The 144,179-nt window shown below is 37.1% G+C and overlaps 4 protein-coding genes across 10 annotated transcripts; 1 reads left to right on the forward strand and 3 right to left on the reverse strand.

Annotated features, from left to right (window-relative positions):
* Positions 1–26,740: 26,740 nt before the first annotated feature.
* On the forward strand, positions 26,741–64,958 carry RST1 (ARM repeat superfamily protein). 6 transcript variants are annotated; one of them, XM_086559896.1, is made up of 24 exons: positions 26,741–27,633; positions 27,730–27,813; positions 27,967–28,243; positions 29,521–29,771; positions 30,500–30,668; positions 30,881–31,068; positions 31,184–31,284; positions 35,356–35,431; positions 38,174–38,305; positions 38,399–38,480; positions 46,305–46,377; positions 49,198–49,366; positions 49,637–49,767; positions 49,834–49,925; positions 50,456–50,550; positions 54,646–54,861; positions 55,078–55,155; positions 56,660–56,842; positions 58,029–58,925; positions 59,021–59,329; positions 61,114–61,773; positions 61,917–62,067; positions 62,236–62,354; positions 64,297–64,958. In XM_086559896.1, the coding sequence occupies exons 1-24, from the start codon at positions 26,950–26,952 to the stop codon at positions 64,660–64,662; spliced, it is 5,583 nt and encodes a 1,860-aa protein (XP_086416022.1). In that variant the 5' UTR covers positions 26,741–26,949; the 3' UTR covers positions 64,663–64,958. The 6 variants fall into 6 exon arrangements, with proteins under 6 accessions (XP_086416022.1, XP_086416024.1, XP_086416025.1 ...); XM_086559898.1 differs by having other exon boundaries at positions 29,521–29,708; XM_086559897.1 differs by having other exon boundaries at positions 26,742–27,633; positions 59,033–59,329.
* Positions 64,959–93,900: 28,942 nt separating this feature from the next.
* LOC147497268 (uncharacterized) lies at positions 93,901–97,852 on the reverse strand. The gene is made up of 5 exons (XM_086559902.1): positions 97,570–97,852; positions 97,413–97,478; positions 97,166–97,336; positions 96,317–96,454; positions 93,901–94,465 (listed from the first exon to the last, which is right to left on the reverse strand). Exons 1-5 carry the CDS (start codon positions 97,583–97,585, stop codon positions 94,005–94,007), a joined length of 852 nt encoding a protein of 283 aa, XP_086416028.1. The 5' UTR covers positions 97,586–97,852; the 3' UTR covers positions 93,901–94,004.
* A 390-nt stretch (positions 97,853–98,242) lies between these two features.
* Positions 98,243–111,081, reverse strand: LOC147497269 (ABC transporter B family member 2-like). Of its 2 annotated transcripts, XM_086559903.1 has the most exons (12): positions 110,705–111,081; positions 110,551–110,605; positions 110,271–110,446; positions 109,100–109,300; positions 108,773–109,032; positions 108,039–108,579; positions 107,294–107,679; positions 106,625–107,037; positions 105,804–106,045; positions 100,352–100,599; positions 99,413–99,825; positions 98,243–99,071 (listed from the first exon to the last, which is right to left on the reverse strand). In XM_086559903.1, the coding sequence occupies exons 1-12, from the start codon at positions 110,969–110,971 to the stop codon at positions 98,512–98,514; spliced, it is 3,762 nt and encodes a 1,253-aa protein (XP_086416029.1). In that variant the 5' UTR covers positions 110,972–111,081; the 3' UTR covers positions 98,243–98,511. The 2 variants fall into 2 exon arrangements, with proteins under 2 accessions (XP_086416029.1, XP_086416030.1); XM_086559904.1 differs by lacking the exons at positions 110,271–110,446; positions 110,551–110,605; positions 110,705–111,081 and adding an exon at positions 109,377–109,735.
* A 1,101-nt stretch (positions 111,082–112,182) lies between these two features.
* LOC147497270 (basic salivary proline-rich-like protein (DUF1421)) lies at positions 112,183–125,749 on the reverse strand. Its single transcript, XM_086559905.1, has 4 exons — positions 125,629–125,749; positions 118,398–118,843; positions 114,089–114,376; positions 112,183–113,552 (listed from the first exon to the last, which is right to left on the reverse strand). The coding sequence occupies exons 2-4, from the start codon at positions 118,683–118,685 to the stop codon at positions 112,437–112,439; spliced, it is 1,692 nt and encodes a 563-aa protein (XP_086416031.1). The 5' UTR covers positions 118,686–118,843; positions 125,629–125,749; the 3' UTR covers positions 112,183–112,436.
* Positions 125,750–144,179: the final 18,430 nt, after the last annotated feature.

Consider the following 144,179-nt stretch of genomic DNA (forward strand, 5'->3'; position numbering starts at 1 on the left):
AATGTTGACCCGATTTGCATGTTTGCTTATCGGGTGTTAATAAGAGCCCAAAACTGTAGTTTTAACCCTGTAACAGTCATACTTTTAGACCAATTATGTGAGTAATAATTAAGAGTTAACACGATTCGTGTTTTATGCATTTCGGGCTTCAAAGTCCATTATGTGCAGAAATGTGCCACTTTAGCGAGATAAAGGAGCAAAGGTCGGTTGCTAAGGAGTTCTGTAATTAAAGGCCAAGATTGAAGAAGACAAAGCCTTTCTAAAAGCCCGGTCAAAAGCTGAAAAGTCGACGCGGGCAGAAACAACACACAAAGTCAGCAGAACTTCCGAAGGCCGTATCTTTGGACTTAGACCTCGGAATTGGGCCTACCTTATGTCAAAATGACCGGCTCGGAAAGAGCTTTCCAATGGTCCAAGCCTTGACCCAATCAGAGGAGCAAAAGTGGACAAAAAGTCTGTTGAAGCCAACTGCAGCTGAAGAGGCCTTTTTGGACTGAAAGAATTGGGTTTTGGGCCTGATTCTCTGGCCCAAAACATGGCTCCAAGCCCATGCATGATTTTTGGATCTGAATGTATAAAAACCAAAGCTTCACTCTTGGTTAATGGTAGATAGGGTAGATAGTTAATGGTAGCTAGTTAGACCTAAAACCATATAGATAATTCTAGATCTAGTTTTCAGTAGATTAATTAAGTTTAGTTCCATTTTAATTCTTGTTTTAGATTAAACTCTTAGAATCATTATTCTTGATTGATTAGATAAATAAAATAGTTATTTTGTCAATTTCGATTCTTGTCATTTACATTGTGTTAGACCTGATTTCATTTATTACTTGTTATTCGATTCTTAGTTATTAATTAGATTTTAATTATTGTTTAATTTAGATTAGTAAATTTCAATTCTTTATAGTATGTTTAGTTTTAATTTAATCGGAAATGATTGCGTAATGATTCTCGGCTAAACCTCCATTGAGGGGGTTGAGAAGCCTTGATGAAAGCTTGACTCCGATTATCGTAGAGTCATCATAATTTCCTTTCCAATCTAGAAATGATTAGTTCACCATGAGAATGGGTGATAAGAGCCCAAAACTGTAGTTTTAACCCCTTAATAATCATACTGTTAGACCAATTATGTGAATAATAAGTAAGAGTTAACACGATTCGCGTTTTTATGCATTTCAGGTTTCAAAGTCCATTATGTGCGAGAAATGTACCACTTTAGCGAGATCTGAGGAGCAAAGTCGTGAGAACTTCCCAAAGCCGTATCTTTGGACTCGGACCTCGGAATTGGGCATACCTTATGTCAAAACGACCGGCTCGGAAAGAGCTTTGCAATGGTCCAAGCCTTGACCCAATCAGAGGAGCAGAAGTGGACGAAAAGTCTGTGGAAGTCAACTGCAGCTGAAGAGGCCTTTTGAATTTGAAAAGAATTGGGTTTTGGGCGATTCTCGCCCAAACCACGGCTCCAAGCCCATGCACGAATTTTGGATCTGGATGTATAAGAACAAAAGCTTAAGTCTTTGTTAATGGTAGCATAGAGTAGATTAATTAGTAGAGAATTAGGGTTCATAGCTTAGAATAGAAAGTAGCCATTAAAATAGCTTCTAGATCTAGATTTAATTGTTTTCTTTAATTAGTTTCAAATCCCTTATTAGATTAAACCTTAGAATCTTGTTCTTCATTTGATTAGATCAATAAAGTAGTATTCTTGATTCAATTTCGATTTGTCAATTACAATTCTAGATCTAATTTCAATTCATGTCCTTAGTTCAATTTAGTCATTAAATTAGATTTCATTATTGTTTAATTAAATAAATTTCAATGCTTTATATTATGTTTAGTTTTAATATAAATGGAAATGATTGCGGAATGATTCAAGGCTAAACCTCCATTAGAGGGGGTTGTGAAGCCTTGATGAAAGCTTGATTCGATTATCGTATTAAGTCGTAATTTCCATTCCACTCTAGAAATGATTAGTTCACCATGAGAATGGGTTTAATTGTTCACATGCTAGTTATGATTGGTAGAAATGCCATGTATAATTAGAGATTAGGAATAACCAATTGTTCCGAAGCGATTCAATTCGGATTCTGACGATTAAATCGTTAGTGGATTAAGTTGAGTTAAGGTGGAATCAATCCCCTAACTCCTTATCATAGAATCGGCGTAACATTCCTTAGTTGGACCGATAGCGACTAGTTGCATCTTGTGGGTAGTTGCATCGTAGTATAATTCCGCCCGTAAAACTCTCATAGACTTAAAAGCGACTAGTTAGATTAGAAAACATCCATGCTAGAGCACTAGGAGTGGAACGAACTCTATCTACTCCCCTATATCTCAATTGGTTGAGAGTAGAAATAATTCTTTGATAAACAAGAGAGCATCAAGTAAAAAGTTTAGTTTACTTACGTTGTGGATTCGTAGTTCATTTCGTAGGTAGACTATTCATTTTACCTCTATCAAATGGTCGTCTATCAAATGGCGCCGCTGCCATCTTAGTTGCACTTTATCATTGTTTTCATAATAGAATTAGTAATTTTTAAGTCCCATTTCACCCACCCACCCTTGTTTGATTCATCTTGTGGTTGCGTTTTCAGTTTTGGAAAAAAAAAACGAGCGAAGCGCCACGCTTCAAAAGAGCGCGACCCGCTATCTTCTTGGACTTCGTTTCTTTATCAAAGAAGCGACCGGATCTTATGGACTTCTGTTTTACGCGAAGCGGCCAGCGCAAAAAAGCGCGACCAGCGCTATCTTCTTGGAGTTTCGACTTTGCCTTGGCGGCATGCGAAGATAGAAGCGGCGCCCGCCTTCCACGAAAATTCGGATTTCCACGGTTTGATTTGAACTTGAGTTGTCAAGTTTTTCGGTGTTCTATTCTCTTATATACAACGAACAGCGTAAACAAGGACGCTATTCATAAGCGAAGCAAGGGGCCTTAATCAGGTATTCCTTTCTTCCACACCTCGTATCTCTGTTAGAGGTTTATACTAGTATATCGAGAATTGTTTGGAGTGTTGCATGTGTAGTTAAGCTCGACTTAGTCTTGCATGAGATTAAGATGCGGTCGCATACAAAAACACCGAGCGTAAATACACAACAACATCAACAATCAAGTCTATCTAGTATACCACACACTACACCTCTAACTACTATCACACACACCACACGATATAATGGGGAAGAAAGAGACTCCTCTCGGACTTCTACAAAGCCTTGGCGATAGCCCCAAATCTTGCATCGTTCTAGCAAACCCGGTGGGATTTGAGAATCCCTCCAAATATTTTTAATTTGTTTACCCGTTTTTCATGGTTTAGACCATGAAAAACCTTCGGCTATATCGCGTGGGATTGAACAAGTCCTAACAACATTCCACCATCCTACGGTTGGTTGAACAAATTAAATTAAGGGTATTCCCTTTCACCTTAGCCCGATAAAGGCGGCGTCTTGGATTAAGCTGCTTGGCGCTAATTACGTGGACTTCGTGGGCTAAACTTGTTGACTATTTATGGAACATTTTTACCCTAAAACGGATGAGATGCTTTCTAAGATTCATTTTTTTCGACAAAATCCTCATGAAACATTTTGAGGCTTGGAATCGTTTCACCGATCCGCTTATAGAGTGTCCACATCATAACTTAGCGAAGAACCGTTAGTTAAATTGCCTTTTCAAAGGACTTCAACATCACCATAAAGAAGTCCTTGACATAATGAATGGGGTAGTTTCTTAAACAAAGGAGCCTCGGAGGCTTATAAATTTTTAGAGGACCAAACTAAAGCGTAATAATAATTGGGGGTAGTGGCGATTACTCCGCTCCGCTAGTTCTTCTTCTACGATTAAAAGGCTACCCGGTATGTTTGAGGTTAAATCGGATCGAGCTTAAAACTCTAATTGAATCCCTCAAAAAAAAGGTAGATGCCATTTACGTACAACAAAAGCCAATCCCGTTATGAATGTAAATTCAAATCCATGTAGTTTTGTTGGAGCCACGAGCATCCGAATCCCGGCGTCCTATAGCCTATGAGCAGGGCTTGTTCCATTAATAGTGAACCTAACGCCCGCTTGGAGACAAAATCAACCGGTTGGAGAAATAACCAAAGCGTCACACCTCAAGGGTACAATCATCAATATGTTTTAACGCAGAGCTTTAACCAAGCTCCACTACGACAAGGGCGAGTGGTCGGGGTAATTTTAATAATTATAACAACCAAGTGCAACCTCGACAAGGTCAAGCACAAGGTCAAGGTAATTATAATAATTATAATGCTAATAGAGGTATCGTTAGGTAAATAATAACTATCAAAATCCACTGATAAATAATTCACGGAAATAGTTCGGTAACACCACCGTGACCACTACAATAATACCGGATCGTCTTGACACCTTTATACAAGTGAGCAAAACTTTTTCAAACCATGGCTCAATCCAACCAAGCGGCTTCTACAATCCGTAACTAATTTAACCCAACGGTTGGCTCAAGATAAAGCCCAAACCAAAGGTGTGTTTCAGTGTAATGCAATACCTAATCCTAAAACAACAAACCACGACCTTTGAGGTAGCGGATAATACTAGTAATGAATATGAAAATGTAGGTGAGATAAATGCAATCACCACTCTCCGGCAGTGGTTGATAACAAGGTAACTATGCCTATAGTTACCCCACCGATAACCTACACCGCTATATTACTAGATCTTGAAATAAAAAGAAGAGCCTACCAGCGTAGAGGTACCCGATTACAACACAACCAAAGAAACAAAAAGCTACGGTACAACATCCGGAGATACCATTGCTAAATATAGGCGAAACCACCGTTTCCACAAAAATTAGCCATGTTAACTAAGGATACAAATTATGAGGAGATTAGGGATGTTTTAAGAATCTAACTATAAACCTTCCCTTCCTCGAAGCTATTAAAAAAGCTACCACATCATGCTAAGTTTCTTAAGGAATTGTGTACTACTAGGCGTAAGACCAATATACCAAAAGGCGCCTTTTAACGAACAATTCCCAACCTTATCCGAACATAATGGAATTGTTAAGTACAAGGACCCTGGTCGATCCCTCTTGTCTGATAATGCACCTTAGGAGATTCCTATCTGACGACGGCGTTATTAGACACGGGGGCTAGTGTTAACTTACTCCCATTTTATTTGTATAGACAAATAGGTCTAGACAAAATGCAACCCACTAAAATGGCGTTGCAATTAGGCTGATCGGTCTATTAAGTACCCTAAGGGTGTAGTCGAAAATATGTGCTTGTAAAAGTGCGGGATTTCTACTATCCGGCTGATTTTGTAGTCCTCGATCTGAGAAATTAATTAGCGACTCTGTCATCATTTTAGAGGCGTCCTTTCTTGGCAACTTGCCAATGCGCTCATTAATTGCCGTGATGGTTCAATGTCCATGTCTTTTGGCCATCTTGCATTTGAGGTCAATGTTTTTAAAACAAGGACACGCGATTACCCGATTCGATCTATGGATGGAGAGGTTAGCATGATCGAGAGCTTTGCTCGAGATTATTTCAACAACACGTTCCACGATAGTCATATGCCCAAAATTCTTTCCTTTGGAAAGTCGGACTCCAATATTTTCTTTCCTACACTAGTCGATACACATGTTATTGGCGAGGGATGGGATAGATGACTTTTCAAAGGCGTAGAGGACTACCATAGTAATGTGGATATGACCAATCTAGATGAGGAATTTGATGAGTTTCTTGGTAGGTGACAATTCACCCTATCAAGAACTAACTAGCACAACATCCACCTCGATTCTCCTCCTTCCACCCCTTTAAAGGAACCCGAGTTTGCACTTTCGATCCTGTTGTTTCTTACGTGCTCTATAATTTTTTAAATCCTCTAACAAGCAGATACTTGAAGGACAAACTTTGTGACACCTTCATTTTCAAAATTGAGGCAGTCCCTACACACCTGATGAATGAGTTGATTGCTAAAACCACATCCTCATTATTGTACAAGCTGTCTTTCTAGAACTTATCCATACCTACCATATTCTCCACAACCATTCACTTTTCCACACTTATTTACTAGAACACCCACTCATTCAAAAATGAAAAAGAAGGTGCATGATAGGTTACACAATAGGGTTACCCAACCGTTTGGATTCCACTAGGCAGTGTGGTAGGAAATCTTGGTGTTTCATTGTATTTGGATATGTTTGCTGTGATATTTATTTATGGAATGATCCACAACTATTTAGGTTGTTGATATATGATCAACTGCATATTCATACATATGTCTTAGATAAAGTCTTGAGTATCGACTATAAAGCGACTTCAATTTCTGTGTTGGTGCATTTCCTTTCATTCAATATATTGGTGAGTGCACCATTAAAGGTAACCGGGCCCTCCCTATGGAGTGTGTGGCTGTAAGTACCGGATCCTAAGTCCGCGGTTCACATAGTTCACGTTTTCCACTCTTGCATGTTTTTTCGGATTTTTTGAGTCATGTTTCTCTATGGTGTGAATTATGTCTTTATTGCTTATTGTTTTTCCTTCTAAACTAAAATAAAAAAAAAAAAAAATAAAATAAACATAGTAATCTATGAAGTCTCGGGAATCTGACTTTAAAAGACCCACTGCTAAAAACAAATTTTCTAAAATTCTTGTAAAAATTTGTTTGGGGGTGGGGTGTTCGTGTTTCCATACTAAATGTTTTATGTCCCACTAGAGTTGCTTAGGCCGTTTTATTGTATTACGATTCGGATTGACATGATCTATTAATTTAGAGTTCATTCGTTCGCATAACTTACGTCATGCACGCACTTCGAGGCGTTTTCCACTATCCCGTATGTCATCCGAAGTCGGAATAGAGTGTTTTATAGATCATTGGATAGGAAATTCTCTCCTGATCATTTCCATATCTCATTCGCAAAAATCGGACACGTAACGAAGCGGGAATTTTGATTTGAAATTCGCGAAAAAAATCGAAAAATCGAAAATATCGATTTTGGGCTTGGAGCCCAACTTCATAGCGCTTCGCGCTCTTACATTCTCAACGACCAGTTCATCGTTTCATCTTCCATTAACGCCATTACCAAGCTCCAAACCTAAAAGAAAATCAAAATAAAAAGAAAATACAAAGCGACCCGCTAAAAAAATCAAATCCAAACCTCAAATCGACTTCAAAACACCAACCATCACTACCACCACCGATTTCTATTATCAAAACCACGAAATTTAAAATTTTGGTGCTGCCGCCCCACGCCACCACCACCATTGTTTTAAAGTCGGTCAAGCTAAACCACCACCACAACATCCTATATAAACCCCGATCCACATTTCAAAACTAGATGGCTCAACGCCAGTATTATATGGGAGCGGATCTTCACGCCCGACCATTTCGGCCGTTTTCACGGTGTGAAATGGCTAGTAGAGACTGGAATAGTCTCGGTACTTTCGACCGAAGACTTCTACCATGAAGACTTGGTGGGACGGTTCTACAACACGGGGAGTTGGAGGGAGTAAGATTTTTGTGTTGGTGAGGAAGAAGAGGAGGAGTTGACTCACGGACTGTTGGCTGAGATTCTAGGCATTCGCCTAGAATCAATCTGAATGCCGTAATATCTGAGGATCCCCGGTTTGATGGGGTTGAGCCGTTGATGAGGCGTTCGCGTCATCAATGGGAGCTACAATCAAACTCCCATTGTGTGCGCCGGGCTTCTCGAGGACCAACAGTGGCTCTGACCCGGTGGATTGGTCGGAATGTCCTAGGCAAGGACAAAGGTCGGTGACATCGGTCGACCTGCCTCCCGTCCTATGGATACTCGAGGAGGCGGAAATCACGATTTACGTATCACGGAGTTTTGCTCAACATAATCGGGGAGGATCGGACGGTCGTTGGCACCTCTTCCCCGTGCTTATCACTAAGATCATGTTGAAGATGAAGGCAACTCCTCCGAGAGGATTTACATTACCCGCGACGGGAACCCCAGCGTATCTATAGGGAGTGTGTCCAACAAGTCCGGAAATTGCCGGGATAGGGGAACAGGCTGAGGAGGGACGGCGGAGGGTAGATGAGGATGAGTCGAGGAGGATGAGGAGGATGGCACCTGCTTTTGATCACGGATGCCTTCGGAGGTGTTGGTCGATCTTTGGCGCATGACTATGCTACATAGGGGCATCGCGTTCACTCAACACTCTGTCGCAGACCTCCGGACTCGACGGGCCACCATTCACCACAACCGAGCTCCGCACCCGAGGAGGAGGATGAGAGATGGGGCGGCGGGCTGAGATGGAAAGCCAGCGCCGGTTTAGAGTAGAGATGCTAGCACGCTTCCCACCTCATCTGGATACGCGCCTCGAGGACACGGCTGCTAGGCATGGCGTCGTCGGCGAGGAGGGCGGCTTCTTCTTTGGACATACGGAGTTCGGGGAGCCACCACCGAGATACCCTCCGCCACCGGTGGCGAGGTGTTTTAGAGGATGAGGAGTGATCTCTTGGTAGTTATTTATGTTTAGTAGTTGTTGTTTTATTTACTTTTGTTGTCTTTATTGTAATGTAATTTTTATTTCGGTAATGTGGATTTTTGTAGTGATACTCGAATGAAAATTTTAATATAAGGGGTTATTTTCAGTTTGTGTGCTTGTTTCATATTAATCCCACCTTCCAAACTTGTTTGGGGTGGTTTGATCATTTCAGCTTTATTTTTTATAAAAACCCTAGTGTTAGAATTTCTTTATCGCGGAGTAAGGTGAAAATATGGCCGTATAGGCATATCGTGATTGAGAATCATTGTAAGATGAAATCTAGATTAAATAGGTACATTCAGTCATAAAATCCAAATAAGAATCTTTGGGTTTGAATTAGAATCCGGGAGATGAGTTGTTTCCATTTTCGAGTTTGGAGATTTTAGGATTTCGAAACTGCCGAAATTAGTTTTGGCAACTTTCCGATCCATTCTAACAACTTTAAGCCTATTTAAACTTGATACAATCTATCCTCACAACTCACATTACACCTAAACTCCATCACTCACCCTTCAAACCAGCGATTCCCCGTTTCGACTTCATTTTCGCGAATTACGCGGCTTCGGGAGCGCGAGCGCCTAGTTGAGCAGCTCGCTCAGCCCTAAAATTCTGTCGAGAAAAATTTGGTCGAGGCGGCGCCGCTTCTATTTGAGCAGCGACCAGCGCTAAGTTCTTGGAAATCGAAAAATACAAAAAGCTGGCGCCTAAGTAAGTTGCGCCAGCGCGACGACTTACGGACCAGAAATTTTTCGGTTTTTGAGTGTAGTATCCGAATCATTCGCAGCTATTCCAAAGCGTAATTTAGAGATGACATCTCCAATATTGATACCGAACGATCTTTCGAAGATTTGTTCCAAAGCATTACTTACGGTGCTTGGTTTCGCGAGGTGATCACATATGTTGGTAGGAACCTCTTATGGTAAGACCGGTGAACTTTATTCTCCAAAGACTTGCATCTTATTTTTATAATAACTGCATTTTCTTTGAGAGACCGGATGGAGAACAAGTGTTCTCCATTAACATTGACGATGAACCAATGGAGATTACCCGGTTCTTGCTAGCATTTGTTCTTGGACTTGCTATGCATTTGAGATACAAGACCCATGGTGCTATTGGATTCGATAATATGCATGTCTACACCTATGAGTCTTTCTTTGACGAGGCTTATGGGGCAGGCATTTTCCATTATTGAGGACCAAGGGGACTATAGCGTTGCCCTTGGTAGCGTCCATGAACATAGGGCTGTTATGTTTTGGATAATGCTAAACATTTTAGGGGAATGGCGTTTTTCTTACGTGAATGGCGCCACTTGCGGCGTTTTCCTTGCTTTAGCCAATGGGACGCCCGGTTTATGACCTTCGGGACTTTGATGTCTAGTTTAGCACGAGCCTATACTATGAGGCATACGTACCTTCTTATGCATTCTAATTTCACGTATTATGCTATGTTTCTTTCCTTTTTTGTACACGTTTCGCGGATTGGATTAAAGGTAGACGCGGTGCGACCCACCAATAGTATTATTCGATCTTTCCGTGCAATGACTTGGCATGGGTGGCGGATACAACCTCACCAGGTTGCACCCTACACCCCATCGGACCAAGTGGCACTTAATAGGTTAGCAACCATAGATGATAAATGGCGTGAAGCTGGCAAATTATCATAGCATGGCAGGGGCGAAGGAACCTCACTTCTTTATAGAAGTAGAGGATGGCGAAGATGACGAATAACAACGGGAGTGGAGGTAAGTTTTAGTTTGTTTGTAATGCGCTTATGTCCCAAGCAATTTAATTAAGTTAACCCCATAATGGGTGGAACTCTTATAGAGTTCGTCGGTTTTATTCCTATATTAGTATGCGTTCTAACATTGTTTTGCGGATGTTTACGAATTTCCACAGCTTCAATGGTATTTTTCCTACCCTCTTTATTTACAATGCTTTGAGGACAAAGCATGCTTTTTTTGTTTGGGGGCATAGAATCGCGTGTAATTAAGACATCTGTTAGGATATAGATATATATAATATGCATTTGTTTTCTAGTTAAAATTTCAAAATTTAAAATATAAATAAATAAGTTTATGCTATACACCGAGGAATATTGGTATTGTTTTCTTTCTCCATGCTCTTAACAATCTAGAAGTCTCACATAGTCATTTGCATCGAGAATAATTGTTAGAAACTTAGGTTAATCGTAGGTAATAATCTTTGCATCTATCTATAAATATATTACGTGAGTATCTATGATTGTTAGCGGTAAGTTTCGGGAAATCTAGGCTAGAGTACTTATTCTACAAATCTGTGAGAATATAGCCTAAAGCCTTATATGAAGAGCGAAACATTTGAGAAATGACACAAGGGAGAAGTAAAATCCGGATAGAGAAATCACACGTCCACTTGCTTGATCACTAAACCATATCCTAAGTGAGAATTTAGGCGCTCTTTGGATCGATATAGCCGAAATTCAAACCTATGAATTATTTTCCGCTAGTCACCACTCGAGCACTGTTCTTTAGCCTTCCATACACCACAATTCCTTTATCCTGTTACAAAACAAAAACAAAATAAAAAAAAAAAGAGAATAAATCAACCTACCCAATTTAGAATAAGTCCGAGAATAGAATGAGTGAAGAAAGAAGAAGAGAAAACACGTGTAAACAAAAATTGTTACTTGCTTGAGGAAAATAAAGAAAAGAAGTTTCCATCCAAAGAAAAGAAAAATAGAAATAAAAATAAAACTCCAAAAAAAAAATAGAATAAAAAGGAGTCAAAAGCCAAAGAAAAAAAAAAAAAATATGGCTTGGGATGGAAACAAAGTGTAGAAGAAAAGAAAATAACAAGGTTTTTCTAAGTTACATAATCTGAAGACTCTATTATCTCGGACTTGTCCTTTTGAATATCCATTTCCTTCCTTCTTAAACCATCTCCTAATCCCCCGTAACACCTAATAAAGACCTCTAGCTCAATTAGGAATAGGTTAGTGTGATAGTAAGTGGCGAGATGTGTTTGATTGACCCGGCTTCCTTGTTGTCATTGAGATTGTAAGGTAAAGTGTGCCCACTGTACACTGGAGTAGCTGAAACTTGAGTGCAAAATCAGAGTGTTGTTTCTTGACTATTATTGTGAGAACCTATTTAAGGATTTATTCGAGTTTCCTCGAAACAAACTGCTAAACATTTGATAGTACTACTCATTGTATATATGTTTATTGTTAGATGATTGATTATTATGCATATATTAACTTAGGGTTTTGATTTGGTTATTCTTATGTAATTGCTAGAGAGATGTATAGATAGTTGAGCATGAATAAGGAAACAATAGTTTTATTTTCTTAGTCGTTGTAGTATAGATGAAGTTTGTGAGTACCTTTGGAAAACTCTCACGAGGCTATAACTTCGTCCACTAGGGAATTCCTAGTGGTTTAAGGCCTTGTTGCATATGGTCAATGCAATCGCGACTCAAATAAAGCGAGAGTAGTTAGAACTCCATTTTTGGTCACTTATTCTATTTCTCATATTTGCTTGAGGACAAGCAAAATCTTTGTTTGGGGTGGTTTGATAAGAGCCCAAAACTGTAGTTTTAACCCCCTTAATAATCATCTAAAATTAGACCAATTATGTGAATAATAAGTAAGAGTTAACGATTCACGCGTTTTATGCATTTCGGTTTCAAAGTCCATTATGTGCGTAAATGTACCACTTTAGCGAGATACTGAGGAGCAAAAGTTTGAGAACTTCCGAAAAGCCGTATCTTTGGACTCGGACCTCGAATTGGGCATACCTTATGTCAAAACGACCGGCTCGGAAAGAGCTTTGCAATGGTCAAGCCTTGACCCAATCAGAGGAGCAGAAGTGGACGAAAAGTCTGTGGAAGTCAACTGCAGCTGAAGAGGCCTTTTTGGACTGAAAGAATTGGGTTTTGGGCCTGATTCTCTGGCCCAAACCCTGGCTCCAAGCCCATGCACGAATTTTGGATCTGGATGTATAAGAACAAAAGCTTAAGTCTTTGTTAATGGTAGCATAGAGTAGATTAATTAGTAGAGAATTAGGGTTCATAGCTTAGAATAGAAAGTAGCCATTAAAATAGCTTCTAGATCTAGATTTAATTGTTTTCTTTAATTAGTTTCAAATCCCTTATTAGATTAAACCTTAGAATCTTGTTCTTCATTTGATTAGATCAATAAAGTAGTATTCTTGATTCAATTTCGATTTGTCAATTACAATTCTAGATCTAATTTCAATTCATGTCCTTAGTTCAATTTAGTCATTAAATTAGATTTCATTATTGTTTAATTAAATAAATTTCAATGCTTTATATTATGTTTAGTTTTAATATAAATGGAAATGATTCGGAATGATTCAAGGCTAAACCTCCATTAGAGGGGTTGTGAAGCCTTGATGAAAGCTTGATTCGATTATCGTGAAATTAAGTTCGTAATTTCCATTCCACTCTAGAAATGATTAGTTCACCATGAGAATGGGTTTAATTGTTCACATGCTAGTTATGATTGGTAGAAATGCCATGTATAATTAGAGATTAGGAATAACCAATTGTTGCAAGGGCGATTCGATTCGGATTTCTGACGATTAAATGGTTAGTGGATTAAGTTGAGTTAAGGTGGAATCAATCCCCCTCTAACTCCTTATCATAGAATCAACGTAACATTCCCTTAGTTGAGTGATAAGCGACTAGTTGCATCTTGTGGGTAGTTGCATCGTAGTATAATTCCCTTCATTAAAACTCTCATAGACTTAAAAACGACTAGTTAGATTAGAAAACATCCATGCTAGAGCACTAGGAGTGGAACGAACTCTATCTACTCCCCTATATCTCAATTGGTTGAGAGTAGAAATAATTCTTTGATAAACAAGAGAGCATCAAGTAAAAAGTTTAGTTTACTTACGTTGTGGATTCGTAGTTCATTTCGTAGGTAGACTATTCATTTTACCTCTATCAAATGGTCGTCTATCAATGGGTTTAATCGTTCACATGCTAGTTATGAATTGGTAGAAATGCCATGTGTAATTAGGGATTAGGAGAAACCATATTGTTCTACGAAGCAGTTCAAATTCGGATTGACGATTCGTGTCGTTAATAGGATAAGTCGAAGTTAAGGTAGAATCAATCCCCTCTCTAACTCCTTATCATCGAATCAGCATTAGCATTCCCATAGTTGTTATATGTCGACTAGTTGCATCTTGTGGGTAGTTGCATCGTAGTCTAGTTGTCACTTCGTAAATCTCTCATTAGACTTTAGAGTTAAAAGTACTTATACGTAGAGAACACAGCATGCGGAAAGACTAGGAGTGGAACGAATCACTCTACTCCACTATATCTCATAGGATTGAGAGTAAAAATCTTTGATAAATATAGGCACATAAGATAGTTTAGTTTACTTACGTTTTGAGTTTTATCGTTCATTTCGTAGGTAAACTATTTATTTTATGTTTTATCAGGTGTGTTCATTAAATGAACATAGCTGATAAGTCTTGACAGGTTTAGTATTGAAGAAGGTTGGTTGCTGCTTGTGGTTGGCGTTAGCGTTGCATCTCAGGATATGTTTTGTTTTCCCTTGAGGTGATATAGATTTTCAGTCTAGACAATGTTTTTGCGTTTTCATTTGTTAATTTTTGTAATAAAGGGGACTTTTGTTAATTCGAAATTTTTATTGGTTTTTAAATTATCCGCATATTTAAACTGTTTATGGGTTTTTGGGAGTTGAGAGTGCGTCACACCTCGAAGATCGAAGAGACGGGAACAAATTTTGTTTTTCCGAATTCTGTCGAAATTCGGGGTGTGACAGTTTGGTATCAGAGCATTTGGTTAGCTTAGACTTAGGTGAGTTTAGGTGATTCTCGGATCGTGGTTTATGGGTAGTGTTTAGGAAGTATTATCTTTTTAAAACTATTTACGCTAGTTGTTTTATTTTTACAAAGAAAATAAAAGAGATATAGAAATATAGAGAGTCAATATTTTTCTTGATTTGATTGTATGTGTAGTGTGTATATTTATACTAGTTACTCTGGTGGAGTGCATATGAAATGATTTTATTTTTCCTTATCATATGAGGAGTGGTTATATGTGTAATATGTTCATTATTAACGGATTTGATAAAAATGATGTGTGTTGCTATAATGATGTTTTATTGTTTGTGTTCATTTTCACATGGATTATGGATTAAGTGTGATAACCTGTCTGTGAACTTTGTATTTGAGTATTATATTATTATTCCAGAAACAAGGAGATATTTTCATCTATATTGAATGAGCTGCTTTAGCTGATGACTTTGTGATGTACTGAGTAAGGAACTAATCGCCTCGGTCTTGGAGGAACTATCTCACCTCACTCGTACACTTTAATGGATGAATAGTATTTTTGAAGTATAAGAGATTAATTTGTTAGATATGATTAGTTAGAAATAGACCGAATAATAAAATAAAATATACGTGTATTCTTTTTGAGATGTGTATACTTGCGTATACACGTGTATTCTTTTTGAGATGTGTATACATGCGTATACACATTTTTATATTATTGTATATAGAGGAACTATTACCGTGCGTATGTGATGATTAATATTGTTTTACCAAAAAGACATGCATGTGTAGGTTGTTTTCTTAGAGTCACGTTATTAATGATTAATTAAAATAATGGTGATAATTGTTATTTTTTTTTTAAAACTATATTGGAATTTATGGAGAGAATGTCTTAATATAATGATGATCGTATTTCAACAACAAACGGATTTTTATTTTGTCTTATAAGTGTGCTGCGTGCCGATAAATTATGACATGATTGATTAATATTGTTAAATTAGTTTCACATGGATTTTTGGCATATTCGAGTATTCTTAACTATATACCTTGATTTATGGTTCATAAATATTACCGTGAGAATATAACTTGTTATGGGTGATATATTCGAAGTGAGTTTATATTATCCCAAATTTTTAAAATTCGTGTTATACAGTCTTATGTTAATTGTCATTGTATATGGAGATTAATTTTTTTTTAATATTTTCACCGTTTAAAATAATTAGTAATAATAATAATAGCAATGAGCGTCGAGTATTTATTATTAATTGTTTTGTTTCAGTCTATATGATTTTGATAGATGAATATGAAAAATTATTTTTGGATACGTGTTATATTTGATCCAGTTGCAAGCATGAATTAGGATTCAAGGGTTGTTTTAAATTTAATATTTTTGATAGCATGACTAAAGTAAATATAAAGTTTTATTGTAGTATCAATGACATGAGTGATTTTTATTTTGAGTGTATTAGGGCACAAATTTTTCTTTGGTGCATGATAATGAAAGACTCCATAATGTTTTATGCATGGATGAACTTACCTCACATTATTGATTAAGTTAAGTAGAATATTATTTTTCGTAGAGACTGCTACGTGTCAAGAAACTACATGCTAAAAAGATATGATATATTTATCTTGTATTTAAGTGATAGTAATAATTTGTTTTAATATAGACAGTTAAACTGTAATAGGTTTTGCAATGGCGTGAGGACATATATTCTGGAATTATTTAAAAATAATTAATACCAACGTTATCTTGCTTAAGTTTAATCTACGTACCTTCTTGTGCATGTTCTAAGTTAATAACTAATGTTATTTGTTCCTATAGATTAATTTACTTCCGAATCCCGGGACGAGATTCTTTTGAGATGTGTATAGCTGTAACGCCCGTATTTAAAATACGTAATTATTTATTTTATTAATTAATTATTTATTTATTTAAAATTTGATCGGATTGAATTTGGGATACGTGGGCCTGGTTTTTGGGCCCGAGTCTGTGTTGGGCTTGGGTTTCAGACCCAAGTATATAAACACATTGTTCTAGAGAATAGGGTTCTTGGATAATAAAAAAATAATAAAAATGGAGGCAGAGCTAGAAACTCGTTTGCTAGAGTGTGGGATGATGACTTCGGACTTCGGAGGAATTTCGTCCGTACATTCATTATTGTGAGTAGATATTTTATAGAATTTTTTATTAAAGTCTAGATTCTTGTCGGTTTCTTTTAGGTTGAAATCATTGTGTTATTAAACTTGAAACTCGGAAATTTTATTTGAACTGTTGAACTGTGATACTCTGAACTTAAACTGTCGAAACTTTGTTAAAATTGGTTAAACAAATCGAAACTCTTATGGGATTTGTTAATGGCTGCCTAAAGCCTCAAAGCAATGAATCTTTCTCTGTATGCGATCTTTGTGATCTTGTGTAGGGGTGTCGATATTTTTTATTGAAATTTGCATTGCGGCTTGGGGCTGTGGAAGCTCTGTTCAAGCTTTGAACAGTAGCGAAATGAGCGTCGACCGAGTAAATCGTCGCGGCATAGTTTTAACGTTTTTGTTGGTTGGGGTTTTTAAACTCCTTTTGTTATGAAGTGTTGGTTAAACTGTTGGTGGTGGTTGGAGGTTGTCATGGAGTCTTTGTCGAAGCTTTTTAGAGGTCGTTAATGGCGGCCTTAAGAAAAATCGACAGTAAACGTTAGGTGAACTGTGGTTGTTGTTTTTTTTTGTGTTGATTGAAGATTGGGTAGTAAGGGGTTGAGGTGTGGGTATTGATGTTCGAATGGGGGCTGTCGGAGGTGGTAGAAGCTATTAATGGCGGCGCGAATTTTAGATCTAGGTTGAGGAAGTTTGGATTGAATGATTTGAGGTGTTTGCCTTAATTAAAGTTGGTTGGTTTATGATGGGGAGTCAAACCGATGTGAGGAGGAGGTGAGATTGTGGTGGCCGAAACTTGGTGGCTGGTAGTGGAGGATCTGTTGAAGGAAGAAGAAGGTGTGTGCGATCCGGTGCTCCCGGACGTATTCTAGTTTCACTAGATCTGTTGGGTTGGGCTTGAGGCTTGGGCCTAAGATTGATTAGTTGCTAGGCCAAACTTTCTATTTTTGGTTGGGCCCGGTTGTGTTTAGTTTTGGGCCGGTTTCAATTCAAATTTTTTGGGCCGAACCCATTTGTGTTTCGGGCCAGTTTAGTTGAAGTTTTTGGGCCTAAACACTAGTTAATTATTGGGCCGGATTAATTCTTTGTTTCGGACCAGTTTAGTTTAAGTTGTGGACCAGTTTTAGTTTAAGTGTTGGGCCGGTTCCAGTTAATTCTCCGGGTTGAACCCATTGGTGTTTTGAGCCAGTTTCTAATTTTGGTTTTTGGGCTGGTCATATAACTTAAAATATATCTAATTGGGTCTTTCAACATTCAAACTTTTGGGGCCGGGTTTTAAGGTTTGGGCTTGGCCAGTTGGGTCCGAACCATTACCTTAGCCATGAGCCATGCACCTTGACCTTAGCCATGAACCATGGCTATGACCATGAACCTGTTGAACATAGAAACGACAGTTTGACTTTGACCGTTGACCGTTGGCTTTGACTTTGACAATGACAGTTTGACTTCGACTATGATGTGTTGACTTTGACCGTTGACTTTGACCGTTGACTTTGACCGTTGACTGTGGAATGTGGAATGTTGACTTTTTCCAGTTTTTTACATATTTAAGAATATGGACAAATGTAGTAATAAAATGTTCTCGAACATTATATAACGTTGTTTGTCATTATCTAATTAAGATTTGACGTGAGTAGTGTGTAAAACATATATATATATTGGGCTTTGATTGTGGGATGGATTTTGTTTAATTGTCTTTGCATTTTATGTTGTAATTTGTATGGACAAATCAAATGTTAAAATATTGTGGAAGCTTGTATAAATTTGGTGGTCATTATCTAATTAAGATTTGATGTTGATATTGTGACATTATATAATATGTTGGGATATATATATTAAATGCAATAGTTTTGGAGAAATAAATGTATAAACACTCCATTATTATATATGTGAGATGCTACTATGAGGTAGTATAGTATTTGTGGATATTTCCCATGGGATTGTGGAGTAGTGCAATAATACATTGGCACGTGAAAAAATGAAAGTCGTTATGAGATATAATTAAGATATTTCTATATATTGTGGCTTAGTGCAATAAGATATTTGACCTGCACGTGATATAGTGGAATGTGGAATTTTTTTTTTTTGAACTAACTAGGGGTTAAGGATACCCCGACCTTTTATTTAATGGCAACCTCAAAGTACATTTTCCCTTCTTTATCCCCTTGATCGGTTCATCAAGTTTTTGATCCATAGGAGGAATAAAGTACATAGTTTCATTTACACAATTTCTACTTACTTTTGCTAGATAGTCGGACTTTTGATTTCCTCCCTAAATACATGCTTAAAATTGACATGTACAAACTTTGAGACCACTTTTTTTTTAGGCAAGCGCAAACAAGTTTTCGCAGCGATTACCAAGGAGGCTCTTCTTTGGAGCTCAAAATCTGAATGGTTCTCATAGAATCCGATTGCACTTGTAGTCGTTGAATATTTAAGTCCGCAGTTCCTTCCAACCCTTTCAGCACTCCAAGAATGTTTATGAGTCATAAATGTATGACACCTGAATAAATTACGTAACGAAAATCCTAGAACCTCGCTACCACAACTCATGTGATTTGCCCTGTGTGGGCGTGTGCAATTTGATTGGCCCTTCTGGCGTTTCAGTGAATCTGAATGGCCCTTTTGGCGTATGTGATATGATTAGCCCTTGTGTAGGGTGTATATACAAGATGTTGATTGACCCATGTGTTGGGCAATCGTAGCCGAATAGTGGCTTGATTATTCCGTTCGCAAATATTGGAACGAGACGCACGATATTTTATGCCGAATAGTGGCAGTACTTGCATAATGGCTTCCGTGTGAGGGTTACCTGGTGTGCGACATCCCGCTCAGGGTAGTTACGCACGGAGTGGTTCATTATGTGGGAGGCATGTGGATGTACATGTTCGTTGGGAAGCGATTGTGGTAGTCGGGGGAAACTAGGTAAAGACATAGATCTGACGTGATTTTAGGGACACACAAAGAAAGCCTTAATTAATATAATTATGGTAATATGTTGGTTAATGATATATCTTTAGATAGATGATTGTATATGCTTGGCTGGTTATAGTTTAGTTAGAACCTAAGGCGCCTCGTAGAGGAACTAAATGCCTTTTTATTATGAGTATAGTTTGTTGTGTGGTTAGTGGGAAGTTAAGGCGCCTCAGTGGAGGAACTACCTTCCTTAGTTATTGAACTTAAGGATGTTGTATTAGTTGTTGAAAGTTAAGGCGCATCAGGGAAGGAACTAACTGCCTTATGGATTGTGTATGTATATGTATAAGTATATCTTGTATTTTAGAGCTACTCACACCAGCATTTTTATAATGCTGACCCGATTTGCATGTTTGCTTATCGGGTGTGTTCATTAAATGAACATAGCTGATAAGTCTTGACAGGTTTAGTATTGAAGAAGGTTGGTTGCTGTTTGTGGTTGGCGTTAACATTGCATCTCAGGATATGTTTTGTTTTCCCTTGAGGTGATATAGATTTTCAGTCTAGACAATATTTTTGCGTTTTCATTTGTTAATTTTTGTAATGAAGAGGACTTTTGTTAATTCAAAATTTTTATTGGCTTTTAAATTATCCGCATATTTAAACTGTTTATGGGCTTTTGGGAGTTGAGAGTGTGTCACACCTCGAAGATCGAAGAGTCAGGAACAAATTTTGTTTTTCCAAATTCTGTCGAAATTCGGGGTGTGACAATTAACCCTCCCCTTGGGAGAGTTTTAGTTCATGATCCTAGGATTTGATTAAAACTACAAGTAAGATAAGTAAAAAGAGATAGAAAGAAGAAATGAATACAAAGCCAACTAATTACCTAAGGAAAACAAAAGTTTTTATTCAAGAACTAGAAGGTGTAGTCCTCCATTAACAAGTTACAAGTTTTTTTTTCTTAAAACTAAAATCTAAAAACTAAAAGTAAAGACATGGAAGTAAATGAAAAGTAAAAATCAAGGAAGTAAAAGCTAGCTAACTCCCAAAATCAGCCCCCCCTTTACAGAAGAGAGCCTTTTTCTCTTCTCCCACGTGAAACACTCTCCTCTCATTTATTTTTCACTTATCCACAACTAACCCCCATTTGACACCTATCATTTTTTTAGATAATCATCACCTAAATCCAACCAACTCATTAACTTCATGCAAGGTGTCAAATTTGCACCAATTATTTGCACCTTTGTCTTGACTTGCATGATGACTCATCAAATCTTATGGGCCCACCTAATAGGTCCACGTGCAGTGTCTGGTAGCAGTCCGGTCTTTTGGTATTTTTACAACTTTCCGCCTATACGTAGAGTTCGCCGCACTGATCGTCGGAGCAGCTCACTCGTCGTATTCGGATTCCTAGTTCAAGAGATATGAGCTTCGGAAGTTTGACGCTTCTGTGCACGTAATCCCGTTTCTGACTGGATTCTATACTATTTGAGTCTTTAGGCTTTAGTCCGGATTTGTTGGGCTTCACATGGGCTTGATCGGAAGGCATGTGTATACTCCCTATTCCGTACTTAAATGTTGGTTTTATCATAATTTTTACATTAGTTGCTCCAACCTGCAAAAAGCACGAAGATGCAATTATTTCATGATTATTAAGCACAAAATTGACCGAAATGTTATGTCTCTACAGGTTTTTATAATACAGTTTTGGGTGCTTATCAATATCGGTAAGGCGATGCTTCACATCCTGTGCATTCTTCAGGAGCAGAAAAACAGCTTCTGCATCACCACCTTCGTTTGGGAGCAACTCTGCAAACCCAGGAGGTCCACATCCCCTCTACCAGTGCTGGTCACTAGGATCATGCAGTGATAGTTGCACTATTGCGTATATAAAAATATAAGCTTTCACATGCACGTAAATACGACCGTTAAAATATCTCACTCACGTGCACGTTGCAATATAATTGGAGTGAGGGTTTCGTTCCAAACCTAAGGGCTAGAACTCAATTTGAAAACCAACCGGAAATTTCTCTAAGAGGAAATTATGTCAGTAGGATTTTACTTTTGATTTTTAACCGACTTTACTACGTTACTTAAAAATGATGTAGAGACAAAGCAACTGATTAGGAGATAAATATATTCAAAGAAAATAAGATTTTACTAGTTTCCTTAACATGCAATACTTAACTTAGAAATGATTTTAATTCATTAACTTAAAATAGAAAACATATTACAAGCTTAAAAACCAACAATACATGGAAATTTTAAACTCCATAACAAACTAAATTACGGAGCAAAAGTTGTGTCTTGCTACTGAAGACATCCTTTTAAAGCAAATGAGAGTGCTCTGTGGCTTCATTCATCTCATGAATTTCCAACACTCAACTGCATCATTTAATGTTCCAATTAGTTTTCTTTTCCTTCCCACCTAAATAACCATGACTTTGTGTTACCAAAGCATAATTTGAATCCACCTGTCAAGACTTGGTGCCAAAGTTTAAGTTGCATATACTATCAAGACTTTGTGCAAACCATATTTGGACTTTGTGCCAAAATGCATTGAAACTTTTGCCACCTAATTTTTTCCACCTAATCAGGCCACCAATTAGGACTTTGTGTCCTAATTATATGCACAAAAGTCTTTCCTAATTTAAATGCCTTGACTTGTGATAAATCAATGATGAAGCTTAATGTATGAACTTGATCACCAATTTCTGTGGGTCTGCAGACTGGGCCCTTTATACTTTGACTAGTGATGGGTCCAAAAAATTGACTTTTTACAAAGTCTCGCCTATGTGTAGAGCTCACCGCACTGATCTTTTTGATGGTTCAATTTCCGCCATTAGATTCCAGGTTCAACAAATACGGGCTTCGGAAGTTTGATGTTTTTCCGGCGCTTTGATCATGTTCTGACTTGGAATTGTCTTGTTTGATTCCCTGGGTTTTAGTTGGGCTTCATTGAGCTTTACGTGAGCTAAATCAAAATACTTCATGTAGACACTATTTCGTGCTTAAATACTGGCTTTTATCCTTATTTTCATGTTGATTGCTTAATCCTGTAAAAACACGAAAATATCATTACTTTATTATTATTAAACATATAATTAACCAAAATATTATGTCTCTGCGGGGTTTTATATTACAGTTTTGGGTGCGTATCATGTAGCACTGGGGGTTCGATGTTACCGAGCTTTAGTGGAGGTAAGAGATGATACTATAGGTCCTATCTATGCCCACTGCGTCCAGAAACTCTGGCATGCATCCACCTACCGCTAGAGCCGCCGAGCAAGCACGTCCTACCGAGCCAGTGGATTACTTTTCTAAATGTGTCACTCGACAGTTCACTCAGCCCATGGACGGAATTCACTTCCTCCATGAGGGTTAGAGGATTCTGCACCAGTACGTTCACCACCTCAGGCAAGGTCAGCAAAATATTAGAGCGGCTCAGCAAAACATCAGAGAGGAGTAGCTGTCTTTCCAGCAGGAGTAGCGACGTTTTCAGTACAGTGTCACAAGAACACTGCAGAGCATTAGAGATGCACTCCCGCATAACGATAGACACTCTAGGACTTGACGTCTGCAAACAAAAGGATCTTCTTGACGTTGTGACGAGTCCCGCACGGATTCTGACTAGGCAGCTCCCTAGTGTCCATATAGATAGTTTATGTTTTATTTTCATTTTATTTCTACACTTATGTATTATTATAACTAGTAGGGTAATTTTAATATTATATGCTTGTCTTATTTATTTCTCATGTGGAATTTGGTATATGAGTAAAAGGTAATACAAATACATCATGCCAAAATTTTCCATTTTTCTTTTTGCATTTCATATATTTTCAAAAAACATAAAAACCCAAAAATTTCATAGTAGAGTAATTATCTCTAGTACAATAAACCAAGTATTTCTCGTTCTATATCAAATAACCCACGCCCCAAACCTATTTGGGGGTGACATATTTTCATCATGAAGAACAGAATACAGGTGTATCACCGTTTTTGCTCATGTTTATATGGTAATCTCTTTCCTTATATCTTTATACTTTAAGGACAATATTTTTATTCGGGGGTGAAATAGTAACATTTTGCAAAAACAAGACATTTCTTATATTAAGTAGTATATTTCTTTCCTTCTTAAATTTTTTTCGAAAAAAGACCAAAAATATTTTTCTGTTTGGTATTAAAAATTTTGCTTCCTTTTTCTATGATGAATAAAAAGTTTAAAAGTCTCATTATAGCAATAGAGTAAGGATTCGTTCTTCGAACTTAGACTAATATACGTACAATAGTTTCTACATCTTTTCATAAATGACATGCATAAGTATTTGATTGTATATAACAGTGAGTTTCCGAGACCAAGGTTATAACAATTAAGTTTCATATCCTGTGAGAATCTAGCCAAAAGCCTCATCTGAATGATTATTAAGTGATGACACAAAGGATGTCCGGATAGAAAGACTGCACGTCCACTTGCTTGACCACCACGCCATATCCTATGAGAAAATTTAGGCCATTTTTTTTTTTTTTATCGATATAACCAAATAAACGTTAAAAACCCAAAAAAATAGTTTACTCTAGTTACCCATCTTGAGCCTTCACCAAATTCTAAAAGCCTTTTTATTTTTCGCCATAAATCCTTGACCCGCTACAACACACAATAAAAAGCTTACCCACCTGACGAGTTGAGAATTGGATGGATATCAGAAAAATAGAAGAGAAGACCTTGTACAAAAACAGATCAGTTAGTTGCTTAGAAAAGAAAATAAATAAAAGAAAAAAAAAACCCCATCAAAAACCAAAACTCCAAAAAAATCAAAGGAGTCAAAAATCGAATCTCCAAAAAGTTCAAAATCAAAAGGAGACGATATTAGAAACAAAAGCAAAAAGAAACAAAATAAAAGTTATAACTCCCAAAATTCAAAATCATATGGACTCACAAAGCCAAAGGGCTTAAGAATGAATCACAATTCAGAAGCAAAGAACAAAACGAGGTCTTCTCTAGTTATCAGTATCTTGAAGCCCAATTTCTCAACTCATCAGAATTTTGTTTTTCCCATCTTTTTCCTTTCTAAACCATCACCCTAGCCCCGTAACTCCTAATAAAAGACCTCTAGCTCGATTAGGAATAGGATGGTGTGATAGTTAAGTGGCAAGTGTGATCAATCGACCCCGGTTTCTTTTGGACGTCATTCATGTATGTGAGGAATATAAATGCCCGCTATATTTAAGAGAATTAAACTTGAGTGAATCTATCAGTGTTTGTGTTTTAACACATCCGTGTGAGAACCCACCTTAAGGACGCTCTCCAAAAGTTTCGAAAACGACTCTGCTTTTGCATTTCATCGCTCATGTTTGCGCATTTATTTTTAGGTGATTAAATTACTATATATGTTATTTTAAGTTCAAAGGAGCTTGTCCTTATTCCCCGCTAATGAGATGTATGGACTTCTGAGAATAAATAAGAAGACAAGACCTTTTATACTATATAGAAGAAGTTTGTGAGTACCTTATCTGGAAAACTCTCACAAGGCTTAACGCTCGTATACTAGGGAATTTCTAGTGGTTTAAGGCCTTGTTACATATGGTCAATGCAATCGTGCTCAGCGAAACGAGATTAATATAATAATAAATCACTCATTTGTGATCTTAGTTTTCTCTCATCTTTGCTTGAGGACAAGCAAAATGTTATTTGGGGGTGGTGATTAGTTTCCAAATGTGCGTTTTATTACCCTTATATTACTGCATTACAGCCCTTCTTACGCATAATGAAACGACAACTCATAGCTTTTATTGCATTTTCTAGGTTACATAGCATTTCATACCACTTATCATAAAAACTGCATTTTAGTACCAAAAGGAGCCTAATTTACGTTTATTATGAAGACTCGAATCTGTTATGAAAAAGTACTGAAAAAGTCAAAGTCAAAGTCAAGGGTTAAAGGTCAAGGACTCCTAACCAAAGAACTAGAAGTCACGTCCTTAATTCCAAAGACTAAAAATGGATGACCTTGAGACAAAAGAATACCTGTTGCTCAAAACCTAGCTTGACCAAGAAAATATGCAAAAGCAAAAGAAAAGGCAAAAAGTAACCATGGTGAGGTGTCTTGATTGTAGAGAGAGAGAGAGTAAATCAGACTTTTGTAAAAATAGGGGTATGAAAACCTAAAAGCAAGAGAAGAGAATACACTTAGACTTATTCTAGTGTCATATAAGAGTAGTATATGATTTATTTTCAAGTCATTTACATTCAAGCTGATTTAAATTTTGTTCTTCATTTCAATCTTGTTATTTCTTTCAAGTTTTGTTCTTCTTTTCAATCAAGTTATTTATTTCAAGTTTGTGTTTTCACTTATTCAATCAACAAATTCTTTTCAAGTTTTATTCAATCATTTTAAGTTGTTTCTTTCCAATGTTCTTCAATACAACTAGAGTTAACAAAAACAAGTCTTAAAAGCTAAAGAAATCTATATTTTCTCCTTCACAACTCCCATTTTATCCAAGTTCTAAGCAATCCATAGTGAACCTCACTCAACTCTTTGAACTTACCACAATACACAAACGTCAACGGCTAAGGGGTTGTTTTTTTTTTTTTTTGGATTCAGCATTCAGAGCCTCTTAAACTTAAGTTTTAAGCATTTGTTTTTTTCGAAAACTTGTTTTTTTTTTTTTTTTTTTTTTTTTAAGTAGTTTAAGTATTCAGTGGTAGTTTCAATATTCAGCATTTCGCACCAAAGTTCTTCCTGAATGCTGAATTTTAATACTTGAAACAAGGAAGTCCCTTATTGACTTTTTTTAAGAACCCAATTTCAAGAACTTATCTACTTTCTTACCTTGACCTTTATGCCTTCAAAATGGGTTCTTCAAAATTTGATGTTGACGTCATGGGTTTTTCATTTTTTAAGGTGAATGATATCCACTTTGTTAAAAATAGAATTACATATATATTTTTTGAAAGTAAACAAAATATGAAAATAAATCGTTAAAATATATTTGTGAAAACATATTTTAAAATAAGCTTATTTATCATTTTTTTTTCTTCGACTAGTATACTGTATAGCTGTGGGGGCGTGAGCGGAGAATTGGAAGGGCGTGGAGAGTAGAGAGTGGAGAGGGGAGAGAGAGATTGAAAGGTGGAGAGAGGGAGGGAGAGGGAGACGAACATAAGAGATGAGGACAGATAGACACACAGAAACCAACCAAATACATTTTGGCCACATACCTCCCTCAACCCAAAACGTTCGCTCCGCTCACTTGATAATCCATCTCTCCTCCTCAAATCTAATATATATTTTGTTTTAGAAGAAATGAAATTAGTGTTTAAAATAAATAGCATAGGTAAAATTGTGGGAATAATTTATATTCAGCATTCAGAAGAAGTTATTCTGAGAGAAATGAAACATGTTTTTCAGAGTTCAACAATCTAACATCTATAGGATCGCCATTTAGCATCAACCATTCAGCATTCATAGGAATCATAGGCTCATAAAAACAAACGAAAACGTAGGCTCGGCAGCTCGGTGCGGGCCTCATTAAACGTGTTTAGACGGGAAAAACCGCACATCCCTCTTCATCTTCTTTTTCTTTCTCGAAAAATGGACTCCTACTCTCCCCTTCTAGAGCGACTCAAACTTCCCCAACCCACCTTACAAAAATTCGCAGTCATCTCAATCTTCCAAAAACTCAAATCATCTCCACCTCACTTAAACCCAGACTCAAACCCGGGACGTGACGCAATTTCCCAATGTCTCCTCTCAAATTCTCCTCCCGTTATCGACCAATCAGTTCGCCAACTTTGTCGTATAGTCAAAGACGGTATCTTAACTACTTCTCGTGGGTTATTAGAACTTCAATCGTCTCTCGAAAATTGCAATTCTCATTTCGTCGATATTTTCGTTAAAGGAATTGGTTTTCTCTTACGAAATGCTTTTCAAAATAACGAGATTTTTTGGTGTATTGAGGACGGTACTGAAACTCATCCATTTGTTAGAATTCTTGCTTCTCGAAATGAGGTTCAGTCTCAACTTGTGCAGCAAGTTTTGTTATTTATAGTTAGTGGGAAAGAACATATTGGGTTGGTTAAAGTGTTGGAGTTTTTAAGACCGTTTTTGAATTATTCGGTTTTGAGAATACCATTTAGTAGTAGTACTTCTTCTTCGTTTGCGAGGGAGTTACTTTCATCGATTGTGTCTTTGTCTTGTTCGTTTCCATCTGAGGCGCTACCTATTATCAAGTTGCTAATGCAATGCCTAAAATATTTCCCTAGCAAGAATGCAGATGTAAGTGAATCTCATTTTTTTTTTTTTTTTTTGACATTTGGGTTTTAGTAAGAAATATTGTTTATTGGTTTCTCATAATTTTGTATAATTTGTTAGGATTTTAAAGATATCTATTCTGTTGCTGAGAATCTGGTGGATGCATATACAGTAGCATTGAAGCAGGCCGTTGAGACTGGATTGGTACATTCTACAACTTAATTAATTGAACAATTGGACAATTGGTCTAGCTAAACAGCTTAGGACTAAAATTTGATTTACTCACTGAACTTCGGTTTAATATATCGCGTTTAGCTGCAAACTGCTTTTATATTAATCTTTTATTACCCGTGACAGTTGAAGAACCATGCTCAATCATGTGGGGTGGAACTGGTGGAGACACTTTTATCGTTTTACACAGATCTTGGCAGGCACTTTGACAGGAAGGAGGTCATTCTTGAACTATCGAAAAGAGTTCTGCTTATCCAGAAACAGTTTGGCTTGCCATATCTATGCAAGTTTTCCTCACTTTTGACTTCCTTTTTCATCATCCTCACGCGAGCCCAATTAGAACACGAGCAACTCTCTGTTCTGAAGCTCTCTTTTTTCTTGCTGAAGTGGGAAAGTGAAATTGGTATGGTCATTTTTTCCATTTTTTTTTTATAAATTTATTTATTTTTATTCATATCCTTCTCTTGGAAGAACTTCTTAGGGTGCTAATATTCTCACCCCCTCAACTTGATAACCTCCCCTCCCCCAAACCGTAATACCCAATACATATAGCCCTTCCTTAAACACCACCGTTGGCCAACTTCTCCTTATTTTGCTTTTTGTAATTTTCCCTCTCCAATATCATGAATGAAGCAAAATGATACCCTGAAGCATGGATTCTTTTCATGGATTTGGATCCTCAATTGACGTCAATTCGACACATTGGTCTTTGACCACTCCTTAATTGAACTCCAGAAAGTTCTCCAATTACCTCTCATCAAGAGCAACTGCTCTTCGACCACTCCTCCAATGTCAGGCGATATGGCCACCATTGGGTGCTGCTCATTTAAAACCAATACAGATTTTCTTAGCATTAAGCTATTTGACGTTGAATTCTTCTACTTGATCACTTTCGGATGACCAATTTCTCTGTTTTTATCTTTGGGAGAATGGGGCTTCTTTTTAAAACAATTACAGACATTGTTATAGTTACAACAATTATAGACATTGTTATAGTTAATAGAGGTATGCCTGTTGGATTGTGAAAGTCAAAATCACCTGCTCGCCTTCTTTACAATTTAACCTGTGTATATTGTACTCCCCAAGTGATTAGTTGATGTAGCTGAAATATAGTTTTTATAATCTGAGTAGGTTGCATTTTACTCACTTCCAAATGAGTAGGAGATAATGTCACGTTGGAAATGATCTGTTGAAGGAGAAGATAGTTGGGTGGTGCTAGATAGAGGGGTATACAGGGTATTTTGGTTTTAGAGCAGGGAGGTTATCAACTTATCAAGTTGAGGAGGTGAGAATATTAACACCCATTTTTTATGTTGTTGAAATTGTTGGCGAGTCTGTGGAAGATTTAAATCCAATTCTCAGTTGTTTGAAGGTGCCAACTAGCTTAGCTGGAAAGATTGTGTAAGTTCTTCCCACCAGCCTAGGAAACCTGCCAGCCCTATCCATTTAAGGAATAAGGGGAAGGATTGGGGCAGAGGGAGAAAAGTAAGGGAAAAAAGAATCTCTGTTTTGAGTTTTAAAAAATTATACATCTGGTATATTGATATTATGCTTAGTGATTATGATAACATATTAACTTTAGTGATTAGTCTGATTTGGTGCTGGTTATGTTCATTAAACTTTATGCACATGCTGTTGTATTTTTCTACTGAAATGCTCACCTCTTATATGCTTGTTTAGATTGTGCTTTGGGAAGAAGTGCACATGATCTTATGGAGGAGCTTCTGTTCTTACTACCTGTAATCAATCTTTTGTCATCTCCATCTAGATCTGTTAAAGCTGCAGCAACTAACCTGCTTCTTGTATTGGAGAAGCTCATAACAGACCTTTTGTCTGCAAGGAAAGAAGTATCAGTCATCCAAGAAGAGGTTCCATTTATCAGCAAATTTGAATCTGTTATTTGTAGGCTTTTCCAACGTCTTTGGTTCCAGGTTTAAACTCAACCACTTTGTCGTCATTGTGAATAACGTAATCTCGACTAAGTATGGACTATCAAAATATAATTGCTATTGCAAGTATTCCTAATGCATGTATGCTCAGTTACAAAACTCGTAATCTTAAAACCCTTCTCTTTTGGCATGAAGGATGCCCACCTCCATGGCAATCCTTCAGCAAATTCAACTAGAAAATATTTGTTCTTATATCTATTAAACTTGATTGGATATCCTCTTGCTACTTCTTTTGGTTAGCATGTATCTTTTTTTGATACTTCCTACACATCCACCTATAGTTTGCAAGTTTCTTTTGAAATTCCTAATGCATCTATGTTCAGTTCCCCAACTCTTAATATGAGAACTCTTCTACTTTTGCGTGAAGGATGCCCACAACCTCCACGGGAAACCTTTAGCACTTTCAAGTAGAAACTATTCCTTGTCGTTCCTATTAAACTTGATTTGTTGTCTTCTTGATAGTGCATAACCACTTAGGAATAAGTTTTAGGTCCTCTCCTGAGGGACATTTCATCCTCAAGAGTGGCTCAACTTTAATTTTGTAATTGACTAGAGCTTTGTCCTCCAATTTCACTATTCTCGTCAGTTGAAGAAAGTCTATCATACTCACTTGAATTTTCATAAAGTATATCATACTCACTTGAATTTGTATACTCGAATTGCATCGCGTTAGATAATGCTCTAATTGAGTTTTATCTTATCTGTTTCAGGAACACCCCTCCTTTGGTTCCTACTTTCTGTGTCTTTCTTCCAATTGTAAATCTGAGGTGAACAGTGAATTGAAATCATGGCTGTCACATATAAGAGAATATTGTCTCCATAATGTCGAAAAGCAAAGATCCCCAGTGGTTTCTCAGCGCCAGGAAAATGTTTCAACAGGTTGGTTGCTTATGAAAGAAATACACACTCTTGTATGAGATTAAATGTGAAAACATGATCATCATCTTTGCCTCATTGAGGTTTTCGCATATTGCATAATAGTTTAGCTGACTAGGGAATCATTAATATTATGTAAATCTTTACTTCTACTATGTCTGGTAATCAGATGTCCAAGTTACATTTAAGATCCTCTCTCCATTGTGTTACTGTAGAGTTGCCATTGTTGCTCAGCTCTGTGGTTGCTGGTCTGGTTGTGCATCATTCATTAGAGAGCTATGCAATTGATACCTTGGCTACTCTTGGTATTATGGATCCTAAATTGGGAATGCCTCTTTTGTTTTCTGTTCTCTTCTATAGTAAATTATTTTCCAAAACTGAGAGCGGCTCTTACAGAATATTGGTAAGTTGCTTCCGGAACTTGTTGGTGACGTTTAATTTTACTTAATGCGGGCTTAAACATGTCTTAGGTTTGACCAGTACCAGTGTTATCTCACTGTTTTTCACATTATTTGCAGCTAAAACTTTTGGAGATGCTTCCATCAGTGGCTTCGCATCCTGCGATGACACCACTTGTTGTTCAGACAATTTGGCCAATGCTTAGCACAGATGAAAAACCGTACGTTTCAATGTTACCTTATTGAAGGCAAAAACATTCATTAGCTCTGTTATTTTATTGAAAAGATTTAGCTTTATACCTTTTTTGGTTGTTTGTTCTTCTGTCTCGAAATATGTGAAAGTAGTTATCTTTTAGGACAATAACCAAGTTGGAAAGCATAGGGAGCTTTGGGATCAGGATATGCAGTTTGAAGTAACAAAGTGTAAGAGTAGTGAATAGGGAGTTAAGGAGGTGGTTTTGGTTCTAATATAAACCAACTTAAGATCTCATAGATTGTAATATGACTAGAATATGCCCCATGCCTGACAAGGCACTCATTGGTGCGCCTTCGGCACAGTTTAGATTGAAACAAAATTTTGTCACCCGGTTTTCATAATACACTACTTAAAAGGTCTCCAAAATTAAACTAGTTATCACCAAAGTTGCACGATGGAGTGGTACTTATAGTTTACATTAACGTACGGAGAAGACCCGGGTTCGACTCCCAATGGGCCATTCTACTTTTATTTTTATTTAAACTTAATGAGAATAAAATGGAAAACCAAAAATATCTTAGCACGATTTGAACCCGTGAATGGCTGTTCACCAACCGGTATGGCCACACTGCTTATGCAATGTAATATGCTATCAACAAATTTTAATCAAAATTGCCAGAAATATGAATCTCGGGGAAGATGTGCGCACAACAGCTGTTCATTAGTGCTAGAAATCAATCTGGACTGTCCGTTGTATTTGCATAAAGGTTATGTTGTGTTTTAGTGCCAGAACAAAGCTTAACTGATTATATGGATAGTTCAACAAGTGAGTAATAGGAGAAATGAATGATTGCAATTTCATGATTGTGAACTGGGATCAGTCTTTTAGTATGGAACTAGCAATGCTAATCTTCCCAAACCTTTTACCCAAAAGTAAAAAAAAACATGCTTATGTAACTTTGAGAGGTGGCATATTAAGCCATTAGACAAAAATTTCACATTTAATTCCACGTATTCCAATTTGGCTTAATCGAGACTTTTGCTTTTCTAATCGCTCAAATCTTGACAAATTTATAAAAGTTACAAGAAATAATAGAAATGAAAATTCTAGCTCAATTCATTATTGATTATTTACTCCCACAAAACAAATGTAGGATTAGATTATAGAAAAGAAAAAAAATGTATTGCAAGGACAAGAAAGGTCTCATTTTACTTTTCAAATAGGGGAACAGAGAGAGGAGAGAGACAGAACAACTTGGAGTCATCGTTTGATAACTGATCTGTTATACAATGTAAGCATTAAATTGAAGTGGTGGTAGATGTACCTAGGTCCTTAGATGGTTTTTTGGGCCTTTGTATTATAATATCCCTTCTTGTTCTGCTTTGATGGGGTGGGGTAGGGTGCTAATCATCTTCCTTGGTGGGATGATTGTATTAGGGGTTTAGGGTAGGTGTTTTGGGGGTCTTGGTCTTGTTTAATTACATACTGGCTTACTACTTAAGTAAGATCTCTTTTGGTTATATTAATGAATTTAATTTTATGGATCCGAAAAAAAAAAAGATGTACCTTGGTCCTATAAAGTGGCTTAACCGGTGGATTTACTGTCTGTCTTTTCATATGTAGTATGAGCAAGGTCAGTGCCTGGCCAGTTGGCCAGCTAATAAGATTGCATCAACTAGGCAAGTTAGGAACTCTTACTTTCACATGAAAACAAAACTTTTATCCTATAAAGACTAGAGGTTGCATCTGCACTTTTCTCTTTCACATGTCATCAAAACTTTTATCCTAGGTTTCCTTCTTGGACCTAGGCCCTACAAAGACTAGAAGTTGCACCTGCACTTTTTCTTTCATACATCAAAATTTTTACACTGGGTTTCCTTTTTTTTTTTGAAGAGGTAAATGATCAATATATATATAAACTATATAAAAGATAATTACAATATAGGATGAGATATCCTACTAAGAACCGTAAAATAAAAGACAACAACAAGGAAACGCAGAAATACAACAGTGATTAGACATCTCGGATGATATCCTCCCAAGAAAAAGCAAATGACCCGAATGGTATCTCCTTAAACTCCTTCCACCGCTTACACCAAAGGAAAAGCAATCCTTCTTGGACCATGGGGACTCTAGTAAGCCTTTTTCGGATCAGCTGGATATGTGACGTCCATGGGCATAATATTCTGTGGTTCATCAAATGCCATCATGGGTGACATCTTGGTTCACCATCTAGAAATGTGGTAACTAAATAGGTAGCACGTGATTTTCCATGTTCGTTCTGGATTTCATCGTGGCTGGCATTTGGTGCCAACCATCAAATTCTTCTCCACGTGGTTCATCATGTCACACTGTGGGCCACATGGTTCATCATGTCACATTGTGGGTGCCATTATGGAATGTCTTTTATGCCTTTCTAAGCAAGTTGGGTGGGGTTTGGGTCTTAGGATGTTTCACGAGTTTAATCTAGCTTTGTTAGGTAAGTGGCTATGGTGGTTTTGGGGGGGAGAGAGAGTTTGTGGAGAAAGGTTATTTCGTCCAAGCTTGGTGAGGAGTGTTTTGGTTGGGTTAGTGGTCCTGTGACCGCTCCTTATGGGTGTGGGGTCTAGAAAGGCATTTCCAAAGTGTTAGAGGTCTTTCAGGGGAACATTAGATTCTGTCTAGGGGACGGCAAGAGTTTTAGGTTTTGGGAGGATGTTTGGTTAGATAAGAGACCTCTTTACTTGTCTTTTCCTAGGTTATATGCTTTATCAGATTTCAAGAATTACCCAGTTTGTGTGTTCATACGGGATGATAATGGTCATATTGCTTGGGATCTAGGAATTTATACGGAGCTCTCAGACCGGGACATAGTGAGCGTGGTGGCTCTTACGTGCAAGCTGGACTCTATTCCTCATGCAAGGTCAGACAGAGATAAACGTCTTTGGTCTATGAACAAAAATGGGAGATTTTCTACAAAATCCTTTTACTTCGGACTTTTTGCTCTTCGTCCCTCTTTTTCCTAGATCCTTATCTTTTTTTCCTAGCCATATTATTTGGGGTTCTAAGGTCCCTTCCAAAGTTGTGATCTTTGTTTGGTGTGCTTCTCTGGATCGTATTTTAACTATTGATAACCTTCGAAAGAGGTGTTACAAGGAGTTTTTGATCAATTTATGTCCTTAATGTGTGTCTGACGACAAATCCGTTAATCATACACTTATTTTGTGTCCTTTCTCTTGGAGGGTATGGAGTGCTTTTGCTTTGATGTCAGGGATTTATTGGGTTTGTCCGGGATCGGTAAAGTTGGTGCTAACCTCTTGTAATTTATCTGTTCACTCACAAAAAGGGAGGAGAATTTGGAGTATGGTTCCCTTTGCCATCTTGTGGGGATTATGGTTGGAGCGAAACAAAAGACACTTTGAAGGAGTTGGGGTATCTTTGGAGGAGGTAATTATGGCCATAAAAGGCTTGTTGTTTTTCTGGTCTATGGTGCATGAGGAGACACAAGACATTCCGTTTGAGCATTTCGTGTGTAGATGGGAATCTTTCATGTTCTGAGTTGAAAATGTTTTGTGGAGATATCTCTTGTTTTGTAGTCATTTTAGTTTTGTGATGTGTTGGGTATAGTAGGTTTGGAGGCGTGTCTTTCATGATACCCTCCTTTATGTCTTTTAGTTATTCTTTTTGTTTGTTGTATTTGTAGGATATCTCATCCTTCTTCTTCGTGTAATAATTATTTTATATTAATATAAATTCTCATTTTATATTTTTGCTTAAAAATTACCATTTTGGATGGATCACACATGGAAAAATCGTTACAATACGTGAATTGAGTAATCTTGGAAATTCATACTATAGTTGGAAACAAAAGAAAGATGAGAAAAAGAATATCTTGAGATTTATGATTTCATATTATTTTGGTTTATTCAGTTATGATCTCTAGGTAGTACAAGGTTGGAAAAAAAAAGGAAGAAGAACAAAAAAAAACAAAGATTTTGATGTCAATCTGGTTTGGAGGTTATTTTATTTCACCGCTGTGATTAGGTTTCTAGCTGGGTGAAAATGTTTAAAGAGGAAATGTAAATCTCATACCTCTTTATTTCTACTGTAATTCAGAGTCTTGCGCGCTACGGCCAATCGTTTGTTATGTAAGACATGGGAGGTGACAGATCTTGTGTTTGCAAGTTTACAAGTAAGATACTTGTTATTTGTGTTTTTTTTTCCCAATTTCTTGTTCAGCATTTTCTTCTATTACAGTTAGTGCCGTAGCTTAATGTATGTCTTTTTAAGTGATAAGTTCTGTTAAAATGAATTGGAAACAATAACATGAACAGAGGAATGAGAGATATAATTGTAACAGTCTGACTAGTTCTGTGTCTTTGGGAATGTGAATGCCAATCACGCAGACAAAGGGGAAAGGATCTAAATCTCTTAAAAACTGTGCCCTATGAGATGACTTTTTAAAAATTTCAGCGTATGGTCAGTTACAATCACCTGATTGTAGGTCTGTTTTACATCCTCTTAGATCCCGCGTGTGTGCCATGTGCGACAGTTCATGTTTATGTATCTTTTTTAAGTCTCATTGCGGATGAGGGGTGCAAGTATACTTTGTTTGTCATGCATAGCTATGGAATGATATTTGGATAATATAATTGTCCCCCTACATGGCGGGGAAAGTGTTTGCTATCTTGGCATGCACAAGTGTAGTCCCTAGGGCAATAGATACGTCAACATAATTGTAAGTCGATCAGTCCCCAGTGTGGCTAGTTGTACCAATTTCATTCCAGTTTCTCATGTGAGTAATTAATTCCTTGTTTCATTTCCTCTTTTTGGAAACTGCTTGCATTACTCAGTTTTTTTGCATTAGCATAATGACTGCATCCATTATTATATATAAGTTAGTTTTCTGTTATATTCTTTTTTTATTTCTCTGCAGCAATGGCTTTTTCCACTCAATCCTTTATGATACTCAGTTGGCGTCAATTAGTGGTGTTTAGGTCTCTGTAGCATTTTTTTTTTCCACAACTCGTTTCTGCAATTCAGTTGGCGTCAATTTTATCGGCATAGTATGCAGCATCAAAGTCTATGGTTTGGAGTCTAGGGTGCTTTGAAGACATTTAATTTAATGATGCTATGTTCAACTGGGAAGCTATAATGATGGCTGTATTTTGATATAATCTGCTTGTAGGACGGGTTGTTGTGTGACCACCTCCATCACACTGCGGTTTAATAATTTTTTTTGTTTTTCTAGTCAGAAAAAATGTTAGTGAGGAAAGGCTTGTTGTCCTCCGACTGTTTTAGGCTTGAACCTTTGCTAAATGCCAATGACGTTCAGCTTATCAGGCATGACTTGTCTCGTTTTATAGAGGTTGTCCTGACGTGAGTTGGCACCTAGGCTGTAAAGCTGACTCTGATTCTGTACATGGTGGTCATCAAGGTTATGTTTGTGAGCACGGTAGGTGGGTGCATGACTCTGTAATGTTGGATGTATTTTTTAAGACTGGAAAGCTTGCTGAGTTGGTGCATCGCTTTCAGGTCCTGAAGGGTTTGGGTTTTCCAGTGGGTTTCCTAGACTGTCATGTGAGCTAGATGGCAACACGTGTTTACAACCAGTGGAATGATGCTAATATGTGGACTAGGTATTTCGGCATGACGAGGTTGGCTACCTACTCTTGGTATGAGGTGAAAGCAAGCTTATTGAGCAGAATGCACTTTGTGAAATTGGAGAACGACCCTGATAGTACTATGCTGAAGGAGGAGAGGCTTTCCTAGATGTCTCGCGGTGTGAGACAGACTTGAGCGGAGTACCATGCAAATAATGTCACCAAGTACTCTGATTTTTTAAAAAGACTCATTCAAAACCCGAAAATATGAAAAGGAGTTCTATAACTGTTTAAAACCCGAGATTTCGTTTACTATCTTTAACAATTAAAACCTATTTAAACATTTTAAACAAGTTTATTGCGATATTTTCAAAATATCTTGTTTTAAACTTTTATACTTTTATTTTGAAATTTACTTATTTTATTTTAACTTCTATATTCTTATTTCCTGCCTTCTTACGAAATTGGAAACTCTAAAATTATTTGTATTGGTACTTGTTAAATTGTCTTGTAGTGTTTGAAGCTAGAACTTTTAAGTATCATTTGTCGAATGACGGTTTTATAAACTTTTATGTTTAAGGTTTTGTTCCATTTTCACTACATTTTCATTTGTTGTTTCTTTTCCCAATGTTATTTTACGCATTTTTTTTTTCTTTTTTTCCCGATCTATTCCGTTTTAAATGCGAAATAAACTTTTTTTTTCTAACTTTCCATTTTGAACCCATCCCGTACTTGGTGACAATAGATGCAATGTATCCTCGTAATAGCGCTTTAGAGAACTTGGAGGAACAGTCTTGATTTTGTGATGAATTCGGAGTTTAGGTCCCTTAATGCTGCCTTTAGATGATGTTTTAAATTTTTTGTTTTGTTTGCCCTTATTTCTGTATGTGCGTTCTGAGCCTTCTATTTTATGTTTATTTTATGAATGATGGTATTAAATCTTTGTTGCTTTATTATTCGGATCTAGTGCAAGCAATTAGCATTTATGACTGGCATCCGTTATCAGACTCATTCTATCAGAAAACATTCTTTTTGTGGGAATGCCTTTTGGAATAGGTCCTAAACTTGATATGGCTTGGCACCAATTTGTGCGGAATGGGTTGCTTGATCATGAGAAAGTCTAAAGCATCAGTGACCCTGCATCATAAGAAAAAAGAGATCCACTATGTTCTTGCAGTTCACATTACAGCCTCATATACATAGTTGCTCACTTACTAGTAACTTAGAATCTTAAAATTTGAGTGGTTAACAGTTTTTCCTTGGCAAGGATGTTTGCATAGGTGTTGGGATTTAATTTTCTTCATAATAGAGTCTCCCTTTGCTAAATATAGGGAGCTTTGCAGCCGAAAGGATTTATGGAGTTTGCTTATGAACAAGATATTTGTATTAGTATGGCTGCTTCGGTTCGTGATGTTTGCAGAAAAGATCCTGATCGGGGTGTGGACCTTATCCTGTCTGTGTCGGTATGCACATCATGAATCTTGTTTTGTTTTTTTGTTAACTGCATACATCATTTAGGGTCACCGTTCTTTTTTGCTTTTATTTTTGGCTAACAGGCATGCATTGAGAGCTTAGATCCTATAGTGCAAGCTCTAGGTTTTCAAAGCCTTGGATATCTCTGTGAAGCTGATGTAGTTGGTAAATCTTTCTAACTTTTCCTTCCAATTCCCTTAACTTCTTGGTGTGCTACTTAGATACTGAAATGTTTGAAGATAAACAACCAGGTTTTATCTTAAAATGCAAAGCATGATAATGCACCCCCTTTTCAAGTAAGTAAGCCAATTATCATTATTATGCACGACTGCTTAGGTACTGAATAGCGTGTAACTAAAAGAATATAAACATGATGCTGAAGAATCACAAAGTGGTGGTTTCGAGCTGTTGAGATGTTAATATAATCCCACATTTGTGGGATGTTGAAACCGTGCAGAGTATAAACGTTCTTGGGTCTCTCCACTCGTAAGCAAATGGTTTTTAGTGGGATGCTCCTAAAGTTGAAAATGGTGTTATGCCATTGTGTTTGGCTCCAAGGGCTTGTTTACTCTATGCCACCTAAATATGTTGTCAACGTGTTAGGTTCATTGCGCCACACAAGAGGGGGAATTTTGAGATGTTAATATATCCCTACATGGGATGTTTAAAACCACGAAGTATAGTTCTTGGGCCTCTCCACTCACTCATCACCAATTCTTTTTTAAGTTGGATGCTCTTAAAGTTTAAGATGAGCCACTATTGTTGTGCCAGACTAAAGACTAACGGCATGAAATTCACAAATTGAAGAAAGGGAAGACATGTTCTCGCATATAATCAACTTGCAAGCACAAGTTATTGTTTCTAATTCCTTGTGAAAAAAAAGTGTTTAAAAAGATGACTATCTTGCTCTAGACAAAGCCTTCAGAATTTCAATGAAAAATACTAATTCTAATTCAATTTGGACACTAAAATGATCTGGCCTGTACTCATATTCACAGGACACTCTCCACGGGGTGGCAGATTAAGCCTAAAATTAAATTTGAAATTGAATCGACCCGCTGATCAAGGGCACGACAAAATGTGGGTGGCCGGTCTGGTCAAACCCAAAATTTTTTAAGCCAAGCCAAGCCAAGCCATACGTAAGTGCTATATACCCACTCTCTAGTGGCGGAAAAAATTTGGAATTTTTAAAAATAGTTTTTGAAAAATATTTTTCACAATAAATACTGATGTAATCGCAATTGTAAAGAATAAGAATTCTACACTAAATCAATTTCTATTCAATCCAAAAAATAAATTGGTCAAAAGCATACACATCCTTATATAGTCCTTATAAAGGAAAACAACTTGTAAATCAATCCAAACTTTTTAAATTCCGAATTTAAAATAACTCCAAAATACCCTTTGACTATATAGCCTCAAACTTAGTAAGCAAACCTTATTCTAATAATCACTAACCATATATAAACCAATATGTGACTCAATTAACGATGTGAAACTTTAAATCAAATCATACTCCCCCACTTAAAAGAACTCGACTCCGAAGAGTTGAAATTTTTCTTGGATCTCCAATCGCTGCGATGATGAGGTGGTAGATAAGCATTCTTCACAGCTTTGGCAAGCTCAATATGATGAGATGGCATCTTACACAAAGGCTGATTGCTCAGTGTGAAGACATGACGACCCTGAGCTATGTGATAAGTTTGCTTCCATGCACAATAAACAACTTAGGACACTATATTGGTAAGTGTTGCCTAAAACCAAGTCACATGCATCAAGACTACTTACATGACAGAGCATAATCACCGAATCGGCAATGGGAACATCAACTCGAAATGTCTCCCTCAGCTTCTCAAAATCCCAAACTCATAAAGAATGCACCTTTTCGAGAGACAACTTGCTGGAGCATGACGCTCTTGTCCACTAGTGTAGCACTTAACAATTGTCTTAGAAGTTGTGGGAGTGGCTCTGTAAGATGGCATGGAGAAAAAATAGCTCATTTTCCTCTCTGACTCACAAGCAAAACTATAAGCTTCCTCCAAGGTGTTAATCCAAACATGGTTTAAATTATAACGAATGTCTCCCTTAAGTCCAAGCAAATAATGTGGACTTCCACGGACTTCCATGCTCTCTTGAAGGTTGCAATGCGACTGTAGATGGTAAAATGACTTTGTTTACTCCTAACTTAGATGTATGGGACAAAGTGGAGAATAGAAGGTTTGGGAAGTGAACTGTATCAGATTCTTATTATGGTTTAATGGGCTGATTAGTTAAGTAGCTAATATGGGTTGTAATGGAATAAATAAGAGATGGACTGCATGCTTAAATCAGGTCCTACGTGTGCTGCTAGTGGACTGTAGGAGTAATAGAAGTTACTGGACTTTTATTGGGCTGGTTTGGACTTAGGGGTCGTTTGTTTTTTTAGCCTTTGAATGCTGAATGTGCCCACCCTCTGAATGCTGTTGAAAACTTGTTTGTATTCTGTTTACATGAACTTGCTCTGAGAATGCTGAATACAAATGTTTTTGACAATATTACCCAATAAGCTTTTTAAAAAGTACTTTTTCGATTCATGCCAAGTAGTTGGGAAAAAAAAAATCATTTACCGATAAACAATTTTACGTAATAGAACGTGGGCAATTTGGCATCAGCTTTAATTTGTGTGAAAATTGAGCTTGGAATTGAATTTTTATAATTTGCAGCCACTTCAGTAAAATGTGGACAATTTGGCATCTAGTAAACCATTTTCTTGTGGAAAAATTTTCGTTGGCTCAATTTTCTCAAAAACAAAAAATGGATAGGCCTTGCTTTGAAATTAGTTGTAATAATAAATTGTAGCATCCAAGACCATTGTATCATATAGCCACCCAACCCATCGTTCTCAAATTCAGAAATAGAAAACCCAATCGTGTCTATCTCTCGCTTCTCTCTCCCTAAAGCCCATTCGTATCTCTCATTCTCTCTCCATAAATAGAGAAAAATCCTATTGTCTCTCTAGCATGATTGAAGAAAACCCCCATCGTCTTTTTCTCTCTCTAGCATGATTGAAGATGAAAGGGCAAGGCTGGAAGTTTGCAACTCAAACAAATAGATTCAGCATTCAGGAGGAAGATTGCCGCGGAACGCTGAAGACCAAAGTTGGTGCTGAACACTGAAGATAAAATAAAAACAAACTTTTGTCCATTGTGTTTAAGGGATGGGGAGTCTGTGAATCATATTCTTTTGCTTTGTCCTTTTTCATGGCGGGTTTGGTGTCATTTTATTATAGAGTCGGGGGTTTCTTGGGTTTGTCTAGTTTCAGTGACGATGTTATTAGCTTCATGGGACTTGAGAGTCCACTATGAGAAGGGGAGACGACTTTGGAGTATGTTGCCTTATGCGAATCTGTGGGGCATTTGGTTGGAGAGGAATCAGAGACACTTTGAGGGAGCATCAATGCCTATGGAGAAAGTTGTGTTGGCAATCAAAACTCTTTTATGTTTCTGGTCGAAGGTGCATATTGAGATACGAGAAATACCTTTTGAGGCATTTGTGTTTCGATGGGAGTCCATAATGAGATGATCGGGCTAAGAGACTTATCACTTTATGTTTTTTCTTTTTTTTTTTTTTTTCTTTTTCTCTGTGTATGTATGTAATGGAGGATATCTCATCTTTATGTATCTATTTTTAGTTATATTAATAAAATTATAATTTACCGATAAAAAAAAATAAAATAAAAACAAACAACTTTTCTAGTCGCTAAATGTTGAAAACTAACCATTCCGCACCACTGACTGCTGAATCCAGAAAAAGCAAACAACCCGTGAGTTTTTAAATTGTCACCAAGTAATTGGACTCAATCATAAAAGATGGTGTGGGGACTTTGGGCTTTGACTTCAAAACAGAACTTAAGGAATTAAATAAAGGATGGGCTGGAGTTAGAATAGAAAGCAATGTGAACTTCCTAAACAGAGAAAAGGACACGAGTAGTAACACGGAAGGACTAAAAGAAGCTATTACTGAAGAAGAAAGTGCTAGTAGCTGACCTGGTGTGGCCGCAGAAAATTGATAGTATTGCTAAGGGAGAGCACCAGCAGTGTCAATAAACAGTAGTTGTTGGGAGATGGAGGTGATGGCGGCAGACTTGAAAGGAGTGGCAGCGGAAACTTTTTTGACGAAAAGCTGAAGATTAGAAACCTTTGAAATATGCAAATCACAATTGCAAAGAACAAGAATTCCACCAAGTCTCTACGAAACCAATGTCTATTCAATCCAAAAACTAAATTGGTCAAAGGACTACAAGTCCTTACACAAAAAAACATCTAAATCAATTAATACTCTCTATATTCGGAAATTAAAAATAACCCCAAAATAGCCTTATACTAAATTACCTTAAACTAGTAACCAAACCTTATATTCTAATAATCCCTAATCATATAGAAACGAATATGTGACTCAATTAACCATGTGAACCCTAAAACACAGTAGGACTTGAGAACTTTAAAAGTTTATAAACTAGCGGAACTTTGAAAGAATCAAACCAGATGAAGGAACATATGAACTAGGAATAGCATTTGTATGTGAGGCTGTGAGCATTGATCTCGAATTTTTGATGTAGTCTATGCAATAACGCTTGAGATTGAAATCTTCAATTGTTTCTCTCAAATTCACTGTACTAACCAACCACAAATGGAATTAAACTTAATTTGTAACTTCAAGAAACATTTTCTTCTACTTATAACTACTTTTTGAGCTACTTCTGAGCTATGAAGCATGGACACCGACATGCGACACTGATACGACACGACACGGACACGCGGACATGGCATCATTAAAAAAAGTAGGACACGGATATGTCACGAACACGTTAAAGAAAAATTATATATATATGTTCCTTCTCTAAAAAGTAAAATAAGTACGTAAAGTAAAACTTCACCTAGAAAATGAATTCAACCCTAATATTTTGTGGTTATGGAGCACTCATCATAAAGATTATTTCTACAAAATTACAAAATTTCAACGCATTTGGAAACCTCTAACATAGATAAAAATTGTTGTTATTTTTAAAAAGAAATCTAATGGTTCAGAAATGTTGAGTTTTTGCAATCATTTTTTGCCAATGTTAGAGGTTTCCAAATGAGTTGAAATTTTGTGGAGATGATTTTAATGTTAAGTATATCATATCCACAAAAAATTATGGTTGAATTCATTTTCTAGGTAAAGTTTTACTTACGTACTTATTTTAAGTTAACTTAAGTAGCTACTTTTTAGAGAATTGAAATTTAACATTTTCCACCAAATTTAAATCAAAATATGAACACTAGTTTTGAACATGTCCAACTCTAAAAAATTAAACAACAACATACATGTCCAAAAATGCAAGCTAATGTCAACGAACGAAATAACAATTACAGAAGATTCATAACAAATATATATAAAAAGGACTTGGCAATCATCAATTGTAGTCGTGCATTGTGCCTCCTGTTTTTGATTTCAAGAGTGAAATAAAATCCCTACCTAGTCATGTATTCTTTTAAGTATTTTAATCAATTTTAAAAAAATAACAATAAAATGTAGAAGTGTCCCTAGCGTGTCAATGGAGTGTCTAAAATTCTAAAAATTAATTAATAAATCTGACACTCCAAATCGGGTATTTGACACATGTCGGTGTCGGATACGTGTCAGACACAGATACATTGCCCCTAGAGGAGTGTCGGTGTTTCATAGCTTCTAAATATTGATCTTGTAGATACAATCATTTTTTTTATTAGTAAAATACAATTTCATTCATTCAATATTGAACCCATATACATATACATATTCATATACATACTACATAAATGATCGTAGGTAGCAAGAAGCTACTAGATCCTACATATATACCCATACAACCTCAAAGTACAAGAGAGTCCCAATTACAAATAAAGTCATAGTAATCCACTCCTCGAAAGCTTGGAGACACACTTGCCCAATCAAATAACACTCCTTTGACCTCTTCCACTATCTTATGAAGTTCCTTCTCCTTATGCATGAAGATCTTCAAGTTTCTTTCCTTCCATAAACACCGCATAATCGCGCTTGGAATATGATCCACTAGCCATTTAGCTTTGCTTGATAATGGACCCACAACCAACTCCTTCACCAAGGCTTCTTTCACATTTATTGGTGGATTCCACGGTCTATTGAATGAGAAGAAGAAAAGATTTGAAACATTGATGGCTAGATGGCAATTCACAAGAAGGTGATCAATACTTTCCTCCATCCCTTTGCAAAATTTGGCAAAGATTTTGTAGAATCATACCCTTTTTGTGAAGATTATCAATCGTTTTGATGATTCCCAAACTGTGCAGTTAAATTGCTACTCGGTCGCTACTCGAGCGAGTAGCGAGTAGGTGTAATCAGTCGGGGATTAATCGGACGATTTTTGATAACACTATATTTCCTTACAAATAATTATTAAATATATTTAACTTTGAAATATTAACATAATTAAGCCAATTAAGAACCCAATCAATCAATAAATAATTAAAACACTTAATCAACTAAAATAAATATGATTAAAGTGTAGAACTTCACAGAATCGAGGGTTGGTCGAATTGGCGAAATGTCGAGTTCAATGTTTAACATTGAAATAGTGAACACAATTACTCGGCTAATCGGGCCTAATCGGCCGAGTACTCGGGGAGTTTTTGAGCCCGATTGTGATCGAGGATTAAATTGTTAGTCGGGTCGGCTAAGCAGCGAGTAGCGAGTACTCACCGATTACTCAGGGAGTACTCAACGATTTAATAGCCCAATTCCCAAATAAGCAAGGCAACAAAAGAAAGCTACTTGGAATGGGATAGATATATTTTTTTGATCGGTAAAGTATAACTTTATTAATATAATTAAAGATAGGTACATAAGGATGAGATATCTTCCATTACATGCATATAGAAAAATAAAAGAAAAGAAAAGAAAAACCATAACGTGACAAGTCTCTTAGCTCGATCATCTCATTATGGACTCCCATCGAAACACAAACGCCTCAAAAGGTATGTCTCATGTCTCAATATGCACCTTTGACCAGAAACATAAGAGCTTTGATTGCCAACACAACTTTCTCCATAGGCGTTATTGTTCCCTCAAAGTGTCTCTGATTCCTCTCCAACCAAATGCCCCACAGAATTGCAAAAGGCAACATACTCCAAAGTCGTCTCCCCTTCCCATAGTGGACTCTCAAGTCCCATGAGGCTAATAACATCGTCACCGAAACCGGACAAACCCAAGAAACCCCCGACTCTAGAATAAAATGACACCAAACCCGCCATGAAAAAGGACAGAGCAAAAGAATATGATTCACAGACTCCCCATCCCTTAAACACAACGGACAAAAGTTGACAAGAACTTCTTTGACACGTCTTTTTCTGAGATTGTCAATAGTCAAGATTTTACCAAGAGATGCACACCAAACAAAAAAGGCAACTTTTGACGGAACTTTAGAACCCCAGATAATATGACCAGGAAATTTAGGAAGGGCATTAAGATCATGACGGGAGATTAGAGAACGAAGCTTAAAGTAAAATGATCTAGAAGAAAACCTCCCTTTCTTGTCAATAGACCAAAACCTCTTATCTTTGTCCGGTCTCACAGAAGGAATAGAGTCTAACATCATCGTGAGAGCAGCCACACTCACTATATCCCTGTCAGAGAGAGCACTATGAATACCCAGGTCCCAAGTAATAAAACCATTGTGTTCCCTCATGAATGATCGAATTGGCAGGTTCCTTAAGTCAGAAACGGCATATAATCCTGGGATAGATATTCAAAGTCTACAATTCTTTCTGTAGCCTCAAGATTTAACAAGGAAAAATCCTTGGCTAAGACCAAGTAGAATGATTTCACGGTAAACTCATATTTACTTCCCAAATCCACTTTCTAGCATCCACTTCCCCTAGTAGTTTGTACGTTCCTCTATGATCCTTGTATGGGTCACTCTTCATATCTGAGTTACACGTCTTTTTTTTGTAGACTTCTATACTGCCTGGACGGTCATTGAAAAACAAATAGCGCGCTTTGCTGGAGACCCCACTGTAGCACATGGGTAAGTCTGGTTAAATGCCTAATAAGGTATTTTTCATCTTTGATGCTCACTAATACCATGCTTGAATTTCTGGATGGACGTAAATAAGTAATGACATAGAGGTTAAGTGTGTAAAAGTATATTGTCAGTTTCATTTGTCATTTAAACTCTAAGCCATCCCTTATGCTGTTACCATTAGGGAAGGAAAACCAGCGTCACATTTGAAGAATAACACTGTAATTCAACAAGCTGATGTTATTGTTGTTGTTGGTGGTGGTGGTGTGCTACATAGTTGACGATATTGAGTTGGACGACATATCTAATATGAGAAATTATTGGACATCACATATTATGTAGCACATTGTTTTGTTTATATCTTATAATAAACCCTTCGCGTAATTGTGAAATTTTTATATATTCTTCTGTACAATTTACACATCCTCCAAAAAAATTCAGGTCGATAGGAGGGTCGATCCAACACGAAAGCATAAACAACACACTGTAGAAACTTAAGAAAAACTAGTTAGGTTTTCATACCTTTGGTCCTTGGAAGTAGTTTAATGTTGAAGAAGTAAATGTGATTCCTAGAGCATGTTGATAATCTGTTAAAGTTTACATGTAAAGAGAAAGAGATTGGAATTGTTGTTGTATATAGCAATTGGGTTGATTTATGCCTATATAAGTATATATAGATGATTCAACCTTGTCACCGAGCTATAGAATTCTATAGGAAACAAACTTTCAGTAGTGTTTCTCCATTTGGAGCTTCATGGTAGGCAGCCTCAGTATTTTTGGTCGAAGTTTTTTGGGTGTGTCCTAGTGGTCCTTTCACTTCTCATTGTATAGGTATTTGGTTTGAGCAAATCGACGATTTTTTGAGGAAGTATTGACCGGAAGGAAAAGATAATTTTTTCTAACATCTTTTTGTGTTGGTGGTGTCTTAGGAGTGTCCCTTTATATATATGTTGTAGCTAGATGGGATCATTGGTTATTTTAGATAAGTGTGGTTGGGTATCTGCATAAGTTTTTCAGTTGTATGCATAATACATCTTTTATATTTGTTTGCCTTTTCGGCCTACTTTGCTTCCATTACTGGTGTAGAACACATAGCTTCAGAGACGATGACATCACAACTCCGACATCATCATATCACATTTTAGCTAGAATCTTCAAGTTTTAATACTATTAAGAAATAGCCTTTAGGTGGTAGATACGCTAGGTAGTAACTAGTAAGTAATTGATGTTAAGGAAGGTTTATTTCTTAATCAATGAGCTATTCCTGTGAGGGGCTCCTAGAACAAATTTTGGATTTAACTTATTATTGGTTAATGAAACCGAGTTATTTTTTATTCTATTAGTTTTACTCTTGATAGTTTTGTGGGATGCAATGTTTCTATCACCTAGTTGTGATCTTTCTTCTATTTAAAGACTTGAATTGCGCACTTCATCATTTAAAAAAAAAGGAAAAGAAAAAAAAAGAAATTGCGGATAGAAAAAATCAATAAAATATTAGAAACCAATCAAACCATAAAGCAATTATGAAGAAAACAAATGGGAAGGAGCAGATGAAGAAATCATGAGATCATGAAGTGATGAGTGTTTTAATCCTAAAAGTGGACCAGTTTGTCACTTGGTCGTGGTGCAGTATTAGAACACCTGATTCCATGATTTTACAAAAGAAAACTTCTTTTTTTCTTCGTTTTCGTATGCTACTTTCTTCTGGTTCAGAAAAGACGGTTAATATATGGCCATGATAATTTGTAGACTTCAAAACTTAAATATGAATAGGTATAAATATATGTGACCTCTTTGCATGTGTCATGTTGGACGATTCAAAGACAATTAGGATAATAGGATTATAATATATGGTCTCGATCATTTGTAGCATTTCAAACATAATTATAAGTAGGTACAGATATATGTGTCCACATATCGATGTGTTGTGTCATGTTCAACGCTTCGTACCATGTTAGTCATTGACAGAGTACTTTTTCAGTGTTGCATAGATAATTTTTTTTTTTGCATTATCTATGACTTTCATATCCCAAATTCGTTTGTTATAAAGAATAATACTGATGGAATTGGAAGGTGGGGAGGCCTAAATATATATATATAGTCTACACATCCTTACTAAAAGAATTCAAACATTTGTCATAATTCAAAAAATAAACACTAACAAAAGTACTAATTAATAGTTGAAAAAGATGGCAACTGATTTGCTCAAGTTGAATAGGGTAACCAAAAAGCGACTTCATATAAAAACACATTATCTTTCTTATGGTAGCACATAATTTACATTGGCCTTCAGTCTTTTAAACTAATTCAAATCTTAAGCATTCAAGGGACTTTTATTTTCAGCATTTAATCATTTTTCTAGAAAAAAAATAAAAAAATGTGCCCGCCTAGACTGCCTAGAGGCCAATTACTCCACCTAGACCACTTATGGAACCGATTTGGGCCTAGGCGAGTGGGTTGGGCACCGCCTAGAGACCGGCTAGGCCGATTTTTAGAACACTGGGAATTTGTAGTATTATTTATTTAGTAACTTAGTTTATTTTAGTAATTACTATTCTAGTAGGATTTATCTATTTTTGTAGTTGGTTTCTATTTAGGATTCCTTAGAGATTGTATAAATAAGACCTTTGGTCTCACAATTTAGTTGGTTGATTTAATGAGAATTTAATAGTGATTTTCGGATTAAAAGTTTATTGATTTTAGGGTTTACTAAAATCCCCTTTTTCCATCAAATTAGGGTTAGAATTAACCTTAGTTTATCAATGGTGTGTTGATTAAAGTTGCTTCTGCCTTTAATTCACATCAGATACTCATTCTTATTTGCAGAATAAGTATTCTCCTTAGATGGGGTGCCATGGATGTAGAAGCACACTTAGAAGCTTCAAAGACTGTTTTAGATGTCTTGTGGAAAATTGGAACAGTCGGAAACTCTGCTCATGAATCAAAGTGGGTCAAGGCAAAATGCTCTGCCTTCGAGTCTCTGACCCAATATGAGGTAAAAACTATATAATATCGTACCATTACTTTGAGCCCAACCTGATGCTGTTTTTATATGATTTTTAGGGATCTCAAAAAATGATTTTGTTGACAACCTTCTGATATATTTTCTTTTCTTGTCAATACATTACTTTCGCCAATGAATACTAGTCATTTGGAACATTACTACAAATTTTATTCTGATCAGTTGCAAGAATGTCCTTATACAAGCTAGATTAGTGAACAGCGACATAGGTTGTCGCTTATTATGATTATTTTTTTATTCCAGGTAGAACACATCCAGAAAAACATTCCTGATTTTAAGAGAAGGAACTTTGAGTTTCTGGTTTCGGAGGATAATCCTGATGTTCTGAGGGCTCTGGAGAGATTTGCGGTCAAGATTATTACTTTCCAGCACAAGTTAGTATTATATCTATATTTTGTTGCCCATTTTATAATTTCTTTACTAATAAGGTCTTGTTTTAGCACTCGACCGAGACTGATGAAGGAGAAGAGGTTTTCGGTGAACAAGGTGGATAAGTTGTTGGATGACTTTCCTCGTGTTGTTTTCCATTCAGGTATAAAACAGTACCAAAGGAGCTCTTATAAACAAAAACACAAAATTAATGCTCAGTTAGTGATGTTTTCATCTTCAACTCCATAGTTCAAGATCTTGATTTCATGTAATTGAGCTGTAGATATTGAACATATTTCGTCAAATTTCTACACATGTTGGATATATAGTCCCACGACATTTAAAGCCTCGCATGAAATTACGTATGATTGGGGGCTGTTCAACTCTTTGGGTATTGGTTTTGAGTTGGATACACCAAATTTAAGACGGTGCTAGAGCTGACTGTGTTTGACCCAACAGCCCACATGCTCCTATTAACCCAATAAAATTAATGCATGTGTTAGGCGCCTCAAGTTATGCCACACGTGAGGAGTGTGATGACATGTAAATCGTTGATGAGTTCAAAACTCCTTTTGAATTTGGTATTGAGTTGGATGCTCCAAATTTGTGATGGACTTATGGTATTAGAGCAGCTATTGTGTTTGGCCTAGCATCACTTTCATGCATTTATTGTATTTGATTTTCAACCTGCAGAAAATAGCAACAATAATACTAGAGATTTACCGGGCGCAGCTCTGTTATGCACTATCTATAGTCCCAAAGAACTGCATAAGCAAGGATCATCAGAGGTACATGTTTTGTTGCAAGAGATAATTCAGAACTAAGTTACATTGACACGGGTTCGTGTGTTGGTGTTAGACACGGCACCTAGCTAAAGTAGGAATGGGGAACACTTACATGAAGAAAGGGTACTACTATTCTTTAGTTACACAATTATTTTGTTGGGCTCAAGACGTTACAAAGCGTCTCCTTACCAATAAATTACTGTGCAAATGGTATATCGTGATGTTGTTGCTAAGATAATAGATTCTTATTTAGTCTTAGGTTTAAAAGAAACCGTAGTTTGAAATCGCATGTTTAATGTGTCCATGAGTGTGATGCTGGTACATATGGGACTCAGATCTTTTGAGGATAGATTTAGAATAGTTTCTCATTGAGTTTTGAGTTTTCTTGTTTGGTGAAGCAATAAAATTACTGTTTGGAAATTCTGTTAGTACATTTTAATAGGTAACAGATCTCTGATATAATTCTCGTCGTAGCTTATCAATTTCAAATTGTAAAGATTCTATAAAGTTTGGATCTATGGTATATTCAAAGATCAATACACTATAGTCTGGGTTTCATTAATTAACTCACAGTCTGGTATGTGCTCGAGCTGTTTGAGGAAATAGAAGAGAAAATTAAAAATTGCATCGCTATTCAGTAATTTATTAAGGAATAGAGGTGTTTCAGGTGCATCCATGAGGAGGGGCCGTAGAAGAGAGTGGTAAAAGAGAAAAATAGGGAGAGTAAAGGTTAATTTGAACTACCAGATTGGGGATTGAGGTGTTAACTAAAGCTTATGATCATGTGAGTTGGAATTTCTTGCATCTCCACTGCGTCTTTTTCTGTGCTCACTAATGGTTCTCCTGTTGGGTTCTTCAAGAGTTCTAGAGGTCTCAGATGAGGTGATCCCCTCTTGTTCATTTTGGTGGTGGAAGTGCTGGGGAGGAGGATCTCTGTGGTGGAGAGAGGGGTGGTAGAGGGTTGTAGGGTCGGTCGATGTAATGTGCTTATTTCTCATTTTCTATTGGTCTTTTAGGGGAAGAATTGAGCTAGTGAGATGGTTGAGGGGTATTCTCGGTTGTTTTGAGGCTGTGTCTGGGTTATGTGTCAACTTACCAGATTGGGGAAGAAAATCGATACAGGTGAAAGATGGACGACAAGAGTGTGTAAAAGATGCTACACGTTAAAAAATCCAATAAAAAAACTACTATTTAATTCTTATAAAAGGGTCTTGATTCTCAGATTCTTAATACGTGGATTTGTGACCGCTTTTCCTCCAAAATCTGGTTTTGAAAGGCATAGGCTCTGATTTACAGCAGGAAAAGATACATCAGTTGCGGCCTCAAATCGGTCTTCCCATAGATAACTAATTTCTACTGTAAGCCTATAGTGCTCTCCCTAAGGTTCCAAACATTATTTATACTCCATGAAAATGAACCTCCAGGCAGGGATGTCCAAATGGGTACCCGACTAGGCTCGAACCCGACTTTTTGGGTTTTGAACGGGTATCGGGTTACCCGGACCCGGACCGGTTTTCAACGGGTTGGGTTCGGAGTCGGGTATTTTGTTGAGAAGTGTGACCAAACCTTATTCTAACCCTATATTTCGGGTACCCATCGGGCTCGGGTTCGGGTTTCGGGTAGGATAAAGCCCGGTATAAATGAAGAAAAAAGACAATAAGAAACTTTATTTAAAATATATATCTACATTTTATTCCTTCTTCGGCTATCCACCAATCCTTCAAACAAAATAAAACTTCTAATGAACTTGGAAGTAATTATTACCTATACTCGAACATAATTATTTGATATAATTTAAAAATAGATGGACTCGAAATAAACTATAGACACATGATCACGTGCAATTACTGAAAAAATTGAAAATTCCGACATAAATTTTTTCATAATCCAATATATTAAATAACTCATCATTGTAAACATAAATGAGATCATAATCCAAATATTTTTCTAACTCATTCTTTTATATAAGATTAGTAGTATGCAATTGAAACCAGATTTAGGGTTCGATTTTGGTCCAGGTTCGGTTTCGGATTTTTTAGCCCTTTTAACGGGTTTAGGACTAAATTATCGGGTCGGGCTCTGGTCAGTCAGGGTTTAGAGTGTGACCAAACCCTACCCTATGTATTTCGGTTTGGGTTCGGGTTCGGGTTTTGTTGGGTTCGGACAGGGTTCGGTGTGGGTATTTTGTTCGGGTTTTGGGTGGGTTTCGGGTTTCGGGCAAGATGGACATCCCTGCCTCCAGGTGTGCTTCCCCCGGTGAACAGAATACTTATGAAGAGTGGTGGTGTAGAGCATTGATGAACACTCCATGAATAGCAAAAAAATCAATTGGAACACATTAAAGAGTACCATAAACAGCACCATATTAAGCCATCATGGTTTACGCTAGCACTGGGTATACGCTTAATATTTGTTTGAAGCAGTAGTAATTTACGGGTCATACATTTGTAGGCACACACACATACACAGGGGAGGAGACTTATGACAAAACTTTCCCTTGGCGATGCTGGTGGATATTTTCTTTTCTTATTATATTACTGAGCAGAGTTCAACCGTGATATCCTCCGAAGGAACCTCCGTGATACCTAGTTAACAATTATAATAAAACTTCTTTTGATTTCTTAGTGATGTAACATGCCTCTATCTGTTAAGAGTATAAAACTCACTTAGATTATAGGGTTAATTTGAGATACCCCCATTAAGTATTTTTTTAAGATACCCCTTGTTTTGAAAATCATTTGAGATGCCCCCCCAATGTTTTTCGTCAATGAAGTATTTTGGACTGACCAAAACTCCCCTATAAAAACTATTTCCCCCTGCCCTATAAAACTATTTGAGATACCCCTAGTAATTGAAAAAATATATTTACATGGTATGTTACGTACAAAAATATATATTTACATATGCAAATTTATGTTTACATATGAAAATGGATTTTTACATGGATTTTTTTTTGAAATAGAACAAGTTTGTAAATTAAGCTAAGAGCATCTCTAGGTTGTGTTCACAAATCCTCAAATTTTGTGAACAAGAATCTGATGTGAACTATGATTGGCGGAAGCTTCAATCAATTAGCAATTTACTCAATAAGAATAATCTTTAATAAAATCAATCAAGAAATCATAATATTTTATAAACCAATGAACTTAATAAAAAAACAACTTAGAACTAATGGAGGCACACTATTCTATTTATACTAAAACCTAAACCTCCTCAAACCTAACCTAAACCGAATAGGCTTGGACTTGGACTACTGGGCTTGAAATTGGACCAACATGGCCTGAAACATAATAATAATAAAAATACTAAAATACCCTCGCATTCTATGTGCCTATTACATCAGAATCACAATTTGTGTTCACAAACTGGCTCTAACTCTATGTGAGAGGCGAACCAAAATCCACAAATCTAGTTCAAGTGGGACCCATTTTAGTATATAAATATTTTAAAAATCTTTTTCCTAAAAAAATGGGATGTATTTTAGTTCAATCATTTTAGATTTTTAGTATTAAATATTCTTTTTCCCATAAAAAGTGGCGAGAGGTAACCCAAAAAAAAACCCCACGCGCCACTCTAAGTGTTCACACTCCACTTGGAGTCGCCCATAATTTTGAAAAAGTCGGAAAAAAAAAAATAAGCACACGCCACTTCGAGTGTCGCGTGCCAGTTGTTCGCTACCACCTAGAGATGCTCTAATCTATGGCAATATATATATAGTAGTTTAACTATGACAATTTATATTCACATATGAAAATATGTATTTACATATGCATATCAGCAAATGTATATTTACATACGAAAATGTACGTTTTCAATTACTAGAGAGGTATCTCTAATAGTTTTTATAGGGGCATTTTGGTCAGTGCAAAATACTTTACTGACGGAAATAGAAGGGGGGGGGGGTATCTCAAAAAACTTATCAAACAGGGGGTTGTGTCAAATTAACCCTAGATTATAACATATAAACCTAAACTAACTTGGGTTATTACTCACACTTAAATGGATAACTTATTGCGTAGTCATAAATTATTACCGATTCTTCGTTATGATGTTTATGTTGGGACTCAAATTTCTTGGGGATGTTATTTCAACCTCCAGGAATTACCAAAACTGCATGCCGCATTTGAAACTGCTCTAGTGGATGTAGCTGAATCCTTGCAATTGTCTAGAAATCCTCTGGTTGCATTGCTCTCGCTGCAATCCTTCAAACCTTTCATGCAACAGTGGGTGAATGCTGTGGTCATGCTGCTTGATGCTAAAGTGAAATCATGTGCTTCAGAGAAAACTACAGAAGCTGCTTCTCTTATTCTCAAGGTTCAAAAATTATTCTGATCAGATTACCTTGTTTTGCTTATGATGCTTGAAATTCTTAACTAAGCCTACTTATTTAGGGTACAGATTTTGCTTTTGAAATGGAAGTACAGTTTTTTTTGTTTAGGAACATATGTGTGGAATTTGTAGCATTTATTTTTACAGTCCGTTTCTTTTTTACAAGCGGTTTGGTTATATGATTATTGGTTTCTCATTCAGAAAATGAGAAGAATTGCTGAAGAGTCTATTCCTCGATCTGCTGAGAACATAGCACTTTGTGTTGGTGCTCTGTGTTTGGTAAGATTCTGAGAATCTTATGAACATATACATTGGTATTTGATCACATTTGAAATTTGGGTTATATACAGATAAAGTTTGAGAAAGATGTGCATGTACTCATCAACAATGCACTTCAATGACTGCACTGCCACTTTTTAAATAATATTTTTTATGCAGGACATAACGATTTTCATATATTTTAAACCTGTAATTAATTTGTGTACATTTTGACTCTGATGTTTTCTTTTCATGTCGTTTGTCTTCACTATCATGTTGTCTTAATTTCAACTCTGCATCTTTTCTAAGTTGAAATTGTCTGCGGATATTGCTCTGTTTGTTGGTTCTGTTGATTGGAGATCATACCTTACCATATTCACGATGTTATTGGTAAAGCTCTCTGATTTCATATTCAATTTTAGCAGGGCATACCCCAAACAGAAAAACAGAAAGGAAAAAAGAAGACGAATTTGCATTTCAACTTCCTTTTCAATCATTCTCTGTATCATTTTCACTGTCCTATTTGAATATATTATATTTTATGTTTTTACTTTGTTTTTTAAAATATGTAAAAGTAAAGTCATTAAAGATAAAAGCTATACGAGAAAAATAGGTACCTATCCTTTCTTGTGCAATCCTCATCGTGTTTTATAAGCCTGGCTGTACTTGCCAAGGACTCTGTACCTGTGAGAGCCATGAACTAGGCACAAGAGCTTTCATCTGGGTCAGCACAAGCCACAAAACAAAGGAGTCCCAAAACAATTATTGAATTGTACCTTGATGACCCAATAAGGAATAAAAAAAAAAGTAAAATAAAAAATATACAGTACGGTAACCCAGAGGCTAAGTGATAATGAAATCCCACCCAGACCTTTGAGCAGTTGAAGGATGAAGAACCCATAGTGAACATAGAGAGTGGTAGGGGTTTACTTCTAGGGTGCAAATCCCTTATTCCATCTGCTCGATTGGTCACAAAGGATGTGGTGGAGGTTCTGAGGGAAGGAGAAAATTTGTGATGATGGTTTCCATATTGGAAGTCATGGAGAACATTGTTGGCAGATTCTGTTATATATCTTGCTTCAGCTCTGCAGTCAAAATTATAACCTGACCAGGGAAAAGATCAGGACAATCTTTCATTTCTGAGCTGTGGTAGATTTGATCTTTAGCTCTTTGCTCAAGGTGGATCTACCTTATCTTTTTCAGAATGAAATTGTTTAAATCGATAGAAAATTAAATAACACAAATTAAAAAACAATAGCGGGAAAATAAGCATCTTTCACGGGAAAATATTCTTTCCCATATGAATAATCGACCACCTGTTGGGAAACTTATATTTTCACAATGTCTAAATTTTTTTGACACTTCACTTGACCTTCTTTTTTCTACACTTTATCGATAGAACTAGTAGCATTAGGAATCCACATAATTTTTTTGTTTTTCCTTTGCCCATAGTACCAACAACGCCCCTAAAACAAAATGAGGTACTTGTTTGTGCTTGTCATTTAGCACGTAGTCTTAATTGCAGGTATTGCCGCCATCTGCACATACAGTAACAACTACTGTGGGAAAGTTCCTACTTGAATGGTTGTTCCAATTTGAACATGAACATAGGCAATGGTCAGCTGCAATTACGCTGGGATTGGTCTCACGTTGTTCACACGCAACAGATCACAAGCAGAAGTTTGATATCATCACTGGACTTCTTAAGGTGAAATTTGAGTTTTTGTAATAAGTTGTCTTTTTATCCTTAATTTCTGTAATAAGCCGGAAAGTATAGGTAATGATGTTTTGATCCCTTATTTGGTTTATTAAAGGGAAAAACGTATTGATGGATATTTTTGTGATAGTAGTGTAATGCATAGTCAACACACCACAATAATCACTAAAAAAATCCCTACAACGTCATTTATGTTTTTAATGAAAAGCAAAATGTAGGGTCTCCCTGGCTCCCTGTACTCCAATCAACCGTATAAAGGGCTTAGGAAAGAAGGAGAAAGAAGAATATGAGTAAGGATTTGGTGGTTAACCTAGCAGCTCTGATGCCCAGTCAAATTTTTTTTTTGATGTTATTGAATAAGAGGACACGAAAATTTGGACGAGAAAATAGAAAAGAGTATATGTTTTTTTAATTGATTTTGGTCCTCTTTCTCTCTCTCACTCAGATAGAGCCACATTTGCTTGTGCCCCACATTGTGTTCACCTCCAACCAAAATGTGGAATTAAAAAATGAATTAAGGGCTATTTGTTTGTGGATATGATCTCCACACCGTGGAGAACATGCTCACAAAAATTCAGCTCATTCTAAGATGTTTTAACCCTATCAAAATTTGTTTTCAAATAAAAAAAATTGTGGACCACTAGATAAAAGTTAAAATTTTAAGACGAAGTTTTGCAAGGTTACTAGGTTAGACATATTCAAATAAGAAGATTTTGTGGGACGATGTCTCCATGATAGGGAGAACATATGTTTTGGGAGGATGATCACCATGATAGGGAGAGCATATATTTTAAAAAACTCGGCTTTTAATGATTAAAAATGTGGCTCTATCCCTCCCCTGGCCCCTATATATAATGTCAAGCTGCAAGTCCTATTTTTTGAAATTAAGGGTTGGGCCTTCGACCCTTTGGAGAGGCCTCACCTAGTGTTAGCCGGCTGAATTTTGATAATCAACATATGTGGTATAGTCTGTTTTTAGCAGAGTCTTATTGTATAATCAGCTTGAATAGCAAGAAAACATGGTCTTTTTAAAGAATCTTTTTATTAAGGATAATCAGCTTCTTGTATTGATTTGAGTTCAAATTTAGATTGATTATGTGTTTTTGGGATAGAACCCTAATTTTAAACATCACAGCTGCTCTTTTTGTGAACTAGGAATTGAATATTTTTTTTTCAGGTTGCATGTAGCAGCAGAAGCACTCTGGTAAAAGGAGCTTGCGGTGTTGGCTTGGGTCTTGCTTGTCAAAATCTTCTTGCATGGGTCGAGGCTGCTGATGGTTCTAGCATGGACGAAACCAGCACGATGAGGGTAGTAAATCTAGTTGGCAGGACTGTTAGGACCTTATCTATGATAATCTGTCAGCTGAGTCCATCTTCATCTGACTCCCTTCAGAGACTCTCTGATTATTTTCCGTTAGACACAGATGAGTTGTTTATGGATCCAACTTCTGATGTTCCTTATGATAATGCCAGTGTCATGGAGGTAGATGTTTGGGGTATTGCAGGACTCATCCATGGTCTAGGAAATTCTGTTAGTGCAATTTACCGAGCTGGAGGTCGAGATGCTGTTATTACGTTAAAAGCAATCCTCATCTCTTGGATTCCACATGTTCAGTCTGTCACTCCTAATACTAATATTAACAATGTGACACCTGAGCTATTGTTATCCATAGGCTCCTGTCTTGCACTACCTGTGGTTATCGATTTCTGCCTGAGGGTAGAACTTGTTACAGATGATGAACTGAACGATATAGTCAGTGGTTTCAGCAAACTAATTTCTGAACTTTTATCCGTGGAGATATCTGGTACCTTTCACCAGAGTTTGTCGATGGCATCGTGTATCGGAGGTGGAAGTCTCCTTTCATGCATTTTGGATTATGGGGTCCACTCCGTGAAAATCGAAGATGTTAAAGGTCTACTGGAGTTGTTGAGAAAAAGTTACACTAACCAATACCCTACCACGATCCAGTTTGGTGGGATGCTGGGAGTTGTTAATGCATTTGGTGCTTGTGCAGGAACTCTCTCTCAAAGAAACCCCAAGTCGCCCTCTTTGCATAGTGGTCTTGGACAGAAGGTACTGTACCAAGTTAACTACCGCTTGTGTTGTTATTTGTGTATCTAATGTACTATACCAATTTATCTACCACTTGTGTTTCTAACTCTTCCTAGAATTGTTGGCAGGACTCATGTTATATTAGAGGACCTATACTTTCAGAACCTGTTTTTGAACAACTCTCAACGTCGTTGGTGAACGAGATGTTTCTAGCTGCACAGGAAGTGAAGTGTCAACCACTGCAAAATTATGCAGCATGGGCGCTTTCATTTCTTAGATATAAGTTGAGGTCCAAGGAACCCCAAATTTTTAAGAATAATTCGCTGAAGGACCAAATGGACTCCAACCCTGTTTCTCAAACTTTTCCAGAGGACAGTGTTGTGTGGCAGCTTAGCTTGTGGCTAATGGAACTCAGCTATGTTGAGGTTGGATTTCTCTCATCTCTTTCTGAAGAACTTTGTCAAAATGTATGTTTTTATACCATGTGGTTTCATTGGCCAGTCTGTCTGAATCTCGAATGGCTCCTCCTTGTTGAAACTGTTTCATGTCTATACCAATATTGATGACACCGAACTTTTTAAGATGCATCTGGTTGTGTTTTGACATTCTAATTTTTTAAGTTCTAATGGTGATTATTTCTTTTGTGCATTCCTCATTAAGGAGAGAGCATTTTATGTCTATTTTTCGAGAAAGCTGCGTCATGCTTAGACTGAGTTATTATTGTTACTCCAGAAGAGCTCCTAAATTTTGTCTCTATAACCTTCCCCTTCTTTTGGTATGAGAACTCTGTGCATGATCGGATTTCTAGTTCTTGGAGTAATAATTCGTTCATTCTCTTTCTCATGATTGAAAGAGAATGAATCCCTATGTAAAAGTATCTGTGTTTTGTAAAAGTTTCAACCTTACCAGAATTTAATTTAATCAAATACTTTTTACCATACTAGGTTACACAGGCTTTCTCTTAAACGGACATGTTCGTCGAAAGCTTATATAGTGTCATCCCAAAACCTTTTAGTTTACGGCTTATTAACTTGTTTAATGGACAACACTGTATAAACTTATGAAGACACTATATAAGCTTCCGACAAACATGCCCGTCCGTCAACAGACATGTCCGTTTAAGAGAGCCTGCTAGGCTACATTACTTGCTGACGAGAAACCTAGTAAAATTGAGTGTTTGAATTGTTGTGTTAGTGACTGATAGAAGATTTTGTTCCTATATCACCTTCACAATATCACCTTCACCCCCACTTTTGAGTTTCTTTCTACGCAAGTATCCCTTGTAAGTTTATGCCATTGGTTAACTGTTTTGGTAACTTCAGTACCATATAGTCGCCCTTCTTGTGTATTGGCTTATGATTATATTTTATAAAAAGCGGCCTAGGCCTAAGTTGGTTCAAAAAGTGGTGGACTGATTAGGTGGGTCTAGGCTGGCCAATTGGTCGGGCTAGGCAGACTGATTGGCCTCTAGGCGGTCTAGTCGTGTTTTTTTTTTTTTTGAAAAATGATTAAATGTCGAAAATAAAAGGCCCGTGAAGGCTTACGATTAGAAGAGTTTACAAGACTAAAGTCCAATGTAAATTATATGCCACTATAAGAAAGAGAATGATTTTTATACAAAGGTGCTCTTCAGTCTCCATATTCAACTCGAGTAAATCACTTGCCATCTTCTTTGACTGTTATGCCTTTTTGTAATATGTACTTTTGTTTATGTTTATTTTTTAAATTATGGTAAATGTTTCGATTTCTTCATTTCTTGTAGTATGGGTGTGTGCAACTATATATTATAATATATATATTAGGAAAAAGAAACCTCCTAGCGGCATCTCCCACCACTGGACTACCGCTCAATGTTTTTTAGAACATTGTATAAAAGTCTCTCCCCTTTGTCTATCTACCTGTGTGCAAAGTATGTCTTTTACCTAAATCAGCTTAGGTTTTCAGGGGATCATTCTCATACTCATCAAGAACTATTAGTTGTTTGATACTCTTTGTTGTCACGTTTTCTGTCCCTGAGTGCATCTGGAGCAGCTGGAAAATTCTCTTTTGTAAATTTTACCTGTCAATTGTCAAGTCTTATGTATTTTTTTAGTTGAGGAACAACTTTATCAATTTATTTTGTATGTTTACGGTCTAATGCATCCCTTATCCCTTAGTCGTGTACACTGCCTACAGGTGTTTTTGTTTGCCTGAATTCTAAAATTTGCAGGGAAACGTCAAAGATGTGAACCTAGTTGCTACCTTCTTAAGGTGCCTGTCACAAGCTCCCAGATTGCCATCCTTGGACTGGGGTGCAAGCATCCGACGCTGCATGAGATATGAGGATCAAGTTTCTAGCAAGTTATCCCTGGGTGAAGCTCATAACAAAGGAACCCTTAGAATCGAATGCATAATGTTTGCATTAGCTCACGCCAACCATGTTAATCCTCTATTGTTATTCTTAGATGAGCTCTATGAAGTTTCCAGGTTTAAGACACTTGAGCTGAATCTGCAAACATGTCTACTCTGCCATCTTGCGGAAGTTATGAATATATTCTCAGGCTCAAGGCTTGAGAAACTTTATGGTGACATGGATGACTATTTTAGTTGTTCATCTTCTCTATTCCAGGTTTACAACTTGAGTAAGAAAAGCTTGTTACGAGTTTCATTTTGGAAGGGTTTGGGTGATTGTCTTGAAAAGGCCTCTGTTGAGTCCCTAAAACACATAAATAGAATAGAGAAGTGCATGCAGCTGTTATTCAGTTCTCTTCCTTTGTTCCATATTGACGCCAGCTCAAGGATGGATCAGGCAAATTCTTTGAAAGAGTGGTCAGAGGCAATCAGGTGCATGGGGAAGGCTCCTCAGAATTGGTTAATGGATCTTTTGGAGGTATATAAAATTGTCTGTACACGTGTACGTCCTAATTGTCAGGAAGCAAACAGTGTTTTTATTGATGCTCTTTTCTCTTGCATTTTGATTTATTTTGTATTTTAGTACACTTATTTATGATTTTGGTTGCAAATACTTGCCAGATTCCAGAAGTGGGTTTTCTACAAGGTGGAAATCATTTCCAGGAAGTAGTCAAGAGGGCTCGAGCAAGAGTCAGGCTAGTTATGATTGGTCGTATTCCCTTAACGGGGCTTGGAAAGCTTAGATCTATTATACTGCATACCGAATCAGATGGTGAGATCTTAGTGTACAATCATGCTATGTAAAATCAAGTTCATTATGATGAAACGAGAAACAACAACTATGTCTAAGATAATGATGTATATATATGGTTGCAGCTCAGTATGTTAATACACCATTTTGAAACACCTAGCTCAAATTTTGAGTTTTGAACAATTTCAGGAATCTGGGATGTACTTGTAGAAGTTGTTTCAGTGCTGCAAAAAGCAGAAAGTAGTATCAAAAGGCAGTGGTTTGTTGACGCAGTAGAACTTGGCTGTATCACTAATTATCCTTCAACGGTATGGTATAATCTTTAAATTCTGTTTTTATTCTACGTTAATGCTTAGCAGGTGTCCAGAAAATATTGTTGGGATGTTTTAGTTCAGTGGAGATGTGTGGCCACCTCCACCTTTACCTAAGCTTACTATTTTCACATGGACATGCCATATTTCAAAATAATCTTAATCGGACACGTATCCACGTGTCAATATCGGGCACATACAATGTGATATACCTCCATCTTTGATATTTCACTGTGTCAGACACTACGTATCCGTGTAAATATAACTTGGCTATTTTCTATATGGTTAACCAGATGTATGGGAAATGGGAGATGTTGCTTTTGTTGGTTCTGTAAGCAGCCTCTTATATGTTATATCCATATGATACCTTTGTGCTGAGACATGGAATATAACTTGTCCTTTATTTTAGTTGAGTAATACTGCATAAAGAATGTTGTCTAAGAATGTATTTAGGGTTTTCATTATAGACATTTTACTGGTTTAGGTATTAGGTTGAGAAAGTTACTAGCTTCTATCAGCTATGTTTCAGTCTATAACGTTAAGAAACAGGAAATACATAAAGGGTAAAGGATTGGAGATTTTAACCATTTGTTGAAGCTATTCTTCATTCTATTTGAAAGCAGATAGAGTTAAGATGCCTAGATATGTTTGGCACTTTCACGGCAAGGACACTGTGATATGGAGTTGTTTATATTTTTCTGTTAATAGTGAAGGTTGTGCATTATGATGTATCTCGGTATCTAGTATGTCAGTACCATGCATGAATTTTTAATGGGACGTTCAACTTGATGTAGTTACCGGAGATAATGGGTATAAAAAATAATCACATGGATAAAAAGTTCAATTGTACTTTCCCATATGAGGAAAGTATTGTAGAGATACAATGATATAATAGGCGTATTAGGGTAGGTAATTTCACTGTTTTTATGGTCCAGGTCCAAGCCCATTCGGCTTAGGTTAGGTTTGAGGAGATTTAGGTTTTAGTATAAATATAATAGTATGCCTCCATTAGTTTCTAGGGTTTTTGGTTAAGTTATTTGATTTATGAAAGATTGTTTTCACGAGTGATTTTTTAATGAAATTATTTTATTGAGTGAATTGTTACTTGATTGAAGCTTCCGCCAATCATAGTTCAGATATGGAAAAGAAGTTAAAAGTGTTTAATATGGCGTTGTACTCGATTAAGGATATTAAAATAGCAAGACAACATATTATAAATGTTTTGTTGCTAAAAGGAGTATATTCCCTCTATTTGGCATAAATTCTTTCGCTTTTAGGTAATCTGCCCATTCTACATCACGCCATATTTTCTTCGTCCTCAGAGATCCTTCCTTTCATTCCACAAGACCCACAAGATGACCTTTGGAATTTGATGCCCCCAATCGTGTCACTTTAGCCAAATAAGAGTATTTAACCAGATTTGTCTCAAAAGCTTCTTTCTTGTACAAGGTGAAGTCCTGAATTGATTGGTAAAAGAAAAGTTGTCTTAAGTTCGGCAGAGAGTGATCAACATTTTCTTCAAGTTTATTGCAAATGTGACAAAGATTAGGTAGACATCTCACATCCGAACCTCAGGTGGTCTTTGGTTGGAATTTGATTTTGATGTAATTGCTACAAGTGCGTTGCTGAAAGAGCAAAAAGTGAAATGGTCAAATTGTGTCGGCCAAATTGGAAGGGGTGCCGTCCTAGTTTCCATGCCGTAACTATATTCACCTTTCTCACTTATTGCTTTGTACTTGAAATACTAATTTAATAGAACCCTTTTATTTTTTTTGATCCTCCATGTACATATCAATTCTTTCCCTCGTCTCTTTGGACCAAAGAAGATATTTCCAGTAAAGAAACCAAATTTCTCGTGTGTGTTCGCGTTTCTTTAGTTCACTACTCTTTTCTTATTTTCTATTATGAATTTCTCAAGGCTTTTCCCTTTTTCCTGCAGGCACTGAAATTTCTTGGTATGCTAGCTGGTAGCTTCTGTAAATACATGCCCCTTCTAGTTCTGGATAAAATTACTGTCTTGAGTGATTTGCCTGTCACAGTCCCTTTACTTTTTTCTGAGAGGGACTGGATGGTAATTGCAGAACCCGTTGTTCTGAATCTGTGGAGATTAACTGAACGGATATATGAATGGGCCAAATGTTTGGAGAGTGCTCCTGATGTTGCCTCCAAGCAGCATTTTGTTGATGAAAGTGAAAGTAATATTGCCGTTTTCCTCTCACGTGTGATGTACCATACATGTTTAACTTTGAAAGATTACTTGCCCTTTGAGAAGCAGTTAAAACTCACCAGTATGGTTATTCCATGAAAGTAGATGTGCTTTTTGGGCAATGCCAATCTGCTTCTGAGTAATTTAAAGCTGAAATGCTGAATGCATCTCTGCTGAAACTTGTGGTGTGCCACTATTTTTGCATTTTTGAGGAGGAATTTCAAGAGCGAACTCTGAAGTAAATTTCATCAAATATGCAATCGGGGTGATTTGTCCAACAAATATATCTTTTGGAGAAAAATTTGATGCTTTTTCCCTTGTCTCTCGTGCATATGAAACCTTGTAATGGCATTTAGGTATAATTTTAGTATATATTGATTTATTTAGTTGTTTTCTTTCCATTGTTCGGTTAAATTTAGACTTTTTTTTGTTTGTTTTCCTCTGAATTCAGAATAGCTTTGCCGGAAGTCCAATGCTTTTATTTTGGATGATTTCTGCAGCCCTAGGCTAGCATTTTTAACTAGAAATGTTAGATCAGCTCTTGTGCTAATATATACGCTATATGATAGTCGGACTTACCGAACACCACCCTAATTATCGAATGGGGCATTGTTGTTTTCCATTTTTTTTTCAATTCAGAAGCATCTCCCTCGCATCACTGAAATTATAATGAGTCTTCCCCTTTTTTTGAATAATTTAGAACCACCACCCTCACGTCACTAAATTATATAATCAGTCCCCAGTGTTTTTATACTATTGAATTAGCTTTCGAATTTATTTTATGAACAGGTGTCGTTATATTAAATTATTGTAAAAAATATTAACAACTATGCATAGCTATGAAATATATGAAAATTATATTAATCAATCATTCAAATTTCTTGCACTACTCTCTATAAAAATGAAGCATCAAATCTTGATAAAACTCATCGACTTCTTTTTGCTGTTAGGTTTAATAATAGAAGTTTGATTGAAGTTTTGTGAGAATGCCCAATGTGACGAAGATAATATTGAAGCTACTTGAATAACATGATATTTTTAATCATAATAAAAAAATTATGATAAACAGTACTTAAAATACAAAACTATATTTGTCGAGATATTTATTCCCCCTGTATATAATACAAACATGTTTTAGGGTTATTAGTTCATTGCATTTGCATCAAGTTTTTGATTTTCTATTAATTATTCTTTGAGGTTAGTTCAATGTAGTAATTTGCATTCAGTTTTCAATTTCTCATTAATTATTCTTTGAGGTTAGTTCAATGCAGTTACATCAAGTTTCTGATTTTCCGTTAATTATTATTTGAGATTAGTTCAGTACAATTGCATCCACTTTATAATTTCCCGTTAGTTATTCATTAAGGTTAATTCAGTATAGTTGCATCCATTCGATGTTTCGTTAATTAGTCTTTGAGATTAGTTCAATGCATTTGTATCGTTCAATGCATTTGCATCCAGGTTCCAATATCTCGTTAATTACTCTTTCAGATTAGTTCAATACATCTAATACATCTGCATCCAGTTTCTGATTTTTCGTTATTTATATTTTGAGGTTAGTTGAATGCAGTTGCATCCAATTTCCGATTCCCGTTGTTTATTTTTTGAGGTTAGTTCAATGCAGTTGCATCCAATTTCCGATTTCTCGTTAATTATTATTTGCGATTAGTGCAATACATTTGCATCCAATTTTCAATTTCATGTTAATTGTTTTTTAAATCATTTCAATGCATTTACATCCAGTTTCTGATTTCCGGTTAATTATTCTGTGAGATTAGTTTAATGCATTTGCATCCAGTTTCTGATTTCTCGTTTATTATTTGATAAGATTGTATTTGCATCTAGTTCCCGATTTTCAATTAATTATTGTTTAAGGTTAGTTCAATGAATTTGCATCCAGTTTCCGATTTCCCGTTAATTATTTCTTGAGATTACTTCAATGCATTTGCATTCAATTTATTATTTATGCTTTGAGGTTAGTTCGATGCAATTACATCCAATTTCTGATTTCCCGTTAACTATTCTTTGAGGTTATTTCAATACATATTTGCATTTAGTTTATGATTTTCCACTAATTATTCTATGAGGTTAGTTCAATGCAGTTGCATTCAGTTTTTTTATTTTTTGTTAATTATTTTTTGAGTTTAGTTCAATGCATTTGCATCCAGTTTCTGGTTTCCCATTAATTATTATTTTAGATTTGTTTGATGTATTTGCATACCGTTTACGATTCCCTATTACATATTTTTCAAGGATTTGCATCCAATTTCTAATTTCCATTAGTTATTCTCTGACGTTAGTTTAATGCAATTGCATTCAGTTTCCGATTTCTAGTTAATTACTTTTTGGAGTTTAGTTTATTGCATTTGCATAAAGTATTCGATTTTCCGTTAATTACTCTTTGAGCTTAATTATGTATTTGAATATAGTTTTCAATTTCCTTTTAGTTATCCAATGTGGTGTGTAATACCAACTTTTACTGATCCATCTGTAGTGTCCTTGTAAATATGACATAAAAAATAAATTATATTTGATTTAGTATGTTGGATCATCAAAGATTATCCAGTTTCCGATTTTCCATTAATTATTTTTTAAATTATGCATGACTCACTATGTGGAATCTGCAAAGATTACCTATGAACGGGTGTTGTTATAATAATTATTCTAAAAAATATTTGCAAATATGCAGAACTATTATATATTAATATTATATTGATCACTTATCCAAATGTCTTATAATGTGAAAACCTCACTATCCATTAAAAAAAAAACTCACATTTGATAAAACCTTTCAACTTCATTTTGTTGTTTAATAATAGAAGTTTTGTGAGATTGCCTAATAAGACGAAGTTCATATATATTGAAGCTACTTGAATAGCAAGGAGTTGCCAATCATACGGAAAGAGATAAGATAAACACAATTTTAAATGCAAAACTATACTTATTTAGATATTCTCACAACATATAATCCAACTATGTTTTGAGGTTAGTTCAATGCATTTGCATCCAGTTTCTGATTTTCCGTTATTTATATTTTGAGGTTAGTTCAATGCAGTTGAATCCAATTTCCGATTCCCATTATTTTTTTTTTAGGTTAGTTCAATGTGGTTGCATCTAGTTTCCGATTTCTTATTATTTATTTTTTACAGTTAGTTCAATATATTTGCATCCAATTTCCAATTCCCTATTAATTGTTCTTTGAGATCAGCTCAATGCATTTCCATCTAGTTTTTGATTTCTCATTAATTATTCTGTGAAATTAGTTTAATACATTTGCATAAAGTTTCCGATTTCTCGTTTATTATTTGATAAGGTTGCATTTGCATTTAGTTTCCGATTTCCCGTTAATTATTGTTTGAGGTTAATTCAATGAATTTGCATCTAGTTTTCAATTTCCCGTTAATTATTTCTTAAGGTTAGTTCAATGCATTTGCATCCAGTTTATTTTTGATTCGTTTAGTGCAGTTGCATTTGGTTTCCGATTTCCCGTTAATTTAATCTTTGAGGGTTAGTTCAATGCATTTGTATCCAGTTTTTGATTTCCTGTTAAATATTATTTGAGGATAGTTCGATACATTTGCATGTAGTTTTCGGTTCCCCATTAATTATTCTTTGACGTTAGTTTCATTCAGTATTATATATGTTTTAAAATATTTGTCATTATTGCTTTGCCGTTATTTTTTTTTTCATTTTCTATTATATATTTTGTGATGTTATTTTTTGTATAATTTAATTTTTTTACATGTAATTTGTTTTGGTTTGGTATATAATTTATTTAAGCCCAACGTCTAGTTTAACTAAATCTCATTATTCTATATATATATATATATATATATATATATATATATATATATATATATATATATATATATATATATATATATATATATGTCGTAATTATATATATATTAATTGGAATATGTCGTAATTATTGTGGCCAGAATTGTGATTTTTGGAATCCTTAATTATGAATAAATGTTTAAATCCCATTGTGGATGGCGTATTAAATCAAAAGGGTTTTAGGAAAATTGTTTTCAGTGGGAACTATTGTTTTTAGCAATTTAGTTTTTTGTCTCATATATATATTTCATAATTAGCTATATTGTTTAGGAAAAGTTGGAGACTTTGAAATTCTAGATGGGATTATTTTTTCGTAATTAGTTATAGTGTTTAGGAAAAATTAGAGACTCTTTGAAACTTTAGATGAAATTTTTTTCTTACTTATATCCTACTTTTTTTATAAGTAGTAATAGAATTTAGAAAAAATTGGAGTCCCTACGAGTGTTCTAAAAAATAGATTGGTAAGGGTATAACTATAATATATATCTAAAGAATTCGAATATGTCATAATTATTGTGGCCGTAATTATGATTTTTTGAATAATTAACTGAATAAATGTCTAAATTACACAGTGGATGGCGCATCAAATCGAAAGGGTTTTAGGAAAATTGTTTTTGGTGGAAATTATTGTTTTTAGCAATTTAGTTTTTTGTCTCTTTTTTTTTTCGTAATGAGCTATACTATTTAGGAAAAGTTGGAGAGAGATTCTGTGAAACTCTAGATGAGATTGTTTTTTCGTAATTAGCTATAATGTTTAGAAAAAGTTGGAGAGTCTGTGAAACTCTAGATGGGATTGTTTTCTTATTTATATCATATTTTTTTATATTTAGTAATAGAGTTTAGGAAAAACTAAAGTCTCTATGAAGGTATAGCTATAATATATATCTAAGAATAAAGATAAATATTTGTTTCCTATTTTATCTCCTATTTTTTATTAATTAACCACGACACGTGGACACCCTAGAAAACTAAAGTCTCTATGAGGGTATAGCTATAATATATATCTAAGGATAAAGATAAATATTTGTTTCCTATTTTATCTCCTATTTTTTCTTAATTAGCCATGACACGGACGGGTGGACACTCTAGAAATGCTTCTTCAATTGAAGAAGGTAGAGCTATAATCCAAAAAGAGTTTATTTCCTAAAAGATAGGTAATGTAAGATAGGTAACTCAGAAGGAATAAAATTTAATCCTGATTTTTCGAAATTTAGTCCTGATTCTGCGAAACAACCCTGGGTACCAGCCTCAGAGAGCTTGAAAAAGGATTGCTATTATATATATATAAATAAATATTAGAATTAGAATCCAAAGAAACTTACTAACTATATAGTAACAGGTGATAGATGTTCCAGCTGGCGGGTTTGCAGAGTTAAATAAAACCAATTGCCATAGCACGGTTGGCATACTTATTGGATATACTAAAATGCTTATGTATAGTTGAATGTTATAGGAATTTACTATTTATATTTTCTCTCTCCTATGTAGCACTCTAATATGAGAGTTAGTTTTTTCTCTCCTATATGATACTATAATATTAAAAATAGTCTTTTCTATAGCCTACAATCCCACGTACAAGGAACCTCTTTGGAGAGTTTGAGTATATTTCTAATTCTTATATTTGGAGAGTTTGAATGTATTTCTAATTATTATATATTTGATTAAATAAAAAAAATTGTTAAAAAATAGGTGATTTGTAAAATGTAATTTCCTATTACGAATCAAACACTTTTAGTGTTCCAATTTTTATATATTTGATCAAATAAAAAAAATTGCTAAAAAATATATGATTTGTAGAAACTAATTCCCTATTACAAATCATACAATTTTAGTGTCTATGGTAAAACACCAACTTATTTCGAATATATCCTTAACACGGCCTCAAAACATAGTTAAAAACAATTATACAAAAAATAACATCACAAAATATATAATAGAAAATGAAAAAAAAAATAAAATAACGGCAAAGCAATAATGACAAATATTTTAAAAAATATATAATACTGAATAAAACTAAAGTTTTAAAAAACAATTAATGGGGAACTGAAAACTGGATGCAAATGCATCGAACTAACCTCAAATAATATTTAACTAGAAATCAGAAATTGGATACAAATGCAAGCATTAAACTAATCTTAAAAAGTAATTAATATAAAATGGAAATATGGATACAACTGCATTAAACTAACCTCAAAGAATAATTATTGGAAAATCAAAACTTGGATGCAAATTAGGGGTGGGAATTTGGCCCTAACGACCCTAACCCTGCCCTGACCGACCCGACCCTAAGCCTTATAAAGCCCTCACAACTAAAGCCCTCATAGACTTTAGGGCAGGGCCGACCCAGCCCTAATGCCTTCTAAGGCAGGGTCAGGGCTAAGGTTCTGAAACATAAGCCCGACCCTAACCAAGCCCTAGTTATAATTTCACTATAAAATATACAACTAAAACTATCCAACTCCTTGTTACATATTTTCAATTAAAATAACACTGTCCTTTGTAATTTATCACTTACCGTATGGGTACTTCTAATAACTTGTCTTATATCATAAAAACTTGTAAACCTAATTGTTTCTATCTCACAACTCACGTACACCTCACAACTCCCCATCTAACCTAGTCGCCAAGAACAATAATGAGCTATGGGCACTGGCCTAATGAAAAATAGGTTGACGTCAGTAAAAACTCAATTCCATACTCTTATTTGTCTTTGTGTTCTTCAATGTTAAATATAATTTTGGTGAGATTTGAGTACAAGAAATAATGGATTTATGTCAGTGAAAGCTCATTCCAAAATGTGTCTTGTGCATTTTAACTGTAATTTTGAAATATAAATATGAGTCTCTATGTACTTCAGTTTATTAGATTGTAGATATGCATTTTAAATTGTTGGACTTATCAAGAATTATTACTAGATTGGTTGTTATTCAAATTTCAAAGTGGTGGGACTTTGAGTTTGCAAATCTTTGAAATATTTTTGTAATATAAATGAGTTTTAAAACTGATGCAGTAAAAAGAAGAAAATATATAGGCTCGGCCCGACCCGGCCCTAAACTGTTAAAGAGGGCTTAGGGTAGGGTTAGGGCTTGAAATTTAGACTTGTGACCCAGCCCGACCCGGCCCTATGGGGACTTTAGGGCCGGGCTGGCCCGACCCTAATAACTAAAAGGCTTTAAATGTTTAGGGCCGGGCTAGCCCGACCCGGCCCATTGCCCACCCCTAATGCAAATACATCAAATTAACATAAAAAATAATTATCGGAAAATCGGAAAGTGGATGCAAATGCATTGAGCTAACCCTCAAAGATTAAATTAACGAGAAATCGGAAACTGGATGCAACTGCATTGAACTAATCTCAAAGAAAAATTAATTATAAATTGGAAACATGATGCAAATGTGTGAAACTAATCTTAAAAAATAATTAATAGAAAATCAGAAAACGGATGCAACTGTATTGAAAAAAAAAAAAAAAAAAAATAATAATAATAATAATAATAATTAACGGGAAATCAGAAACTGAATGCAAATTCATTGAACTAACCTCAAACAATAATTAACGGGAAATCAGAAACTAGATGCAAATGCAACTTTATCAAATAATAAACGAGAAATCGAAAACTAGATGCAAATGCATTAAACTAATCTCATAGAATAATTAACGGAAAATCAGAAACTGGATGCAAATGCATCAAACTGACCTCAAAGAACAATTAACAAGAAATTGGAAATTGGATGCAAATGTATTGAACTAATCGAAAAGAATAATTAACGAGAAATCAGAAACTGGATGCAACTGCATTGAACTTATCTCAAGAAATAAATAACGGGAATTGGAAATTGGATGCAACTGCATTGAACTAATCTCAAAATATAAATAACGGAAATTCAGAAACTTGATGCAAATGCATTGAACTAACCTCAAAACATAGTTAAGTTATATGTTGTGGGAATGTCTCGATAAGTATAGTTTTGCATTTAAAATGGTGTTAATCTTATTTCTTTCTGTATGATTGGGAACTCTTTGATATTCAAGTAGCTTCAATATATATGAACTTCACCTTATTAGGCAATCTCACAAAACTTCAATCAAACTTCTATTATTAAGCAACAAAATAAAGTTGAAGGGTTTTATCAAAGGTAAGTTTTTTTTTTTAATGGAGAGTGGGGTTTTCACGTTATAAGAAATTTGGTTGAGTGATCAATATAATATTAATTTATAATAGTTTTGCATATTTTAAATATTTTTCAGAATAATTAATATAACAACACCCGTTCGTAGATAATCTTTGAAGATTTCACATAGTGAGTTATGCATAATTTAAAAAATAATTAATGGGAAATCAGGAACTGGATAATCTTCAATGATCCCACATAGTAAATCGAGCATAGTTTACGGTCATGTTTGCAAGGACACTATAGATGGATCAGTAGAAGTTGGTATTACACACCACATTGAATAACTAAAAGGAAATTGAAAACTATATTCAAATACATAATTAAGCTCAAAGAGTAATTAACGGAAAATCGAATACTTTATGCAAATGCAATAAACTAAACTCCAAAAAGTAATTAACTAGAAATCGGAAACTGAATGCAATTGCATTAAACTAACGTCAGAGAATAACTAATGGAAATTAGAAATTGGATGCAAATCCTTGAAAAATATTTAATGGAGAATCGTAAACGGTATGCAAATACATCAAACAAATCTAAAATAATAATTAATGGGAAACCAGAAATTGGATGCAAATGCATTGAACTAAACTCAAAAAATAATTAACAGAAAATCAAAAATTGAATGCAACTGCATTGAACTAACCTCATAGAATAATTGGTGGGAAATCGGAAACTAAATGCAAATGCATTGAAATAATCTCAAAGAATAATTAACGGGAAATCAGAAACCGGATATAATTAACATCGAACTAACTTTAAAGCATAAATAATAAAAAACTATATGCAGATGTATTGGACTAACCTTAAAGAGTTGTTAACGGAAAATTGGAAACTGGATCCAAATGCAATGAACTAATCTCAGACTAATTAACGAAACATTGAAAAATGGATGAAACTGCACTGAACTAACCTAAATGAATAATTAACAGGAAATTATAAATTTGATATAACTGTATTGAACTAACCTCAAAAAATAATTAACGGGAAATCAGAAACTTGATGCAAATCCATTGAACTAACCTCAAAGAATAATTAACATAAAATCGAAAATTGGATGCAACTGCATTGAACTAACTTCAAAGAATAATTAACGGAAAACCAAAAACTAGATGCAACTGCATTAAACTAAAATCATAGATTAACTAACGGAAAATCAGAAATTGGATACAAATGCATTGAAATAACCTAAAAAAATAGTTAACTGGAAATCAAAATGCATTGCACTGACCTCAAAGCATAAATGTCCGCTTCTTTAGCCTTCTCACATGAGTAATTATGAGTAATTAGGAACCCAAAACGAAAGTGAGTTTATAAAAGCAGACTCTTACATGTATGCAAACTGTATAGAAATTGTAAACTATCGAACTAACCTAGAAAAATAATTAACAGAAAATCAGAAACTGGATGCAGATGTATTGAACTAACCTCAAAGAGTAATTAATTGGAGATTGGAACTTAGAAGCAAATGCAATGAACTAATCTCAAATACTAATTAACAAAACATCGAAAACTGGATGCAACTGTACTGAATTAACATTAATGAATAACTAACGGGAAATCATAAAGTGGATGCAATTGCACTGAACTAACCTCAAATAATAATTAATGAGAATTTAGAAACTGGTTGCAACGTACTACATTAAACTAACCTCAAAGAATAATTAATAGAAAATCAAAAACTTGATGCAAATGCATTGAACTAATAACACTAAAACATATTATATGTAGGGGGAATAAATGTCTCGACAAATATAGTTTTGCATTTTAAGTAGTGTTTATCATAATTCTTTTATTGTGATTGGGAATGTCTTGCTATTCAAGTAGCTTCAATATTATCTTCGCCACATTGGGCATTCTCACAAAACTTCAATCAAACTTATATTGTTAAACCTAACAATAAAAAGAAGTCGATGAGTTTTATCAAGGTTTGATGCTTCTTTTTTATAGAGAGTGATGCAAGAAATTTAAATGAGTAATTAATATAATTTTCATATCTCATAGCTATGCATAGTTGCTAATACTTTTTAGAATAATATAGTATAACGACACCTATTCGTAGGACGCGTTTGCTACAACCACATTACTGCGAATCTTGCCAATCTCTAACTTTACTCAAATTCACTCTATATTTTGGATCGGCTACACCAATTCGGTTGCCTACGTACCCATCTCGGGATCAAGCCGCCGTAGTTCACCTCTCTTTCCTCACCCTTCTATGCCTCCATTGATTGCCCCCCTTTTCTTCCTCCCTCCTTTCCTTTTTATATCCCTCTCTTAGGTTTTACTCATGGGGCATAGTATGGTCCTGGGCCTATTCTCTGGGCCCAATACATACTATGGTATGGGCCTTATCTCTTGGGCCAGTACTTATGTGATGCATCCCTGAATATGGCTACTACATTTGCCCCCTCTTGGGTTCGGCGATGATGACGACGGCGGACCCGAGAAGTCTTCAAACTTTCTTGTCTCTCTCTTTGAACTCTAGATATCCACAGTATCCTCTGATTGTACGTAGTTTTCTCCTCCTCAGGACATTTCATATCCATGTACTCTGCTACTGGACCGTATGTATGTGAAGTACTCAATCCATCAGTTCTCGTTCATATACCCCATTAACGTATCCACGAAGGATCTCATCCCCTTCGCTCTCTCCATTCAACTCGATACAATGCTCACAATGTGTCTCAACCCAGCTATAAGCTCTCTTTCATAGAACTCACTACTATGTCCGCGAAGTGTCTCACCTCAGCCAACATCTCTCTTTCCGAAAACTTACAACTATGTCCGTGAAGTGTCTCAGCCCTGTCATAATCTCTCCTTCACATAACTCACTTCTATATCCGCAGAGTGTCTCACCCTTTCATTTCCCTTTTCCTAGGACTCAATTGTCTCATCCCCTTCACTCTCTCTCTTCAACTCAATACAATGCCCACGATGTGTCTCAACCCAACCAGCATCTCTCACATAGAACTCACTACCATATCAGCGGTATGCCTCCCCCAGCCACCTGCTCTCCTTCTCGGAACTCAATGCCCTATCTGCGGAGTGTATCACCTTAGCCACCATCTCTCCTTCAGAGAACTCACCACTATGTCCGCGGAGTGTCTCAGCCCTGTTATAAGCTCTCTTTCACATAACTCACTACTATATCCACAGAGTGTCTCACCCTTTCATTTCCCTTTCGTTGAACTCAACTGTCTCATCCCCTTCGCTTTCTCTCTTCAACTCAATACCATGCCCACGATGTGTCTCAACCCAGCTAACACCTCTCACATAGAACTCACTACCATATCAGCGGTATGCCTTCCCCAGCCACCTGCTCTCCTTCTCGAAACTCACTGCCCTATCTGCGGAGTGTATCACCTCAGCCGCCATCTCTCCTTCAGAGAACTCACCACTATGTCTGCGGAGTGTCTCAGCCCTGTCATAAGCTCTCCTTCATAGAAATCCCTATCATGTCCAGCGGAGTGTCTCACCCTTTCATTTCCTTTTCATAGGACTCAACATTATATCCACCAAGGGTCTCATCCCCCTTGCACTTATTCATGGAATTCGATATCCCGTCAGCAAAGGGCCTCCTCCCCTCTATTTCTCTTTTGTAGAATTCAATAGTATTGTTCCTTCTGGAACTACGGCTCGCAGAGGGCTCAACCCCCCCCCCGTCTCTACTCTGAAGTGGAGTCTATTGAGGGGCCACTCTGTTTGCCACCAAGTCTGATTAGGACCTCTTGTCCGCAGAGGGCACATCCCCCCTGCTATCTCTGCTATGGAGTGGAGTCTGATGAGGGGCAACTCTGCTTACCCCAGGTTTGACTCGGATCTCATGTCCGCGGAGGGCTCATCCCCCCCGCTGTCTTTGCTCTGGAGTGGAGAGTCGGATGAGGGGCAACTTCGGTTTGCCCCGGGTTTGACTTCGGATCTCATGTCGGTGAGGGGGGCTCCTGCCTGCGGGTGGAGGGGAGATGATGAGGGGTAACTCTGCTTGCCCCCAGGTTTGACTCGGATCTCATGTCGGAGGGCTCACCCCCTTGCTCCGCTTAGGGTGGAGTCGATGAGGAGCAACTTAGCTTGCTCCCATGTTTGATTCAGATCTCATGTCCCAAGATATCTCTTGTATCTCGACCTCCACGGCTCAACCGGGCCTCGGGGCTGCTCTCTTTGACCCTGCTCTTTGCCTTCCTTTCGTCTCCGCGGAAGGGTTCATCCCACTCCGCGGGCTCGCTCGGGCTCTCGCCTGCTGGGGCTCTCTCATTGCCCTGTGTATCTCTAGCATCTCTGATCCGCGAAGGGGTGATCCCACTCCGTGGGCTCGACCGAGTTGTCGCCAGTTGGGGCTCTTTCATTACTCCACGTATCTCTAGCATCTCTGATCCGCGGAGGGCTCATTCCATTTCGCGGGCTCGACCGGGTTGTCATCGGTTGAGGCTCTCTCATTGCCCCATGTATCTTTAACATCTCTGATCCGCAGAGGGCTCATCCCACTATGCGGGCTCGACCGGGTTGTTGCCGATTGGGGCTCTCTCATTGCCCCATGTATCTCTAGCATCTCTGATCCGCGAAGGGCTCATCCCACTCCGTGGGCTTGACTAGGTTGTCGCCGGTTGGGGCTTTCTCATTGCCCCATGTATCTCTAACATCTCTGATCCGCGGAGGGCTCACCCCACTCCGCGGGTTCGAGCGGGTTGTCGCCGGTTGGGGCTCTCTTATTGCCCCATGTATCTCTAGCGTCTCTGATCCGCGAAGGGCTCATCACACTCCGCAGGCTCGACCGGGTTGCCGCTGGTTGGGGCTCTCTCATTGCCCCATGTATATCTAGCGTCTCTGATCCGCGGAGGGCTCATCCCACTCCGCGGGCTCGACCGGGTTGCCGCCGATTGGGGCTATCTCATTGCCTCATATATCTCTAGCATCTCTGATCCGTGGATGGCTCATCCCACTCTGCAGGCTCGACCGGGTTGTCGCCGGTTGGGGCTCTCTCATTGCCCCATGTATCTCTAGCGTCTCTGATCCGCGGAGGGCTCATTCCACTCCGCGGGCTCGACCGGGTTGCCGCCGGTTGGGGCTCTCTCATTGCCTCATATATCTCTAGCATCTCTGATCCGCAGAGGGTTCATCCCACTCCGCGGGCTCGACTGGGTTGTCGCCGGTTGGGGCTCTCTCTCGGGTCCGTAGAGGGCTCATCCCACCCCGCACTCATTCGGATAGCCCCATGACATATCCGCGAAGGGTCTTCTCGAACCCCTCCGCTCTCCTTCGGAATGCACATCCGGGAACAGCTCAACCTGCCCCATGTTTGATTCAGACACGAGGGTCCGCGGAGGGCTCATCCCCCGCGACTCGTTGGATAGCCCCACGACATATCCGAAGGGTCTTCGAACCCTCCGCTCTCGCCGGAATGCACATCGGGAACATTTCGGTCGCCCCATGTTTGATTCGAACACGAGGGTCCGCGGAGGGCTCATCCCCCCGCACTCATTCGGATAGCCCCACGACATATCCACGAAGGGTCTTCTCGAACCCCTCCGCTCTCCTTCGGAATGCTTATCCGGGAACAGCTCAGCCTGCCCCATGTTTGATTCGGACACGAGGGTCCGCGGAGGGCTCATCCCCCCGCACTCATTCGGATAGCCTCACGACATATCCACGAAGGGTCTTCTTTAACCCCTCCGCTCTCCTTCGAAATGCACAACCAGAAACAGCTCAGCCTACCCCATGTTTGATTCGGACACGAGGGTCCATGAAGGGCTCATCCCCCCCCCGTTCTCTGGCGTAGAGGCAGCTCGTCTCTATCTCTTCCCACATAAGATCAGACCCAACATCCTCTAGTAAATATATATGTGCGGATAAATTCTCAAGGCATTAGAGATAATAGTGTACATGTATGTAACTCAGTGCAAAGATATCACGCCCTTAATGTGAACTGTAACTCACCACTACATAGAGATACCAGCAGACTCCGAGATTCCCCGTATAGCTAGTACAGGGCTCGACCCTGGTCTTACTTAAGGTTCTATCATGCAATAAACCTTTAATGCATAAAGTACACTCTTTGATGACAATATAGTATGTGCATATAAGGTAGTAAATGAGGTGAGATGGATCTATCTCTCAATACCAACTAAATCTCAACTCTGTTCCACGGTTCCGCGGATCCGCGGATCTTTCTCTTTCTCTGTAACCTGAAACTTTCATATCTGAGTGTTTCGACCCCCACCTACGTGGCAAACGTCCATTAGTAGGGGTCTCTATTTTATTCATTTAATCAACAGGGCTAAAGCCCAATTCGCAATATCATGGATCAATGTACAGGCCCATTAACTCATGTGTCTAGGGCTGAACCTTAGCCACATGGCTTGCCACTAATGTACGTTGATTTATGTCCAGATTCATTTCTTATCAAAGAGATAGTTATCAGTTGACAGTTATACTCTATCACAATTACTCAAGATACAAGATTACTTGAGCTACAAGGACTCTCTACTCTACCTCTATAAATATCAAACTATTTTTCATAAGGAACTACGTGGAAACTTGATCCCTAGAGAATAGATCTTGGGTACGTAGGCAGCCATTATTTGGTTCAGTTTCATCTCCCCCAACATCAAAATCCTCTGTTTATTAGTGCGTTCATCACCATTGCTCTCGTTGTGTTGAAGCAGTTTACTGCCGAAACATAATTGGCGCGTCGTGGGGAATAGAGAATTCATTATCACGTGAAACAATCAAGATGGTAAGCACAAGAAGCGTAAGACCAAATAGTCAACATATTCCTCCTTAATAACAAGAATCGCAACCCTCGAATTCAAATCGGCCGATGCATGAACCGTTGAACAATCAAGTTGCTCCTAGTAGTAGGATCAATTCTCAACATCCGATCAGAAGTAAGAACCGCCACCCCTCGCCCTCCAAAAGGCGATACAAGTGCCGCCTAACCTTAACAGCCTTTGCAACAAGAAAATCGACAAGTCGGTAATCCTCCATGCGGTCCGTCGTCCATGTCGATCCTTGGTTGACATGGATATGGACGTGGAGATCACTCTCACGCCAACTAGCGGAAAAGGTGATAGTAACAGCCAATTCACCCCTAATACGGTTGAGCGGGAGTTACGACGAGTCAAAAATTTAAATAGGAATTTGAGAAGGAAGCTGGCAAAGAGGCAAAGGTCGGTGGACAATGTTGCAAATTCAACAACATCAAGGCGACCACGAAGGGACGCAGGCCATTCCAGTGTATGGGACCGTCTTGACAATCCACTTCGTCGTCCTCAGCAACATGCTATTTCTCAAGCACAATCAACCAGTGCACGCTCTAGGAGTAATGACCCTATTACCCGTACTTATGGGGAGAATCGGATTGGCAGGGATAACTACTACCCTAGACATGTCCGATCTCAAAGGGAAGATTTACCTCTGAGAAGCAATTTCAGGGAAGACCGCCATCCGAGATATGTCCGACACGACTGGGAAGGCGGGAATCCCAGACAAGAGCAACAAAACATGGAGAAGTGGTATAATTATTCCGACCACCCGGCCAAGGGTGACTACCGGCCTAGACAGGCTGGTTACAGGGATAGACAAAGACAATCACCGGTCGGAGCTGATCGTGGGTACCGCCAAAGATCTCTAACTCCAATAAGAGATAATGGAAGGTATCCGTCTCCACATGGGCACGACCGGGGGCGTCCAGTTGTTCGAGCCAATACTTTAACTCTAACAGAACAACAGCTGAAAGAGTTGATTGCAAAAGAACTTAACGATAGAGAGTCAAGGGATGTAAGAACGAAAAACTTGACAGTCAATGATGGCGTACTTGATAAGTTTTCGGTCGACATTCAAGAAGCTTACCACCATCCCGACTTCAAACAACCCGATTTTGAACTTTATGATGAGTCGGAAGGAGATCCTGGCTTGCATGTTCTATCGTTCAAAAATAAGTTGGTGTTATGGGGTGGAGATGATCCACTCATATGTAAGCTCTTTCCATCGACTCTAAAGGGAGAAGCATTACGCTGGTTTAGTGAGTTGCCTTCAAGATCAATCCACCAATTCAATGAACTAGAAAATCAGTTTGTTAATCGTTTCCGCCACAATTGCAAGACGCCAAAGGATGTCGACTCGCTTCTAAACATCAAGCAACAACGTGACGAGAAGTTACGTACTTTTGTTACTAGGTTTCGAAAGGCAGCAGCAGATGTTCCAGAAGTTTCTGATGGGATGCTTCTTTTCGCCTTTAAAGAAGCATTATATTATGAAAGAGACAGAAGTTCGAACTTCATTGTAAGGGATCTTTACCACTCTCTAATTAAATATGTCCCTAAAACTCGATACGATCTGTATGTTAGGGCTGAACAACACATCCGTATCGAGGAGAACTTATCGGCGAAAGCAGCAAGGGACAAAGATATTCGGAGTAAAGATTTTTCTGAGAGCAAAAATTTTAAGCCGAAGCAAGGACAATCAGATCAACAACATAACGATGGAAAGAATGACAGTCAGAAGCAAGTCAATTTCAATCGTGATGGAAAAACTCTACCTGAGCTAAAACTGACCCCGCTCAATGCCAAGTACTCTGTTATATATGAGAAGTTGAAAAGTGGGAATCTTCTTTCCCCGCCTTATCCACTTTCAGAAGATACCAAAGTGACAAGGGACAAAGCTTTGTGGTGTAAATTCCATAATGACTATGGCCATGAGACAGAACTTTGTCACTCTCTCCAGGGTCGGATTCAGAAATTAGTGGAGAAAGGACTTTTAAATGAATATCTTATTAAAAACTCTCAACAGGCAGTTGCTGCAACTTATGAGCATGTCATTAATGTTTCCCATTCTCATGTTGAGTCTCTTTCCAAAAGTCAGAGTAAGAATCAAAAGCGTTTGAAAGTTAGTTATGTTGGTGAGTTTAACCGTATCAACAAAGTCGATTTTGTCAAAGGAATCCAGACCGAAACTTCTGAAGAAGAGCCCCTCCGATTCACTGATGATGATCTCCGTGGTGTATATCACCCTCACTATGACGCAGTTATAATTTCTGTGTCTATAGGTGCTTCTCGTGTTCAACGGGTAATGATCGACACAGGGGCCACTTCCAACGTCATTTTCAGTGGATGTTATTCTCAAATGCAACTTCGCGAGGGTATGATCATCACCGAAGACAATCCTATCATCGGTTTTGACGGGACAACATCTTCAGCGGTTGGAAGAATTACCTTACCAATCAAATTAATGAACAAAGAAGTTGAGCTCGATTTCTTATTGATGGACTGTCGATCCCACTATAACGCAATTTTGGGTAGAGATTGGATACATTCCATGGGGGCTGTAGTCTCCACATTTCATCGATTGTGTCAAGTTCCCATTTCTCGGGCATATTTGCAAGGTTCAGAAGTGACCGGTATCTGCCCATTCCTGTCATGACAAAGCAATGGATGACTATAAAAAATCTGAAGTTCGAGGTAATACGATCCTTGCAAGTGCCCTGCCCAAGTTACAGTTACCAAGCGGCGTGCCCTCCATCTATAATATTGAGGCTCATGTGCAAGGGCCGCCGACAGTGGATCGACTTTTGGAAGTGCAAGTAGGAGATTCAGCAGAAGAAACCACTTTTATTTCACTTTGAACTTTTCGGCGATAGAACAACAAGAGTTGGTTTCCTTTACAGTGAAATAAAGCGCATTATCTTCGCTTTGGAAAATTGAGGAAATGCGAGGGAATAGACCATACATTTTTGTCATAAACTTGACATTGATCCAAGTTTCAGGCCAGTTCGCCAAAAACCAAGAAGAATGGCACCTGATCGGAAGCTCAAAGTTAAAGAGGAGATTGATAAGCTACTTGCGGTTAACTTTATCCGACGAGTTACTTACCCGAAATGGCTTGCTAATGTCGTCGCAGATTGCCAAAAAGAACGGACAAATCAGAATTTGTATTGATTTTACAAACCTTAACGCAGCTTGTCCGATTCATCCGTATCCATTGCCACGAATTTCGAACTAGTGGATGCCACCGGGATTCCAACGCCTATCTTTCATGGATGCTTCTTCGTGGTACTACAGATCTCTTTGAATGTTGATGACCAAGAGTTCACCGCTTTCATTACCGACCAAGGCATTTTCTGCTATTAATCGTTATGCTTTTGGTCTGAAAAATGCCGGTGCAACCTACCAAAAGCTTGTCAATACAATTTTTTCCGATCTGTTGGGGATAATAATGGAGGCTTATATTGATGATATAGTCATTAAATCGAAGCTTACTGGTGATCATCTTTCCGATCTTCAACTTGTTTTTGATAGGCTTAACAAGTATAACATGAGACTCAATCCCGCCAAATGTTCTTTTGGCCTCTCTTCTGGAAAATTTCTGGGATACCTCATGACTCGTAGAGGTATTGAGGCTAATCCTGATCAGATCCGTGCCGTTATTGATATGCCATCACCAAAAAATAAGAAGGAAATTCAACGGCTTACTGGTCGGCTTGCCGCTCTTCATAGATTTATTTCTAAATATTCCGATCGTTGTCATCCCTTCTTCCAGACTTTAAAGGGGGCAGCAACTTGGAACATTGATTGTGAGATGGCATTGCAACAACTGAGGAAATACTTGGTCAGTCCGCCTATATTGACAAGTCCTTCAACGGGTCAACCGATTGGCATGTACCTAGCAGCTACAACTCAAGCTGTTAGTGCTGTTCTTTTTGTCGATGATGGTAGACCCGTCTTTTTTATCAGTAAGACATTAACCGGAGCTGAGTCTCGTTATTCAAATATGGAAAAAATGGCACTTGCATTGGTTCATGCCGCTCGTCGGTTAAAACCATACTTCCAGGGGAGGTTGGTCAGAGTTTATACTAAGTATCCCTTACGCAAGATCTTTCGTAATGCACAGGAATCAAGCAGATTAGCCGAATGGGAAAGTTATCTTAGTGCATATAGCATTGTCTTTGAAAAAGTCGTTGCTGAAAAAGGACATGCTCTAGCTTTTTGATAGCTGATTTTCCAATTGATGATTCTCCTATTGACGATTTCTTGCGCCAAGAAGAATCTATGGAAGACATACGCCACCAATAAGCGGGGCGGCGAAGACCAACTTGCGAACGCAATTCCTAATCCAATTGACCTATGGATTGTTTATTCAGATGGCTCCCATAATAAATCTGGGTCTGGAATTGGATGCGTTTTTGTTAAACCCGACGGAGAGAAGATTGAGAAATCTGTGCGACTTGGTTTCGCCGCTTCAAATAATGAAGCTGAGTATGAGGCTGCCGTTTGTGCCTTGAGAACAGCTTTGAAACTGGGGGCGCGAAAGCTCCAGTTATACACGGATTCTCGCCTTGTAGCCAATCAGTTTGGCGGGTCTTTTGAAGCAAGAGATGACCGTATGGCGGCTTATCTTGGTTTGATACATAGCCTTGCTCAACAATTTGATAGCATCTCTATCACTCAAAGACCCCGAAATGACATACGTCATGCTGATTCATTGGCTTATCTATCTGCCGCCGTTAGAAGCGAAGAGTCAAGACAAATCACTGTGGAGTTCCAGAAAGAGCCAAGCATTGCCTTTACCGAAAAAGAATTGCATGACTTGTATGTACATGAAAGCAATTACTTGTTTTGTTTTGTATGCTAAAATAAATCGACCCACGTATAATCGCACCAATCATGACTCAAAAGCGGAAAAGGGAGATGGAAAATTCACAACATGAACATACTTTGGATCTTCCATTAGAATCTGTAGATCCATTTGTTCCTCCTGAATTCGCTCCCGAAACAGATAGTGAGTTGGTACATGAAGCAGATGATAGTCCTGAAGTTCCCGATATGATACTATCAGAGCCACTGATGATCTCCTCCGCGTTAAGATTACGCGTCTTCCTTATATCCACTACTTGCAAGTTTCTTCGCTTCCGCCAGAACCAAAACTCGCTGAAAGAATCAAACGCGATGCATGGAAGTTTTTGGTGATATCTGTTACTGACGGAAGTTTGCAATTATATCGCAAAGGCTCAGACTTAAACCCTATGTTGCGATGCCTCTCAAAACAGGAAGGACTTCAAGTTTTGGAAGAGATTCACTCCGACTTATGCGGAAGCCACTCCAAAGGTTTAGTTTAGCTCATAAGGCTATGACACAGGGCTATTGGTGGCCAGAGATGCAAAAGGATGCAAAACACCTATCTGAGAGGTGTGGGCCATGCCAAAAGCATGACAATATGAGTAAAATCCCTGTTACTGAGTTGCATCCCATGCTAAGCCCATGGCCATTTGCCAAGTGGGGTTTAGACATTATTGGCCCTTTACCTAAAGCTCCAGGTAGTATACGATTCCTTCTTGTGGCAACCGATTACTTTACCAAATGGGTAGAAGCAAAGCCTTTGGTCCAGATCCATGCTTCCAATGTCAAAATGTTTTTGTGGAGAAATATTGTTTGTCGTTTTGGCATCCCTCGCTGCACTTGTATCGGATAATGGTAAACAATTCGATCTTTGAAGAAATTAAATGGGTTCCGTGCTAATTTGAAGATACGGCATAACTTCTCCGCGACCTTATCATCCCAAGCCAATGGCAATGGGGGCCGAAGCCACCATAATAAGGTTATTTTGGCCAACCTAAAAGGCGTTTGATCGGGCGCCAAAGGAAATTGGGTCAAGGAGTTACCACTGTCTTGTGGGCTTATAGGACATCGCCAAAATATTCAACTGCATTATCACCTTTTAACCTTGCATATATGGTGCTGAAGCTGTCTTACCTACAGAACTGATTTCCAGTACATCTCGGTCAGTTGCGGTTGAAACAGGTTCCAATGACACTACTTTGGCTCAGTCAAAAGCTCTTATTGATGAGGTTCGTTCTGAGGGACTACAACAGCTTATTAAGTATCAAGCTGACATGAAACGGAACTACGACAAGAAGATCCGTCCTAAGTCTTTTGCTCCTGAAGACTGGGTTCTTTGTAGAAACCCAAAGCTTATAGAATCAGGAAAGTTTGGCGAAAATTGGCAAGGACCCTACATCATAGATCGTCCAGCATCTAAGGGGTCATATTTCCTCCGTACTATTTCGGGAAGAATAATAGAGAAGCCATGGAATGCTTACCACCTTCGCAAGTTTTACCGTTAGGAAATTTTTTGCAATTTTACATTACTCCATCAATAACAAATCTATCCATCTATGTAGTTCGTTCTATTTTATCCATCAATAAAGCATTCAACATCCATTCTCTTAGTTTGGTTGTCATTTTACATTTCTCTATTCATCTGTACTTTTACTTTCAACAATGTCATTCATTAACGTTCATTCTAGGGAGGTCATTCATATTATGCCTTTTTCAGTCCAAGTAAGTCGCATTCATACCTACTTGATGGAAATCCTAGTCAATAAGATGGTTATTCTTGCTCGGAACAATTATTGCAATACTCCCACAATACAATATCCGTGCTAAATCCACTACTAAGGCAATGGCATTGTATTTTAGTTTGGTCCCAGTGCACGGGTGACGACTTTGAACTTGTGACAACTCCAACAGTTGTCAGGTCGTGCTTCACGTTCGGTACAAATATTTTAACACCTGAATAGCTAGGTTCATGGAGGACGATCATGTCCCCTTTGCCTTTCAATAACTTTCTCCAATGGTTTTATATTGGGAGGTTTTTCTCTCTACATGGGGGCGTCTCGTTCTTTTACATTCATAAATCAACAAAACTAAGTTTTATACAGAGACAAAGACATTCACGTTTTCATGCTTGCTTTGCCGGATGGATCCAAGAAATCAGCACCACAGCACCGGTAGCGATATTAGGCTCATACCACCCGGTGGCTTAACTCGTCGGTCAAAGTTCATTCTACACTAGATGCACGGGGTCCCACTGCATTGTAAGGAAAAGAAGATGGGGGCATCCGAAAGTCCACCACCGCCAGCAGGAAGGTACCGTACCAAAAGAAGTTTTAGATTGAGAAAAAGACTGGATTCTGTACTTCAGAGGGATTGCATAAAGGCAGTAGCATACGGACAAGCACACATCTTGAACTAAGGTTTTTCCAATACAGGCGCCATCACTATCGTTTGCACCACTTTTTCTTTCTCATCAGCTCATGTCCGACATCAATCCATACACCAACACCACCAGTGTTATGTCATCTCCACATGATCAATACAATGATTCCTGCGAAAGGAGTTCAACAGTCCAACGCCCATAAAAAACCCACGAACACAAAAGCATAACGCGCAAAAGTGTGCTTTTACCTCGTAATCCAAGTTGCATTTGAAGGGTGAGTATTCCGCTCTCAAATCTTCTTTGTAGAAATTTAAAGATACAACCAAATTTTTGACGCCCGAGAACAGGGATGGCTTTGTGGATGAGCGTTTTCGTGATCTTTCCGATCACTTTTACGGTGTGCTCGTTAAGAAGAATAGATGAAGAGACGATGACGAGAGGAGTTGCACGGAACAATAGGAACATATAGGTGGATGAGAACGATACTAACCTTTTCTTTTAAAACCCGCAACTTTTCTTCATCCGAAGTTCATCTTGCCTTCGCCTTGTCACGTTTTTGTTTTTGTTTTTGTTTTTTTTTTTTTTTTCATGGAGTAGGATATGCGCGGCCCAAAGACTTATATAGGATTATGCGGCGGGTTTTCGGTCTTTGGTGGAATTCTTCTCCAACTCCGCCTTCATCCCTACTCTCAATTCTTATCTCATCCGAACACTTTGAGTCCTATTACTGTTTAACTTCCTTTTATTATTATTATTACTATACTGCCCCTACGTTTAATTTTCAACGGTATAGTCCAAATATCGCTATTTCGTTGGCACGCTTCGTCGAATTCCGATTTCGCGTTATCACGTGACGCGTTCGGTACAATTTTCGCCAATCAATTTCTTTTGCAATTTTATTTATGTGCATCTTTTATTCTATCTATTTTCGCCGTTTTTATTTAACTACGCCATCATTCGTCCCGTGATAATTAATTTGAATTTTTTTCATTTCGCTAATTCCCAAATTTTTTCTGATTGTCCATTTTCTTATCGTTTACGTTCACACGACACTTTGTTATACACTCAGCTTACTCTTTTCGTAATGCACGTTTTCCGTGATTTTTCTTCTCTTCTTTGCCATGTGACCTTTGTTCGTCTGACAAAGAGGGGGTGGTGTTTCGACCCCCACCTACGTGGCAAATGTCCATTAGTAGGGGTCTCTATTTTATTCATTTAATCAACAGGGCTAAAGCCCAATTCGCAATATCATGGATCAATGTACAGGCCCATTAACTCATGTGTCTAAGGTGAACCTTAGCCACATAGCTTGCCACTAATGTAATGCGTTGATTTATGTCCAGATTCATTTCTTATCAAAGAGATAGTTATCAGTTGACAGTTATACTCTATCACAATTACTCAAGATACAAGATTACTTGAGCTACAAGGACTCTCTACTCTACCTCTATAAATATCAAACTATTTTTCATAAGGAACTACGTGGAAACTTGATCCCTAGAGAATAGATATTGGGTACGTAGGCAGCCATTATTTGGTTCAGTTTCATCTCCCCCAACATCAAAATCCTCTGTTTATTAGTGCGTTCATCACCATTGCTCTCGTTGTGTTGAAGCAGTTTACTGCCGAAACACTGAGTTTTGCACAAATAAGACGTGAGTTTTATTGAGGAATATTAATTCAGCACAAGTATTTACATATAAATATAATGGCGATCCTGTGCTCCAAACAGTATACCATCCGTCTTGCCCTGAGGTGTACAACCATGTTTCTCATTCAAGGTCTGCGACCTCCCAGAGCGAATAGGCTCGCAGAATACCACGAGGTCTGGGGACAATCCCAATCTGTCCCCACATGCATCTCTGCCAAGGACGGGGACAAAGCTTGCTTGCCCCCGGCGTAACTATGGCTGACGACCGAGTTACTACTCGTCCATCCATTATGTACATGACAGTAAAAGCCTCTCTACATTTTTGTAATCATATTATCATCCGTGTTCAGATGCTCCAAGCCGTCGATCTTTGCCCCAATCTACTGATCTCATTCTTCCTCTGTCTCCAACTTCCTTGTCATCGATGTCGTTACGTTGAATACTCTACAAACACTAAAATCACCAATAACCTATGTTGCCCCTTGTTAGACCCGTCACCATTCTGGCAATAGTCGGTGTGATTGTCAAGCCCCTTGTTAACATCCCCGCACAAACCCGAGGTGGTACACCTATCCCGCTATCACCGTCCACCACCTACTAGTCCACCAATGCCCATTTGTTGCACCCCCAGTTCCCACACTACGCCATCCCTCACACTCCATAAGTCCACACACTACCCCCACTGCCCCAATAGCTAAGAGGCCCAACAACCTCTAAATAAGCCCATTTTGCCAAGATCTAAAATGGGTCCAAACCGACCCATTTCCCATCTTCTCCACCCATCTCTCCACTTACCACCAGATCTGACCAATTCACCACCACTCAACTGAACTTCGCCAACAAGCCTATTAACAGTCAGGTCCGGTACCTCTAAGCTGTTTAATCCAGTCAAGTTGAACTCTCCTTCAAATATATTGTGAGATAAATTTAGGTGCTTGAGCCTGTTGCATCCTTCAAAAAATATATGCTCAAATTCACGAGGAACACTAAACACAACCCCAAAATAATTGCAAATCACAAATGTAAATCATTGCTCTAACCGGATCATTGCCAGAGATCAGGAGATCGATCTCCTTACCAATCCTCTCTCTATTAACTTTACCCACAATAGCAGCCTTCACTTCATCGCTAGCAGCATCTTTCTTTAACTCTTCATCTAATACAAATCCAAATTTTGCACCAAAATGAATGGCACGTAGAACTCTCAAAGGATCATCCAATAACGTATATTTTGGAGGTAACAGAGTTACTATCTTTCCAAACTTCAAATCTGCGGACCTCTTTCCCGTAAAAATCTTCAACCGATTTCTTGTGGATATTGTAGAACAAAGCTGTTGATTGTTAAATCTCGTTGATATCGTCTTCTCGACTCGCTAAACTTCATAATAGGAAATCGACCGTTTCACTATAGTATTATGATCTCGGGGTTTAAAAATCGGTCTTTTTGTTTTTCTTCTCCAATTGATCGGCCAAAGTACTCATTCACCTTTTTCGCAAAAACTCACGACTCAAAGATGTTATCCAATGCAATATCAACATCATGACATTCCTGGCCTAGAAGCTTGTCTCGTACCCAACCTCTTGCAACTCTAAGCGTAGTTTTAAGATTGAAGTGACAAACCACTGCTAGTAATAGATCTAAGAATGGATAGAAAACTTATCTGTTTAAAACTTTTCTATCCCCACAGACGACGTCATTTGTTACAACCACATTACCGCGAATCTCGCCAATCTCTAACTTTACTCAAATTCACTCTATATTTTGGATCTGCTGCACCAATTCGGTTGCCTACATACCTATCTCGGGATCAAGCCGCCGTAGTTCACCTCTCTCTCCTTACCCTTCTATGCCTCCATTGATTGCCCCCCTTTTCTTTCTCCCTCCTTTCCTTTTTATATCCCTCTCTTAGGTTTTACTCATGGGGCATAGTATGGTCCTGAGCCTATTCTCTGGGCCCAATACATACTATGGTATGGGCCTTATCTCTTGGGCCAGTACTTATGTGATGCATCCCTGAATATGGCTACTACAGCGTTCATGTGATAAATCTTTTCAAATAGTAGTGTATTATTTGAGGATATGGAAACAATCAATCTGTTTTAGTGATTTGTACACATTAGTACGTAAGCTGAGCGGTGATGATTTACCGCTAAATCACCATAAATCTAATAAAACTATTATACAAGCTAGATCAAATTTAAGATAATTCTTTTTGAAAATTACAGATTAGTATCCTAAACCACAAAGTGAAGAGACTATTTCAATTTGATCCCTTAGTTTCCAAGTACTTATGCACTATAATCGCTACTCATTAACGTATTTCAGTTTATTTTCAATAAAAATATATTCTAATTCAAAAATTTGCCGCTAAATTACCATAAATCTAAGAAAACTATTATACAAACGAGATCGAGTTTAAGATAATTTTATTTGGAAATTACGGATTAATATCCTAAACCACAAAGTGAAGAGGTTATCTCAATTTGATCCCTTAGTTTCCAAGTACTTATACACCATACTTGCTGCTCATTAACGTATTTCGGTTTATTTTCAATAAAAATATATTCTGATTCGAAAATTTGCAGCTAAATCACCATAAATCTAAGAAAAATATTATACAAGCTATATTGAGTTTAAGATAATTCTGTTTGAAAATTATGGATTAATATCCTAAACCACAAAGTGAAGAGGCTATCTCAATTTGATCCCTTAGTTTCCAAGTATTTATGCACCATAATCGCTGCTTATTAATGTATTTCGGTTTATTTTCAATAAAAATATATTCTGATTCGAAAATTTGTGTGAGACATTTTATAAAGCCTTTTCAGCACACAAAATATTTAATAGATTCGGGTGTATGCTCGGGGTCCAAAATCTAGTTGTCATTCTATAAAAGAAAAGGGGGAGGTATAAATCCATCTATCTTACAGAGACGAGACTATATGTTATAGATTGTGTTACTTCTTAATTATGCCTCCCTAGTTCCTTGTCTTTGTTTTCTTTTATTGAGGTGTTTAAAAATATTTATTGGCGTAAATGGGAGGTTGGCATTGTTGTCATTCATATATAAATATTGAATATTGTATCTATAGCCTGTATCGAATGTGAATATTATTTAGGGGTGGAACTCGGGCAGGTTGGGTCAGGTCGGGTTGAGACATAATCCGAGCTTAACCCGTGTTTCAAATGCTTCAACCCGAGCCCGGGACCAAGCCTTAGTCGGTTGTTGAATTTTCAGCCCAAGCCCTAGCCCGACTAATTCGGATTGGGTCAGGTTATATCGGGTTGGTCAAACTTCTCGGGTTTTTTTTTTGGAATTAGGAGGTAAAAAACACCGAAATTGAAATCTTCTAATGAAATCAAAGAGATTTGATTGTTTGAAAAAGATTGATTACATTATTCTCTCTAAAATAGAGATTCTCAATCTTATTTTTTACAAAAATAGAAGGATTGAAAGATATATGTATATATATGCACTCGGGCTCGGGTTTTTTCAATTTTTTGATATTCTAACCAGAGCCCAACCCAAAATTGAGTCGGGTTTTGATTTTACTAACCCAAGTCCAGACCACGGATCTGACATGTTAGCCCAAGACCAATAAAAATCGGGTTTTAGTCCATCAGGCTTAGACTAACCCGACCCATGTTCCACCCCTAATATTATTGACTGTAAATATCAATCCCTCTAAGCGGACTCGGTCTATAAGACTATAAGCACCATATCAAAAGAAAATTCTGACTGTTCTTGGAGCTGGAAAGGATCCTAAAGGGGTATGCCAAACACTTGGTTGCTAATGGAAGCGGCACTAAGGTATGTCATGGACTTGCATCTGTTGTAGCATCAAAGCATTTATTGGAGAATATGCTCTACATTTCCTAGCCTTGTTAGCAATTCACCGAATTATTCACGAATTGAATTTTTGAAGAGCAAAACGTATAATACTTCTGAATATTTGAAAGATTCGCAATAATTTGCGATTTTTTGCCATGAAACGAATAATACGAATTTTTGCCAAATTTTTCAAAAATTCAGCCCCAAAAAAAAAATAAAAATAAAGGAAAATTCGATTGTATTTTTGTTATTTTTTATGTACTTTATGTCCTCACTCTTACTTTTAAGTCCTTCACTCTTACATTTTTAGTGATAAATTAATCCAAAAGCTTTGCTTTTATATTTTTTGGGTAATATTTAAATTGTCATGTTATGTGTGTGTATTTTGAAATTTGAACGATAATTTCAATCCAAGAACAGATAAATGAAGGTATCTATGTGAACCATTCAATTGGTTTCAATAGTTTTGTAGCTAAATTGTTTAGATATGTTTATTATGTTGTAAAGAATGACAATTATTATTAATATTTACTAACATAATATCACGAATTTTTGACTTCCGAATTTTTGCCCAAACGTTTAAAACACGTATTAATTAAACAGTGCATAATTGCGGTATTGCGAATTTTTGACCGAATATTTGACCGTACCATTTTTTTGAATCACCGAATAATTCTCGAATTGGTCCCTTATCGAATTTTTGCTGTATCCCAAATTGCTAACAAGGTTTCCTAGAAGGAAATACCAAACCTTTATTCAAGCTTTAAACGTAAAAATGGGTTCATAAAATATGCAAGTTCATTAATTTTTCCTTCTTCAAATTGTTTAGGCAATTTCCCATACTCTTACACTAATTCTTCTATTTCTTGTCGATTTGTAATCGCCCCACTACAACTTCTCTGACTCGCACAATGGGATTTGAAAGTCAGATACTTAAGTGTGGCAGTGGCAGTGGCAGTGGCTTCTCAAATGATAGGCCCAAAACCGTACAACCTTACATCCAATACTCGTACCAACTTTGGAGTACCTAAAAGCATAGTACAAAATATCAGGATATGGCAAAATATCGACCTCTGATTTATGGATATGTATCGTGGATATATCCCCCTATGTGGGGATATATTATATTAGGGCATCTGTAAATATCGTGGATATATCGAGATATATCGATAAATATCGACAAATATCTACAGACTATGTGTGGGTATTTCTGACTGCAAATATAGCAGATATATCGTGATATATCGACAAATATCGATAAATATCCACAAATCAACTATATTTTCTTTGAATGTGGTCATTGTAAAGGTTGAATTTGATCAGTCCTTACAAGTGTGAATAATGGGGAAGATTGTGATGGGTCGAGTTTTGACTGAGCTCGCTTTGGGGACGAGCTGCCTACGTATCAAGTTTTTGTGATGAACTTGAATCAAGTCAGACGTAGTTCCTCTCCTCTGTTTTATAGGTAAGTAACCAATGTTTCCCCCCTTTCCTCCGTGAGCTCAAGTCCTTGTCTTGATGAGAATAAATGAGCTTTTAGACAGTGTATTCATGAGCGCGACTAATGCTATGGCTTTAACCAACACAACTATGTTGAGCGTTACTGCCCGTTGCGTGCATGTGCCAGGTTGTCATCTTGTTCTAATTTCTAAACGAGGTGTTATGTTGTAACAATCTGTCATGTGTCATGAGTCTTGGAGGTTGTCACCTCGTTCTAGACGAGGTGTTATGTTGTAACGATATTCCATGAGTTTTCCTGATTCATGTTGGACATGTACATAATATATATAAATATATTATTCCCTCACAGTCGTACTTTTAATATAAATTACTTTCTAATGCTCAAAAATACACCTCAGAATTCCTACATATTACATTGACTTTTCATTCTTTAACAATGAATCTTGAATTTTTTTTCTACATATTACAATACTTGTTGCACTTGCACTGAGCGTTCAATCATATAGCGCATCTATTAGATCTTCTGTTGTGATTGAATCCATGATGAGAGCGTGAAGGCCTGCAACCCTGATGTCCATAGATGCCTCGCCTATAGAGTCTATCCAACACTCTAACGTCTTCAGGAGACGACCAACACAACTCCAATCCACTTCATCAGTTGTCAATAGGACGTGTTCAATTACATCACTTGCCAAAACCATGCTCCCACTAGTATCCTCCCCATCACTGCCATAAACCGCATCCATCATCTTGATCAGGCAATCTACAACATATTGCAGCCCTTTGGTTGAAGCCAGGATTTTACATCCTTCAATGGAGGTTGTTATTTGGGACAATAGGAGAAGCATAAATAAAACAGAATAGAATGGTCTTGGTTCATCCTCACCCTTGATGGAAAGAAAGTACTCGAGAAGATCCAGAGCCTTTAGCATGCAAACAAAGGGTGATGAACTGACTATTAAGAATAAAATTGTACTTTGAGTGATATCAAAAATATTAACAACTAAAGAAGAAGATGAACTGACAAGAGTAAAAAGAAACTCCAAGCTTTTATTGATATTCCAATGTTGCGTTAACTATGTCGGGCGCTTTTCCTACATCTAATTCTAATATTCATGCCTCAACCAATGAAAATCATATCTTCCTTATACTTAGAAATAACGGTATAAATCATTTAGACAATTTTACCATTGTAATCTATTTTTAACACTAACTTGCTTGTTTATAAAACAAAAGAGCTAAAAATATTTTGACAGAGTTTCCTTTGTTTATTCAACTTTTTGACCACCTGTATTGCGCCTAAAATACTCATATATTAAAATAAGAAAGAAAAAAAAAAGACAACAAAAAGACAAACATAAATTCTATAACTATCAGTTCATCCATAGAATCTGAATACCAAGTTAAATTACATTAGCCATTCAAATTAATTTAAAGTCATGCGCAAATAAAATATAAAAAACATATAACCTGCACACTTGATAATTAAACCAATAATAAATTCTAACATTACCTAATATGCAAACCAAATGACTTTACCATGGCACACAACCAAAACATATCTCTTAGATGCATGTTATCTTATAAAAACATTTATTCATTACCTATGTTATTGCTTCTTTGACTGAATAGTATTTGGGTGCGCCTAGAAGAATCTTTAACTGAATAAGTAAATATCATTGAATAAGTAAATACCATTTAATGTTGTAACAAATAACTAGGAGTTGTGGATAATTCTCCTAAATTTTATTTAGGTAAACTAATTTTGCCCCAGGAAATTTGATATTTTTAATGAGCAAATAAAATAAGTACGGTCCAGGATAATGTTCTTCCACTATTTTAACACCTAGATCCAGAATCCCCCTTCCCCAAGTGATGGTGAGGATCGAAACCAAGACCTAGGGGCCAACGTAACCAAGATGCTTATGGTAGTTTCTATCTTGCTATTGAAAATTCCTTTCTTGGCCAGTAAACGTTGAAAGAAAAGACTAATTAAAGGTATAAAAGTTGAATAAATACACGAAAAAGAAGAAAGAGGACAAAGTTAAGTCAAAAGTTAGTCAAAAGACCAATCAAAGAATAAATAGGTCAAGAAGCAGACCATGTAAAGCCAAGGAAGATAGCAATCTTGGAAGATTTAGATCTCCAAATCCACCAAGTAGATTAGTTACGGGACAATCACGGTTATGATAAGGACCCAAGAGGAAAGAGAGACAGGAATGAGAAGAAAATTTCCGTCCATGCTGATAAACAAGAAATGCCTATCTTTCCTGTCTCGCAAAGGAGAATGGTATCTAACCAATCGGTGAGGCCAGAAAAATGTACAATCTTCCCATTAGAAAGAGGTCCAAAGAACCCCAAAATAAATCAAGAGCACTATCATCCCTCTTTATGATGTCATGAACTAAGCAATACAAGCCAGAGACGGCATGAAACCTACGGGAAACCAAATCTATGTGTTTCTCATCCACCTAAATATCCTTCCAAAACTGGATTATAAACATGCATGGAAGCTAATATGAACTATTACAGACAAACCATTATAAGTTCTACTTAAAAACGGAGACGCTAAAGGGTTATGTGTGGGTCTCTCATTAGCTATTCTATTTCTCCTTCCCACTTCAATTGTAAATTCTTGGTAAAAGTTAAACACATACCAACAGTACATATCAGTCAGAACAAACTTAAATCAATACAATACCATATAATCACACACGCACACACACACAAAAGGTACCAAATAACAGAATGACACAATGTCCACTTTCTTAAAATAAAATGAAAATGATGTAGGGGAAGGGAAAACCTAAACCCTTCATTAGAGCAACATGCAAAGCATTAGCATTATGTCGAGTCGATGCAACAGGATTGGCACCATTCTCAATAAGATAGGCTACAGTGCTTGGGTGTCCTTGAAGTATTGCATGAAACAAAGGAGTAACTTCTGTGGAAAAAAAAAGAAGGCCGGGAGTGGGGGGACAGAAAAGCACAGCAAAACAAATCATGAATAGCACATGATAGTATAAGTTATTCTCAATTAGCATCAAGACCAGCTTTACCTGAAAAGAACTCTTACATGAAATGTTTTCAACAGTAGCAAATCAAACAGACACATTATCTTACTAAGACTCAGTACTATACGTGACACTTGGAGTTGCATACTACTAGTAATACTTTCATGAATTTTAAAATTAAAATTCAATTGACTGGGTCACACAACATCTTGGAAAATAGTTGTGTAATACCAACTAAGATGTGTAATCAACGTCTTGTAATCAAACACAAACTACTCTACAACATTAGACATCATAGTTGGTATTATTAATTCACGTAAGAAGTTGGACATATATTACAGGGAATTTTTTTTAAATCCATTATCTTAACGAAATTATTAAGAATTTAACATAATTAGTTCTGGATCATCTTGTTAGATTAGAAGAGATGCTACAAAATTTACAATCTAAACTGCTGCTTCCTACACAAACAAAGATATCTATTATCCTTGTGAACCCCACATTGAAGGAGTGCGTATAACAAAGTTCTATATATACCACTCTTTCTACTCCAAAACAAGTCATTGCAGGTTTAGTTATTACAATGGTCACAATGTATCTATAATTTAATCTGTTGTGAAATTCCACAAATTTAAACTTACCTTCATCGTCTCTCTCATCTACAGGGAGTTTGAGCTCCTCGAGCCAATACTCGCAAACATTGATCTTTCCCATCATGGCAGCGGCGTGAAGAACTGTTCGGCCCGCTGAATCTTTTATACTACCCATTGTTTTAGGCATTCCTTTCCCTTCGTTCATTTCTCTAGCCAATTCTGATCAACAAGACATAGAAAAATCATTAATTAGTTTACGCTAAACCTGAAAATAACTCCAGTAACACAATCTTACTCTTGATTCGTCGTAAATTTCCAACAAAAGCGGCATCTATAATTTGATCGATTATTGATTTTTTGCCTGCAGTTGAGAAACCATACAAGTAAAGCAAAGTTGATGGAGGTGATAAAAATAGCGGACAGTAAGTTTGTTTTAAAACAGAGCATCATACCTGAGCGAGGAGCCATTAGTGGTCTGAAAAAGCTTTTGTTGAGCGAGGTTGATGTGCTTCTCAACTTAAGATATACCTCGACTGAAAAGCAGAGATGAATCTACTGTCACAAATAATGCAAAAAGTATAAAATAATCCAAAACAAAACATCGTCAACTTCCATATAATGTATCTCAGTGGATTGTTCAAGGCTACAGTTATCATGGCAAACACTACCAGCCTTTTTTTAGTTTGTTCGTCGGTTTGCGAAACTCTCCAGTTTCTTTCCCTCGCCACCATCACCACCAATTATATCCGAAAATATCGTAATTAAAACAAAAACTTTTTATATCGTCAATATATCCACAAATATCGTCAATATTTATATTGGTATTTATCTAAATTAATATCACGATATTTATATATCAATCTCTAAAATCTTGATATATATCGCGATATTTTGTACTATGCCTAAAAGAGTGCGATTCTAATAACTTCCACTTAGGACTATTTGTTCTTACGGGTTATTTTCACCCGAAATGTGTTTTTTGGGTTATTTGCATTTGAAATGTGCAATTTTTATTACGAAACCGGGCTGTCCCAGAGAGTGATTTCAACCAAATTTGGTTGTTTTTGTGTACAACTATTCGGTGGGGATAAACTAATCAGTTTCATATCAACAATCCAAAAAGCATTTCTGAAGTAGTCTCTCTTTTTAACAAACACGTGTTTTTATCTAGTCTGCATTGGTTCACATTTTACAGCCAGTAGTAATAGCAAAAGAAGAAAAAACAAAAAAACCAAATAGAAATTAAAAATTAAAATGAATCTGATGGATTCATATTTGAAAGATCGTTAGGTGTTCCCCAGAAATGTCTGCGATCGAGGAAAGGGCTCTACGAACGAATGAAGCGGATCGAAGAAAACAAATAGAAATGTAGAATCCCCTTCAGCATTTAAGTACTATGGCTGCTGTCGTTTCTCCTGTTGCTGTCGTTGTAGGTTAATTAACTTAAAATATGCTCCATTTTGGTTATCTACTAATGTATGATGACTACCTTGTTCCACAATCTTCCCTTCATGCAGAACTGAGATCTGATCTGCATTCTTTATGGTAGATAGTCTATGTGCCACCATTATTGTACTTCGGTTCTTCATTAGCCTATCAAGAGCTTGTTGAACTGCACGTTCAGACTCTACATCGAGGGCACTTGTGGCCTCATCAAGTAGCAAGATCGCTGGATTCTTAAGAACAGCTCTAGCAATAGCAACTCGTTGCTTTTGTCCCCCAGATAGTTGCACTCCTCGGTCTCCAACCTTGGTTGAGTAGCCTTCTGGAAGACTACTAATGAATGTATGTGCATTGGCGAGCTTAGCAGCCTCATTGACCTCAGACTCTGATGCTCCATCCCTTCCATAAAGAATGTTTTCGTATATTGAAGTGGCAAACAATGCTGGTTCTTGTTGGACTAGACCAATGTGTTTTCGAAGAGACTTCAGCTTGAGATTTTTGATATCGTGTCCTGTGAGAACCCATGAAAATGATATTGAAGACTCAATATTAAGAACAGGAGAAATGAATAAAAATATCAAGGTGAAATTGAACTATGCTTCCACGTTAACTTGTGGACAAAGTTTGTATGATTAGTGAATTAATCATTTGTAAGCAACATTACAGAACTCAGGTGAGAGAACCCATGAAAATGATATTGAAGACTCAATATTAAGAACAGGAGAAATGAATAAAAATATCAAGGTGAAATTGAACTATGCTTCCACGTTAACTTGTGGACAAAGTTTGTATGATTAGTGAATTAATCATTTGTAAGCAACATTACAGAACTCAGGTGAGAGAACCACTTACCATCTATCATCACAAACCCAGCCTTGGGATCATAATAGCGTAGAATGAGAGCGAGCACAGAGGTCTTACCAGACCCGCTAGAACCAACCAAGGCCATGCTCTTCCCGGCGCGAACTTTCAAATTTAAATCCTTGAAGACAATGATGCTTGGCCTTGAAGGGTAACTGAACTCAATGCCCCGCATCTCAATTGTGCCATCTACGTTCGGCACTTCCTCGCCGACGTCTCCCACCACCTCAGTCTTCCTGTCCAAAATTTCAAAGACTGAAGCTGCCATTTGGTTTCCTTTTATAAGGTCCGGGGCCATTGCTAATGTTTCGCCCATTGCCAATGCAGTTACAATTAACACCATGAATGATTTCATGACGGATTTGAAGCCAGCAAGCTCTTTACTCATTAAAACAGAACCATACCTGTATGCACAAATTCGTATTAGTCAACATTACAAATTATTAAAATAGCTCTTTGAAATAACTCCAATTCGTAATCTCAATTTAAAAATAGCTCTTTGAGATTATGCCACAGTTAACATTACGAATTAATAAATGCCACAGTTTACATATATAATTTTGATTTCGGGCTTTTGTTCTAAAAATCAATATTGCGAATTGTTTTTGTTTAAATTTGGTGGTTTTTGTCCTAAAATGGTAGACTAATTCTTGTTTTTAATTGGTCATGGGTTTTATCATTTATGTTTAAGAGTAGAGACGACACTTGTACACACCTTAAGAACAGATGGTAGAAATTGTACCGTCTGTTACCCTGAACTTAATTATTGCGATTGCCAGAGAAAGCCACAAATTTAGTTGGCCAAATTTAGACCCATCTAGCAGGCCCATTGGAAACGTGTTTGTGTTTGGGGTGCTTTTAGCGCGCACCCCATTGGACTTTGGACTTGCTCTTAACTCACTTATATGAATGGCGCAGCTAAAAACGTACCATAAGGCAAGGCCATAGGATGAGAAAAGGAAGAACTGTGAAACTCCATAGAAAATGCCAGCAATCTGCCCACGACGGAGAGAGCGCTTGGATGGATCTTTTAGCTGGTTTGCATATAAGTCAATGATCTTTTCTTCAGCGCAGAATGCAGCGATTGTGCGAATGTTGCTAACCGCCTCACCAGCAAGCATGTTAGCTTTGAGATAAGTCTTACTCAAGTTTCCTCCATAGCCTTTCATGAACAATTTCTGTTATAACATGGTTTCACATTTATTAGGGAAAAATGGTGAGGGGTTCCATTCCATTTTCAGTATGTAGCAAATTGCCATGTGCCCATGTGGCCACGTTATTGCCAAAATTTTCGATGCTATATGAATTTAGCAAAAGCTATCATTACACTGCTGGATGATACTAATTTCAAGTGAAATGCGAAATCATGCATGAAAATTGCACTGACCTACAATGCAAACGAATGGCATTCAAAAATGAACATATTCCCAAATATATATATATATATATATATATATATATATATATATATATTTATGGGGAATCTAATTAGCTCATTTAGTGGGGTAACACTAACTAACCCTTTTTTTATATATATATATATATATAATAAAAGGGTTAGTTAGTGTTACCCCACTAAATGAGCTAATTAGGATACCCCACTAAATGAGCTAATTAGGATTCCCCCACTATATATATATACTAGCTTTCGAACCCGTTCTACGAACGGGTGCCGTTATATTAAATTATTGTAAAAAATACTAACAACTATGCATAGCTATGAAATATGAAAATTATATTAATCAGTCATTCAAATTTCTTGCACCACTCTCTATAAAAAGAAAGCATAAAATCTTGATAAAAGTTATCGACTTTTTTTTGTTATTAGATTTAATAATAGAAGTTTGATTAAAGTTTTTGTGAGAATTCTCAATGTGACGAAGATAATATTGAAGCTACTTGAATAGCATGACATTATTAATCATAATAACAAAATTATGATAAACACTACTTAAAATGCAAAACTATATTTATCGAGACATTTATTTCCCCTACATATAATACAAACATGTTTTAAGGTTATTAGTTCAATGCATTTACATCAAGTTTATGATTTTTTATTAATTATTCTTTGAGGTTAGTTCAATGTAGTACATTGCATTAGGTCCCAATTTCTCATTAATTATACTTTGAGGTTAGTTTAATGCGGTTGCATCAAGTTTCGATTTCCGTTAATTATTATTTGAGGTTAATTTAGTGCAATTGCATCCACTTTATAATTTCCGTTAGTTATTCATTAAAGGTTAATTCAATCATATTTGCATCGGTTTTTGATGATTAATTAGTCTTTGAGATTAGTTTAATGCCATCCGGGTTCCAATCTCCGTTAATTACTCTTTGAGATTAGTTCAATACATCGCATCCAGGTTCCGATTTTCCGTTATTTATATTTTGAGGTTAGTTGAATGCGGTTGTATCCAATTTTCAATTCCGTTATTTAATTTTTAGGTTAGTTCAATGCAATTTGCATCCGGGCTAGATTTCCGTTAATTATTATTTGTGGTTAGTTTAATACATTTGCATCCAATTTTCAATTTCATGTTAATTGTTCTTTGAGGTTAGTTCAATGTTTTTGCATCAAGTTTTCGATTTTCTGTTAATTATTTTTTGAGGTTAGTTCATTTTTTGAGGTTAGTTCAATGCAGTTACATTAAATTTATAATTTCCTGTTAATTATTCATTTATGCAGTTTTATCCATTTTTCAATGTTTCGTTACTTAGTCTTTGAGATTAGTTCATTGCATTTGCATCCAATTTTTAATTTCCCATTAATAACTCTTTAAGGTTAGTTCAATACATCTGCATCTAGTTTATGATTATTTATGTTTTGAGGTTAGTTCGCTGCAATTACATCCGATTCTTTGAAGTTATTTTAATGCATTTGTATTTAGTTCTGATTTCCCACCAATTATTCTATGGGGTTAGTTCAATGCAGTTACATTCAGTTTTTTATTTTTTGTTAATTATTTTTTGAGTTTAGTTCAATGCATTTGCATCGGTTTCCATTAGCTATTATTTGAGGTTTGTTTGATGTATTTGCATACTATTTCCAATTTTCCGTTAAATATTTTTCAAGGATTTGCATCCAATCTCTAATTTTCCGTTAGTTATTCTCTGACGTTAGTTTAATGCAATTGCATCTAGTTTCCGATTTCTAGTTAATTACTTTTTGAGTTTAGTTTATTGCATTTGCATAAAGTTTCCAATTTCCCGTTAATTACTCTTTGAGCTTAGTTATGTATTTGAATCCAATTTCTGATTTTCTTTTAATTATCCAATGTAGTGCGTAATACCAATCGATCCATCAGTAGTGTCATTGCAAACATGACATAAAAAATTAAATTATACTTGATTTACTATGTGGGATCATCGAAGATTATCTAGTTTTCGATTTCCGTCAATTATTCTTTTTAAATTATATGCATGACTCACTATGTAGAATATTCAAAGATTATCTACGAATGGGTGTTGTTATATTGGAAAAATATTTGCAAATATCTGGTAACTATTATATATTAATATTATATTGATCACTCATCCAAATTTCTTATAATGTGAAAATCTCACTCTCCATTAAAAAAAAACTTACTTTTGATAAACCCTTCAATTCAACTTCATTTTGTTGTTTTTAATAGAAGTTTGATTGAAGTTTCGTGAGATTGTCTAATAAAGTGAAGCTCATATATATTGAAGCTACTTGAATAGCAAGGAGTTCTCAATCATATGGAAAAGAGATAAGATAAACATCATTTTAAATGCAAACTGTACTTATTGAGACATTCCCACAACATATAACCCAACTATGTTTTGAGGTTAGTTCAATGCATTTGCATCCAGTTTCTAATTTTCCGTTATTTATATTTTGAGGCTAGTTCAATGCAAGTGCATCCGATTTCTGATTCTCATTATTTAGTTTTTGAGGTTAGTTCAATACAGCTGCATCCAGTTTCCAATTTTCTGTTAATTATTTATTTGAAGTAAGTTCAATGCATTTGCATTCAGTTTCTGATTTTCCGTTAATTATTATGTGAGATTAGTTTAATACATTTGTATCCAGTTTCCGATTTCCGATTTTTCGTTTATTATTTGATAAGGTTGCATTTACATCTAGTTTCCGATTTTCTGTTAACTATTGTTTGAAGTTAGTTCAATGAATTTGCATCCGGTTTTCGATTTTTTAGATTTAATTATTCTTGAGATTAGTTCAATATATTTGCATCCGGTTTATTTTTTGAGATTAGTTGGTCTGCAGTTGCATCCGGTTTCGATTTTCGATTAATCTTAATTATTCTTTTTAAGATTACGATTTGCATCATGTTTCCAATTTACAATTAATTTTTCTTTGAGGTTAATTCAATAGAGTTGCATCTAATTTTCGATTTCCCATTAATTAAATCTCTGAGGGTAATTCAATGTATTTGCATCCAATTTCTGATTTTCCGACAATTATTTTTTTATGTTAGTTTGATGTATTTGCATCCGAGTTTTGATTTCCCGATAATTATTCTTTGAGGTTAGTTTAATGCAGTTGTATCCATATTCCAATTTTCTATTAATTACTTTTAAGATTAGTTTAATACTTGTATTTGCATCCAGTTTCGATTTCCGTTAAATATTATTTGAGGGTTTAGTTCGATGTATTTGTATCCAGTTTTTGGTTCCCATTAATTGTTTTTTTTGAAGTTATTTTCATTCAATTATTATATATATATATTTTAAAATATTTGTCATTATTGTTTTGCCGTTATTTTTTTTTCATTTTCTATTATATATTTTGTGATGTTATTTTTTGTATAATTTAATTTTTCACATGTAATTTGTTTTGATTTGGTATATAATTTATTTAAATCCAATGTCCACTTTAACTTAATCTCGTTATTCCGCTGAATATATAACATTATAGAGTTGAAAAATTATATTATAGTGTTGAAAAATTATAAATTCATAAATTTAATTGGAATATGTCATAATTATTGTGGCCAGAATTGTGATTTTTGAAATTCTTAACTATGAATAAATGTCTAAATCCACGATTGGATGGACGATCAAATCAAAAAGCTTTTAGGAAAATTGTTTTCGGTAGAAACTATTGTTTTAGCAATTTAATTGTTTGTCTCATATTTTTTTTTTTAAGTAATTAGCTATATTGTTTAGGAAAAATTGGAGACTCTGTGAAACTAGGCGAGATTTTTTTTTTTTTATTTAGCTATAGTGTTTAGGAAAAGTTAGAGACTCGTGAAACTCTAAAATGGGATTGTTTCCTTATTTATATCATACCTTTTTATAATTAGTAATAAAGTTAAGAAAAACCGAGTCTCTCCGAAAGTGCTCCAAAAAAATAGATTGGTGAGGGTATAACTATAATATATATCTAAGGAATTGGAATATGTCATAATTATTGTGGTGGAATTGTGATTTTTGGAATTCTTAACTATGAATAAATGTCTAAATCCCCAGATGGATGGCACATCAAATCGAAAGGGTTTTAGGAAAATCATGATTGGTGGAAACTATTGTTTTAGCAATTTAGTTTTTTGTCTAATTTTTTTTCTTTTAATTAGCTATATTGTTTAGGAAAAGTTAGAGACTGGAAACTCTAGATAGGGTTGTTTTTTCGTAATTAGCTATAGTATTTAGGAAAAGTTAGAACTCTGTGAAACTCTTGGGATTGTTTCCTTATTTATATCTTACTTTTTTATAATTAATAATAGAGTTTAGAAAAAACTGGAGTCTTTGCCAAAAAATAGATGGGTGAAGATATAACTATAATATATATCTAAGGATAAAAATAAATATTTGTTTCCTATTTTATCTCCTACTTTTTCTTAATTAGCCATGACACGTGGACACCCTAGAAACGCTTCCTCAATTGAAGAGGGTGGAGCTATAATATATATATAAAGATATATAATAAAAAGGGTTAGTTAGTGTTACCCCACTAAATGAGCTAATTAGGATTCCCCCACTAAATGGGGGAATTAGGGTCTCCTAACTTAGTTGAGTTTTTTTTTGTGTGTATTTGGAGGAAGACCCTACCTGGGAGAAATCCTGAGGAAGCGATTTTTCACTTATGGATGAATTTAGCGTTAAAAGAACATATGATTTTCAAGTTTTGTCATCGTTGAATGACACTGCATGATCGTCCACAAGGAGAAAGATGTGCTGCGTTAATTATATTCATATATATCCAGAAGTTATATGAATATATATGATCATCCACAGGGAGAAAGATCACGACTCAGACTCTAATAATTTGTATAGTGATTTGGAGTTTATTTAGTTATAGTATTTGGTCCACTTTAAATGGATAATATAGTGCACTGTGTTATTAATTGGCCGGATATAACAATTTGAAAAATAATAAATGGGATATAGGAAAAACCTCGCTTATGTGACCGCTAACAAGAAGAGGGTAGGTAGCCATGACAACAAGTGTGATTCTCCAGTTCAAAATGAAAGCGATGACGAATGAGGTGACGACAAGAGATAAATTTTGTAAAAGGATTGTTGAACGATCAATGACTATGGTTCGAAGAAGGTTGGCATCAGCTTCCAAGCGCGAGGACAACATTGGACTGTTGTTGTTTGCGTCATCGAACCATCCTATTTCATTAGTCAATATTGCTGTCGCCAAAAGAGAACAAGGTGATAGTAATAATGCAAAGAGATAGTGTAACAAGAGGTGATAGTAATAGTGCAAGTGATAATGTAACAAGAGGTGATAATAATAGACCCTAGTTTAAGTGATAATGTAACAAGATCCATTTTAGGCAATACCTGGCCTTCGAGTTTCGCCCTTGTGGCTAATTGCTAGGAGGACTTAGATAAAATTAATCATAGATTTCTAATATAGCTTGATTTTGATAAGTGAGTGCTCGTGCAACCACATGTACAGATTCTACCACCTGATTTTGATAGTGTATTCATCTGTTCTTTATTTTGATTTTTCTTTTCTTTTTTGTCTTTTGGCCTTTAGAGAGAAGAATGGTTTTACCAACTACAAACGTGGTTTTGTGGATTCCTGAAACAAAAGTGAAGCGAAATATGCCCATTTCTCTTCCCAGTATGAAATTCCACGTCTTTTATTGGTGTGGAACCCTTCTTCTCTTCAGAGAAACAGAGGCGTTCTTAAATAAGTCATGTGAATAGGTACGTATGTTTGCGAGATTTAGTGTGATCACGATTTAGCACTTGTGGCTGTACCTGCAAACATCTCCTTGCGAATACGAAGTGTTAGTCGTTCTCCCATGATACCGAAACATAGGTGCTCCATGGTGTAGAAGAATACAGTGGCCACTGCACCACCGCAGAAAAAAATTGCAATCTTCCTGACTTCTCGGCAAGTTGTATCCCAGTCCATATAGTAAGCAACTAGTGCTTCCGAGACGCCTAGTGCAAACAGTGGCATCTGGGTTCCAGAAACAAATGCACCTATGGTACCAAAGACACCATAAAACAAGTCTGGATATGCCATTGCGTATAGTCTCCTCATTGAAACATACTTCGTCTTTGAAGCTTCATCTCCAACATAGCAGTTATTAGCTAATTCCTTCTCTGAACGGAAACTGGTTTGAAAGCTTGTGGCTGTGTGGGATAATTCCCGTGAGTTCCGAAAACTATAAGAAATGAAAAGTTTAGCACAGAATATACTTACAGGTTCAGAAGCATTACAGTTGGATCTTGCAACTGGGGGCCGGGTATCCCTAATTGCTAATAGTAATGTCCTAAGCCACATGTTCTGTAAAGAAGCATTACAGTTGGATCTTGCAACTGAGGGGTATCCCTAATTGCAACTAGTAAACGGGGGCCACCGCTATTTGATTGAGCATATATCCTGGATTTCGTTACGTCACTTATGATTAAGCTGATTACCTTGGTGGTTGACCCACGGTTGATCCTAGGGAAGGGCTGCACTGCATAGAATTGGAAGTTGTTTGCTGAAGGTGCACAAGAGATGCATAAGCACTGTTTATGTTAGACATAAGCTCTTCGTGGCTACCAGTCTCAACAATTCGTCCACCTTGAACAACTGCAATAATATCTGCATTTTGTATGGTGGAAAGGCGGTGGGCAACCACAACGGTGGTTCTTCCAACAATGACATGATCAAGTGCTTGTTGCACGCTCTTCTCAGATTCGGCGTCAAGTGCACTTGTCGCTTCATCAAGGAGGAGGATTGAAGGGTTTTTCAGTAGTGCTCGTGATATCGCAATCCTTTGCTTCTGTCCACCTGATAATTGTATGCCTCTTTCCCCTACCTGCAGAACATAAAAAGAAAAAAAAAATAGTAGTGCACACTGCTATGGATTCCAATTCTTGCTAATAAAAATAAAAAGATAATACGTACTGATCCATATATTTTGTACAAGAACATATGCTCCTGTAACTTGATTAGCAGAAGACATGGATTTAGATACAATTTATGGTCAAACAAGTGTATAGACGTTCAATTTTAGTAACATGCGTACATTACACTAGTGAGAATGTTCACGCAAGTGAGGTTCTTCAAGTCTTGTTTAACAAGAAAAGTTAATAATGTTTTGTGAAGTACACTATGACCTAGACCAACATATGAATATCAATTTTGTATTGCACTTCAGTGTTACGAGTATCTGACCTGAGTTTCAAAACTATCAGGAAGATTGTTGATGAAGGAAATGGCTTCAGAGAGCTTCGCAGCATGTGCAATCTCTTCAACGGTGGCATCATCCTTTCCATATAGAATATTCTCACGGATGCTCGTAGCAAAAAGTGCAGGTTCTTGGTTTACCAATCCAATTTGCTGTCGAAGCCACTTGAGATCTAAGTCCCTAATGTCATTCCCATCTAACATTATCTTCCCTGAAAGAGGCTCGTAGAAGCGTTCGATCAATGAGATAACCGTGCTTTTGCCAGAGCCACTACCTCCCACAAGCGCAATTATCTTGCCAGAGGGTATATTTAGACACAGCTTATCAAATATCAACATGTCCGGACGCGATGGGTAGCTAAAACATACATTCTTGAACTCGATATTCCCCTCCATTGTTTTAAGTGTGCGACCAGCTTTCCAGCTGTTTTTGCTAACTGTGTCCCTTTCTATCATCTCAAAAATGGGGTGTGCTGCTGTTCTTGCTCTGATGAATGTGATAATGTTTGGTGCTGCCTGCCCAAGTGACCTGAGAAGCAACCAAAACAGCTAAAAAATCAGACAGTTTAGAATCCTTTCTTCTCATTTGCGGTGCAGAATTCTTCAGAGTTCAGCCATCAATTACTATAATTTTCATCCACATCATATCACTCTTTATTAATTAATTTCAGCTTCGCCAATAATAATATTCTGCTTTAGAAAGTAATTCTGATGAGACTTACAGCCCAGCAATGACAACATTGAGCATTGTTGTAAAGGACTCTCCTCCATTTGCTATATTCTTATGGACAACTATGCTTGTGAACCATACAAGCAATGCCCATGAAGCGAAGAGCACAGAATGCAAAGCTCCAAGCCCCAGACCCTTGGCTAGGCCTCCTTTTTTCCCATATTCGTAAGTCTTTGAGAGAGCATTTGTGTAAGATTTTACCGCCCTGTCTTCTCCTACAAATGCTTGGACAGTTCGGATATTCCCTATCACCTAAGGATAAGTAACATTTAGTTGTGGAAATATTCAGAGCCTATAAAAGGAAGAGAATGTGTCCAACCTCTTCTGCAATTTCTCCAGCCCTCACATACGATTTCCTAACTCTTGCAACAAGACCAATTGCTATATATGCATATATGCCTCCAGCAATAGCGATCAAAGGAACTATAGATAAAGTCACGAGACTGATTTGCCACACTCTGGCAAATCCAATCGCAAAGCCTGCAATAAAACGGCTTATATAGTGCATAAAGTTCCCAACCTGAAAATTACACAATGAAAATCAGAAACACAACAAACATTCGTATATAGCCTACCCAGGATAGTACGTCAAGTACCTATATACTAGAGTGTAAAGCAAATTAAGAATCAAAATTTCTTCGACAAATGTAGCTGTTAAAAAAAAATCAAAAACAGAAAACAAGTATATAGGTTAATAACAAGGTTAATTGTGGGTTAATAACAAATAGCTGTTATCCTCTCTTTTCTTTATCGACAAAATGAATAACATGACCCTCTCGTTCAAAATTCTTTAAGTCTACTATATATATATATATGAAGTGAATTAGGTGCTACTGAGATTAAAATAGATTGATGTGGACGTGCGGTGTAATTATAATTGAGATCCATCATGGTAATGTATAGTCTTTGTTGAACAATTTCAAAGCCTCACGTATTAGACAATTAAAGTCACTGGTCCAGATCATGTAGATAGAATAGTAGTACTGTTTCGTCAGATCACTTGCTGCAGAATCCAGAAAGGAATGGAGTTTGAAATTTAATTCCCTGGCCTATGCTGGACCAAGCCGAATACTGACATTAATGACATCCACAATAATAATAAGTGACGCTACATACCATAAAAAAAAAATGACGCTACATGGAAATAGATAGAATCAATCATTTGATGTAATGCAATTTTGGGGACAAGATGTGAAGGATATTATGGCTTGGCAGCCGGGTGGGTTTAATTAAAGCATAAGTACAATTACAGACTGATGCCATGGAATGTACAACCAAAAAGGATAAAAGTTCTGTGGGATTAAAACGGCGTAAAAAATAAACATAATACATGAGCGTAATTGCGCAAAATTAAGGCTGTAAAGTGTAAGCTAAAAATTATAGAAATAACATTTAAAATAAATAAATAAATAAAAATACATTGTTTCTTAATTTGAATTAGTTATAATTATGGTAAACCGAATAAATTTGGCATGTACACTTTGCATTACCTTCTCAGAAATGGCATCTTGAACTACAATTATCTCGCTAGTAATTGCCGAAATCACCTCTCCAGTGGAAGCTTCAGTATCAAAAAGACTAATGTCCTGATTCAGCATCGATCTCAAATATGCTAATCTCATTTTCGTTGCCTGTCGTTCTCCAGTGTACATCCAACATGCCACCTCTTATGTATAAATATAATAAAAAACCTTAACACCTTCATATACATGTCTCAACTAAAGGAAATACTAAGGATTCACTAACTTAAAAGAATTCATCAACACATACCAGCCCACGATGAAAATAATATGACCACACTCAGATAAACAAAATCCAGTGAGTACTGAAATAGAACGACCAAAACAGTACGTCATATACATATAAGAAGCCCATGCATACGGAAGTTGAGTAGAATAAGAACACTTATGATAAGCAATGTTACCTTTGCAACTTTGTGTGAAACCAATGTAGGAAAAAGATAGCCTAGACCAATTATGTTTATTAGTTTTCCAAAGAAAATAAAAAAAACAGGAACTGATGCACCGTGTATACATGCACCAAGTGATCCTACACCCATCAATAAGTAATCTAATGTGTCTGCAAAGGCAAAGAGTTTGAGAATTGGGACTTTCAGGGACTTCTTTGCTTCATCTTCATCTTTCTTTTCTGGTTTTTTCTCATTCATGGGATGAGGTTCGGTGGAAGTCATTTTTTTGGATTTCAGTGGAAGATATGGGAAAGGTTATATAGGTTTCTTGAAAGTGTTTGTATTTTAGTGCAATATTTTTAGCCTTTCTCATTCATGGAAAGGCTATATATTTTAGTGCAATGACGTACTATAGCAAGATGAGAAAAATAAATGTGCCACGAGATAATTGAGATGCTTGTGGACCCTCCATCTCATAAAGTGGTCTTTTGTGAGGTGAATAGGTGATACGCATGTATAGCAGAAGTTAGTAGCTATGTCACATTATAGATCTCGTGATGATACCTTGATACTATGAGGTCTTATGCGCTAATGTACGAAAAGTTGTTCATAACTTTATACTGTAAAATAAACTGATGTTGTAAATCTGTAATACAAACTGATGTTGCCCAAATAATAACTATAAACATGCAGCCACATTACCTCTGCCCATGGTTCACTCACAGAGATTTCGAGTTTGAGTCTCTTGGGACCCCTCGTTTCTTGGGGAGCGTTGTTCTTAGAGAAGATGTGTGCCGCCTCACACAAAAACAATTACATGATTCGAAAAGCTTGAATTTAATGAGGAAAAAAGGAGACTAAAACTAAAATTTAGGAGATTTAAATGAAAAGACGCCAAGTTGGCGATGTTATCAATTGTTGATTGTTTTCTACATATATACATGAATTAATAGCAATAGATATTTATCATCAAACACTCTTGCCATTTAAGCTTATGAGCCTCGCTACTAAATGATACTAGCCTGTAGCTACCATACAAACATGAGTTTGTGGTTGTAGCAATCGGTCAATCAGTGAAAGTGCAACAAGCAGTAACACTAACAATAGATTAATGGAAGGCACATAATTCGTCATAAATTTATGTAGTTGGATTTGGTTCGTATCTCTTTCATTATGCTTACAGGTAGTGGATATCATAATTACGGGTAGTGCATATCCAAAATTCCAAACAGATGGAACTAACGTAGAAGATGAACAGTACAGAAAATTAACTACAGAAGGTAATGTTGTTACCTTTTGGACTTTTGGAGAAAACCCATGGTAATTTTCTCAACAAAGCAGTGCCAAACGAAACTATCTTCAGAATTCTAGTCCAGCTCTCGAGATCAAAACAAAGATAGCCTCGAGATTTAGATAGAATACATTCCAGTAAGTTAAGTAACCAATGCAGCACAAAACTCTTATCTGCAGGACTTTACTTTTTCTGAACAACATTATATGCACTCAAAAAACCAAATCATGTCACTAATCAAATCTGAGTGTTTGCAGAATACACAGTTAATTACATATACTAGCATTATTCCGTATTAATTAACTAAAAAAAAAATCAAAAACCAGTAACAAGTAGGTATATCAAATGTGCAGATTAACATATTCCTCTCATCAACTAATGTTGCTAGAGAAAGCTTAGTTCAGGCTGTATACAAGATAAAATCCAGGAAATAACGATTTGCAGGAATTGCAGGTATCACCGCGCAAACCATCCTTTTGGCGGCTGCTGGACTTCCCCATCATTCATCAGTTTGTCCAGCACAACATTCAGGTCAACTGATTGGCCATTCTCAGTCAGCTTCCTAACTGTAGCCCTCACCTGTTCCCTTGAAAACCCCATTGTTGATACTTTGTCAACCACATCATCAATGGGAACTCTATTCCCAGTTCCACTAGAATTTGACCCTCCACCAACATTACTGGCAGTTGGGAGTGCATGTGGTAATATCTGAGCAGTAGGGAGATGAGGATAGCTGCCTCCACTTGGAGCTGAAGGAGATGAGGGAAGCTGAGGTTGTTTCATTGTTGAGCTGCTGAAATGCAAAGGAGGTCCACTGTAAGAATAGGAGTCGCCGAGGTTAGTCCCGGATGATGGGGCATACCCTGGGGAAAACCCTGTATTGGGTCTGTTCACCGGAGGCTCATACATTTGTACAGGAGAACCATAATACTGTTGGGAGGGAGGCACCCCACTAGGAGGTTGTGTCACTGAAGATTGACGGACACCTGGCAGGTAACTTTGAGGTAGCATATAAGGGGTCTCGTCGGGAGGATGACCAAGTGGGGGTTGGAGCTGATGAGTAGATTGATTGACAGGAGCGACGGGGGGATGCTGCTGAGGTGGCTGGGATGATTGAGAGTACTGCGGAAACTGAGTTGATTGATATTGTTGAGGTTGCACAGGCGACTGAAGCTTCTGAGCCGGGGGAAGCTGATATTGCTGATGTGAGCCCTCTGTAAGATGCCCAGGTGGTGGAAAGCAATACTCCCGTTGTGAGCTTTGCGGGATCTGGCTCTGGGGTACTTGGACAGAAAGCTGAACTGGAGGTTGATTTTGTTGGGTTGGGGGAGGATGACCACTAGAAGGGATGGGTCCAGGAAATTGTTGAGGTGGCTGAGGAGGAACCACCTGAGGCAGATGGACTTGTTGAGATTGTTGTGGAGCAGAAGCTGTGTGCTGAATGGAATCTGAGTGAACAGTGTTTTGAGTCTCAGGTTGCTGGTCTCCTTTGGAAGCTCGCATCTTTGATAGGTGCAGATGCGCCTCTGCAATTTCTTGCTTATCTCGCAGGACCTGTACTCCAGTTTGTACCTGGTAAATATGCAACAATAGTTGAGCCTGAACTCCAGTATTTGTTATTATATTATAGACGGACAATGATGTTACGAAACTACCGAGAAGGAAGAGTAAGGGATCCAAGTATAAATGACCATCATACAAAGGGTGAACCTGCCTACTAATGAGAATGTGTGAGAAAAAAAAAAAAAAAGAGGAAAAAAAAATCAAATCATATCAAATTCAGGTTCTTCCATCACTGACACTCGTAAATAACCATCTTTACCAAGACCAAGAGCAATCCAAATGCAAATCCTGGTTCCATTAATATATTTGATGGTCCAGTAAAAGTAGTGCACTAAAGCTCTTCTTTATTCAACCAACCATATACAGGAGCACAAATCTATCCAGTAAAATTGGTTTTACATAAATGTGGATGTAATGAATTAATTTCTTTTGGGTAAGATTATTGTACTGTAACCACTAAATACTAAATTCAAAACTAGAAGGGCCTGTGATAAATTAACTACGCTGAAATGAAGAGTAACAGGGGCATTCTACTAAGGGGATACCTCTCTTAGAATATTCTCTAGCTGCCTCAATTTTCCGTCAGTGCTTCCATGATCATTTTCAACAGATACCTTCAAATCATCTACCAAACTTTCAAGGTTACGGGTTCTAGTCTCCATCTGTGACAATCGTGCACTAACACCTTCCAAGGAATGTAAGAGAATATCGGCATGCTTCTTCATTGTCCGATCGATCTCCGACAACAATGTTGCATCATAGGCATTATGATCTCTCTCTTGAGTGAAATTTGCAGCCTCGTCAGGGTCTCGGTAGCCATGGTTCTGTACTGACTGTAAAAATCCAGTATAATGTTAAATCTTCAAAAATATATAACCAATAAAGGTGTATTCTAAAAATGATTTTGAAAAGATACATCAATTTCATAGACTAGAAGAGAATACAAAATGCAACTATGTATTTATCTATTATCATGAGTCATGACATCACATAATAGCCAATTCCTGAAGTCCATGATAAATATTCCGGGAAGAATTAACTGAACAGGCCCATCACATCCTCTGAAACACATATCCTATCTCCTGCATCTAATTGATACAGATCAGTCACTAAAAGTCTGGAATCTGTCCAAACTATAAATCCTTCCATATACCATTCAATCGCCTGCACCCAATTTGGGATTTAGCAGTTGTGATTGTACTTCTCTTTACTAGTTATGTACTTATAACTTTTTTCGACCTATTGTTGTTTTGAATAAATACCGATAACAAGAAAAGATTAATTAAGGCAAAGCTTTTGCTTAATGAGTGATGCAATTGGGTTGCATCCTCTGTTGCATGGGTCCGCCCTAATTTCCTCTGTATCGCGTACCCGTGTCGTGCGGACACGGATACGGACACGGACACCCGGACACAAGCAAAACAGTACCCTAATTCTCAAATCTCGCCGTGTCCAAATCGTCGTACCCGTGTCCAAACCAGACACTCATCCCGTACCCATGCAACACAGGTTGCATCATAGGTAAATTCTAGTAAACAACCAAAATATTTTTACAACTAAATACATAAAAACTCCTAAAAGTACGGTAGAGTTTGGTAGGATTTATCAGAAAAGGAGGGATAGAAATTAAACAGAAGAAGATTCAAATTTTTCTACGACAAAAAATGACAATTGGAGGCTTTGATTATCCATGAAATAAAAAAAAATGCTTTCAATCTCCATTTATGTTGTCTTTAGCAGAAGGAAAAAACTCACATTGCCCTACCCTGTTTCCATAACCAGCTGAGGTTAGAGGGACTTCAGCGTGCAAGTGAGTCTAGCCTCAAAGCAGTATGCGAGCATTCAAGGTTCGGAGCCACGCCTATAGGGATTCCTTCACTGCTTTTTAAGACATTCCGCCTGTCAGCCAATTATCTCAAACCACCTCTATTATCTTTAACCACTTTAATATCTAAACAACGTGTAATTTAACTTAGACTGCGCCATGGAAAAACCCACAGAAGGCTATTGGTAGGCAATGCCATCCTCACTCTCTCACCCCAATTATCCTTAGACCGCGTTTGAACCTCTGTTGCATGGGTACGCCCTAATTTCCTCTGTATCGCGTACCCGTGTCGTGCGGGCACGGATACGGACACGGACACGAACACAGACACCCGGACACAAGCAAAACAGTACCCTAATTCTCAGATCTCGCCGTGTCCAAATCATCGTACCCGTGTTCAAACCAGACACTCATCCCGTACCCATGCAACACAGGTTTGAACCCTACCATTTACCCCCAAACTATTCAACTCCAAAATATCAAAGCGCTAATCAAACAAAGATTGATGATAACGATAAACATTTGAACCCAAAGACCACAAACCTTGTGCAACCTCCAAAAGATACTTGTCTTCATTGCTATTCTAGAAAAGTGTCAAACATAATATCCACCGAGTTTTTCCGTAAGTGCTTTCATGCTCACCAGATTGAATTATGTTGTAACACATAAACACATAGGACAGTGCAGGAGCATATCAAACATCAAGTGACAGCCACGCACAACTAAGTCATCTGAGCCTCGTGCAGCTATACTTTTTATTACACTTAACTTTGAAACATTATCTTAGGGTATATTTGAAAATCTAGATGCTTTGGGTACAAGTCTTGTTTCCAATGCATAAGCCAAATTGTGGTTGATTGTCATTGAAAAGTTTACACTCTGTTTTGGAAGGGAGTTTCTCCATTAAATATTTGATTGAAGATTGAGTCATTGAGCCAGAAGATCAATCAAGTTCATGGATTTTGGTACAGGTTCAGATATATTTGCGTCAAAGTACATTATCTAACATGCTCCCAATGAGCACAATCCGACAATCCAATGATTCTGTGCCAGCTGTCTACATTTAGGATCCCAACAATCGTTACATTTAAGGCTTACACTGAAGAGGGAACCAAGATAGGAACAAATAAATAACCCTAAACTAAATTCTAATACCTATGATTAAAGATCCGCATTATGCCACTTTCCAACTGCAAGATCATACCTTTCCAAGATTAAAGGTAAAACAACATGATCAAGCGACATTAAAGACAAAGGAATACAATTGATAGTCACTTACATATACACAAATTATAAGTTTATAACAATGTCTTCACATTGATGGACAATGGTAGAGACCATAAAGGAAGCTAAGAATATGCCACCTACCTTGGTTGAAAGGACACAGTGATCAATATACATTTGGCATCCTCGTCCATTTTGTATACCATACATGTTGAGCTTACATTATCCAATTCAAGCTTTAAAGTTTATGCTTTCTTGGAGAGAATTAAAACCGTGTCTTCAATAGAAGAGGTATGGAACTCCAAAATATTTGTTTTCTATGCAAAAAGATAAAGGAGAGTGGATCATTTTCTTCTCACTTGTGCCTTCTCAAAGAATGTTTGGGAGCTATTCTTCTCGTCTTTCAACAAACGTTGGATGTTACCGACTTGCATCAAGAAGGCGCTTAGTACAAAGATAATTTCGCTAGCGTTTTCTAGTATGGTCACATGGATTGGAGAGCCATAGGGGAGCCATCTCCCTAGTGCTACTGTATGGGTCTTGTACAAAGAGAGAAACAAAAGGGTCTTTGAGCAAGTGGAATGGGATATCTACAAGTTTGTAGATGGGATTAAAGAGGAGCTACAAGATTGGGCATGCACAAATTCTTGCTTTAAAGGGATGGATGACATATGAAAATTTTATTTGTAATTGGAACACTCTTGATTTGTAAAATGGGTTTGTACACGGGTAGGTAAGTCTGGTAGCATGTTGTGTCTTGCTGCGAGAACCAATTCTTGTAAGCTTTTGTAAATTTTGAAGTCTTTATGAATGAATGAATGAATTTTACCAATCAAAATAATAAAAACATATAAATCTCCAATCATTTACTCATCTCCTTAAGAGGAAGTTCAAAAATGTTATCTATTCTGCTTGTTCAGGACACTTTCGTACGTGAGGGGTTCTGACTTGGGTGTTGTGTTAGATACAAAAAGATTCTATAATATGACTTAAGAACTAAGTATCAGGTTACAAATAAGTTTGGACAAAAGAAGTGTTATTTAAGAAAAAATTGAGGCGAGTATAGCAAGGTTCAACTTAAAAAGTGAAAATCTACCTTTGGGATCATTGGTCCAGAATCCAGACACATCTGTCCTCCAGGTGGCCATTTCAATAAAAATAGTTAATAGATTGAACTCCCAGATATTGTCCCAAAACCTAGTACCCTTGAAGGTTATGCCCATCCTCTAAAGTCCTCAAAGACAGAAAATCCCAAGCAAGGACGTATATACCTACTCTTGAGACATTCGTACGAGGCAATGCTTAAAGTCCATGAGAAACAATCTGAGAAAAAAATCATCTGAAGAGGCTGGTCCCAGTGCCACGCATCCCCCCAAAAACAAACACTATCTAATTCACTCAAACAGTACTAATCACCCATCAAAAGTCATGAACCAGTACAAACTACAAAGCATTCCATTAGACACCAAACCTTGCAGGAACAGTGACCCACCACTCGTTCTGTCAAAGCTAGAAAACAATACACTCTTCGAAAGATTCTCTCAATACGTAACAATCCTTTGCTAAATCAAAACATAGGAGGCATTTATATACAGCGTCTCAAATAACTCATTTAAACCACCAAATGCAATTCTAAAAAGCTTTCACTTGTACAAATACAATACACTAATTTAAATCACCGTAATGAGGCTATATGCTTCTGCCAAGTGAGTGATACATTTGAATTAATTTTCAAACTAAAAAAACCACAATAGTAACATAAAAGTTATGTCCGTCGAGTCAAAAAAGAAGAAGGGGGGACTTACTCTAGAATTGTCAGCAGAGTTCCAAACCCTAGTAGGAGTAGTACCGGTACCAACAGTAGTATTATTGTTCCCCACCTCGAGATTTCCAGCTGAGGAATGAGAGATGACCGGACGAATCGGTTGGAAATCGTAACTGGGTAATATGACGTCATCTTTGGTGTTTTTTTTACGGTGTTGTTCATCTTCTTCTTGAGGAGGATTGAAAAGATCGAAAATTGATGAGTCATCGTTGGTTTGGGATCGAGATAGATCCATGATTTGCTTGTCCATGAACTGAGACGAATTCATGATTGAGGGAAGTTTATTTATATAGAAGATATGGGCTTTAGAGATTAAAAGAAAGAGGAGTCGGTCGGTGTGTGTGGGTTTGTTATTTTCTTCTGTTGTTTGGCTTTTTTTCGTGGAAGCCAAATGTGCTGATAATTAACGATATCAATCAATGCAACCTTTTTTTTTTTTTTTTTTTTCGATATTAACTTACCCATCTCATAGCTCTTAACTTAAAACACCATAGGTTGTATGTTTTGTTCAAGCATACACTTCGGAAGATGGCTCAAACTTAACTCTTGGATAGCCATCCAAAGCTAAGTCATGAGCCTCCCCATTATAAATCCTACTTATCCAACTAAACCTATTAAAGGAAGATACAAGATTGTGTATCGAGTCTCTCAAGCTCTCCAAAAAGCAACTTGGACTTGTGATAGCTTTAATCACCTCAAAGCCCTGATCTCCTTGGAAAATGACTTCCTTCCGGCCGGTTGTTTTTGTCATGAACGCCGCTTGGCCGCCAACATCTCGCTTCTTCGGGCCTTGCTTGCCTTACACCTCCTTGTTAACGCTCCCCCCCATTACGCCTTCATCATGCGGCCGGCCGCCTCATCCTCTGTTTCTTTGGTAATCAAACCTAATAATTGGTCATTAGGGATGTCGGCCAAAGTCGATTGGGATAATCATTCAAAAGCATATCTATATTAAAGTCGGAAGAAACTCCCTCCTCCTTGAAAGCTTGCCATTTCATGGCCTCCCAGAGCTCCTCCCGAGCACCCTATCCCTATTAGCACGCTTACGTTTCAAATCGATCTCATTTCTAATCCTCCGGATGTTATTAAGCATCGCAAAGAAGCCGGCCACCCGGCAAAGAGGCTATGTCCTCCTTAGTGCTCACGGGTCCGGTCGAGGAAAAGTTTCCACCCATTTTTGTATGGTACCCTTCCGGTCGATCACCACAAGCCCCAAGCGGATGCAAACCAAAGGGCTCTCACCCAATCACACTCAAAGAACAAGTGTATGTCGGTTTCCATGGTCTTATAGCGAAGGGGCATGATAGGTCCCTTGGACCTTCTTTTTGGATCGGTTTGTCCCCATAGGAGACCAAGCATATCGACTTCCATAGGAATAAAATAGTGTTGGTGGGAGTCTAGCCTTCCGGATGTGTGCAATGGTCTTCGAAAGCTATAGGCCGGAAGTCCTCCCTCCCACTTGGCGTGGTACAAAAGATGGAGTAAACAGATTTCACGGTTAAGCTCCCGGACCTATCCTCACACCAAATCGCCTATCCTTGCTAGCCCCCAAAGGCCTTACTACCACTTCCCGAATCTTTTGTCTTATAAATGGCTCAAAGTGTAGAGCTAGCACCTCTGGTCCCGGCCGGTCCCATCATTTTGAAAAGGTCAACCACTTTCATATTTCAAGCTCGGGGTTATTCACCCCCTAGCTCTCGAGGGTCCTTGGTTTCCCATTGCACATCAACCAAGGATCCTTGAAGTGGATTTCCATCATGAATGTTCCAAAGGACCCCTTCAGCGATAGTATTATACACCCCTGTGTATACCTTTCCGTAAGAAAGAGGCATAATCGGTGGCTTTTCAATATCCCCTATCCAATTTTCTTTGTATATACTATATAGAGTTTTGGTCCACATGGACTCCACATCGATGGTGACGCTTCAAGGCAACTTGGCCAACATGGCCACATTCATCTCCCTTAAAAACTTGACCCTCCATATTTTTGGGCTTACACATGTGTTCCCACCCAATGGTGTGGACACTTTTTTTGTTCGTCCCATTCAAAAGAAATCCCTACAGGCCTTGTCTATTTTATCACAAGTTAGCAACATGTATGTAGACATAGCATATATAGGTGTTAAAATACGAGCTTATAAGAGTAGCTCTCCCACCGAGACAACACTTTGGCTTTCGATACTTGATCTTTTGTGGACATTATCAACTAAGAAATCAAAATCTTCCGATTTCCTTTGGGATAGCATAACTGGAATCCCGTGTATTTCTCTCACGGGTGCAAACTGCCTCATTTTCGGAACCTTTTTAAGCCTCAAATTTTATTTTCGATTCTCACATTCCCTCTTGAAAAACATACTAGACTTGTCAAAATTAATTTTTGTCGGATGCCTCCACGGTAATCTTCAAGGAATGCGAGGTGCCCCCATCGATGGAGTTGGCTTTAGTAACCGGAATCAAGTCATCGTATAGCATATAATGATGAGTGATGGGGGACCTCTTTTTATTTTGATACCATGTATCAACCCCTCTTGCTCTTTTTAGCTATGAGCCTAGATAGAGCCTCGAGACTAAAATAAAGAGATCTGGGGATAATGGATCCCTTGCCTTAACCCTCTTTCAGGGTTTAAACTTCTCGGAGGAGACCCATTAAGTAAGACTTGAAAGGTGACAGAGGTCAAACATTCTTTGGATCATTCCTCTCCACTTATCATTGAAGCCTAGCTTCTCAAAGATCTTTGTCCAAGAAGGACCATTCCACTCTGTCACAGGCCTTAGCCATGTCCATCTTGAGGGCCACCCAACCCTCTCCCTTAGATTTCATATGCTTCATGTTGTGAAAAAAGCTCACAAGCCAACCCAAATTATCCCCAATACTCCTGCCCTTGATAAAGGCCCCTTGAAAAGGGGACACTATCTTATTAAGGTGACATTTTAACCTATTAGCCAGGATCTTAGAAATAATCTTGTAACAGAAGTTACAAAGGCTTATAGGCCTGAACTTGGAAACATGATCAGGATTGGTGATCTTTGGTATAAGGGCTACAAAGGTTTCATTAAAACTAAATAATGAAGAAATTTTGCACAAAGGACACCATCTTTGGGTCCAAATCGATAAAACACCCCTTGGAACCCATCTGGGCCAGGGGCTTTTAGACTCCCCATCTTTTTAATCACTTTCCATATCACATCACTAGTAGGAACAGCACAGAGAATCTCATTTTCCCTTTCAGTAATACAAGGGCTGAACAAATCAAGAATATGGTCTTTTTTGGGGGGATGGTCAGAAGCAAAGATATGAGAGAAGTAGTCATTGATGTTGACTCCTACTTCCTCTTCTCCTATACTCCACTCCCCATCATCATTTTTGAGCTTCTCAATTCTATTCTTCCTTCTTCTATAAATGGTCGAAAGGTGGAAGAATCTAGTATTCCTCCCCCCTTCTTTGATCCAGTGATTAGTAGATTTCTGTTTCCAGAACTCTTCTTCTTTAACCAACCAATCAAACAGTTGGGATTTCAGGTTTTTTGCTCTCTCATAGTTTGTGATGGAGAAGGTCTTAGAGAGGACCTCATTAAGCTCTCGCTGAATCTTAGTGATGTTAGTAAAGATATTGCCAAAAACATGCTTGTTCCAGTGATTGAGACTTTGTTGGGTAGACTTTATTTTATTTAAAACATTCACATCAGGCATATCATGCCTCACCACGTTCCAAGCATCATCAATCACAGGCCTGCAAGTGTCATCCCTAAGCCACATGTTATAAAACCTGAAAGGTTTGGCCTTCTTAACCTTGTTCTTTTCCTTATTAAGGGTTATCAACATAGCCAAGTGGTCAGAAGAAGCAGTGGCAGAAGTGGTCACTTGCATGTTAGGGAACAAACACAGCCAGTTGGCAGTAGCCAAGGCTCTATCTAACCTTTCCAGAATATGATCTTTAATCTTTCTGTGGTTACTCCATGTGAATTTAGGTCCTTTATACCCCAAATCAATCAAACCTAATTCATTTATCACATTGTTAAACTCTAGCATACTCTTATTCATGACACTCCTACCACCAATCTTTTCATCTAAGGAAGATATAGCATTGAAGTCTCCAAAGAGACACCAAGGGCCAGGAATAAGAGTAGCTATATCCCTTAACTCATTCCAAACTTTATGCCTCTGACTCGCAACAGGATGACCATAAACAAAAGTAAAGAACCAAGGTACATTAGACTGGAAATTCAAAATTTTACCTGTTATGTGATTCTGTGTCGCTCCCAAAATCTCCAGCTCCACTCCTTCTTTCCACATCACTGACAAGCCCCCACTCTGACCTTAGCCATCACACTGAAACAACTACCATACTTAATCTGCTTACTAACATACTCCATCCTTTCACTACTTGCTTTTGTCTCCGAGAGGCATATCACATCTGGACTATGACTCCCCACCAGGTCCTTTAGATGTTGAATTGCCGTGGTGGTACCAATACCCGGCAATTCCGGTAAATACTCATTGTGGTGAAAGGTTTGTGAAGGGAAAAACCAACCCGGAGGAGTAGTGTCTGAGACCTCCACCGCTTGACCTTCCACTTACCTTCCTTCCCTGTCCCATGCCCTTCCCTTTTACTTGCCCCATGGCTCGATCCTTCCCCTTTCTGCAATCTTGTATTCCCAAATAAGCTGTCTTGTTCTTCTTGCCTCTGTCTCCCTTGAACTGCAGCAGAATCATCCACCGCTAGGGGTGAAGGTTGATCCACATATCCTACTATATCTGTTTCATAGCCACTCATCACCTGAGCCCCATATATAGTGATTCCTCTCTCCATATTCTTCTGACTTGCCTTTTTCCGTTCTTCATTCATCTTCAGAGTATAGTTTTCATCCATGTTATCTATGATTTCAGAGAAATCTGACTCTTCATCTTCCTCTGTCACCGATCGATCGTCTTATAGACTCAGGGGGAGAAAGATGGCTCGATGGAGGTAGCGACCCATAGAGTCGATTGTCTCACGAGATCGGTTGAATCACTAGAAATAGGAATGATTTGAGCATCTTCGGGGAAGTTCTTGGCCTAACCCACGTCTCCTCATTTCATGCGTGAAAAGTTTTGCCTTCTTTGATCGCCCGACCATCACCCTTAGACTCTTTCGGTCCAATACCCATTGCCATTGTGTGCCATTTCCTCCCTTTCTCTCCACTCAACTGATTTCCTTTTTGATCCAGCCTTTATTAGCCCTTGTTCTTCTTGATCCCTTTGTATAGTCTTTTTTTCTGCAGGCCTCTCTACTTCCCCTACCTTTTTTCCTTTTCGAGACCATGACCTTAACTCCCCTACCACGCGTTGTCCTACTATCAAATAAAAAAATGTGTTCTCCACCTGTTGATGTGCTACCAGCGCTGGTACAGGGGCAATCCTTTCATGAGGCTGGTGGGAAGCCTGGGAAATATCAGTTTTTGGTTGGGAGACCAAACCATCTTGTCGCGCCTCCTCGATTTCCACCACCACTGCGGTAGCCCTGTGGCTAGAGATCTCTCCCTCGCGCAGCTCTAGATTCTCTGTCTTCTTATCTCCTTGATCGATTGGGGTTACCACAGCTATGCTCGGTTGCCCTCAGGGTTTGGGCCCCTTGCTCATCCAGCCCATCTCGTCCACCTTGGGCTTTATCTAAGCTCTTTTCCCCCTCAGCCCTTTCTCCAATCCCCTTTGGGCTTGAGCCCAGCATCCCGAATCCAGTCGAGTTGTTACCCCTTCCCTTTGCTGTTTTATGCCCTTGGCCCATTAAGTTTATGACCGTTAAACTAGCCGTTGTCTCTGTACCTGGAGACCCAGGTATGCTGCATCCTCCTGTCCTTGTTTCCTTGTCTTGTTCTGCCCTTTCACATGCGGACAATTCCTTTTCCCTCTTGTCTTGTCTGACTTGCCCGTTGTTTTTCCGGCCACCATACTCCGTCGTATCTCCTCCGCTTGCCGGCTTTTCATCCATCCATCAGCGGTTTTCTTTGGTGTTCCTGATATGGTGACCATATGCTTGCCTGTGTAGGCTATTCCATTGTAGAACTGATTAGCCCTCAGTTGGCTTGTGAAAAAAGGTTTGATATCTTTCTGTGAGCCACCACATTTGAGAAGTTCATATCGGTGTTGTGCTCGTATTCTGCATGTGTATTGGTCATGGCCAATCACTCCACAGAAGAAACAGAACACTTCCAGTTTCTCATACTTTAGCCTGACTGTTATCGTTTCTCCAGTTTCCAATTTTACATTTTGATCTTTTGAGAGCCTTTCTCTGATATCTAGTTCCACTCTTACTCTGACTATCGGTTTATTGAACTCAGGGGGACATGATAGATCCACCTCCATGACCTTGCCGAGCTCTGCCCCTATTCTCCACACATTGACTTTATTTATCCTTTCTCTTGGGGGATCCCAAATCTGGACCCAGAATTTAACAAACTCAAAGTCATATTCTGCAAGATTATAGTTCCTGTTCCATTCCTTTACTGAGAATATATATCCATACAGCACCCAAGGCCCATTTTCTATCACATGCTTCCGCTCCAGATCATCCTCAAACACTACTTTCACATGTTCCCGATCCATGAGTTCCAAGTTGATGTGCCCTTTTGTTTGCCAGTCCGATGCGGATCTTCCCCAGCCCTCCAAGTCAATTCCTTGACTCCCATACATCCTCCCTACTATAGTCAAAGCATCATTCACGGTTCCTCTATATTGAGGCAATCTATCTCCACTACTGACTTTCTTTCTTGAGAAGAAAAAGTCGGGTGCATCTCCTTTTGGAGTTTGTCTATTTTATTTTGATCTCTATTTTGGTTTTACATTTGTTTCCCGAGGCTTCCCCAAGGTTATTTCCTTCTTCTTCATGACTACCGACCTAGGTCCCTAGACCAACCCACTACCCCCGCCTCTTGCCAAACCTTACCGGGGAACTGGGAATAACCTACTCAAGACAAAGGCGAAGCTATGTGAGGTTTGACAATAAAAGATCCCAAGGGGAAAGGATATAGAACCATAAACCACTTTGCTTGGTTCTCAAGACCACAATAAGCGAACAGAATGGAAAGTGAGATTTGAAAAAAGGGGGGACAATGAAGAAATAAACTTTGTTGCTGCTATCGCCCGCAGTAGAGGCTTACATACCATTCTCTTTCCATGGGTTTCAACGAACTCCTTTCAGTTTCTGAGTTTCAATGGGTTTCAATCAATGCAACCTTAGAGCATCTTTAGCAGTGATATCAATCTAGCATCAAACACTAAATTTGGAATTTTTTCAATTTCAGAAAAACTACATGTATGAAAACACTAAAAAAACACCAAACCAAACACCAAATCGACCAATATTTGGTTCCAGGTTTGGTGTTGTATCAAATCACTCACGCAGTTTTGCCAAAACCGCACGGTTTTGCCAACACCGCGTGGGCTTGGGCTTCTAATTGGGCTTATATGACGCGGTTTTCACAAAACCTCGCCAGAGATTGGGAAAGAAAAAAAAGAAAAAAATTTATATGCGATACATGGCGTGGTTTTCTCAAAACCGCGTGGTCTTGGGGTCTGTTAGTTGGGCTTTAGTGGCGCGGTTTTGGCAAAACCGCGTAGTTGCTTGGTGTTTTTTTGATGTTGCTCCTAAAGTTGTTTGGTGTTTTTTTGGTTCAAAATTTTGGTGTTTTTTTTGTTGCTCTGCTAAAGATGTTCTTAGTCACCAGACCGTTGGCCGGGAGCGTTAAAGCGCCTCTAACTTCATAAGCTCTACGCCTAATTTATATCTTTATTACTAAAGTATTTTTTTTTCAATATTATATTACTAAAATACACCATAACTAGTATACTGCATTGCAATGGGGGCGTGAGCGGAGCTCCTGCGTATGCTATGGTTATTCGACAAATTCACTCACCCAGTTAATCAACTCTTGAACGACAGCACAAGCTGAAACAACCAAATTGAGAACTTATAACTACATGAAACCAGTCCAACAAAGCAAATGTCAAACATTCTGCAAGTGTTCTAGGAAACACCAAAATCCAGCTATGCCCGTTATTGTTACTGAAATAAAACTTACACCCCTATTAAACACATATAACTAAATAATAATCCAATAACACAAAGAGTGTGAATCTAGTATCTCCTAAACTCTTTCGTAACATGTGACCGTTCACAACTTCAAAATAACAAAACTCAGACAGTATAATTTCTATCATATTGGGACTCTAAACTCACTCAAATGTGTTGTTGACTAGCAAATTGACTACAGAACAAATATTATGACAAAGGGCATTAGCCAAATGCTACTTATTCTATTTGGTGATATACACATCTAAGATCAAGGAACAAAGCATATAAGACTCATTTATATCATGTATATAATATTTTGTTATCTTGTACAAACGAGAGCTATTAGTTAAATCTTTTCGAGGAAAAAAAAAAAAAAAAACATTTTCAATAAGCAAAAAATAAAAAATAAAACTGTAGATAATATCAAAGCCTTAAAAGTTCGAATAAACCAACACAGTTATGTAATAGTTCATACCTGAATTCGTTGAGTGATTTTAATTGGGGCAAAGTTTTGTGGGACTAGGATTTTATATATTAAAATTAACCAGAAAAATATATTTGGGTTGAGAAGAACCAATAGAGATTGGAGCCATAATAAAAATAGTAAGAAACATGTGATTGAAAAAACAAAATCAAGTTTACCTGAAGTTTCGGGCTCTATTCAGAGTCGATTGTTCATTATAATCCAACCCTGACCCTATTGATTGAAAAAATTAAAGTAAAACACGATTGAAAACGATTTATAGGAGAGAAAAAAAGTTTACCTGATGATTCGGGCTTTTCGTACAATGTTGAAACTTGAGAGAAAGGAAGTGATGTTGGGACCTGCTATCGAGACGAGAGTGAGGAGAACGAGAGAGAGATAGAGGAGTTGAGACTTGAGAGAGGAGAGTTTTGGCGGAGAGAAAAACGGACAGACGGATAGAAACCAACCAAACGACATTTTGGGCCACATAACCCCCCCTCGGCCCAGAACGTTCGCTCCGCTCACTTGATTAACCTGGCTCTTTAAATTAGACCAGCCTTTTTTCTACCACTAAATACCCCTGATTAAATATAAAGAAAAAGTATTCAATGCCTTTAAATCCACGCGTACATTGAAATGTACGCAGGGTAGCCTTACCATTAATACCCACTTAAATACCATTAATACCGGGTCTTAAAAAAACCCAAAAAACTTAGTTCTTTCAACTTCCTTACTCCTTTCTTCATGAACTCAATCAAAGTATCTATGTAACGTGATGTAAGAGTGGAATGCCTGGAAGTGGAAATCGCGCACAACTCTTTAAGCAACTTAACCAACTCTTTTTCTAATGTTTGGTTTTCTAGATCTTGACAAAGACTCATTTGCAGGTGCTCTCTCTTTCTTTTTGCCCTAATTTAGATTTATAGGTGTATATTTCAGATTGGATTTGACTTTACCTTATTGCTTTTGGAATTGGCAAAATTTCGTTGTGCGTGTCTTCCTTCTTAATGGACGAGTTTTATTATATTGTGATGTTGAAATGAAGTTTAAGTTTGAGTTTGAGTCTATTTAGGACTATTAAAAGTTTCAAGATTATATATTTTGTTCTCTTTCAATGTTTAGATTTTTAAGTCATATCTCACTCTCCTTATCAAAGCTCTATATTCTAAGTTTATACTAAGTTATCTGCCAATTTGCAACCAGTTATATTCTGTGTCTAACATAAAAAAAGGTAAAAATATCCCACACAAATTCCCTTTAATTAGTTTATTCCATTATATATATATCAACTAGTGAATTAGTTGGCCTGGTCATGTTTTTCACTTTGGGTTCTGAATTAGTTTGTATTTGTATTTTTATTAATTTGGTATATGTCAGAATTTGTATGGTATAGGTTTGAAATATAGCTAACAATTTGTTACATTATCTATTATTTAACAGATCACTAACTTACTGGCCTAATGTTTTACTGATAATATCTCGATTATTCGATACAAAGTAATTCAACATGAAAGTATGTAGCAAAGGAGAACCTTATAGGGCTTTAATTCTCGGGTTATGATCCTTCAGAAAAAAGCCATTTGCAATGGCAACACGACCAACAACGTTTAGAATTGAAGCAGGATAGCCATGTACTGGTGTACATTGGCAGCAATTAAAGCAGGATGTTGATGGACATGTACAAAGGTTGAACGATCAAAAGCAAATACAACAGTTGTATGATGAACTTAAACAGTGGCTGCACGACCGACGACAATTAATTAGAACACTTGCAGCATGGCCACATGCAAATGTTGTGATTCTGACAACAACTCAGACAACTGCAAGATGGCTGACAACACTTCAAATAGTTACAAGATGCATATGGGCATGAACAATAATCGCTACAAGGTATGAGCAAAAGTTGCAAGGCTAACAACAACTATAACAGATGGTTAAGAAATGGTTAGAGAATTGGTTTTGATAGTAACCAATACATTGAAGGATTGTTCAAGAAGTAGGTTTTCAGAGGTAAATCTAATTCCACATTATTTTCTATTTCATGCTTCCTTAAAGTTGATTTATTTGCTCCGGTGACTTAGATTTGTTAACTGTTCTGAGTACATTATTTGTTAGTCAATTGTTTTAGACAAATATATTTTATTTATATGGTTAAGGGATTTAAAGATTTAAAAAAAAAAATTGTTAGTTAATTATACATTGTACTAGCAACCAGTACATGGTTTCTATGGCAGTGTCTTATACAGGGTTATTTAAAGATTAATATATTGGATTATTAATAGACTACTGGACCAACCGTTTCCATAATTTACTATAGCAATCACCTTTAAAGCATCAAATAGTTTTGTTCAAGGGGTTTCTATTTGGTGCTTTTAATCCTAAGCATTTCCAATGTACCTTTTACTTGAATCTGTGAGTGAGTTATCGCTGGCATTACCTAAAGGACATGTTTATCGATTGGGTTGATGTTCATAGGTCCCTCTATGTGAGTAATGCTCATCACGTTAAGAATGTGAGCATCAGCTAGCAGGTTAAATTGTTGTTTATGGAGCTAGCCTAGCTTACGGTATTGGTTTAGAGCTTTAGATCAACATGTTGAAATTTTAATGAGTAAAGCAGATGAACTTCAAGGTTCCTTGAAAAATGGTCCAACGAGTTTTCTGTCTTATTATTCTATTATTCTAATGTAATTTATGCGATTCTAGGTAGTTGTTGTTAATGGGTTTATTAGTGCTTGATTGTTTGATTATTTGTGAATTTATTGTTTATTTTTGGGTGTTTGGGGATTCATGTCATTTGAGGAAACTGATAGGACTGAATGAACATATATATGTGCATATAATGTTAAAGAAAAATTTGGAATTAGACTTTTTTTGTAAGGAATTCTTTATTGCATTTGTTATGAAAGGGGACTTAGCTCATTATTCCAAGAAAGTAGAGGTTTCTTTCATGTTAAAATTAATAGAAGAGTGCATTGTGGAAACCAAGTGAACTCTTAGGATTTTGTATTGTACCTCAATATGTTGTGTTGATTATCAGTTTCTTCGGTTTAGTGGCAATGAAGACGAGGTCTGCTACTGCATTTATTGGTGTGGTTATTATGGTTCTTATAGCTATTTAAATTTTATTGGTAGGGATAGCATGTTAGTCCATTCAAGTTGATTTGTTTGCTTTTCACTCTTTAGATCAGATGACTGCCAATATGGATTCGATGGTTTGATCATCTTTGGACAACATGCACTTGAGGAAGGTCAGTAAGAACTCATTGGTGTACTCTGATTTTCTTATTGTCCTTTATCTATCGTGTGAGGAACGCGCTTATGACATTTTTAAAGCCAGAAGTCTTGAAACTATATGTTGAAAAGATGGATTGAGAAGTAAGGAAGCACCTTGAAACATTGCCAAGGCAAACAAAAGTTCTAGGTAATTTTGCCATTGAATTTCACTGTAGTTATGCAATATAACACACGATTACACAATCCTGATTCTTCTTGCGGCTGTAAGTTCGGCATTTGCCAGTTCTATAGTTGCATTTATTGGTGTGGTTATTATATATGGTTCTTATAGGTATAGCTGTTTAAGTTTTTTGAGTAGGGATTAGAATGTTAGTCCATTCAAGTTGATTTGCTTGCTTTTAACTCTTTAGATAGATCAAATGACTATCAATATGGATTCTATGGTTTGATCATCATTGGACAACACGTACTTGAGGAAGGTCAGTAAGAACTCACTGGTACACTCTGTTTTTTTTACTGTCCTTAATCTATTGTGTGAGGAACGTGCTTATGACATTTTTAAAGACAGAAGTGTTGAAACAATATGTTGGGAATTAAGGAAGCACGTTGAAATGTATTGCTAAGGCAAACAAAAGATCCAGGTAATTTTTCCATTGAATTTCACTGTAATTGTGTAGTATAACACACGATGACACAATTCTGATTCTTCTAGCTATACGTTCGGATATCGAATTTTGTGTTTTAATATGCCTGTAAATTAAGGGATATTGATGGATAATGATTTTTGCTAAAATTTATGTGTGCTGAGTTCAAAATCCAAATTTGATTAGAGTAAAATCAATATCTGAACCAGAAAATGGATATACGATTGATTTGCAGTTGTTTTAGTCAACTCATCATTACTGACAAAAGTCCACTCCCATGCACTCATTATAATCTGATCAGACCCCAAATATGCATATTTATCCCTTTACATTACTACATTACAACCATCCTTACGCTTAATAAACAGACAACTCATAGCTTTTATTACATTTTGCAGGTTACAGGCCATTTCAGATTACTTATCATAAAAGATGCATTTTAGCACCAAAAGGAGCTATATTAACGTTTCTTAGGAAGACTCAAACTTATATGAGAAAGTGCTAAAAAGTCAAAGTCAAAGTCAACGGTGAAGGACTCAAACCTAAAAGACTGAAGATCCTGTCCTCAGCTCAAAAGACTGAAGATGATGGCCTTAGCTCAAATGTAGCCTTGCTCAAACCTTAGCTTGCTCAATAAGAAAGAAGAAACCAAAAAGCAAAAAGCAAAAAACAAAAAGTAAAAAGGAAAAGTAAAAAGCAAGTGTGTGAGGTGTCTTAAATCTAGAAGGAAAGGGTAAATTTGTAATTGTAAAAATAGGAGTATAAAGCAAAAAGTGTAGAGAGAAAACATTATCCAATTCTTGGTTTGACAACCCAAGAATTGAGATCAATTTATCATGCTTTCTTAGAAAGATTTATATTATTGCAATTATATTTATTTTCTTGCCTTGTTATTTTCTTTTATTCAATCTTATTGTTTTCTTTTATTTTCAAGTCTTCATTGCATTCAATCCTTGTTTTCAATCTTGTCATTTCAATCAAACTTATTTCTTAACTTTCCTTGTCATTTAAATCCAAAGAAAACAAGTTACACTCATTTGAAGACATCAAATGAGTTAAAGAAAACAAGTTACACTCATTTGACGACATCAAATGAGTGTGACTTGTTAACAAAGTCATCTCTTTTCCTTCCCCATTTCATTTCATGTTTTAATCTAACAATCAATGTTTTCAATGTTTTCATCTTCATAAACAATTTATTTTTTAATACCTTTAGAGTAGAACAATGAATAAGAAAAGTTGAAGAAGTTCTTCTTTTTAGCCATCAGCCATTTTTTCCCATCTTAAAATTTAGGATGAACTTCAACTCATAAACAAACTCACCACTTTCTACTTCAACAAATGGTGCTTCCGTCATGGATCTGAGCTTTGGGAAGAAGATGGATACAAACAACAATTTCTAAACTCTTCTTTTTCATTTTTTTTCAAGTTTTTCAAGTTTTTATTTTTTATTGTTTATCATTTCCTAATTCGTATTTTATGTTTTTACTGTAGATTCAATCAAACAGAGACCACCATCGGAACACGGCGGGATCCTTGAAAAGGCTGTCTGAAAGTCGGAGCAAAAAGAGCCACTGGAGCCGCGCCTGTGACCGCGCAACCCCAGTCCGCGTGGCGCCTTGGGATTTACAGAATGAAATTCTGTAGGTACAAAATCTTGATTGTTTCCAATAGTTTAATAATTTAGGGTTTGATTAATCAAACTGTTAGCGATTTGAAACTAGTTAGATTTTGAATGTTTAATGTTTTAAAAAAAATAATAATAATACAAAAAAAATATATAAATATTTAAAAATACAAAAAAATTAGTTTATTATCAATATTAGATAAATAATAGTTTAAGATAATATAATATTTTTACTTTATTATTATTATTTTTGAAAAATATAAAAAAAATTAGGATAATATCAACTTAGATAAGGTTTAGGATAAAGTAGGATAATAATTGAGATAATACCAACATTTTTTCCTCAAATGGAAAGTGACTTGTCTTTTGGTTGAAGTTTAATAACTTACCAAGTGTTAGGAATTTGATCAGCTTGAACCATTTGGATGCGTGAGGCGAGTAGTGTAACAATACGCTTACGCATCTCAAATCAACTTGAAGATTAAATTTCTAATCATTGATATCTTTCTTTTCATTAATCTTTTTAATTAGTTATATAGTTTAAGTAGTTAGTCTTCTATTTACATTGTGCTAAGTTAAGCTCACGAAGGCAAAGTTGTAACTTATTGGCAATGCCACCATTACAACCTAATATGTGGGTTTAGTTAGAAAATAATTGTAACCGAACAAAACGCTCGAACGGTTCGGCTTGATTTTCATATCACGCGCTAACCAATGTCGACTCCACTTCAAGCGACGTGTAAGCATAACTTGAGACGTAATCTCTTAACCTCCTCGAATCCCTTGAAAGAGGATACCTTAAATGTACAAAAGAATTATTGCCTGATTGCTTGATTTACATTCTGCATTGTCTTTTAAATTTCGAGCATAAGGCTAAACCCAAGCCAAATAACAACCATTGAGAGTTGATATGATATAAAAAATAGTTGTTTAAACAATACTTTAATCATTCATATCAAGATATTATAATACTCTTTAATCTCATAGGATAAAGGGAGTAATCGTGTTTGATCCACTCTTGTAGTATACGTACTTAACAGCAAATTCGAATAAACTAAACTATTCACTAATGAGAGTAATCATAGGCTATATATGAAAATAGTAAATTATTATGTTAAAACGGTGAATTAAATTGATGAGAGAAAGATATATAGAGGGGAAAATCTACCACGCGATTCGATTGGCTATTAGTTTAGTCATCGAATCGATTTCCTTGATCCTTAGTGAACACCAAGTTATCTCTAATCATGGCTTCAATAGCATGAGAGATTAGCACCCCGAAAAATCTCTTTGATGAGTTTTCTAATCTCTAATTCACTGTTATGAGATTTATCTCTAAATTCCACAATAATGAACTTGAAACACTATTCTAAACAACAACTATTCTAACTAGCAATCATCCTCACGTGGTTTCATAAACCCCCTCTATTGGAGGTTTAGCCTTGTGTCATCGGATTTCCTATACTAAAAAAATAAAAGAAATACATAATAAAGTAAATACAAGAATTGAATTTGAAAACTAAAGTTTTATTGATGGTTTAATGGTGGCTACACTAAAAACTAACTAACTTAACCTAAACTATCTTATTCTAAAGTAGGGTATCATAGAGGCTAGCCCTAATATCTTTTATATAGGAGAAGATTAGGTTACATTTTTGTGTACAAGCCTGGAAGGGGGACTTTGGACCTCTAAGGTGAGCTCAAGGTCCATTAGGTTAAGTCTAAAGGAGCCAATGTTGTGGGAAATTATTTTAGTGCCCTTTTCATCCATTTTTACAACTTAAATTACTTTGATTGGAGTAAGGCCTGGTCCATTGAAAAGCTTGTTCTGAGTTGGTCGTTCTGACATAAAGTAGGTGATAAGCACCCAAAAGTGTATTATGAAACCCCGTTGAGACATATAAATTTGGTTAACTATGTGTTTAATAATTATGAAATAAATATGCTTTCATACTTTTGCAAGTATTCGCAGTAAACATGGAAATATGGTTTAAACCTGCAATAAAGCACGAGGAATGACATGTATATGAATTCTTCCAAATCCGCACAGAAGCATCAAACTTTCGAAGCTCCTACCTCTTGAACCAGGACTCCAAATGCGACAAGTGAGCTGCTCAGACAATCAGGGCGATGAACTCTTTGCATAGGCGGGAAGTTGTAAAATTGCCCAAAGACCCGACCGCCACTGACTGCACATAGGACCCACTATACGGGCCCGCAAGATTGGATGAGTCATCAATCATGGAGCATGTCAAGACAAAAATGACAAATTATTGGTGCAAAGTTGACACCTTGCATGTAATTAATTAGATTAAGTGTTAATAGTGAAAAAAAAGGCAAGGTGTCACTTTGTTTTAATGTGGTGGATAAAAATGGAGTAAATGTGGTTTGATGTTTCACATGGGAGGAAATGAGATGTCTCTCAAATGAAGAAGAAAACAAAACAAGGGGGGACACTCCATTTACTCCCTTGACTTCTTTTCCCTACCTTGTATTATTTTAGTTCCTTAGTCATTCATATTATTTAGTTTTTTTGTTTGGTAAGAAAGCTTGTAATAGTTTTAATGGAGGAAACCTTGGTTTTCTTCTAGGAAATAAATAAAAAGCAAGTGAGTTTAGTTAGTTTTTCTTCTTCTTCTTTCTTTCTCTTTTGTTCTTCTAGCTTGTAATTCATCATCCCAAGGATCATGGGCTAACTTCTCTTTTGGGGAGTTAATCCATCTCATGTGAGGGAGAATATTTGTGCTTGGCTTGGTAGGTTGTTAGGAAGAACAACTAGACCTGCATCCTATCCCAAAATGATAGTTGGTGTAGTGTCTAGTTAGGAATCAAAGTAATGAGCTTAGAGATAAGTCATTGCTTGGTTCCACTTGCTAGCATGTATGAACTCTTTAATGAGCCATACATGTTAGGGATCAAGTTTTCTTCCATTAGGGCTTGTCTATGAGTCTAGGAAGAATCAAATGAACCTGTTCAAATCAACAACTAAATGTTATTTTCACATGAGGAGGATTAGCTCTCCACCTTTTCTTTAGTAAATTGAATTTTGTATTAATTGCATGATTTCAAATCTTAATGTTTTTTTTCTTTAATGTTTGTATAGGAAAGAAACCTAGCAGTAGTAGTAAACTTACTCACTAGTTTCCTAAGAGTAACAACCAATTTGTAGTTGTCCTAGACTTTAGGTTGGTTCGAATCCTTATTCCAACTTTACGAAACGAAGATCGTGAGTAAGGAACTTTGAGTTCGCTTTCGCATCAAATTAGAGAGTCAAATATCTAACGTAGTAAAAAAAGCTAATATCAAAATGGCGCTGCTACCATTCTAAAGACCCAAGGAGCTGTGCTTGCAAACTGGAATTGCTCCAAGGGGAAACCCCCCACGCTCATCCTTTCATATATTTCTTTTTCTTATGTTTTCTTCGTTTTTTTTTTTAAATTTCCCACATTTTTGCTACTGATAAACATTCCGGTTTTGATTGAACTGACAGGTTCCAAATGCTAGGACCTGGAAACTAGGCTACAACAATCACTAAGCTTACTGTGAAACATTTGGTCTATTGTGCACGTTTCTTTTATTTGGTGGACTTGCGGGAATCTTGCAGGTTCCAAATTTTAAATATTTTTGCATGCTTCACATGTATGTAGTTATTATGTTGTAGTTAATGGACTATATTTTGCGTATTAGGTTAGTAATATGCATGAATCATGTGAATACGCCTGTGAATATATATATGCGGTTAACTGGTCATGAATTACATATTAATGTATATATACATACAAATGGAACTGTTTTGCATGGTTATCTATATATATATATATATATCTAAGTCACATGTTTAGCATATATATTACCGAATGAGTGATTATTTGCATGTTAGCATCTATAACTTAGGAGTTATACATAGTAATTAGGATGTGTTTTGGTATTTTGGCCATAACTTTGGCTACGGTTCTCTGAATCACGCGTGTGAGCTCAATTCGGAAAGATCTCGACGGCGCTCACACTGTCTCCACCAAGCTATATCTATGCTCGGTGGAGGTCATTTTCGAGGTCAAAATCAACTGTTTTCCCCTCCAAAATCATCATTTTAGAAAATGGTGTTGTTTAATAAATTGATTTTGTCAAGAAAGAGGAGAACATTCCAACGAGGGTTAAAATCTGAGTTGGGTAAGTTGTTTCTAAACCCTACGGGGTAAAGCTGCTCTTTATATGACACTCGCAATCTCAATGAGTATTGTCGAAATCGAATTATTATGCAATACAAGAGTCGTAATTTAGTTTAGGTATAATACTTTGCATGTTTAGTTTTGTCGTATTATTCTGCGTATGTATACTATATTTGCATGCTAATGTATTTAGATACATATGAGTGATTCAAATTTGCTTGTTACTGTTGATATACGTTTACGTAATATCGATTTACAAATTAGCGTACATATACGTATTACTGATGTATATTTGCCTGTACGTATGGAAGTATTTATCGATGACACAAGCTTGCCTATTCGTATAACTATACGTATGAGTAGAGTATCTTCACATCCTACTACACCTAGTATTGTATGAGTAGATCGTATTTGCATGTTTGTATTTTAACCCTTGCATAAATCTTAAAAAAAAAAGTTTAAAAATTAAAAAAAAAAAAAATTAAAAAAAAATTAAATTAAAATTAATACCGCCTTTGCATAAATTTTAATTCCATAAATCTTAATCATATTCCAATGGTGTCTAGGAAACTTGAAAGATTGAGGTTACTTAATTAGAACCGTGCTTGCACAGTAAAGCCTCCCTCATATCTCTCTTGTGACTGGCCTGTTGGTTTATGCACACGTATTCCTAGCTTCATCGCTTCGTTAGCGGCTTAGGCATATGTTCTTCAACTCTAATGCTTAAGATAATAATAAAATTCGAGTCCTACTAAATTACTTCTGTAAGTTAGATCTAATTTTAGGCTTGCATGAGATTAAGGTCTGGTTCCACTAAAGAAATTGAACATACCTATCGTCGAAAAAAATACGATAAGCACTTGCGTAAGTTTTCACCTAAAAATTGTTCTTCTTCTGCTAATTACCTTCATCACGATCCTTCGTCGCCATCAACTTCTGTCATTATGGCCGACGATCCTCCACCAGCAGAGAAGCCCCTCTCGGACTTCTATACTGCATTACAGGAAGGACCTTCTTCCTACATCAAACTTGAGGATATTGTCGGTGATTTTCGTATCCCACCAAACGTTTTCAGTTTGTTACCTATATATCATGGTTTGGAGCATGAAAAACCTTATAATCATCTTCGGAGGCTTCAACAAGTGGCAACAACATTTCACCATCCAGCAGTCTCTAAGGAACAACTCTTGCTTCGACTGTTTCCATTCACTTTAGCGGAAAAAGCGTCAATTTGGCTAGCAGGACAACAGCCACAGTCCATAGACACATGGAATAAACTAGTTCAAACTTTCATGCTTCAGTTTTACACTTAGAAAAAAACAACTGAAATGCTTCAGAAAATTCAATTCTTTCGTCAAAATCCTCATGAATCCTTTACAGAAGCATGGAGTCGTTTTACTGATCTTCTGTTAGAATGTCCTCATCACCAACTGGACAAAGTTGTCCTTGTTCGTTCATTCTTTAATGGTCTTTCTGATCATCAAAAAGAAACTCTTGATATAATGAACGGCGGTTGCTTCATGGACAAAGGAGCTACTGAAGCTTATACTTTTCTTGAAAAACAAGTGAAAAAAGGTACACACTGGGGTAACACTGAGTCATCTAGGTCATCAAAGGACAATATTACAAAGGCCACATCTATTTTTGAGGTAAAACCCGATCCTGAAATAAAAAATTTGATAGAATCCCTAACTAAAAAGTAGATGCCCTTGCGGTTCAAGTAAAGCGATCAACTACCAAAACCGGTCATGAGCGTTGACACCGCCCATGTGTCCTTTATCTTAGTCGACCATCGATGCATATTGTCCCTTGTTATATGTTTCCCTACTCAACCATAGGAGGAGGCATGTGCATTCAACATTCCCAATGCACCGTGGAGACAACATCCGAATTTCGCGAAGCCAAAATAACCAACAAATGGGGGGCTCCTCGGGGTTTCGCTAATCCACGATTCGACCTACCAACAATTTTATTCCATACCGCCAAGGAAATAATCAACAATACCAACAAGGTCAATTTCAAAATAATTCCAATGCTAACTATCAAACCAACCGCAGCCTTGTTCTAGCTAATCCAGATCCCAACTATAATCAATAACTTCTCAGCAATAGTCGTGAACTACTACCTATTGCACAACCTGCACAACCCGTTACGGATAGGACAAACGAGACTTTCTTGGCTTACATGAACCAACAGTCTCAAATTTTAACGTCTATCCAACAATCACTTCAACAATTGGCGCAAGAAAAGAGTTAGAAAGGCGTGTTTCCTGCACAAGCAGTTCCAAACCCTAAACCAGCAAACACGGCCTTTGAACTCACCAATGCACCTGGTACAAGCACCTCCAATCAAGGTGAGGTGCATGCAATCACTACTCTACGATCTGGAAAAATGGTAGACAATCAAATACGTATGCCAGATGATCAACCAAAGGAATCCGAAGGTTCCAATGAACCCATTTCTAATAATGAACCTACGGACGATTCACCAGATCAAACAAAGTCAACATCTCAGAATTTAGGAAATAAGCAAGAAGACCCCTTTTCCAAATTCCGTCCTAAGGCACCATTTCCTGCACGCTTGGCAAAGAATAAACCTGATGAGAATTTTGCTGAAATTCGAGAGACTTTTAAAAATTTGACGATCAACTTGCCTTTTCTCGATGCCTTAAAACTATTACCAAAACATGCAAAATTTCTGAAGGATATGTGCACCACAAAAAGGAGAACTAATGTTCCTCAACAAGCGTTCCTCACCGAACAGTTTCCTTCCATCACAGACCATAATGGTATAGTCAAATACAAAGACCCTGGTAGACCAACGGTTCCATGCACCTTAGGTGACAAATATACGGCTACTGCGCTACTAGACCTAGGAGCTAGTGTGAACTTACTTCCATATTACTTATTTAAACAACTAGGTCTTCATGAGCTCAAACCTACCACCATGACTCTACAGTTAGCCGATCGTTTCATAAAGTATCCAAAAGGAATTGTGGAAAATGTCCTTGTAAAAGTCCAAGACTTCTTTTATCCTGTAGACTTTGTTATTTTGGATACAGAAGTTGCATGTGATTCCATTCCTATCATCTTAGGGCGTCCGTTCCTAGCAAGCTGCTAATGCTCTTATTAACCGTAGGGATGGTTCAATGACCATGTCCTTCGAAATCTATCGGTAGAGGTAAATGTGTTCAAATTGATGAAACAAATTCCAGAGCCTAACATTGATGGTGAGGTGAACAGGGTTGACAAACATTCAAGAAAGAGTATTTAACAAACTCGTTTCGAGGAAGATGAAGTGTACCAATTTCTTTCCTTTTAGCGAATCCAAGTTTGAGGAAGATGATTATACACCAAGAAGTAAATGAGTTATTAGAGTCAATACCATTATTTGACCCTACGATTTGTAATGTCCGATAACTTGGATGAACATCAATCTGTTTCTTGCATGGATGATGACTTTCCTCAAGAATCTTTAATACCCACTCCGCCCCACCCGATTTAAAACCTCTTCTTTCGGAATTAAAATACGTACAGCTTGATCCAAATGGTCGTCACCCAGTTATCATTTCTTCACAATTAACTGATGATCAGGAAGCTCGTTTAATTAATGTCATTCAACAACATCGTTCTGCTATTGGATGGTCCCTCGATGACATTAAAGGCATTGCACCTACTGTGTTCACCCATCGCATACACCTTGAAGAAAATGCTAAGACGTCGCGTGAACCGCAGCGTCGACTAAACCCTACCATGAAAGATGTGGTACGAGAGGAAGTTTTAAAATTACTCGATGAGGGTATATTTACCATATCTCTGATAGTGTTTGGGTAAGTCCAATACATGTTGCTCCCAAGAAATCTGGCATTACAGTTGTGAGAAATGATAAAAATGAATCCATTTCCGCTCGTATCCCAGTAAAATGGCGAATATGCATTGATTATCGCAAACTTAATGCCGTCACTCGTAAGGATCACTTTCCACTCCCATTCATCGATCAGATGCTCGAACGTTTAGCTGGTCATGCATATTACTGTTTTCTTGATGGTTATTCAGGTTATTTTCAGATAGTCATAGACCCTGCTGATCAAGACAAGACCACGTTCACCTGTCCATTTGGTACATTTGCATATAAACAAATGCCTTTCGGCCTTTGTAATGCACCTGGTACTTTCCAACGCTGCATGCTTCACATTTTCAGTGATATGGTTGAACGTTTTATGGAAGTGTTCATGGATGACTTCTCCATATATGGAGATTCTTTTGATAGTTGTCTATCAAATCTTGAAAAAGTCTTTACACGTTGTGAAGAGAAAAACCTTGTTCTTAATTGGGAAAAATGTCATTTCATGGTGACAAAAGGAATAGTTTTAGGATATATCGTTTCAAAGGACGGAATCGAAGTCGACAAAGCTAAGATAGAAAAAATTGCTTCACTTCCTATACCAAAATCAGTTCGAGACATTCGCGCATTTTTAGGACACGCAGATTTCTATAGGAGATTTATTCAAGATTTCTCAAAGGTTGCTCGACCTTTAACCAATCTCCTGCTTAAAGATGCGTTTTTGATTTCAGTTTCAATTGCAAACAAGCCTTTGAAATTTTAAAAAACGCATTAACTACCGCTCCCATAATTCAACCACCTGATTTGTCTAAACCTTTTGAATTAATGTGTGATGCGAGCGACTATGCTATTGGAGCTGTACTAGGGCAACGCCGAGAAGATAAGCCAGTTGTCATTTACTATGCGAGTAAAACCCTTAATGAAGCTCAACGTAACTATACTACCACTGAGAAAGAGTTTTCGCCGTTGTATATGCTTTGGATAAGTTTAGGTCCTTACCTAGTGGGTTCTCCAACTATTGTCTACACGACCATGCAAAGACGCCGTTATCTATTAGCGAAAAAAGATGCAAAACAAAGGTTGATCCGATGGATTCTCCTTTTGCAAGAGTTTACTCTAGAAATTAGAGATAAAAAGGTTGCGAAAATGTGGTTGCGGACCATTTTATCGACTTGTTGTCGTGATGTTGATAATCGATACGTAACCTATCCGTGATTCTTTTCCGGATGAACACTTGTACTCTATTTTTCGTCTCCTTGGTAGGTGACATAGTAAATTACTTAGTTACCGAAGAAGTCCCTTCATCTTGGTCTCGTAATGACCGGAAAAAGTTCTTATCTACTATGAAATTTTATTTCTGGGATGATCCCTACCTCTTCAAATATTGTTCGACTAACTAATCCGCCGTTGCATCCCGATTGGGGAACACAATGGCGTGTTATCCTTCTGTCATGAACAATCTTGTGGTGGTCATTTTAGTGGTAAGAAAACTGCGGCCAAGGTCCTACAATGTGGATTCTATTGGCCAACACTGTTTAAAGATGCACATGAGCATTGCAAAACATGCAATCGCTGCCAGCAGCTAGGACGCATTACTCAACGCAATATGATGCCCTTAAATCCCATTTTAATTGTGGAAATCTTTGATGTATGGGGCATCGACTTCATGGGTCCATTTCCAAATTCACATGGCTTCCTATACATACTAGTAGCAGTTGACTACATGTCAAAATGGATTGAGGCATTGGCATGTCGTGCTAATGATTATAAAACGGTCGTTTTGTTCGTAAAAGAAAATATTTTCTCTTGATTTGGTGTTCCAAAAGCTATAATTAGTGATGGGGGAAAACATTTCTGCAATAAATTTTTTGAATCATTAGTAAAGAAATATGGAGTCACGCACAAAGTGGCAACTCCGTATCATCCTTAAACCAGTGGTCAAGTAGAGGTCTCTAATAGAGAGATCAAATCCATTTTGGAAAAAACTGTCAATCCATCTAGAAAAGACTGGTCTCTACGATTATCTGATGCCTTGTGGGCATCTTGAGCGACTTTTAAGACACCTATAGGGATGTCTCCTTATCGCCTCGTTTTTGGAAAACCTTGTCATCTGCCGGTTGAACTTGAGCACCGTGCTCTATTGGCCATCAAAAGCCTCAATTATAATACTAACACGGCAGGCGCGAAGAGAAAATTGCAGTTAAATGAGCTTGAGGAAATTCGGAGTGATGCCTATGATCTCTCGAAATCCTATAAAGCCAACATGAAAAGAGTGCATGACAAGCACATATTGAGAAAAAAATTCAAAGTGGGTCAAAAAGTTTTGTTGTACAAATCAAGATTACATATTTTTCCAGGAAAATTAAAGACTCGATGGTCTGGTCCTTTCATAGTCTCTGCTGTCACCCCTTACGGGGCTATTTCTTTGAAAAACGTAAATGATGACAGCGAATTTCAAGTAAATGGCCAGCGCCTTTAAACATTATCATGAGTTGCGCTCTCCGGATGTCGAAGAGACTCTTCTCAATGACCGGTCTACATAGACTAATAGATTCGATGATGTACTTCTTTCCATGTGTTTAAACAGAGAAAGTACGCCATTTGGGTAGCCGGGCCCTCTTCTATTTTCTTTTCTAAAAATCCCTAGAGTGTGTGGTTGCAAGCGCCCGGAACCATAGTCCACAAAAACTCTACTTAACCCGAGTATAAATATCTTCCGATAATCGAAAGCAAAGCGTGCCTCCCGGAAAACAATGGGTACCAAAAATTTCAACTCCTTCTTTCTCCTCCCTTTTCTATTCTCTTCCTCACGAACTCCAATCATCATTTGGTCCAAATCTCACCCATCTCGAATAGGTAATGGTCGTAGTACTTTTGCTCAAAAGCGACGGGCGAAAAGGATGGGGTGGTGTATGAACTGTCAAACTCCTTTCTGTCCAGGTCTTGATCTTATCCGAGATGAGCCGGTATAAGGTATATTATTGTCTGACACCAGCTCAGCAGGATAAACTTTGTCGTCGTCCCGTTGTTCCCACAGGTTGGGATTCGTCTTGAGGATCTGACTTTAAAAGACTCACATTCGTCTTGAGGATCTGACGTTAAAAGACTCACATTCGTCTTGAGGATTTGACGTTAAAAGACTCACATTCGTCTTGAGGATCTGACGTTAAAAGACTCAACATGTATATACTCGTTTTTCCCTTAGCACCAAGCATGGTGCCCAAAGAAAGTCGTGATATGCAACATCGGACATTTCCTAGTTCGTGCGGGCAATGGATTCCACCAGGCCAACCCCGATCAGTTTTCTATGTGACTGTATCAAGGGGCGGTTTGAGGCTATACCATATGTACTAAGGGTAATATTATTACTAGACCATTACACATTGGTCAGGGATGGTACCGTCCTGAACCCTAGGCCCCTATAACGTAAAGGTTAAGCCACAGTCTGGCAGGATTGGGTTCGCCCCGGAGCCGACATGAAAGTTACTCGAAGTTAAATTTTGTTGTGATGTGTTGTTTTATTTTGATTTCCGGTGTTGTTGACACGTTCCTTTCGTATTGTACATTTGTATATAAAAGTGTAAATAAATAAAACCAAAAAAAAAAAAAAAAAAAAAAATTGAGTTTGAATGTGATTATGTCATATTCCAGTGGATGGAATTTTTAATGCCGATCGGTTGATTTCTCATAATTTTGTATCTCCAGACGGTTTGAATGAGAAATTATT

Source organism: Coptis chinensis, chromosome 5, assembly GCF_015680905.1.
Source record: "Coptis chinensis isolate HL-2020 chromosome 5, ASM1568090v1, whole genome shotgun sequence".
Classification (NCBI taxonomy): Eukaryota; Viridiplantae; Streptophyta; class Magnoliopsida; order Ranunculales; family Ranunculaceae; genus Coptis; species Coptis chinensis.

What these genes read in the sequence shown, in the direction of transcription:
- RST1 (XM_086559896.1), top strand. Translation starts at nt 26,950, where the DNA reads ATGGACTCCTACTCTCCCCTTCTAGAGCGACTCAAACTTCCCCAACCC. An exon ending in ATTATTACTTTCCAGCACAA is followed by an intron (nt 49,768 to 49,833) that starts GTTAGTATTATA and finishes GTCTTGTTTTAG; the next exon opens with CACTCGACCGAGACTGATGA. An exon ending in TGGAACTCAGCTATGTTGAG is followed by an intron (nt 59,330 to 61,113) that starts GTTGGATTTCTC and finishes TAAAATTTGCAG; the next exon opens with GGAAACGTCAAAGATGTGAA.
- LOC147497268 (XM_086559902.1), bottom strand. An exon ending in AGATGAGAGAGACGATGAAG is followed by an intron (nt 96,455 to 97,165) that starts GTAAGTTTAAAT and finishes TTTTTTCCACAG; the next exon opens with AAGTTACTCCTTTGTTTCAT. An exon ending in TGCTCTAATGAAGGGTTTAG is followed by an intron (nt 94,466 to 96,316) that starts GTTTTCCCTTCC and finishes TATTCTTAATAG; the next exon opens with TCAGTTCATCACCCTTTGTT.
- LOC147497269 (XM_086559903.1), bottom strand. Translation starts at nt 110,971, where the DNA reads ATGACTTCCACCGAACCTCATCCCATGAATGAGAAAAAACCAGAAAAG. An exon ending in TTAGCGGTCACATAAGCGAG is followed by an intron (nt 100,600 to 105,803) that starts GTTTTTCCTATA and finishes ATGTTATAACAG; the next exon opens with AAATTGTTCATGAAAGGCTA. An exon ending in TCCTATGGCCTTGCCTTATG is followed by an intron (nt 99,826 to 100,351) that starts GTACGTTTTTAG and finishes TTGTGCATACAG; the next exon opens with GTATGGTTCTGTTTTAATGA.
- LOC147497270 (XM_086559905.1), bottom strand. Translation starts at nt 118,685, where the DNA reads ATGAATTCGTCTCAGTTCATGGACAAGCAAATCATGGATCTATCTCGA. An exon ending in ACTCTGCTGACAATTCTAGA is followed by an intron (nt 114,377 to 118,397) that starts GTAAGTCCCCCC and finishes GGATTTTTACAG; the next exon opens with TCAGTACAGAACCATGGCTA. An exon ending in TAGAGAATATTCTAAGAGAG is followed by an intron (nt 113,553 to 114,088) that starts GTATCCCCTTAG and finishes CATATTTACCAG; the next exon opens with GTACAAACTGGAGTACAGGT.